This window comes from Chenopodium album, chromosome 13 (assembly GCF_948465745.1).
Source record: "Chenopodium album chromosome 13, dcCheAlbu1.1, whole genome shotgun sequence".
Classification (NCBI taxonomy): domain Eukaryota; kingdom Viridiplantae; phylum Streptophyta; class Magnoliopsida; order Caryophyllales; family Amaranthaceae; genus Chenopodium; species Chenopodium album.
The window spans coordinates 49,858,470-49,971,690 of NC_137846.1; the positions used below are offsets into that span (position 1 = coordinate 49,858,470).

The following is a 113,221-nucleotide window of genomic DNA, read 5'->3' on the forward strand; positions in this document are numbered from 1 at the left end:
GGAGTTTAGAGGGTTTTGAACTTTGTAACCTAGTCTAATTATAATATGATTATAAATAGACTAAGTGTCTTGGTAATTCTACAGAATAGTTTACTGTTAAGTTGAAACCCGAATTAGCAAACACGAAACCAAACCTCACAAACTCTCTCTCTCTCACGGCTCTCTCCTCCTCCCTCGGCATCGGTGGTGTGCTTATGGTAGTGTTGGTTTGTGCAGTGGTCAGTTGTTCGCAAAGGTGGTGATTGTGGTTTTCCTCCTCACTCGACCAATCTAGTATTGGTGGACAACTTGATCGAATCCCGTGGACTAAGTAGAGGATCAACACTTGGGGATCTATTATCTCCCTGATAAGCCGATCGAATAGCTACGTGGAGATCACGCTTCAAAGGTATGATTATGTGTCTTGTATGTTATGAATGCGATCTTGGTTTAGGTGCGTGCTTATAAATATGATTCATGAATTTTCTCTTATAGAACTGTAGGGAATAATTTCAAGCTTTAATCCCACTAGCTTGAACCCCACTGTGATCATACACTAAAGTACAGTGGCGTCCAAAAGGGAAGAAGATAGAGCAAAAGAGTCGCCAACAAGTTTTTTAGGAACTTGTAAACCGTTCATAGGATGAAGGTTACACCCCTTAACGATCCAAGAGATCGTCAACTCCATAAGGTCTAGAACCAAATAAGGGTCCGGGGATGAAGGTACAAATCCAACCTAAAAGAGATTGAACCTGCCCTAATAATAGGCCTCTACTTTATTCTGATCGTATTCATGTGCGCTTTCTGACTAACATGCAATCAATAGGATTAACCTAAACCTGTTTATCTATGTTGGTTGAATTTTAATGCACAAATAAATCTATTATTGGCGATCACTTGAATTATAATCAAATTAAACCTAAACAAGATTATTAAATATCTTATTAAGCGTGATTACAAGTACGAATTCCCTTTAAACATGCAATAAAGGCGTGATCAAGCAATAAAAAATAAAATAATCAAGCAACATGATAATAATCATAATAATAATCATCATCATAAATAAAATAATCATCATCAAAAAATAATAGAGCTAGCACCAGTTACTCAATTTGAGTAACAAATGTTGTTACTCAAATGGCACAAGTGCATCTTCCTCCTTTTTACAATCACCACCAACATCATACATTCACAGCCACCACCATCATCACAGCCCTCTCACTCCGATCTTCTTTCCCCCGACAACCTCCGATCTTTTTCCTTTCTCAAGCCCACAATGCCACGACGGAACAAAACTCAAGCTTCCTTATCTCCACCTTCCCCGATCTCCACTTACCTCCCCCGATCTCCAACCACATCTGAGAAAAAAACAACCCTAGGAATGAAGGGTGAAATTAAGGGCATGGTCTAACCTAAAGGGAAGGGTCACCATGTCCTCCATTGAAGTTCCTTAAATTGATGATGGGTCGAGTTTGACGGTGACGAATGGGTTGAGTTTGACAGCTCGTAGATGGGTCGAGTTCAGCAACGATGAAGTGATGATGGTGGTAGTTATGAAGATGGTGGTGGTTGTGATGGCTGTGATGGTTGAGGTAGAAGAGGAGTAAGGAGAAAGAAAGTTGAATGGTAGATATATATATGAAAAGACATGAATACTCCTTGAGTAATGTAGGGAATATTTTCAAGCGTTAACCCCTAGCTTGAACCCCACTGTGATCATACACTAAAGTACGGTGGCGTTCAAAAGGAAAGAAGATAGAGCAAAAGAGTCGCCAACAAGTTTTTTAGGAACTTGTAAACCGTTCATAGGATGAAGGTTACACCCCTTAACGATCTAAGAGATCGTCAACTCCATAAGGTCTAGAACCAAATAAGGGTTCGGGGATGAAGGTACAAATCCAACCTTAAAGAGATTGAACCTGCCCTAATAATAGGCCTCTACTTTATTCTTATCGTATTCATGTGCGCTTTTTAATTAACATGCAATCATTAGAATTAACCCTAAACCTGTTTATCTATGTTGGTTGAATTTAACGCACAAACAAACTATTATTGGCGATCACTTGAATTATAATCACAATTAATCCTAAACAAGATTATTAAATATCTTATTAAGCGTGATTACAAGTACCAATTCCCTTTAAACATGCATAAAAGGTGTGGTCAAGCAATAACAATAAATATTGTATCAAGCAACATAATAATAAATAAATTATTATAATAGTCATTATAATAATCATGAATAATAATTATAATAATCATAATCATCATAAATTATAACAATTATAATCATAATCATGTTCATGTTAATATTAAAGCATAATTAAAATAGCAAGATCCTACGCATGATACTAACAAGATTAATAACAAACCCTAGCATGTCACTAAGGAATAAAAATCAAATCTTTAACCCTAACATGATACTAACATGAATAAATATTAGGAAGAACATAAGAAGCATCGTAAGAATCATATTTAATATTAAAATTAACCTAGACATGATACTAGGAATATCATAATAACAATATAAACATGATTTCTACATCATAATATCAATTAAAACCATTAAAGCACTTACTTTGATGCTTCGTACCTCTTTCTAATAACAAAATACACACGTTAGTAACTTCAAGGAAAATAATAAACAAACAATTAAATTAAATAATTGAAATAGAGATTTGGGACCAAACCCTCATAAATTAAAACCTTTCACGTTTAGGGCAAAGCCAACTACGAATTTGGCTAGGTGTGACTAGATCTTGTGAATGCGGAATTTTGTATTTAAAAACAAAGTTTAAAGAAGAACGATGAATGAATGCTAATTAAAACTGATTGTAGATCATGAGAATTGGTGAATGATTAAGAGAGAATTAATGATTGCGAATGAAAACTGATTGTAGGTGAATGAAAACGGAGTTTTTAATACGTTATTTATAGAGAAAATCAGCCAAAAAGATAAATTAAACAAAACAGAGTCTCACGCATAAATCTATATTAGGCCCTCCCCTAGATCATTAGGCCGCATATAAGGCTCAAGCCGGGCCCAGTTCAGTAAATTGGCCATAACTTCCTCAATATTCATCGGAATTGGGCTTATAATATATCGTTGGAAAGGTCTTTGCAAGCCCCATCCAACTACACTGCTATTTGATTTTAATTAAAACTCTGAAAAGTCAAAAGTCCATTTATCAATGCTAATTGAATTAGGAATGACAAAAACCTTCTAGAAGATTCTAGAAGACCAAAACCATTCCTAATTACATTAGGAATGATAAATCATATTAGGCCCTCCCCTAGATCATTGGGCCGTATATAAAGCTCAAACCGGGCCCAGTTTAGTAAATTGGCCATAACTTCCTCAATATTCATCGGAATTGGGCTTATAATATATCGTTGGAAAGGTCTTTTCAAGCCCTATCCAAATACACTACTATTGGACCCATATCATGGACCAACCAAACTGGATTGGCTGTTTTCTTAAAATATTTTTTCAAAAACAGAGAGAAGAGAAAAGAAAATAAAACTTTCCGCAACACTAGACTTTCCACACTTTCGCTTCATTCGATTATGATTCGATGTGAAAGGTACTCATCACTGGGTTTGGTTTTGGGAAGACACAAATAGGTGTCTACAGAAGCCCCCACTTTGACTGAGTTTGGAGAAAACGCGAGTTTCGAAAACAAAAGTCAAAGTAGCGATAGGGACGGAGAATGATTCAGAACGTTCTGCGATCCTAAATCACTCTTGTAACGCTGATACCTGCAAAACTAGCATTAGTCAAACAGATAAGAAAGTTAAGAAACGCGTATCTTGCACCGTCGAGCACACGTCTCTAAAAGTAACCGAATTGCTGCTGTTTTACTGTTGTTTTTATGACCTCCTGCAAGCTAGAGAATGTTATCCCGCTTGAAAACTGCTACGCCCGTAACTGTTTCCAATATAGAAGATTGCTTCGCTTGAAACGATCCTTTTCTGCTATGATAATATTCCACGTCCAAGGGAATATCATCGAAGATTGCTTCTCTTGAAACAAATCCTCATCCGCATTGATAATATTCCACGTCCAAGGGAACACTATCGAAGATTACTTCTCTTGAAACAATCCTCAGTTGTTTGTGACAACTCTCCATAATCCTGGGAACGCCACCTTGCTGTTTCGATGTTCACTCGTCTCTGAACAAAGAGCTTCTTTTTGATATGTTCACGCGTCTCTGAACAAAGACCTTCTTTTTTATATGACTCCAATTTCCGCTGTGATAGTCTTCGAAAAGATCACTGCTTTTTAATCCTTAATGTTGTTATGCTAGTACGTCGGCGCTTTGCTGCTTTTGAACCAGTATGTCGGTGTTGTTGCTGTGATGACAATCCTCTTTTCTCTGGGAATAGTTGCCAACACAACTCTTGTATGATGTATGACAATCCAATTTAGGGAAAGTTGTCAATGCTTCGTAACAATCTATCCTTGGAAATGTTGCCACGATGAAGCGACAATCCGTACCTCGGAAAATTTGCCAAAATCCAATCTTTGGAAAAGTTGCCAATGCTTCGTAACAATCTTTCATAAGAACTTTGTTACGATCGACAATCCACATCTTTGAATATAACTCTTGAAAGCGATCCACCTTGGAAATTTGCCAACGCTATGCGACAATCCTTTTAGGAAAATATTGCCACTATTGACAATCCGCGTCTTGGAACATTTGCAAAAAAGAGTCGACCGACAATCCACTTCGGGAAAATTTGCCACTTGCTGAAGACAATCCACGTTGAGGAACTTTTGCCGATATTTATGATGAATAGAAACTTACAACAATCCTTTTGGAAATTTTGCCATAGGGAACTGGGTGTATGACAATCCAATCTCGGAAAACTTGCTAGCGATTTATGAATGTATGACAATCTGAACTTGGAAAAACTTGCCAAACAAAGAAGGAGCACGACAATCCACGCTTGGAAACTTTGCCAGAGATGACAATCCAATTTTGGAAAATTGTCGTTGAAGAAGATGCACGACAATCCATTTTTGGAAATATTGTCAGTTGGGGATGGCAATCCAATTTTTGGAAAAATTGTCGTTTAAGTGCTTGCTTTTGAACCGATTGTAATGAGCCAGTGTTTTAGGCGCTTAAGCTAAGTGAGATGATTTTTTTCAGGTCAATCACTTACTACGATTGTAATCGAGCCGACTACTAATCATGTCAATTTGCTTATAGGGGCTAACTGGCAAACCAAGGAACCCGAAATTGCTGTATGAAGTTGAAATCACCTTTTTGAGAGGCTTCGAACTCTGTCGCTGCTGAAATATCTCTGGCGCTAGGAATTAGAGTAGGGTCCTCCCTATTCTGCTGCACCTGTATTTATTTTTTACTATAGAAATTTGCCAATATCTTTAATTATCTTTATTATCTTAGGGTTGACCTAAGGCTTAATGTTGATTGACTCATCAACTTGACACGACTCAAGGCATAAACTTGACTCGCTGTGATTGACTCGAGGTTGAATCGACTCAAAGTGTTTGACACATGTGTTAGACTCAAATCAAGGTGATATGACACGACATGACTCAATGTGTACATGACTCGTGTGTGCATTGTAATGTGATCGTGCGACTCGAAAATGCAAAAAAGCAAAAATTTTCCATCATTTTTGTGGAGGGTATCGACTTTCTCCCGAAAAAGAAAGACGCGAAAAAAGAATCGAAGTTTTGAAGGTGCATGTTGAATGAGCTTAGTCAAATGTTGTGCAAGGATTAATTCATCCTAGGCTTTCTCAATTGTTGACTCCACGATGAAATTATTTGGGTAACTTAGGCACGGAGGCAAAGCACTTCGTACTTTGTGATGCAAATGACAATTATGAGTGATGTTGATATGACAAGGCATGCTTCAACGGTATGTTAAGATTTCATGACAAAGGGTTCCTAAGGGAAGTATATTTGGTCATGTATGTGTGATGTGTGTGATAATGACACTAAAGCTAGGCCGCAAGAGCTAAGTGTGTGGAAAGAATATTATTTCAAGAAGAGTCAAATGATGGTGACTCTTAGGCCAGGTAAGCTAATGATGTAGGGATCAAGCCCCCAAGTCTAGCTCTAAATGAAAAGGGATGAGCATTGGAAATCCCTTGATATGATCATGGTGTAAGTGTATGAATGTGAATATGAATGCATTTTTATTACGGCCGCACCTCGATGTGAGGTTGCCTACGTATCCGTTAGGAATCAGGCCGAACGTAGCTCTAGCCGAACCTCGCACAAGTGTGTATACCTCAAAAAGGTCTTTTTAAGGGTTGTAACGTGGTTAGGCTAAAGGTTATAGAAAAAAGGGATAAAGGCTCAAGACCCTAGATAAGCCCCCAAGGTTTGCAACCTTGCTTTTGAATATTTGTATTTTCATGCTTGAGGTTTTCTACTCTTTTTTTTAGCTCTTTCTTTTGCTTTAGCATTTATTTCATTTTTATAAGTGTGAGCAATCTCGATCATGCGGTCTATCACTCACTTGGCATTCATGTTTCTCAGGCACGGTACCAAGCACTCGATAAGAGACGCAATCTGAGACGTGTTCTTATCGAAGATATTTTCATATCAAAGACATTGGAACACTTGCCCTTTTGTACACTTTTATTTATTTTTTGCTATTTTTGCTATTTAATTTTTTGGATTTACTCAAGCTCTTTTTTAGAATTGCATAAGTTGCACACCATCCCATCCCAAGGTTAGGTAGATGTTGGTTGAAAAAAGAAGGGTCTATCGTTAGACAAGGCGCAAAGTGGTTTATGAAGAAAGGATTGTATAATTGGAGGGTGAAAGGTAATATAATGTGGCTACAAGGGGTGCCTTAAATCATTGGTATACCTTGTGCTTAATTCGACATGGATTTTAATATTTTTATTTTTATTTTTTTTATTTAATGCAATATGATGAAATGATCATATGCAAGAAAATAAATGCTCATTTTATTAACAGGAATAAAGAATCTACAAAAATAATCTAAGGGAAAAGAAAGGTTCCTATGCTAGACTTATTGGGGAAAGGAAAAAATGAAAAATAAATAGAAAAAGAGGTCATGAAATCCTGTCGTTGAAGCTCGCCTCTTGTCTTGTGTCGTTCGCTCCGACATCATCCAGTCTTCTCGCTAGCTAGAGGCAATGGGATCTTATTAGCCTCTATGAGATCTTGAATGAGGTTTTGAAACCTGTAGCATTCATCAGTAGTATGACCGCGCCCTCGATGGTACTTGCAATAGGAGTTTGGATTCCATCTCGAAGATCGATTTTCTGGTGTTGGATCCTCAGTAGGGCCAATAGGTTTGATTAATCCTCGATCATAGAGACGATCAAAAGCAGCATCGTAGGTCATTCCAATGGGTGTGAACTCTCGCCTTGGTTTCCTTTTAGATCCTTGATTGTCCATGGCTAAGACATCATTATGGTCAAAGTTACTAACATTATTACTAGAGTGGGCGTTTTCGGAAGAAGAAGGATTCTCGTTCTTCTTTCCTTTCCAGCCACCGTGGTTACTATTGTTAGTAGCTTTTTGCTTTGCGAGGTCGTCTTCGATTTCAATTCCGATGTCATAAACGGCCTTGAAAGTATTCAAGTTGTGTTGATATTTTAAGTGCTTTGAATACTTTTCTTGGAGATTCTTGATAAACATCCTCACAGACTCCTTTTCGGTGGGGACCTTAATCATCTTGGCGGAAGTTTCCCTCCATTTATTAAAGAAAAAGTAAAGCCTTCATTCTCTTTTTGTCTTAGCATCTCAAGTTGTCTATGATCGGTTTCAACTTGAATATTGCACTTGTATCTATCAATGAAAGCGTTCACTATCGATTCCCAGGTAGAGGTTTTCTCCTTGTCAAGGGAGAAGAACCATTGTTGGCAAACGGTTTCAAGAGATAGTGGGAACAGAGAGGGGAAAACCTTCTTATCGATACCCTTAATGCGCATTATAGTTTCAAAAGCTCTTAGATGAAAGTAAGGATTATCTGTTGCTTTGAATTTTGGGATGTCGTTGGCATTGAACTTCTGCGGAAGAAGATCTTTGTCCACCGAGACCCCTTGTGATGTAAGCTCTTGAAACTTGTAATCTCTAGACAACTTGCTTAGGCTCTCTTGCATGAGGTCCATCTGTTGTTGCTTCACAGGGTCATCGATCTTGAGTGCGGGAAGCTTCAGTGTCTCAGTCACGGTAGCTAGTTGGTTCTTAAGATCATTGACTTCTTCTTGAGTTGCCGTTATCTTCTTAGCCTTCCTCTTTTGACGAATCGGTTTATCAAAAAGTGAGACTTGAATAAAGAGGTTGTCCTTGATTAATCGCCCTTCTCTCCTTGACCAAGTACAGTGGAATGAAAAAGAATTTGGGGATACTTATTGTTAATTATTTGACTCAAACTTTATTCAACATGCAATGGATGGAGGAAGTGAAGAAAGATTGGAATAGAATGTGAAGAAGATTTAGATGGAGGGATATGAAGAATTAGGAGTAGAATGTACCCCTAACTCAAATGACGGAAAGACCGACTCATGCATGGACCTAAGACATGGTCAAGGTGACATATACTCAAAGTGTGTGCTAAGACTAATGAGTGTAGGTGACATGTTGAGACTCGTGTCATGACCATGTGGCTAGACTATGTGACTAAGACTCGATTAATGACTAGACAAGGTGTTATTGACAGCGAAAATTAACCAAATTAATTAGCAAACTGGTTAATTAGACACTAGGTGATGACTCGACCAATAATCCGAACTGTCGGCCAAACGACAGGACTGGCGTCACATCGTTGAGCTTGGCGCCAGACGACAGAGCTGTCGTCAGGCGCTACTCTCCATAATGCGGCGCTACATCTCATACCTTGGCACCAATATTGGAGCTTCGATCTGGGTCTGTTTTTGGTGTTATCAGTCAATTGGGGTATGCCTAAAGTCGTACTAGGTCAATTCCGATTAAAACATTAGACTTTAATGACTCAAATTAATTAATTAATTAATTAAACAAAGTCCTTTAGTCATTAATCAGTTTATTTAGTCTTAACACAAGTCAAACAAACGGTTAAGAAAAATCACATAGAGTATGCGCAACAAATAATGCACAATTAGTCAAGTAGACACAATATGATGCAATAAGTTCGCAACCTAAACATGGTTCTAGTTCTCTAAAGTTCGGGATATGGTTTAGTCAATAGAGGGTCCATAGTTAATTATCCGGATGCACCGCGCGGAAGCCTAACCGTGAAGGGTTGGCGCGAGTGGATGGGACACCGCGAGCTTTAGAAAATACTCGCTTCCATGGTTTGGTGAATTCAACATCTCGGATGTACCCTTTGTTGCACAGAGCGTTCAATTGGGTAGATGGAGCATGAATTCCCAGAGGGTTATGTCCATATGTAGAACACATATGGGTTTCAGAAAAGTGAGAAAAAATTCAATCAGGAAGTAGGATCGAGCAAGCAATACGAAAAACCGGTTGAAATTAGGACGCATATTTTTGGCTCGGTATTGGGGGAAATTGGCGCCAGCAAACAGAGACTGGCGCCAGATTTTAACTGTAGCGCCTGGCGCCAATACTGGCGTCTGGCGCTACAACTAAAACATTGGCGCCAAGCTTTGGCCCTTGACGCTACTTCCCACATGCCTCAGCAGTTTTCTATGCTCGATAAAATTTTCCAGTTTCGCGCGGTGTTATTTCAGTCCTAGTTCTGAAAGATATTTCTCAAATTTCCTACGTGTAAAATTCTATGTTTTTAACTCATTACGGATGGTCTTTCCCATGAGATCTTTTTTATGCATATGACAATAATGTTAAAATTACGCACATGAAATACTTAGAACTTTTCGAGTCTCATCCACTCATTCTAAATCATTGCCGAAACAAATTCAGGAAATAAAATAAAAATCCTCCCCAGCGGAGTCGCCAAAAACTGTAGTGAATAATTTCAAGCTTTAATCCCACTAAATTGAACCCCACTGTGATCATACACTAAAGTATGGTGGCGTCCAAAAGGGAAGAAGATAGAGCAAAAGAGTCGCCAACAAGTTTTTTAGGAACTTGTAAACCGTTCATAGGATGAAGGTTACACCCCTTAACGATCCAAGAGATCGTCAACTCCATAAGGTCTAGAACCAAATAAGGGTTCGGGGATGAAGGTACAAATCCAACCTAAAAGAGATTGAACCTGCCCTAATAATAGGCCTCTACTTTATTCTGATCGTATTCATGTGCGCTTTCTGACTAACATGCAATCAATAGGATTAACCTAAACATGTTTATCTATGTTGGTTGAATTTTAATGCACAAATAAATCTATTATTGGCGATCACTTGAATTATAATCAAATTAAACCTAAACAAGATTATTAATTATCTTATTAAGCGTGATTACAAGTACCAATTCCCTTTAAACATGCAATAAAGGCGTGATCAAGCATAAAAAAATAAAATAATCAAGCAACATGATAATAATCATAATAATAATCATCATCATAATAAAATAATCATCATCAAAAAATAATAGAGCTAGCACCAGTTACTCAAATGACACAAGTGCATCTTCCTCCTTCCTTCCTCCTTTTTACAATCACCACCAACATCATACATTCACAGCCACCACCATCATCACAGCCCTCTCACTCCGATCTTCTTTCCCCCGACAAACTCCGATCTTTTTCCTTTCTCAAGCCCACAATGCCACGACGGAACAAAACTCAAGCTTCCCTATCTCCACCTTCCCCGATCTCCACTTACCTCCCCCGATCTCCAACCACATCTGAGAAAAAAACAACCCTAGGAATGAAGGGTGAAATGAAGGGCATTGTCTAACCTAAAGGGAAGGGTCACCATGTCCTCCATTGAAGTTCCTTAAATTGATGATGGGTCGAGTTTGATGGTGACGAATGGGTTGAGTTTGACAGCTCGTAGATGGGTCGAGTTCAGCAACGATGAAGTGATGATGGTGGTAGTTATGAAGATGGTGGTGGTTGTGATGGCTGTGATGGTTGAGGTAGAAGAGGAGTAAGGAGAAAGAAAGTTGAATGGTAGATATATATATGAAAAGACATGAATACTCCTTGAGTAATGTAGGGAATATTTTCAAGCGTTAACCCCTAGCTTGAACCCCACTGTGATCATACACTAAAGTACGGTGGCGTTCAAAAGGAAAGAAGATAGAGCAAAAGAGTCGCCAACAAGTTTTTTAGGAACTTGTAAACCGTTCATAGGATGAAGGTTACACCCCTTAACGATCTAAGAGATCGTCAACTCCATAAGGTCTAGAACCAAATAAGGGTTCGGGGATGAAGGTACAAATCCAACCTTAAAGAGATTGAACCTGCCCTAATAATAGGCCTCTACTTTATTCTTATCGTATTCATGTGCGCTTTTTAATTAACATGCAATCATTAGAATTAACCCTAAACCTGTTTATCTATGTTGGTTGAATTTAACGCACAAACAAACTATTATTGGCGATCACTTGAATTATAATCACAATTAACCCTAAACAAGATTATTAAATATCTTATTAAGCGTGATTACAAGTACCAATTCCCTTTAAACATGCATAAAAGGTGTGGTCAAGCAATAACAATAAATATTGTATCAAGCAACATAATAATAAATAAATTATTATAATAGTCATTATAATAATCATGAATAATAATTATAATAATCATAATCATCATAAATTATAACAATTATAATCATAATCATGTTCATGTTAATATTAAAGCATAATTAAAATAGCAAGATCCTACGCATGATACTAGCAAGATTAATAACAAACCCTAGCATGTCACTAAGGAATAAAAATCAAATCTTTAACCCTAACATGATACTAACATGAATAAATATTAGGAAGAACATAAGAAGCATCGTAAGAATCATATTTAATATTAAAATTAACCTAGACATGATACTAGGAATATCATAATAACAATATAAACATGATTTCTACATCATAATATCAATTAAAACCATTAAAGCACTTACTTTGATGCTTCGTACCTCTTTCTAATAACAAAATACACATGTTAGTAACTTCAAGGAAAATAATAAACAAACAATTAAATTAAATAATTGAAATAGAGATTTGGGACCAAACCCTCATAAATTAAAACCTTTCACGTTTAGGGCAAAGCCAACTACGAATTTGGCTAGGTGTGACTAGATCTTGTGAATGCGGAATTTTGTATTTAAAAACAAAGTTTAAAGAAGAACGATGAATGAATGCTAATTAAAACTGATTGTAGATCATGAGAATTGGTGAATGATTAAGAGAGAATTAATGATTGCGAATGAAAACTGATTGTAGGTGAATGAAAACGGAGTTTTTAATACGTTATTTATAGAGAAAATCAGCCAAAAAGATAAATTAAACAAAACAGAGTCTGACGCATAAAAAACAGAGCCGGCGCCAACCCTGGCTAGCTGGCGCCAGGTACCAACACTAGCGCCAGGCACCAATGGCTAGCGCCAGGAGCCAAGGCCTGGGGTTAGGCGCCAAGCTTATTTCCAACACGATTTCGAAAATCAGATAAATTTACCATAGTGGAGGATAAAATCATATAATTTCCTCGAAAATGCTATTTGATTTTAATTAAAACTCTGAAAAGTCAAAAGTCAATTTATCAATGCTAATTGAATTAGGAATGACAAAAACCTTCTAGAAGATTCTAGAAGACCAAAACCATTCCTAATGTAATTAGGAATGATAAATCATATTAGGCCCTCCCCTAGATCATTGGGCCGTATATAAAGCTCAAACCGGGCCCAGTTTAGTAAATTGGCCATAACTTCCTCAATATTTATCGAAATTGGGCTTATAATATATCGTTGGAAAGGTCTTTGCAAGCCCCATCCAACTACACTACTATTGGACCCATATCATGGACCAACCAAACTGGATTGACTATTTTCTTAAAATAAGTTTTCAAAAACAGAGAGAAGAGAAAAGAAAATAAAACTTTCCGCAACACTAGACTTTCCACACTTTCGCTTCATTCGATTATGATTCGACGTGAAAGGTACTCATCACTGGGTTTGGTTTTGGGAAGACACAAATGGGTGTCTACAAGTACCTATAAAGTCCTACATTTCATTCTGCAATTTCTTGAACACTACTTAATGAAGTAAAGGTTAGAATTATTTTTTGCGTGCTAACTTTCCATCCCTACTTGATATTATAACAATTATGGATTTAGAGCTAGCACCAGTTACTCAATTTGAGTAACAAATGTGTTTACTCAAATGGCACAAGTGCATCTTCCTCCTTTCTTCCTCCTTTTAACAATCACCACCAACATCATACATTCACAGCCACCACCATCATCACAGCCCTCTCACTCCGATCTTCTTTCCCCCGACAACCTCCGATCTTTTTCCTTTCTCAAGCCCACAAGGCTGCGACGGAGCAAAACTCAAGCTTCCCTATCTCCACCTTCCCCGATCTCCACTTACCTCCCCCGATCTCCAACCACATCTGAGAAAAAAAAACCCTAGGAATGAAGGGTGAAATTAAGGGCATGGTCAACCCTAAAGGGAAGGGTCACCATGTCCTCCATTGAAGTTCCTTAAATTGATGTGGGTCGAGTTTGACGGTGACGAATGGGTTGAGTTTGACAGCTCGTAGATGGGTCGAGTTCAGCAACGATGAAGTGATGATGGTGGTAGTTATGAAGATGGTGGTGGTTGTGATGGCTGTGATGGTTGAGGTAGAAGAGGAGTAAGGAGAAAGAAAGTTGAATGGTAGATATATATATGAAAAGACATGAATACTCCTTGAGTAATGTAGGGAATATTTTCAAGCGTTAACCCCTAGCTTGAACCCCACTGTGATCATACACTAAAGTACGGTGGCGTTTAAAAGGAAAGAAGATAGAGCAAAAGAGTCGCCAACAAGTTTTTTAGGAACTTGTAAACCGTTCATAGGATGAAGGTTACACCCCTTAACGATCTAAGAGATCGTCAACTCCATAAGGTCTAGAACCAAATAAGGGTTCGGGGATGAAGGTACAAATCCAACCTTAAAGAGATTGAACCTGCCCTAATAATAGGCCTCTACTTTATTCTTATCGTATTCATGTGCGCTTTTTAATTAACATGCAATCATTAGAATTAACCCTAAACCTGTTTATCTATGTTGGTTGAATTTAATGAACAAACAAACTATTATTGGCGATCACTTGAATTATAATCACAATTAACCCTAAACAAGATTATTAAATATCTTATTAAGCGTGATTACAAGTACCAATTCCCTTTAAACATGCATAAAAGGTGTGGTCAAGCAATAACAATAAATATTGTATCAAGCAACATAATAATAAATAAATTATTATAATAGTCATAATAATAATCATGAATAATAATTATAATAATCATAATCATCATAAATTATAACAATTATAATCATAATCATGTTCATATTAATATTAAAGCATAATAATAATAGCAAGATCCTAGGCATGATACTAACAAGATTAATAACAAACCCTAGCATGTCACTAAGCATTAAAAATCAAATCTTTAACCCTAACATGATACTAAAAATCATAAATATTAGGAAGAATATAGAAGGCATCACAGGAATCATATTTAATATTAAAAATACCCTAGACATGATACTAGGAATATCATAACGATTTAAACATGATTTCTACATCATAATATCAATTAAAACCATTAAAGCACTTACTTTGATGCCTCGTACTTCTTTCTAATAACAAAATACACACGTTAGTAACTTCAAGGAAAATAATAATCAAAACAATTAAATTAAATAATTGAAATAGAGATTTGGGACCAAACCCTCAGAAATTAAACTTTTCACGTCTAGGGCGAAGACAACTTCGAATATGGCTAGGTGTATCTTAGTCTTGCGAATGCGGAATTTTGTATTTGAGAAAAGGCTAGTTTAGAAAAAAAGAGAGAGAATAATCAAGAAAATCTTGATGAGAGTTGGTGAATGATTAAGAGAGAATTAGAGAATTAATGATTGCGAATGAAAACTGATTGTAGGTGAGAATCGGTGAATGAAAACGGAGTTTTTAATACGATATTTATAGAGAAAATCAGCCAAAAAGATAAAATAAACAAAACAGAGTCTGACACACAAAAAACAGAGTTGGCGCAAACCCTGGCTAACTGGCGCCAGGCACCAACACTAGCGCCAGGCGCCAGCCTGGTTCTAGGCGCCAAAGCCAGGGGTCAGGCGCCAAGCCTGATTTTAACGCGTTTTTGAAAATCAGATAAGTTTGCCGTACTGGAGGATAAAATCATATAATTTCCTCAAAAATGCTATTTGATTTTAATTAAAACTCCGAAAAGTCAAAAAGTCAATTTATCAATGCTAATTGAATTAGGAATGAAAAAAGCCTTCTAGAAGATTCTAGAAGACTAAAACCATTCCTAATTGCATTAGGAATGATAAATCACATTAGGCCCTCCCCAAGATCATTTGGCCGTATATAAGGCTCAATCCAGGCCCAGTTTAGTAAATTGGTCATAACTTCCTCAATATTCATCCGAATTGGGCTTATAATATATCGTTGGAAAGGTCTTTGCAAGCCCCATCCAACTACACTACTATTGGACCCATATCATGGACCAACCAAACTAGATTGACTATTTTCTTAAAATAAGTTTTCAAAATCAGAGAGAAGAGAAAAGAATTAAAACTATCCGCAACACTAAACTTTCCACACTTTCACTTCATTCGATTATGATTCGACGTGAAAGGTACTCATCACTGGGTTTGGTTTTGGGGAGACACAAATGGGTGTCTACAGAAGCCCCCACTTTGACTGAGTTTGGAGAAACGTAAGTTTCGAAAATAAAAGTCAAAGTATATATAGGGACGGAGAATGATTCAGAACGTTCTGCGATCCTAAATCACTCTTGTAACGCCGATACCTGCAAACTACCGTTAGTTAAATAGATAAAAGAGTTAATAAACGCGTATCTTGCACCGTCGAGCACACGTCTCCGAAAGTAACCGATTTGCTGCCGCTTTACTGTTGTTTTGATGACCTCCTGCAAGCTAGAGAATGCCATCCCGCTTGAAAACTGCTACGCCCGTAACTACTTCCAATATAGAAGACTGCTTTGCCTGAAACGATCCTCTTCCGCTTTGATAATATTCCACATCCAAGGGAATACTATCGAAGATTGCTTCTCTTGAAACAATCCTCATCCGCATTGATAATACTCCACGTCCAAGGGAATACTATCGAAGATTGCTTCTCTTGAAACAATCCTCAGTTGTTTGTGACAACTCTCCAGAATCCAGGGAACGCCACCTTGCTGTTTCGATGTTCACTCGTCTCTGAACAAAGAGCTTCTTTTTTATATGTTCCAATTTCCGCTGTGATAGTCTTCGAAAAGATCACTGCTTTTTAATCCTTAATGCTGCTATGCCAGTACGTCGGCGCTTTGCTGCTTGTGAACCAGTATGTCGGCAATCCTCTTTTATTTGGGAATAGTTGCCAACACAACTCTTGTATGATGTATGACAATCCGATTTAGGGAAATTTGTCAATGCCACGTAACAATCCATCCTTGGAAATGTTGCCACGATGAAGCGACAATCTGTATCTCAGAAAATTTGCCAAAATCCAATTTTTGGAAAAGTTGCCAACGCTTCGTAACAATCTTTCATAAGAACTTTGCTACGATCGACAATCCACATCTTGGAATATAACTCTTGAAAGCAATCCACCTTGGAAATTTGCCAACGCTATGCGACAATCCTTTTGGGGAAATATTGCCACTATTGACAATCCGCGTCTTGGAACATTTGCAAAAAAAGAGTCGACCGACAATCCACTTCGGGAAATTTGCCACTTACTGAAATGAATGACAATCCACGTTGAGGAACCTTTGCCGAAATTTATGATGAGTAGACACCTACAACAATCCTTTGGGAAATTTTTCCATAGGGAACTGAGTGTTTGACAATCCAATCTCGGAAAACTTGCCAGCGATCTATGAATGTATGACAATCCGAACTTGGAAAAACTTGCCAAACAAAGAAGGAGCACGACAATCCACGCTTGGAAACTTTGCCAGAGATGACAATCCAATCTTGGAAAATTGTCGTTGAAGAAGATGCACGACAATCCATTTTTGGAAATATTGTCAGTTGGGGATGACAATCCAATATTTGGAAAACTTTGTCGTTTAATAAGAATGCACGACAATCCATATTTGGAAATATTTTCGTTTAAGTGCTTGCTTTTGAACCGATTGTAATAAGCCAGTGTTTTAGGCGCTTAAGCTAAGTGAGACGATCTTTCGTCAGGTCGATCACTTATTGCAATTGTAATCAAACTAACTACTTAATCATGTCAAATTGCTTATAGGGGCTAACTGGCGTACCAAGGAACCCGAAATTTTTGTATGAAGTCGAAATCACCTTTCTGAGAGGCTTCGAGCTCTAGCGTTGCTGAAATATCTCTGGCGCCAGGAGCTGGAGTAGGGTCTTCCCTGTTCTGCTGCACCTGTATTTATTTTTGACTATAGAACTTTGCCAATTTCTTTAACCATCTTAGGGGTGACCTAAGGCTTAATTATCTTAGGGTTGACCTAAGGTTTAATGTTGCTTGACTTAATAACTTGACACGACTCAAGGTATAAACTTGACTCGATGTGATCGACTGACTCGAGGTTGACTCAACTCGAAGAGAAACGACACGTGTGACTCATGACCCGTGTGTGCATAGTGTTGATTATGCGACCCGAAAAATGCAAAAAAAGCAAAAAATTTCCGTCATTTTTGTGGAGGGTACCGACTTTCTCCCGAAAAAGAAAGACGCGAAAAAGAATCGAAGTTTTGAAGGTGCATGTCGAATGAGCTTAGTCAAATGTTGTGCAAGGATTAACACATCCTAGGCTATCTCAATTGTTGACTCAATGATGAAAGTATTTGAGTAACTTAGGCACGGAGGCTAAGCACTTCATACTTCGTGATGCAATGATGATTATGAGTGATTAGTGATACGACAAGGCATGCTTCAATGTTAAGGTTTCATGACAAAGGGTTCCTAAGGGGAGTATGTTTGGTCATGTATCTGTGCGGTGTGTGAAATTGACACTAAAGCTAGGCCGCAAGAGCTAAGTGTGTGGAGAAAATATTATTTAAAAGAGTCAAATGGTGGTGACTCTTAGGCTAGGTAAGCTAATGATGTAGGGATCAAGCCCCCAAGTCTAGCTCTAAGGGATGAGCACAGGGAATCCCTTGATATGATCATGGTGTGAGTGTGTGAATGTGAATATGAATGTATGTTTATTACGGCCGCACCTCAATGTGAGGTTGCATACGTATCCGTTAGGAATCAGGCCGAACGTAGCTCTAGCCAAACCTCGCACAAGTGTGTGTATACCTCAAAAAGGTCTTTTAAGGGTTGTAACGTGGTTAGGCTAAAGGTTATAGAAAAAAGGGATAAAGGCTCAAGACCCTAGATAAGCCCCCAAGGTGTGCAACCTTGCTTTTGAATATTTGTATTTTCATGCTTGAGGTTTTCTACTCTTTTTTTAGCTCTTTCTTTTGCTTTAGCATTTATTTCATTTTTATAAGTGTGAGCAATCTCGATCATGCGGTCTATCACTCACTTGGCATTAATGTTTCTTAGGCACGGTACCGAGCACTCGATAAGAGACGCAATCTGAGACGTGTTCTTATCGAAGATATTTTCATATCAAAGACATTGGAACACTTGCCCTTTTGTACACTTTTATTTATTTTTTTTGCTTTTGCTTATTTTTTCGATTTTAATTTTTTGAATCACTCAAGTCTCTTTTAGAATTGCATAAGTTGCACACCGTCCCATCCCAAGATTAGGTAGATGTAGGTTGAAAAAAGAAGGGTCTATCGTTAGACGAGGCTCAAAGTGGTTTATGAAGAAAGGATTGTAAATTTGAAAGGTGAAAGGAGATATGATGTGGCTACAAGGGTTTCCTTAAATCATTGGTATACCTTGTGCTTAATTCAACATGGATTTTTTTTTTTTTAATGAAATGCAATGCGATGATCATATGCAAGGAAATAAATGCTCATTTTATTAAAAGGGGAAAATAAATAGAGATTCTACAAAAGTAATCTTAAGGGAAAAGAAAGGTTCTTATGCTAGACTTATTGGGGAAAGGAAAAAATGAAAAAGAACTAGAAAAATAAGAGGTCATGAAATCTTGTCATTGAAGCTCGCCTCTGTCTTGTGTTGTTTGCTCCAACATCATCCAGTCTTCTCGCTAGCTAGAGGCAATGGGATCTTATTAGCCTCTATGAGATCTTAAATGAGGTTTTGAAATCTGTAGCATTCATTAGTAGTATGTCCGCGCCCTCGATGGTACTTGCAATAGGAGTTTGGATTCCATCTCGAAGATCGATTTTCTGGTGTTGGATCCTCGGTAGGGCCAATAGGTTTGATTAATCCTCGATCATAGAGACGATCGAAAGCAGCATCGTAGGTCATTTCAATGGGTGTGAACTCTCGCCTGGGTTTCCTTTTAGATCCTTGATTGTCCATGGCTAAGACACCATTACGGTCAAAGGTACTAACATTATTACTAGAGTGGGCGTTTTCGGAAGAAGAAGGATTGTCGCTCTTCTTTCCTTTCCAGCCACCGTGGTTACTATTGTTAGTAGCTTTTTGCTTTGCGAGGTCGTCTTCGATTTCAATTCCGATGTCATAAACGGCCTTGAAAGTATTCAAGTTGTGTTGATATTTTAAGTGCTTTGAATACTTTTCTTGGAGATTCTTGATAAACATCTTCACAGACTCCTTTTCGGTGGGGACCTCAATCATCTTAGCGGAAGTTTCCCTCCATTTATTAAAGAAAGAAGTAAAGCCTTCATTCTCTTTTTGTCTTAGCATCTCAAGTTATCTATGGTCGGTTTCAACTTGGATATTGCACTTGTACCTATCAACGAAATCTTTCACTATCGATTCCCAGGTAGAGGTTTTATCCTTGTCAAGGGAGAAGAACCATTGTTGGCAAACGGTTTCAAGAGATAATGGGAACAGAGAGGGGAAAACCTTCTTATCGATACCCTTAATGCTCATTATAGTTTCAAAAGCTCTTAGATGGAAGTAAGGGTTATCTGTTGCCTTGAATTTAGGGATGTCAGTGGCATTGAACTTATACGGAAGAAGTTCCTTGTCCAGCGAGACCCCTTGTGAACTCATGCCCTGAAATTTATAGTCACTAGATAGCTTGCTTAGACTCTCTTGCATGAGATCCATCTGTTGTTGCTTCACGGGATCATCGACCTGAAGTGTGAGGAGTTTCAGTGTTTCAGTCATGGTAACCAATTGGTTCCTAAGCTCATTGAATTCTTCTTGAGTTGCCATTATCTTTTTAGCCTTCCTCTTTTGACGAATCGGTTTATCAAAAAGCGAGACCTGAATAAAGAGGTTGTCCTTGATTAATCGCCTTTCTCTCCTCGACCAAGTACTGTGGAAAAGGAAATTGCGGATATTTATTGTTAATTATATGACTCAAACTTTATTCAACACGCAATGGATGGAGGAAGTGAAGAAAAATTGGAATAGAATGTGAAAGAAGATTTAGATGGAGGGATATGAAGAATTAGGAATAGAATGTACCCCCCATCTCAAATGACGGAAAAGACCGACTCATGCATGAACCTAGGACATGGTCACGGTGACATATAAAAAGTGTGAGCTATGACTAGTGAGTGTATGTGACATGTTAAGACTTGCTTCATGACCATGTGGCTAGACTACGTGACTAGACTCAAGCAAAGACTAAATTAAGACCTCGCGTATATGCATTAAACTGGACAGACTGTGGTATTTTGGTCACAACTTTTGATCTGCGACTCTGATTGGGATGAGACCAACGCCAAATCAAAGATAAAACTCGGGGCTACAGATCCATAGGTTGTACGACTCGTAGTTCTTCCTAGAACTCTGGCTATGACCAAAACAAGTTGACGTTTATGCAGTATACGGGAATAAAAATCCGGGTTGACTTAAAGGGACTATGACTCGATTTTAAGTTTATTTTTTTAGCTCAAATTAATTAATTAAACAAAGCCCTTTAGTCATTAATTAGTTTATTAAGATTTACATACAAACACAAGTCAAACCAAACGATTAATTTAGTCACATAATAAGTATGCACAAGTAGGAGATGCACAAGTAGTCAAGTAGTCACAACATGATGCAATGAGTTTGCAACCTAACCATGGCTCTAGTTCTCTAAAGTTTGGGATATGGTTTAGTCAATAGAGGGTCCATGGTTAATTGTCCGGATGCACCGCGTGGAAGCCTAACCGTGAAGGGTTGGCGCGAGTGGATGGGACACCGCGAGTTTTAGCAAAAACTCGCTTCCATGGTTTGGTGAATTCAACAATCTCGGATGTACCCTTTGTTGCACGGAGCGTTCAATCGGGTAGATGGAGCATGAATTCCCAGAGGGTTATGTCCATATGTAGAACACATATGGGTTTCAGAAAAGTGAGAAAAAATTCAATCAGGAAGTAGGATCGAGCAAACAATACGAAAAAATGGTCGAAATTAGAACGCATATTTCTGGCTCGGTATTGAGGGAGGTTGGCGCCAGCAAACAGAGACTGGCGCCAGCTTTTAACTGTAGCGCCTGGCGCCAATGCTGGCGTCTGGCGCTACGACTAAAATGCTGGCGCCAAGCTCTAGCCCCTGACGCTACTTCCAACATGCCTCAGCAGCTTTCTGCGCTCGATAAAATTTTCCAGTTTCGCGCGGTGTTATTTCAATCCTAGTTGTGAAAGATATTCCTCAAATTTCCTACGTGTAAAATCCTATGTTTTTAGCTCATTACGGATGGTCTTTCCAATGAGATCTTTTTTATGCATATGATAATAATGTTAATCAAAATTACGCACATGAAATACTTAGAACGTTTCGAGTCTCATCCACTCATTCTAAATCATTGCCGAAACAAATTCAGGAATTAAAATAGAAATCCTCCCCAGTGGAGTCGCCAAAAACTGTAGGGAATATTTTCAAGCGTTAACCCCTAGCTTGAACCCCACTGTGATCATACACTAAAGTACGGTGGCGTCCAAAAGGGAAGAAGATAGAGCAAAAGAGTCGTCAACAAGTTTTTTAGGAACTTGTAAACCGTTCATAGGATGAAGGTTACTCCCCTTAACGATCCAAGAGATCGTCAACTCCATAAGGTCTAGAACCAAATAAGGGTTCGGGGATGATGGTACAAATCCAACCTTAAAGAGATTGAACCTGCCCTAATAATAGGCCTCTACTTTATTCTTATCGTATTCATGTGCGCTTTTTAATTAACATGCAATCATTAGAATTAACCCTAAACCTGTTTATCTATGTTGGTTGAATTTAATGCACAAACGAACTATTATTGGCGATCACTTGAATTATAATCACAATTAACCCTAATCAAGATTATTAAATATCTTATTAAGCGTGATTACAAGTACCAATTCCCTTTAAACATGCATAAAAGGTGTGGTCAAGCAATAACAATAAATATTGTATCAAGCAACATAATAATAAATAAATTATTATAATAGTCACAATAATAATCATGAATAATAATTATAATAATCATAATCATCATAAATTATAACAATTATAATCATAATCATGTTAATATTAATATTAAAGCATAATAATAAATTAATAATAGCAAGATCCTAGGCATGATACTAACAAGATTAATAACAAACCCTAGCATGTCACTAAGCATTAAAAATCAAATCTTTAACCCTAACATGATACTAAAAATCATAAATATTAGGAAGAATATAGAAGGCATCACAGGAATCATATTTAATATTAAAAATACCCTAGACATGATACTAGGAATATCATAACGATTTAAACATGATTTCTACATCATAATATCAATTAAAACCATTAAAGCACTTACTTTGATGCCTCGTACTTCTTTCTAATAACAAAATACACACGTTAGTAACTTCAAGGAAAATAATAATCAAAATAATTAAATTAAATAATTGAAATAGAGATTTGGGACCAAACCCTCAGAAATTAAACTTTTCACGTCTAGGGCGAAGACAACTTCGAATATGGCTAGGTGTATCTTAGTCTTGCGAATGCGGAATTTTGTATTTGAGAAAAGGCTAGTTTAGAAAAAAAGAGAGAGAATAATCAAGAAAATCTTGATGAGAGTTGGTGAATGATTAAGAGAGAATTAGAGAATTAATGATTGCGAATGAAAACTGATTGTAGGTGAGAATCGGTGAATGAAAACGGAGTTTTTAATACGATATTTATAGAGAAAATCAGCCAAAAAGATAAAATAAACAAAACAGAGTCTGACACACAAAAAACAGAGTTGGCGCAAACCCTGGCTAACTGGCGCCAGGCACCAACACTAGCGCCAGGCGCCAGCCTGGTTCTAGGCGCCAAAGCCAGGGGTCAGGCGCCAAGCCTGATTTTAACGCGTTTTCGAAAATCAGATAAGTTTGCCGTATTGGAGGATAAAATCATATAATTTCTTCAAAAATGCTATTTGATTTTAATTAAAACTCTGAAAAGTCAAAAAGTCAATTTATCAATGCTAATTGAATTAGGAATAAAAAAAACCTTCTAGAAGATTCTAGAAGACTAAAACCATTCCTAATTGCATTAGGAATGATTAATCACATTAGGCCCTCCCCAAGATCATTGGGTCGTATATAAGGCGCAATCCAGGCCCAGTTTAGTAAATTGGTCATAACTTCCTCAATATTTATCGAAATTGGGCTTATAATATATCGTTGGAAAGGTCTTTGCAAGCCCCATCCAACTACACTACTATTTGACCCATATCATGGACCAACCAAACTGGATTGACTATTTTCTTAATATAAGTTTTCAAAAACAGAGAGAAGAGAAGAATTAAAACTATCCGCAACACTAAACTTTCCACACTTTCACTTCATTCGATTATGATTCGACGTGAAAGGTACTCATCACTGGGTTTGGTTTTGGGGAGACACAAATGGGTGTCTACAAGTAACATATTTTGTTACTCATATTGAGTAACTTGGATTTACTCATGGATTTAACGCTTGATGTTGAAGCTCCCTTAATGTGTTGTTGAAGTGGATTGATAAGTAGCCTAATAGGGAGGGTAATTCCACGTTGTGTATCCAAAACATCAAAAATTACTCAAATATAATTCCTGAAACTAGCTTATGAAGGCAAGCAAGGGATTCCATACATTCACTAAGCTTCAAAATATTTCAATCAGGTCATATAAGTTCCAATTAGTTAATAAGGTCTAATATGTTTAATCATCTCTAATAAATTCCAATCAAGTGTAATAAGTTCAGACTAATTCAGTTCAAATAACTTTGGGTCCAATTAGGTGAAGAGCCCTACATTCCAACCTTAAGCATTTAAAATCAAGGATAAATCCTTGCAAGATGAGCTTGAACTTGATTGTCTTTTGACACTGATTGGGTGCATGTTCAAAATTAAAGAATGAGAATGCATGAATCATCTTACCATACAAGGTAATATGGAGTAACATTACTTAAATAATCAACGTATTCTTTTCTCAATATAATGGTGGCGTTTTGACTAACGAGCAATAAGAGTAAAGATTCTGAATTGACGAGCAAGGCTAAACACACGTAACCAACTCATCGTTGATGGATCATGATGTTTTTCGGTTTTTAAAGAGCTACAAGGACAGGGTGATAATGAATCCTAGGATCTCCTAGAAGTAGGAAGGAAGCTTTAACCGCTTGATTTATCTCTCTATCTCTTAGATCATAATGTTACTCTACTTTAGAGTCGTCTTTAGAGATACATTGAATTTTCTTATGTGTATAATTTAATATAATTTAATGAGTATAATTTGTTTAAATTTATTAAACGTAGAATACTCGAATGTGTGTATGCTACTAGAATGCCTCCATTTTTGTTAATAAATCAATAAAACATTTCAATCAACATAGTTTTTTCGTAAAAAAAAATTAACATTTATTTAATTATCACAAAGATCAAATTATATTTTATCTTTTATATGATCTTATAAATTTATAATACAATGCTTTCAATGTTAATCTAATATTGTATATTTAAATTGTCATTTTAAAATTCATGCACAAATCCAGGCATTGAGCATATAAGATGATGTAACAGCTCTATTTTAGTGTAAATTGATTGTTGTTAATCATAAAACCAGTCATGAAACTCACAAAATATTCTATTAATTTATAGGAAAATTATCATCATTAATCTCAACCTTTCTCTATCCTCCCACATTAATCTCAGTTTTTGACTATTTTTTTTTATTAATACTAACTTTATACCCTTACAATTTTATCACTCCCAAATGATGACTTGGAATCGGTTAAAGAGGTAAATCTTGCTAACTTGGGATTATTTGCACACGTATTGCAACATATATAATTGGTTAAAAATTAAAATAAAAAAAAAAAAATTCCCAGCCCCGGCCTCCCTCAGCCTCGAGCCCTCGACCACGCACCACCACCACCTCTCATCCTCAACTGCCTCCTCCCCTAGCATCACATATGTACAATTCTTTTAATTGTAATTGATGATATATAATTTATTACACAAATTCATCAATTTATAGTAGCCCTAGCTAGCTTATATTACAATTAAATTCAGTTTATAATAAGTTAAGCTCCACCACAGCTTTTTGAACTTTTTCAAGCAATGTAAGTTTTTCTATTTGCTCTTCCACTTCCTTATTAATAATTTCCAAATTAGCCATGTCAGATAATGCTTCGGCTTTATAGGAAGAAATTTCATTTTCGAGTTCTTATATCTTTTGATATTTCATTCCCATATCTTGTTGAAACCGTTCGTATTCAAGAAGTTGTTTCTTGAGCCTCTCTTCTTGCTTTCTCGATCCTTCTAAGCTAGTTTTGACAAACAAACCTTCCGCCTTTATAAATCGAAGTTGTTTCTCAAGATCTAAAACCTTTTGCAACTTTGTATTCATATCTTGATGAAAATTTTCATAACTTTGTAGTTGTTCTTTAAGCATAATTTCCTCCTTTTTCGACACTTCAAATTCACCCTTTGTTGTTAATATCTTATTCTTAGTATCCTCAAGTTCTTTCTCAAGCTTCATTACCACATTCAATTTCATTTCCATTTCTTCAAAGATCTTTTCTAGACTTAAAAGTTGTTCTTTGAGCATATCTTCCTCCTTTTTCGACGCTTCTAAATTTACTTTGGTAGATAACACTTCTTCATCCACACATGCAACTTGTTTTTCTAACTCGATCACCTTTCGCAACTTCACTTCTACATCCTTTTCAATTTTCAGTCGATTTAAAAGTTGTTCTTTTAGTTCTTCTTCCTTTTTTCTCAATGCTTCTAAGTTGCACTTACTTATTAATTCCTCAGCTTTAGTATAAGAAAGTTTCTCTTGGAGCTCCCCTAACTCTAACAATTTATTTATCATATATTGATCATGAACCAAATTGTCTATTTTAAGCTTTTCTACCTTTTGGTTCAACATTTCCAAACGAGCCCTATTAGATGATAACTCATTTTGAGTTGATGAAATTTGTCCTTCAAGCTGGCGGATCTTTCCTACCTTTTGGTTCAACATTTCCAAACGAGCCCAAGTTGATGATAACTCATTCTGAGTTGATGAAAGTCGTTCTTCAAGCTGGTTGATCCTATGCTCAGCGGCCACAGCTTTTGTTGTTGAGTCTGAATTTCCCATATTTTCACCAAATTTGAAAAAATTAAGATTAAAAACACCAAAAAGGGTGTATAGGTGTGTGACTTTTGGCTTGAATCAACAAAATCTAAGAAATGATCATATTAATAGTTGTTATAAAGATTTTGCTTAAGAGGGTGGTTAAATTACATTTCGTTATATGTAAGGAAAAATAATGTATATATTCTTTACTTGTGCATGAGTTAATCCCTAGATTATATTAAATGATGAAACATATATTATTTTCCAAACTACTTGCCACCAGAATCGAATAAATTCTAAAGTAAGAGTAGAGAGAAAACTTGATTAAAAACCCAAATTATGTTATAGAAATATACTATTGATATAATATAGTCAAAATCCCAAGATGGGCGACCCATAACTACGTGCGAATTAACTAGGTAAAGTTTTAAAAATAATTATAAGACTTTACATCAAGTTTCGTCCACATCATTAATTAACTAAACTCTAAAGACTAATTAGCTTAGGACCCCAATAGCTTAAGTACATGACTTTCCTAAGAGATTTTTCAGATTGATTCAATTTATCATTTCTAATTTTTTGGGAAATGACAGAAGAAAATCTAACATTATTCTTAGCATGTATCTTGCATAACCTTGATCTTTCATTCCTTCTATTGCTGCTACAACTATCCATGTTTTGCTTTTTACTAAACTCATTCTTTCTAAATTAGACACTTAAAATGTAAATTTCTTAAAGTTGGGAATATTTTTGGAAAATGGTTGATTAATTTGATTGAAAGTTTAAGGCTTCAGAAATGGCTGATTAATGGGGTTTGGATTAATTTATAAAGGAGGAAAAAGATGGTGATTTATTGGTCTGATTGGCAAATAGTAAAGGAAGGGTGCCTCCTCTTGGTAGTTAGACTCCGTTCACTTCACCTTAAATAAAAATAATATTAAGTAAAAGTAATTTTAATTCAGTAAAAATAATTTTAGTTCGATCAGTAAAATTAATTTCAATTTAGTAAAAATAATTTTACTTCAGCAAAAATAATTTCAGTTCAGCAATATTAATTTCAGTTTAGTGAAAATTATTCCCTCTGTTTTTTTTTTTATTTGCATCACTTGTGTTTGCGCAGAGTTTGAGGAGAATGAATTTGGTAGTGGATGAATAATTTATTATGGTAAAAGTAATGTGGGAACCATGAAAGGGAAAGTATGTAAGAGAAAGAAGTGCCACCATAGTGGGGATCATGAGAGAGGAATTGATAAATTATACTACCTCCGTTACAGGTTATGTGCAACGATTAGACATTTTCTCTCTCTACTTGATGTCAAATCGTTGCACATAACCTGTAACGGAGGAAGTAGTATAAAGTTACTATAAATAGAAGTTATGCAAATAAAAAAAACATCCTTGAAAGGAGAAAAAAAAACGAGAGAGTATTTAAGTTAAGTAAAAATATTATTTAGTTCAATATAAATAATTTCAGTTTAGTATAAATAAGGTAAAGTGAAAGAGTCCTACAAAAGTGTACACTTCGATGCAGCCAAAAAAAAGTTCTTTCAATTATGAGAATTTCAAAAATAGCATAATTTTTGTTATTTACTCATATTATAATATGGATACGGTAGGTCTACGTTTGAGAATCTTTTGTAATTTTGGAAGTATTAATACACTAGTTTTTTTTTTTTTTTTTTTTTTTTTTTTTTTTTTTTTTTTGAAATACACTAGGAAGTTGTCAAGTTGAGTTACAAAACAACACATTTGTCTTCTTCTATATGGAGAATTCAGTGGATTTAATTAAATCAATACGTATGCTTAAAGGTAGAAATTCGGAACTATAAGAGGTTATTCTATTTTTTTAATTGAGGTTATTCTAACAGTTCCTATATGGCTTTATGAGTTATGACATTGATTAAAGTAATGTTTGTGAATATTTCAAAATTCATACCATACTTTAAAAACAAAGGGAGTAAAAGAAAACACAATCTACTCATTCTATAATTAATACTCCCTCCGTTTCATAATGTTAGTCCCATATGCTATTTTGGGCGTTTTAAAAAGATCTATCCATATTGAATATATTTCATTTATAACTTGATTTGTTTTTTGAATTAATTGATTGTGCATTAATAACATGACTCTAAGTAAGAAAATTTTTATCTTAAATTATGCAATTATGACTTTTGCTTTCCTAATAAAAAATGAAAAAAAGTTAAATAAGGTAAATTAATTATGAATTGTGTTGTACCTTAATGTTAGATTTCAAATATATTTGTTTTCTTATTTTATGTAATTGATTTTATATGAGATTAACATTATGAAACGGAGGAGTAACATCAATTTGACATATTTATTGTAATTTTGGTTTTTTTAACTACTTAATACATGTCCATATATAAATGGATCATATAACCATAAAGAGCGAACATGAGAAAAGTTGAATAAATAAGATATATTAAAAAAAAAGTGAGTATTACTCTCAATTTCGATATACTAGCAAAAAATAGGCTAAAATAATGTTACCGTTTGCGTTTTTTCCCACTAAAATATTGTCAATTGTATTTTTTAATGTCAGTATAATTTCCATTTTTTTTAATATCAAATTGGCAAAAGAAAAAGTCAACAATCAAATTGACTAACTGGCCAAGTTCCAAGTTGGTAAAAAAATTAAATAAAAAAAAAAAAAAAGAAAAAGAAAATTTCTATGGTTTAGGCTTGGTCCTTTGAAAATTTCTATAAATTTTTTGTGCTTCACCTTGCTCAACTCTGATCAAACCCCCCATAAAATGTTTACAAGTTATTTGGGTTCAAAGTTAAATTTTGGTTTGGAGAATACTAATTATGGGCTATAACATTTGTTTTCTAATAATTAAAAAAAAAAAAAAAACTCCCTCCAATTCATAATGATCTTCATGTTTACATAAATTGATGCAAATTTTGGTAACCCCTCCGTGTTTAAATAAATGAAAATTTTTCCTTGTGCACATATATATGTCAATGTAATACTTTATCTGATAATATCTATAATTAGGTTAACTTTTAAATTACCACCCCTTAAATTAAATAAATGCTCAGATTGCCACCCATTTTAAAAATCCGGTGGATTTTCCGTCCGTGGGTTCCTATTAACGCTTATTTTGACCTTTTTGACTGAATTTCCCCCGATTATTCTCTTTAAAAAAAACTCTCTTAACTTCAATTCACATTTCCTTCACCAAATTCTACAACTTCAATTCACATTTCCTAAAGGTAGAATTTGGTGAAGGAAATGTGAATTGAAGTTAGGAGAGCGTTTTTAAAGAGAAAACTCGGGGAAAAAATCATTAAAAGGGTCAAAATAAGCGTTAGGTGGAGCCCACAGACGGAAAATCCACCGGATTTTTTTAAATGGGTGGTAATATAAGCATTTATTTAATTTAAGGGGTGGTAATTTAAAATAAAAAATTAAACGGGTGGTTAGGTCGAAAATGGTTACATTTTTGGGTGTTAATTTTAAAAATTTTCCCTATAATTATTAATAAGTAAAATTATAGTAATTGAATATTATAAATTGTTTTTAGAGACGATTCCAACGAGAACCTACAAGATTGTATTTATTTTTATGTATAAATAACAAACATTAGTCAAAGTAAATTAGATAAATAGTGCAAAAAAGTCAAAACGTTTCATTTATTTAAACACAAAGCTAGGGAGTAAATCTTTAAACGCAAATATCTTAAAGCTAACACTAGCAAAAATTATAAAAGTTACTCCCTCCGTCTCATAATAATTGGGATATTGGGGTAAATACGTAATCTTAAAAAACTATAAGTGAGTCCATTTAAAACATTATTTATTACTCCCTCCGTTTTTAAATTTAAATATTTCCTCCACTTTCCTTTTTCGACCATTTTTAAATATTTGCTTCATTTTCTTATTTGAAAATCTTTTACAATATTAAATTAATTTCTCTCACCTAGGGACCCATCATGATCATATTTTATTACTTTCATATTCTCTCCCCTTCAATTCTCCCCACTACTTTTACTTTTTACAATTTTTTTATTCTTTCACCTACTTCACTATCTCCATATTTTTCACTTTCTCCAATTTCTCCTAAAACTCCGCGCATGGAGAAATGGAGCAAGTATTTAAAAACGGAAGAAATATAAAAATCATTCTCTTTTTTATTTTTATATTATAAGAAAACAAAAAGTGGAGGAGATGGGGTAGTGAAGAGAGAGAAAATATAGAATTTAACTGGATTTTAGGGTTTGTGCCTTTGTGGTCTCAAAGAGAATATAGAATAATACTTCCCCCATTTCTTTTTAGTTGACACGTTTCTGTAGTCACGTTTGCCAATGCACAAATTAAACTATTAATATCTTTAATTGTCGATAAGCAAAAATATAAAAAGTTGATATTTTGAAAATATATATTGTGACGAATCTAATAAGGTCTCACATGACTATATTTTTCATTACTTATAAAGCACAAAACACAGTCAAAGCCTCAAAGGAGAATGTGTGAATAGTGTAAAAGTCAAAACGTGTGAACTAATAAAAAATAGAGGTAGTATTTTTTTTATTAGTAATCCCATTTTATACTTAGTAATGTGTCAAATATTTTGGGACGAACAAAAATGGTAACTATGTCAAGTATTATAGGACGGAGGGAGTACATGATAATAATGTGACCTTATTCGGTCACTTTACCTTAAAAAATAATATTAAGTAAAATTATTTCAGTTCAGTAAAAATAATTTTAATTCAGTAATGTTATTTCAATTTAGTAAAAATAAATTAAGTTCAACAAAATAATTTTAGTTCAATTAAAATTAAAGGCTTGTTCTCTTCAGCTTATTTTCAGTTCAATTTAGCTCCCATAAGTTTAGTTCAGTTCAGTTCAGTTCAGTTCAGTTCAGTTCTTATCTTAATTTCATTCTCTCATAAAATATCCAGTCAGTTCAGTTTAGCTCCAATAAGTTCAGTTCAATTCAGCTTAGTTCAGTCAATTAGAACAAACCCTTATTTCAGTTCAGCAAAATTATGGTGAAGTGAACAAGGTCTAAGGGCCTGTTCTATTTTATTGAACTGATTAGAACTGAACTGAACGGAACTGAACTAGTTAGAGATGAATTGAACTGAACTGATTGGGGCTGAACTGAACTGGACTGAAATGTATTTTATGAGAGAGGGAAATTAGGAGCTGAACTGAATTGAACTGATAGGAGCTGAACTAAACTGAACTGAACTGATTGGAGCTGAACTAAACTGAAATTAAGTAAATGTGAACAGACCTTAAATCCAATCAAACTAAACCTTATACGACTATATGGTTTCCAATTTTCCAATTTATTGAATGAACGATGGAGTAATAATTTATACTTGTATTAGGTTAAGCTTAAACATCAATAAAAATGATTTGGATAGAAAATTATGTTATTGATAATTTAAGAGATAAGGTGAGAGGGACATCACGTGGGTTTTGGTTAAAAAGAGCGTGTGATTGGCACCATTGTTGAAATAGACATCCAACGTATATATATGGACGTGCATCCCCCCATCTCTATATCACGAGGAGCAACGCCACTTTCCCTGTGAGGAGGGATGATGGTGGTGTATCTTTTAAGGTCCACCTTTGGGTATAACCCATTTTTCATGTCTTTTATATTAACACTAATAAACTCAATCGGTTTAGAATATGTCAGTTTAAATCATATCTGTTGAACCTTAAAAGTTTTGATGATGATGAATACTAACGAGCAAACTTCAATTAATGAGAATTCTCTAAGTGTTATAATTAGAATAGGTGAAATAGACTTTGAAAGTGGAAGAGTAACTGTTAGAGATATGTGTTATTGGAAAATATATTTTTCTCATTTGAGGGATAATTTATTTCTCCACTGATTTAGTCTCAGAGATTTTAAGAGCACCACTATTGATTAGAGGCTGCAACTCCTCTTGCTTGCCATCTTCTGGACCTCCAGATCTGACGACTCGACAAACGCTGCAACTACCTTTGCACTATGACCAACTACCCATAGCTTAGAATTTCCTGCTAGTGTTGTTTTCCATAGAATTGAGGCAAAAGCTGGGCATTCCAACACAAGTCTTCTAAGGGTTCTTCTAGAGTGGAAGTTCTCAAGAACATGTTCTGATTCATCTGATTTAGGCTGAGCTGCAAGAGTTGCCACTTTTTCATAAAGGCTTGTCAACTTTTCGTCCAACGTTGGATGAAGAATTCCATCAAAACCTCCAGTGGCAACCTCATATAGAACATCTTTTCCAAATTAGACTTGAGTAGTTCCTATGCAGTCTCAATGCAGACATCAACGAGACTCTCAGCAAGCCCGATTTTCACCAACAAGTCAACAACTCCTTCCTCCTGACAAAAGGATCCTTTTTACCTCCCTCAGCCAAGTGGATGTCTTCCTCAGGTTCCATGCTTTCATCGGCTTCACTAGCAAGTAATTTGTTGACATGTTCAACTTCCTTATTTTCTTCATCGTTATCTGAAGATTCAACTAGCTTGTCCTCACTGTGATTTGCTTCATTTTCAGCCTTTGGAGAAAGTGAAGAAATTGAAGCATTTAAAGAAGCCAAATCATCAAGACTAAGATAACGTTGACAGTCTGGATGCAACAGTTGCAAAACAGGACACCTCCCTCTCTTATCCAAAACAATTTCACTCAGGATTGGTTGTAGCTCCCGAATAATAACCTTAGTAACAAGTTTTGTATCATCAACAACTGATAGATAGAACAGAGGCCAGCACCAAGCTTCCACATTGATCATGGGCGATCTTCCCAACGTTTCCCTTCATTCCCTTAACAAGCTTCTTTCTTTCCTTGGCACTACCATGCTTGACACAGAGCATCCCTATTCTCGAACCATCCTTTGTGTGAATCATCCGAACAAGGAGAGATCCAGACAATTGTTTTATAACGTCTTCTACTGAGAGCTTATCAGTAATGCTGAGGTACTCGATCAAAGCTTTGTGAATGATTGAGTGATCAACTATTCCTTTCTCCAAAATAGGTTGAATCACACAAGTCATATGGCGCAAAACGGATAACTTTTTAAGGCCTATTTTAGATATTATATCAACAATCTTGTTCTCTTTAATATTTGACAGATCTTTGAACAACTGGAGCTCGGTAGAGTATAATTCCATCAAGAGTTCACGTTTTTGTGCCGCATTTCCCATTTCATATAATTCCATCAAGAGTTCACGTTTTTGTGCCGCATTTCCCATTTCATATGCATGTTCAACAACAATAGAACTAACACTATGTCTCAAAAGTGAAGCAACATGCCCATGAAGTAGTGAGATCAAGCGTGGCAGCTGAGATTTGGTAGCATTGTCAAAAATTTTGGTCACCAGATGGACTGCATAAGTACTTGAGGCGAGAGTGAGTAAATGTGGTTTCAACTCTGTTGGATATCGGGAAAACTCCTCAATCTGGAGCGTGTACCATTGATCAAATATATAGAGTTTACAACGCTAGGATAAGGACTTCTAGATACGATAAACATACAAAATATACATTAAATATATCCTATACTTATGACATATATTATCCTAAATATAATATCTATCACACCCCCGCAGTCGTAGCGGGAGGAGGTCGTACGCTAAGACTGGATCGAAATTCCAGAAATAATTCCCGCGGTAGGCCTTCAGTGAAAATGTCTGCGAACTGATATCTAGTAGGAACATAAAGAACCCGAACTTGTCCCAACACAACCTTTTCTCGAACAAAATGAATATCCATCTCCACATGTTTGGTGCGTTGGTGTTGTACGGGGTTGCCTGAAAGGTAGATAGCATTGACATTATCACAATAAACAATAGTAGCCTTCCGTAGAGGACAATGTAACTCCAGGAGAAGATTACGGAGCCAACACGCCTCAGAGACAACATTTGCGACGCCTCGATATTCTACTTCTGCACTCGACTTGGATAAAGTATGTTGACGCTTAGATGACCAGGATACGAGGTTGTCCCCAAGGTAACAACAGTAGCCCGATGTGGAACGTCGGGTGTCGGGACAACCTCCCCAGTCAGCGTCAGTGTGAGTAATTAATCGATGTGAAACAGTAGGATATAAATGTAGACCGTGATCAATGGTACCCTGAACATAACGTTGAATGCATTTCAATGCCTCATAATGAGGTTCCCGGGGATCATGCATAAAAAGACACACCTGTTGCACCGCATAGAAAATATCTAGCCTGGTAAAAGTGAGGTACTGAAGAGCACCTGCTAAACTGCGATACAAAGTAGGATCCCGAAAAGGTGGCCCTGCATCTGCACAAAGTTTGGACTTAGTGTCAACTGGAGTGGCGACAGGCTTACAAGAGGCCATCCCTGCACGCTCTAAAATCTCCTGTGCATACTTTTCCTGCGAAAGTAGCATATAAGAAGGTTTTCGGGTTACAGCAATACCCAAAAAATAACTCAGAGGCCCCAAATCAGACATGGGAAACTCAGTTTGTAACTAAGAGATGATCCATGTGCGCAACCTGTCAGATGAGGTAGCTAAAAGAATATCATCAACATATAAGAGCAAATATGCCATATCATCACCCTGCCGGAAAGTAAATAGAGAAGTGTCACTTTTAGTAATGACAAAGCCCAAATTGATAAGAAAACTGGCAAAGCGTTGGTACCAAGCTCTGGGAGCTTGTTTCAAACCATAAAGAGCCTTGCGGAGCCGACAAACATGAGAGGGTGCCCTCCGATCAACAAAACCTGGAGGTTGATGCATGTAAACAGTTTCCTGCAAATCACCATGTAAAAAGGCATTTTTGACATCGAATTGATGAATCGACCACTTTTTAGTCAATGCTAAACTCAGATTAGTTTGAATAGTGGCCGGTTTAACTACCGGGCTGAACGTCTCATCACAGTCCACACCAATTTCCTGCGACCTGCCATCACATACAAAACGAGCTTTGTGCCTTTCAAGGTCACCATTAGACTTGTATTTATGTTTAAATAGCCACATACAATTAACAACATTCACCCCCGCAGGTCTAGGCACCAAATCCCATGTCCCTGTTTTAATTAAAGCACCATACTCATCATTCATTGCCGCATTCCAATTTTGGTCATTTAAAGCTTGTTTATATGATTTTGGAAGAGGTGATTTAATGTAAGGGGGTCCCGATTTTTGAACGGGGAGGTTGCAATATTTCGGGTTTGGCTTAAATATGCCCCGCTGACTGCGGGTTATAGGTGGGGACGGAGGTGTTGGCCGAGTAGGTTGTAGGGGAGAAATGCCACGCATAGGTGGTGGGGAATAGGTAGGTGGCAAGAATGGGCTGTTGTGTTTTGGAGATAAGGGGGAGCTGAGGTGGGGCGGACTGAGCTGGCCCAAAAGTGGGGAAGGGGGGCTCACTGATTGGGCCGCTGAGGATCCAGCGCGCGCTGGCCCAGTAGGCAAGGGAGAGGGGTGAGCTGGCGGGTTTAGGCCAGGGGAGGGAGATGGGGAAGTTGGGCCAGGTGAGGGCTGACGAGGTTGGGCCAGAGGAGTGAGAGGGTTGGGTTGATGAGGAGCTGGGCCTGCTGGTTGTAGTTTATTTCAGAGGTAGGGATGAGAAAGAAGAGGGGATTGGTCATCAAACTCAAGGAACTCATAATCCTTTAATTTGAAAGGAGCTAAATTTTTATATGGAAAGGTAGACTCGTCGAACACCACATGACGGGAAATAATAATTTTATTAGTTGAAAGATCAAGACACTTGTAACCATGATGATTAGAGGGGTATCCTAAAAATACACAAGGGGTAGATTTAGGAGCAAGCTTGTGAGGAGTCGTGGCGGCCAAGTTTGGGAAACATAGACGTACAAAAACCCAAAGATGATCATAAGATGGGTTAGTGTGGAAGAGAGCCTGTGCCGGGGTCAAGTTATTTAAGGACTTGGTTGGCAAAATATTTAAGAGATATGTAGCGGACTCTAAGGCATGAACCCAATAAGAGGGGGGTAGGGATGCATGGAATAGTAAAGTGCGATTGACATTGTTAATAGTGCGGATCATTCTTTCAGCTTTACCATTTTGGGAAGAAGTGTGAGGGCATGAGAATCTGAAAACCATACCATTTTCTAGACAAAATTTTTTAAAAGGGTCGGGTCGTTGTTGAATTCTCGACCATGGTCACTTTGAAAGGATTTTATAGGCCGTTCAAACTGAGTTAAAACATATTGTCTAAATATGAGAAAACTTTGGTAGGCTTGAGATTTAGATGCTAAAAGAATAGCCCAAACATAATGAGTAAAATCATCAAGAAGCACTAGGTAATATTTGTGACCATTACTACTACGAATAGGAGATGTCCACAAATCGGCATGTATAATATCAAAAGCACAATAAGTATTACTATTCGAAAGAGAAAAAGGAAGTCTAACATGTTTCCCTAATTGACAAGAAATGCAAAAATTGGAGTCTAGCTTCTCATTATAACTATTAAAATTATTATTTTTAAGGTAGCTTATAGAAGCTGTTCCTGGGTGTCCTAGGCGCTCGTGCCAAGTGGTAGGAGCGACAGTGGTGAGGGACGTGGCAAGGCATGTGCTTGGATCAGTATTAGTGATAGGATAGAGATCCCCCGAACTATTGCATCTGGTGATTACCCTCCCCGTTCGAAGGTCCTTCACAGAAAAACCATTAGGATCAAATTCAATAGAAACCGAATTGTCAGAGGTAAATTTACGGACTGAAATAAGGTTTTTAATAATTTGAGGGGCAAGGAGGACATCTTTAAGGGCAAGAGATTTATTTAGGAATTTATAATGACCATAACCAGTAATTGAAATGCGATGACCATTTCCTACTAAAATATGATTATTAGTGCTTAATTGAAACAAGGGAAGAAGATTACCGGAAGTATAGGTCATGTGAGAAGTAGCTCCCGAATCCATATACCATCCATTATCCGGTGGGGACAATCCAGGTGTTGAGTAAGCACTACCGAGCTCCGTTGGGGTCATGGGCTGACCGTACACAGGAGAACCACTGTAATAAGCCTGCTGATGTTGAGTTTGTGCACTGGGCCTATGCTGAACATGGCCCATAGTTGGAAAGGGGGCTGGTGGAGTTTCCCATTGAGGCCACGGATACCGTTGATTGGGCCAAGTGCCCTGTTGGGCCCAACCTTGACCAATCGGTCCAGAAGGTTGCTGAGAAGTAGGGGCTTGCGAGGGTTGGGATTGTTGCTGCTGTCCACCCCGAGCTTGGCCTCCTTCGCCACCACGCCCCTGGCTGCGCCCCCTGCCGCGACCGGCCTTACCCCCGCCGCGCCCACGACCTCCGCCACCACGTCCTCCACCGGGTGCAGCTGGTTGTTGTTGGGCGGATTCGGATGATGTGGAGCTTTGTTGCTGTACGACAAAGGATGAAGGGGGGTTGTTGTGATCGGTGTTTCGCCGCGATTCTTCGAGAAGAAGACGAGAACGGGCCGTATTAAAAGAGGGCAGTGGGTCAGTTTGGGCAATCATAGTTGCAACGGTGTCATAATCCGTTTTGTTAAGACTGGCGACGAGACGGAGCACCAATTTCTGATCAGAGACGGGCTGGTCGACGTTCGCTAATTGGTCAGAAATGCTCTTAATCTGCTGGCAGAACGCGGTGACGTTAGGGTAGGCGTCAAGATGAATTGCGTTCAGTTGAGTTTCAAGGTACACCGCCCGCGTACTCTTGTTATCCTGAAATATGTCCTTGATACGGTCCCAAGTCTGTTGAGCAGTAGACTTACGACCAAGAATAGTCTCAAGAAGATCCTTCGATATGGTGTCGTAGATCCATTGTTTGATGATTGCGTCAAGTCGATTCCATAAAGTTTCAGAAATATTGGAAGGACGAGGTGTTTTGGGGTCAATGTGATCTAGAACGTCATATGCACAAACATGATTTTCAAACAATTCTAACCAGCTTGAATATTGAACCTTCTCATAGTCTAGGGTCAGTGGGATTGAATTCTTGATGTTCGTTACCGTGAGGGCAGGATGAAACTCAAGGGATGAAGGTGGCGGTGGTGACGAATTGTCGTCATCCTTAGCCATTGATGTGAGGCGGTGATCGGATTAGGGAAAAAGCGGAAGCAGAAAAATTAAAAAATTGGATCTAAAACCTAAAGCTGTGATACCATGTTGGATATCGGGAAAACTCCTTAATCTGGAGCGTGTACCATTGATCAAATATATAGAGTTTACAACGCTAGGATAAGGACTCCTAGATACGATAAACATACAAAATATACATTAAATATATCCTATACTTGTGACAAATATTATATATCCTAAATATAATATCTATCATGATAGAGTATAAAACATATTTCTGGGCCTCAACCATAAGCTTAAGCTTTTGGTTGAGTTGGTCCACTAACATGGTATCGGAGCCAGCGTGACACAAAGGTCACGGGTTCGAATCTCATCCGCCCCTCCTTCAAAGTGGAATTGATTCGCACCAGGTATGGTTGGGCCTGTGTTGCATCCACATTTCAAGTCCAAAGGGCCTTTCATGTGAGGGGGAGTGATAGAGTATAAAACATATTTCTGGGCCTCAACCATAAGCTTAAGCTTTTGGTTGAGTTGGTCCACTAACAAACTCCTCATACACTACATCTCTCTCGGCATCTGAGCAATGTTTAACGCATGTCTGCAATACACGTGATGAGATATGAGAGCCAGCAATTTCTGGTATTTTACCCTTCATTTTCTGCAATGCCTCAGAAACGAACTTTGATCTCTCTTCTTTGGAAATATTACGACGCCTCATCTTCTCCCATAATAGTGCTAGCTCTTGTTCAAGGGTAATATCACACATATATTTTCCGATAACACATATCTCTAACAGTAACCTAACGATGAAGACTCTAGGAAATTTCAAGGAAAGTCAAAGAAGATAGAAGAAGAATTCTCTTACAAGAACTAATCGAGTTTCCTAACAGGAACATGGAGGTAACAAGTTGAGAACTTCAACTTGGTCTGCATTGAAGACATCTAGTTTCACAACAACTTGGCCTGCAAAGTTCCAGTTGAGACCTGGAAATCAAGTGACATCAGGAACTTAATCCTGGACTGCGTGAATCCCAAGAATCCTAGAATACAATATATTGACGAGGCAATTTAGTTTTGTTAAGTTTTTACTCTTTAAGAGTTGCTGACTTGCTGTAAATATGTTTGGCAGGTTTACACATGAGATTTATTAGAAACATGACAAAAGCTTGACAAGCTTAAAATAGGAAAGTTCAAAAAGATAAATTTTTATGAAAATATTTTTTTAAAAGATTTTATTTCATAAAAACTGATTGTATCAAAATATATTATTCTTTTGATAAGATTATCTTTGATAAGTTTTTCTAAAAAGATTTTCTTCTAAAAGATTTACATAAAACCATGTTTTGAGATTTTGGTAAAATAACAAAATTACCTTTTAAAAACCCTACTTTCTATAAGAGCTAGTCTTGTATAAATTGTAGAAATCTCATTCACATTTTCTTGTGAGTTAATGCGTGAAGAATTCGATGTATGCTTAATTGTGTAAGTTTGCCAATTCAAGTTCATACTTTGTCATATTAGTTTCGGATTTCATGTGCAGCTTTCCTTTCATATACTAGAGGTCAATTGTTTGTACCGGTTGGGTTCTTAGGTGTGTGAGTTATATATTTTCATACAGTTTTGTAAGCTTCAAGGTTGAAGTTGAGTGTGAGATTACTCAGGGAGTACGAGTGAATCTAAGTCAGGGACTTAGGTAGGGTAGAATAGGTTCTGTTGTGTAGCAAGTTCAGTCTGTAACTTGTGAGTAAAGGCCTGAGTATAATAGGTTGTAACTCGTGTGTTTGCCCTATTATAGTGGATTGGTTTGATTTTGGAAATTCCTTAGAGGGTCGAGATTTTACTTCCACTTAGGCCTTGGAAGGTTTCCTCGTAAAATTATGTGTGCATTGCAAGTTCCTTTACATCTCGTTTTATATTCCGCAAAGTAGTCACTAGGAACTCACATACAACTCACCCCCCTCTTGTAGGTTTCGTCTCAACTAACATTGTCATATTGAATCAATTTGAATTATGTCAGTTTAGTTCAAGTCATATACGGATAATTAAGTTATACATAAAGTATTTGTATAATTAATTTTTTTTTTAATGTTAGAGCAATACACAGTCAATTCCCCGGATAAACAAAATTTGTTTATCTAGGGGTATAGTTGTCTTTTCAAGTACCAGTGTAGGGGTATATGTGTCTTTTCATGTACTACTTGAGGGGTACATGTGTAATTTCCTCACCAAACAGTAAAAGTAAAAAGCAAACAGTAATTGGACAGCTTACCAAAAGTACTGAATAAATAACCCTGCTTTTTCAATATATTTATAAAAATGTCATCAGATTAACAAAAATTCGTTTATCTGAAAGGTTAACTTGTATTTTCTGTGATGTTATTCATTTCATATTTATTTTTAGGCACTTGAGTTAAAATTGAATAGTATAATTTTAGGATTAATGTAAACTTCAAATTTTTGATGAAGTACTTTAGGTATGATACGTATTATTAATAATGATTCTTAATTATTTTGCCCTTGTGTGGAACTACTTTACTAGCTTGTACATCCGGATCCGGATCCGGCCACCTAGGAGTATATAACAAATTTTGAATATATAGGAAAATACTATATGGAGAAAGAGTTTCTTCATTGCAATTCAAATAGACGCGATGTAAAATATATATATATATATATATATATATATATATATATATATATATATATATATATATATATATATATTAAAAAAAATTAAAAAAAATTTGCAAACTCTATTTACAATCGGACATTTTCTTTTGTGAAGCATCGAACACATCCTTATATTAATTCTATGTACGTGTAAAAAAAAAAAAAAAAAAAAAAAAGGTAGCCTTTCGTCTAATCGATCAATTAGGACCCCAACAATTTAAGTACATAACATTTTTAAGGGATTCATCCGAATGCTTCAACTTCTCATCCTTGCTACTCATAACAATGTTATTGGACTTAACACTTGAGGTTGGAACTCTCTTAGCATGATCACTTGTGAATGATCGGATGCTTTTCGTGGCATGTTGTTGAATTGATTTCATAATAGGGTAATTCCACCTCGAACAATTTTGATCTTTTACGGCCTCAATTGTAGCAATGCTTGATGCTACTACCCATGTTCTTGTGTTGTTCATCTTCTATAAATCCGATCCTAAAGATAAAACGACACGAGCAAGTCGAAAAAACGAAATTGGTCCTTTGGTTCTCAAAAAATACTAATGTATAGAATATTATGATCAAATAACTTGAAGGTGAAGGAGAAGTAAGTAAGATTTCAAGGCTTTAAGGGGGCTAGTATTTTGAATGTTTGGTTGAATGATAATATTGATTGATGAAAAAATATGTTACACTTTGTTTGTGTATTTATAGATTTGGGGATTCTATGATCTCCTATATAATTGGGTGCACATGGAAATGAAGATGAGTCATGTTAATGAAATTTTGGAGTGATACAGTTGATCAACGTGTCCTTCTCCCAACGGTAGTGGCATTTTGAGTAAAGATTGACGATCAATGTTCAACCCACGTAACGAACCCATAGTTGATACGTGTTATGGAGTTTGCGCACAGAGTTTTTTAGAAGCGAATATTTTAACTTTTAATTGCAATCACCTAGCTTATGCATGTGGCTCTCTAAACACCAAAAAAAACCTAGCTTATGCATGTAAATTACGAAGTGGAGTATAAAACAAGTGAATATTTAACATGTGGGAGGGTGAAGTCGAAAATTAAATATGTTGATAAAAGTTGTTGTGTTTTTTTTTTTTTTTTTTTAAAGGGCACTTCCTTACTTTATGTTTTTTTAATTATTATTATTATTTTTAATAATCCTTGCTTTATGGTTTTTTTTTTTAATTTTTATTATTATTACTAAATTAGAACCCGTGCGATGCACGGTTTATATAAATTTGTACATTTTAATAATAAATCGCTATTATACATGAATATAAATAAGAATTACGTACATTTTGTAATTTAAAATATTTTATTTTCATCAAAACTATGATATAGTAGTTGTTTGGCATCGTCTAATTCATTGTTAAATATAGGAGATAATTTATTAGCGTGTTATTAAAAAAAATTAACTTTCTACGATAAATTGATATGTTTTAGTTGTAAGATAGAAGCTTCTAACATTTAAATTTCAAAAATGTTAAATAGGATAACTCTACCCAATAAAAAAAAATGACATCATCATTGCATTTAGGCGGTTTTTTATTAACAGAACGACACGTGGGTAGTGATGATGTCATCATCTTCTATTTTAGTAATAGTTAATAGATAGATTATTTGGTATTTTATCGAAAATAAAACTCTAAACTAACAATCTTATTCTAAATTAATTTTTTATCTTAAGAAGTCTATCAAAAAATATCCAATGTGGTGCAACACTTGGCGATTTTTATGTATGAAGTCTATTAAAATATATCAAAGGTGGCGTGACACTTGGCGTTGGAACGCCAAGTGTCGCTATTTCGTGACCTGGCTAAAAGTTTAGCTTTATATATTAGTTATTATATGATGTAATAAAATTTACTTTATGTCTTTATACATAGTTCAATAAAATTCTTATGAATAATATATGGGACATTTATATCTCTAAAATAATTATCATTTTGTATATAAATCCTCGTTTAATTATAAAAAGTCTTCTTAAAATTGTCTTGAATTTCTTAAATGGATTAATCTATTAACTATTACTCAAACAAAAGATGCTGACGTCACCACTATCCATGTGTCGCTCTCTTAATAAAAAAAATTCCCGCCTAAATGCAACTATCATACTTAACAGTTTTGAAATTTAAATATTAGATGCTTCTACCTTACAACTAAAACCTATCCATTTATCGTAGAAAATTGAAATAATTTTAAATAGCACACTAATAAATAATAAATGATCTCCTACATTGAACTATGAATTAGACGACGTTGAACATATACAATATCATAATTTTCTGAAAATAAAAGATTTTAAATTACAAAATGTACGTAATTTTTATTTATATTTGTATATAATAGCGATTTATTTTTAAAATGTACAAATTTAAAATAGGTTTTATATAAACCGTGCATCACACGGATTCTAACATATATAAACAAGATGTGTTTATTTCATTTTTTTAAAGCCATCTTTTACTGATGTTTCTACAGTAGTCATCCTTAAAATGACAACTACTATACTAAATTTTCATTGGCCGATTTTTATTTTATTTTTTTGTTGGTAAAAAATATTTAAAACAACTTTTCTTAATTACAAACTAGATTAGCACTTGTGCTTTGCACGATTTAGAATAAAAAATTCAATAAAGTATAAAATACATACACAACATGAGGGTTTTTGGAAAGAGAATTAGCACCAATATGTTTTTGGTTAATTGATGTTCACACTTACAATTATTTATTAAAAATTATTTTCCCAATATTAAATCTGGAAAGACAAAAATATGAGAAAAATGATGTCATAAGCAATTTTGGAGGAATGTGTACAATGGTGATGTTAGTGGTTTTTATTTATAGACTTTTTTTTTTCGGGAAATTGATTAATTAAATAAATTAAAGATTTTCAAAAATTCTTAATCTCCATAAAAAATGAATTTTCAAAAAAGAAAATTAATTTTTTTTTTAGTTTTCAAAAATCATTCATTGTACCAAAATATTATTACTCCCTCCTTATTTAAATTCCACTTGGTTGACCCTTTAGGCTAATACAGATTTGGGGCTCAGTTCTGAGTGGTTAGATACTAGTTCTCTCCCAATTATTGTTGCAGGAACATATTTTAATAAGTGTTAACTTACCAAATAGTGAGAGTTGGTATGTGAGTTGAAAATAATACTAAAAAAAATAAACACAACATGTTAACTTTTGAATGAAGAGAGTAGTATTATTGCCAAGTAAAGAGAACGAGTATAAGCAATTTGTAAGGGATTAAGGATAACACACTCGTAAAAGTACAGCGTAGTACATTACATTAAACAAGTCCAAATTAAAACCTCACAAGTTACAAGTGGAAAACCCCAATGGTTACCATTCTTAACAAATTTAAACCATAAAAACCAAAGCCCAACGCGTGAAACCCACACTTTAAAGAGTTATGGTAAAACCGCGTGGATCCTAATAACATAAATTTGGCCAACGAGTTTATATTAACCCTTTGGAGCCACCAACATAAACATTAAGACATAGCATCATGGCCATCATTTACTGATTCCATGCTTTATTGTAGCAGATTTGAACATACTTTGATCTGTATCGCCAAAGTTGGCTGAAGTGTGGCACTCGTTTCTGCAGAATGCAAGGAAAATGATGAGATAAATATTCACTATTACGCATATGAATGAAGAGTAGTATTAAATAAAGCAGAAAAGTTATGCTTACATTCAATGGTATGATGGATGTGTTGTATCTTGGACCAATCTTCTTTGTTCGGCGGTGGGTACCTCTCCTTCAAGCCTTGACAATTCTTTATAGTAAGTGTAGTTAGGGAGGTGAGGTCAAGGATGGCTTGTGGTAATACTGTTAATTTGTGGCATTCAACGATGTGAAGGGATTGAAGAGATGTTAAATGTTGGATCCCCTGTGGGAGGTTCACCAGTTTAGGGAGATTGTGCAAATGCAGGGTACAGAGATTAGTAAGGGATTCCCAAGGCATGTCGTCCTCTAAATGTTCCAATTTGTATAAATCCCAGAGCTTAAGATTCCGGAGAGAAGTAAGATGCTGGAATCCCGCTCCAGTTAGCCTCTCTAGATACCTCCAATCTCGAATTTCCAACCTATCAAGGGTGGAGAGGCGGCGCCAAAATAAATCCCCATCAATTACCTCTGACAAACTTGTCACTGCATCTTTGAAGTGTAGTGTTGTAAGTAGGCTATCAGGTCTCCACTGGTCACACTGAAGCCTAAATGGCCTATCGGGGTAATTGCCATTACCAGTCAATTTCAGTACTTTCAACTTAGCACTCAGAGGAACGGAGGTTATTCTGGTATTGTATATGAACATCGAGGAGAGATGATTAAAAGGATGTGATACTGGGTTTAACATTTGTGGAGTGGAGGAGTCTCTATACCAGTTCATATTACGTAAATATTTTAAATGAAGTGTCTCAAGGAGAGGAAAGTATTCAGATTGTTCATCTGTACCCTCTTCTAAGTACTTCAAATTATCTAAGCTATTGAGTTTAAGGACTTTAAGACAACGCAATCGACCCAACAAAGGGACTTGCTGCAACCTACAATTATGAAGGGAGAACTTGATAAGGTTCGGAAGGGATTTCTCCAAGTCCGATGATGATTCCCAAATAGGAAATGTATCGTCGCAATAATCATACAATTGGAAGCTCTCAATATCACGATGGGGCTGAAGGTCTTCCAGCAATAATTTTGTACCCCTGAATACAGAAAGTTCTTTGAGATGTTCCATACCTTTAACATATTTGGTGCCTGGGGCGACATCACGAAGATCTCCATCAACACGAATTTCAAGACTTCCCCTGACATTTGTAAGAGCTTCTAAGTCTTGTAGCTTGCCTCCAAAAGGTGATCTTGAAGGATCGAATTTTGCAACAAACATTGATAGCCTATGAAGACAAGTTAAATTATTCAACCTCGTAGGCATATGAGTCAATTTGCTGCAACCCAATATATCCAATTCCCTAAGAAGTGCGAGTTTACTCAGGTCCTTTGGCAACTCTGTTAACATCGTACAATTCTTTAGCAGCAACGTCTGCAAGTTCAGTAGCGAGCAAACAGCTTCAGGGAGACACTCTAACAATTCATCATTTGATAGGTCAAGATGTCGCAAATGATACAGTTTATTTATTGTCCTAGGCAAGGCAGTAATACTCATGTGACATAAGCTCAAAGACCGTAAGTAACTTGCCTTGGATAGTAATACTTTTACAGTGTCCAATGAAAGGTTAAAAGCACCTTTCATCTTCCCTGATAAAAATATTGTATGCAAGTGTCTCATCTGATCCACAGAGGCTGAAAAGCTTTGGATGTCAATATTGCCTAAAGATAAGTGCCTAGCGTTTATCTTCAATTGGCTTACATTATTAGAATTTACTTCTAGTATGTCTTCTTCAGCTACTCCTTGAGCTACATCATGCATTAGATCGTGGATCTTGCATGAAGTAATCTCACCCAATTCATCTACTTCAATATCATAAAAGAAGCACCTTTGCAACAAAGTCATAAAATAGTTCTTTCCAGCATCTTCAACACAACCAGCATCTGGCTCTATGAAATCATGCACCATCCACATACTAATCAAAGTATTCTTGTCCATTCTATAATCCTTAGGAAATATAGCACAATAACTGAAACAGCGCTTCAACGGTGCTGTAAGTTTGTCATAGCTATACTTCAGCACTTTCAATATGCTTTCATTATCGTCACCCTGCGTGATTTTATCTAGGTCTGTGTCTCTAAAAGACTTCCATTTCTCTTCACCTTCACCATAAAGAAGGCCTCCAACAGTCGTTATAACAAGGGGAAGTTTGGCACACTTTTTTAGAATCTCTCTCCCAATTTCAACCAGCTTCCTGTTCTTTCTATCCTCAGTAGTAAATGCCCATTTCTCAAACAATTCCCATGAACAACTATCAGATAGACTCTTAAGTTCATACGTTACGTTTCCTATATTTTTAGCAACTTTCATAGAGCGCGTAGTGACTATTATTCGACTTCCCTTTCCCCCTTTCATCAACAAGTTCTTCAGTTTCAACAATTGCTTACGATTCTCATTCCACACATCATCTAAAACAAGCAAGAACTTTTTACTCAAAATGTGCTCTTGAACTAGACAACATAGTGGGTGCATCCCAAGGTGGTCATAGTTCTCAGGCTTTACTGACTGCAACAATTTCCGGAGAATCGTTTCAAAATCAAAATGATCAGAAACACAAACCCACAATGTCAATGAAAATTTGCTGCTGATCTCCGTATCATTGTAAACGTATTGAGCAAGAGTGGTTTTCCCTAATCCCCCTATCCCAGCAATTGAAACAAAATAAAAATCCTCACTAACACTAGAAACAAGTAACAAGTCAGACACTGCTTTCTTGTCCTTGTCTCTTCCAATAACCTTCGTTTCAAGTAACAAAGAGTGACTATCCTCCCTTCTCTTAGAAATTGTTGTTATATTCCCTAAAGAACCCTGTGATGGAGAGGCAAAGTCACGACGATTGCTAGCAATCTCACTTAACCTCTCAATAAGTTTCGTAGCCCATGCTTCATAGTAAAAGCAAAATCCAGTTGGTTGAAGGAAGAAAAGAAAAGGAATACCTGCTTGCTCCGTTTACCACCAGGCTTAAGTTGTTTGCGGTAAGCTATGGTAGCAGCCTCATCGAACAGGATATTTGCTTCTTTCACAGCATCCCTCAGATTCTCAAACCATTCTCGGTCCATGTGTAGCATCGAATGCCTCTCTTGCTCTTCTGCATCAAGGAGAATCTTGGTTATGGTTTTCAGGGCTTTTTCTATTTTTTTAAGCTCTGAATTATAGCTCCAAGAAGATATTATTTTTTTCACGATGGGAGATTCTGCCAATTTTACACAAGTGTCTATTGATTTGAGAACTATTGCAAGATCCATCTCTCTCTCTCTTTTTCTTTTTTTTTTTTTCTAGGGGTTGAAGGAACAAAAAAGGGAAGAAAAAAGGCATATTTATATGTTTTAATTTGTATTGTATATGCACCAAGAAAAAAAAACAATGTTTGGTATATTTTCTGTGATTCAGCTCTGCTAAACCAATGCCAATAAATAGACATAATTGGAAGAAAAGATCAACAGCTTACAAAGTTACAATATTGCAAATTGTACACCAAACTCTATTTAATCTTTCACATTAACATTTATTATGCAACCAGTTGTGGAGTATCTAAAGAACACTTCCATTTTCCAATCATTAAATTAATTTAGTTTACTTTAGGCAGCCCCGTGTGAATGCGTGGTTGCTACCTTAGTCCTTAAATTGAGAAGAAGTCAAAAGTCTTTACGCCATACATGATTGCAGAATATAGGTCATCTTGATTTATTCAATGTGGTTGTTGAGAAGTCAAAGTATTTAGATAAATTAATTCCACCATTTTTTAGATGGAGTATCACTTTTTAAATTTCTAAGTAATGAAAATTTCAATTTAGGTGCATCACTTTCCTTTTTAATTAATAAATTCACACTATTTCTCTCAAATATCACGTGCTTTCTTTATTTTTCTCTCTCTATCTCTCTGTACTTTAAAAATTGGGTTAAAGTCCGTGCAATCAAAATGATGCATGGAAAAAAACACAGAGAAAATACTACCTCTGTTAATTTTTATGTGCAACTTTGGAGTATTATTTGTGAGATATAAAATATTTCAAAGTTGCACATGAAAATTAACGGAGGTAGTAGTTCAATGATGTCTCTTGATAGAAATGTCTCTTGATAGAAATAAGAGCTAGAAATTATTAAAAAAAAAAAAAAAAAAAAAGCAAGAAAAGCCTTATGTCAGGATTGAGTTGACATTATTAGTCTATAATTCTATATATATCACGATTGAGTTGCTTGTTGCCACAATTTTAAGTTCAAAAATCTACAACTATAACATTGCACTGCAGGGAATTGTACATGTCGTCATGGATAGCTGGGAATCTGGAATTTACTGTAATTGTTAGCCTTCATGTCTGAATCTCTTAAGAACGTATGTACAACTAAACTTATTATAATTTACTAGTTGTAGGAGTAAATAAAAATAATAATAAAAAAAAAAAAAGTCAAAAACGCTTTCGATACATGTTTATTACGGAGTACAAATTTATGATAATTAAATTTTTTTTTTTTTTTACAATAATTACAAGTATAAGTTATATACACTTGATCATTATCTTCAAGATTGTTTTCTAAGTAACATTAATTAATAGGTTGTCTAGTTACTTGAATTTTAATCGAGTTGGTTGATTATATAGTTATCTTTAAGGACTTGTTCTATTCAACTTATTTCAGATACTTATTACTTAATCTTAATACATTCATATCAGATCAAAACTTTTTGTTATTATTTACTTGTTGCTAAATATTGTAAATTATGTATTTAAAAAAATTATGAAAATTATATATATTCAAAGTACATGATGAGTCGAATCTAATAAGATCTAATTTAATAATATTTTTCTTTATAGATTAGTATTAAAATGTGGTAAAGGTTTTATCACATTAATAAATCTGATTAGACCAGACTATATAATTAAGATTCATATCCGACCTTATTAAAATCATATCAGATCTCTTTATTTCACATGAAGAGAACAAGTTCTAAAAGTACTAACGACTACTCACTCGTTTTATACAAAGTGCTCCATTAGTTTCGAATAGTAGAGTAAAATGGATGTGAGTTAAGAAAGGGATCAAATTAAAAATAATAATTAAAAAAAAAGGCGGTGAGAAGCATGTGAGAGGGGAGAAAGTCCCACATTTCCATTACACTATCCCCTAAATATACCTCTTTTTTTTCCCTTTCCCTTTCCTTCCCCTTTGCCTTGCCTCTTTACTCTCTCTCTCTCTTAAATACGTCTTATAGGTCATACTTGTTATCTTAAATAAGGTGCGTGAAGTCGTTATCTCTAACTCTCTTTCTTTCCTTCCTATTCTTATTTCTTCCTTTGAATGACTTTAAAAATTATAGGTTGTATTTACTCTCTCTCTCTCTCTCTCTCTCTCTCTCTCTCTCTCTCTCTCTCTCTCTCTCTCGCATTTGTGAAAATCTTCTCTTTATCCTAATTGTTTATCCGTGGGGTCGTGTTCCCATTTACTTTCTTTAGTAATGTCTTTTAGTAATCTCTTTTTGAGTGGTATATAATTCATTTTCTCTCTTTTTTTTTTTTCCTTACAAATTTGCAAAGTTTATAGTTAAGTCTTGCTTACATATATACATCCTTTATTTGGTTACACGTTTATAAGAAAACCTATTTATCTCAATCTTATTATAGGTTGTACTCTCTCTCTCTCTCTCTCTCTCTCTCTCTCTCTCTCTCTCTCTCTCTCTCTCTCTCTCTCTCTCTCGTTATACAAACATTAAAAAATAGTACTTAATTATAAATTTAGCATAACTATAAGGTTTAAATTTTTATTCTAAAGGTGCTATTAATTAGCCCGACTTTCTCATAATTGTCATAGAACCACGTTGATTGAGTACTTATTTATTGAGAGAAACTTGTCGAAATCTATTATTGAGTTGTGCTCATCCCTATTTGCTCACTCTGTTTCTCCTTCCCTTTAGCTTTTCCTTTCTCTTACTCGTCTTTTATGATTTCGAGCATTTTAGAAATCTTATAAAAAGTATTCTCATCTCCTTACTCAATTAAACTCCAAAAAGTATCTCCCCTTTTTCCTTTATTTCCCCAAACTCTCTCTTCCATTTCAGCATTGCACAAGGATGGCTGAGTTTCCCTACCTAGATGGTACACTTTACTTCTTCTATTGATGCAGTCAGGTTATGGTGTTTGACTGTTTTCTATTGTGATTTCCCTGCCCTAAGCCTGTTAGGGTCCAAGAAATGATGGTTGTCATAATATGCAACCAAGGGCTGCTACCCCAACCCTACCTAATCCAGCCAAAGTAAGACGTGTGCCAAAATCAGAGAATAGTGATGCTCATTTGCAGGCCCATTTAACCCGGTGATGCATGCGTTAACTCAACAAAAATTAGGTTTCATACTACTCTCAAGTCTCAATGCCATGAACACATTCTACCGGACCATGAGTCAGGACCCCTTTCCAAAGCAAAGTCTCCCAGATAGGTGTCCTCACCTGCTCACCAGCCTGAATTCAATTATACACGTTCCTCTTTTCATATCCTAGATGCTACGAATATGTACTTTGTTGGGAATATGCATCCCAAGTCCCACATGGAAGAAATAAGGAGGAGGAGAGCTCCTTATTAATGAGATGTTCACTACACTAGCATGAGGCCTTTTGGGTTGTGCCCAAAAACAAATCCGTGCGGGATTGGCCGGCCCAAAGCGGACAATATCATACTAGTGGGTGTGTGAACACGTGTGCGGCGGCCCTAACATGCTTCTATTTAACTGAATAAATCAATAAGGTGCTGAAGGCAAAATAGAAGTCAGGAGCTAAACAATAACAATTCCCTCCAACCAAATTTTGTAGTGTTATACTCATCATTGTTTTTGTTAAAGTAAATTATGCAGACAAATTCAGTGTTTTTGTTTCATGCATGCATTTTCTTCAGATTATTTAAGAAGAAAAAAACTGTTAGGTGGGAAAAAAAAAAATGCCATCACTCAAGCTCAGCAAAACACGACATAGTGAAATGTGGAGAATATGGACCTTTGATAAAAATACATATACAGAACAAAGAATACTAACCACTGTTCCATTATCCAGCCGTTTTGCAGCAGCAATGTACTCTTTCGTCATATCCTGATTACTTTCTTTCTCCACCTTAACTTCTTCTTCTTGAGGTTGGTAAATCTGATTTTCACAAGAATTGTTTCACAAAATTAGACTGATAAAACAATTGGGAATCCAGCATTACATTTCAGCAGATCACAATCATCATTGCAAGTAACTACAGAGTAATAAACAAATCACAGAAATAATGCGAAAATGAACCGACAATTTGTATGATTATATTCTATATACTTGTATGATTAATTTACTGATCTAACATTATATTTAGATACAACCACTCGATTAAACGAGAACAATTGCTAAAAATACCGTGAAATTGTGACATAATTAGTGAAATCAAGGTCTAAATAAAATGCGAAATTCACAAACTAATTGATCAAATTCAATCAATTTTAGAGTACAATAGGGTTTAAAGGATAATCTACTACACATTTAAGAGAGAGAAGATTAAATATATTGATTCAATTAATCAATGTTAAACCCTAGATTTTGACGAAGCATTTACAAACCGGCTAATATTTGCACAGAAAATTCAAGTACATAGTATTATAGTAGAACCTAAATAATCATACAGAAAAGGGATCAAATTTATTACCTTAAGCAAAAGCATCGGTTTTTTTTTTTTTTTTGAAAGAACAAAAGCATCGGTTTTACCTTTGGTGATGTGATTTTTGGCAATACAGCAGAAAATCCTTTGTGAAATAATCTGTATTCTTCCCATCATCAATTAAACTAACAAGTAACAACACAAAATAAATTCAAGTAATGTATTCAATTAGTATATTTTCTCGGAAATAAGGAGCAACAAATGTCGTTGTAGTATAGTGGTAAGTATTCCCGCCTGTCACGCGGGTGACCCGGGTTCGATCCCCGGCAACGGCGATTATTTTTGTTTTGCTACTGTACAAAATCACGTTATTGTACTCCCTGACTACCTCTAATTCAAAATTAATTGTCACGTTATTTATATGGATCATACAGGTAGTATGCAAGTAGAAACTAATTATTGTGAATTATAGCCAAAAATTGTTAGAAAACCTACGTCACATGGTACACATGTTTAAGGTGATAATCGTTTTAAGAGTTGTTTACTTTGTACGAGTTCTACATAATGGTTGATGGTTTGTTTGGAATTGGTTGAATATTTATGTAGTAAGAGATTAGAGTGAATTATATTTAGTTACAAACCTAATCAAGTCAAATTAAATTTACCAACATAGAATCCTGAATCTTAAGGAGCTATGACAGCTAATAAGCGTAGGCTATAAATCTGACTGTTCAATGTGTTTATCGCGGAGCTAAAAGAGCCATCAATAAACAAGATTACCCACCCTAATGCCTCCTACGACTGCTGAATTTATTTGACAAATGAGCTACCTGTATCAATGATTTGCTTGGAACAAAATTCTCTGTTTCCTGGCATTTCTTGATGAGAGGAATCTAATGTGCAATTATGCACAGAAAACAGAACAATTTAACATACAAGCATACAAAGTGAAGGTCCTGAATCAAATGAAAGCCAAACTTTGGCAACTGTGGAGGAAAACAGAGCGCGAGATCAAGGGAGAAGCTGTAAAAGATGTAAGGCAGAGTTGAGCCAGCTAACACAGAATTACGTGTTTCACCTGTTGAGGCTTCTGAAAGATGTGCGTATAGGGTAAGAATTCTAAGAAAGACATCACCTAGACTTTACCTGAAAAAAACAAGTAGCTAGAGATGGGCATCTAGACTAGAGACATCTTCAGCAGATTTCTATAACAGATATACGTGAAGGCTTTAAGCAAGTATTCACATAAGATGGACCGATTATACTACTAATACATAGCAGACCTGCTTTCAACTGTAACATTTTGATGGACTTTTTGTTCAAGTAGAAACTGTCTTCAAGAAAACTAACAAAGAGATGTTAAGTATGAACAAACTCAAAAAAAATGATTTCTTTGTTGGTTTATGTTTGGATTGAATATTTCTGCACAATCTTTAACAACTCATTCAAGCAGCATATACAAAAAAAAGATAACCATCACAAGATAATAATTTGTATATAATTAAAAAAAAAATGTTTATTACAAATTATAACTCAACATACCATACAAAATTTGATTAGGCAAAGTACAGACTTTGAACAATGAAGTTAGACAAGGCCTATATATTTTGAAGGGTGGGGGACAAAATTTCATTGTCAAACATTAGCTCCAAGAACTGCAGTTTAGCAGATATAGCCAAAGAGAGGAACTTCATAAATCCACAGTTATCTGCTTACTTTGATCACAGTAATCCAAAACTTGTTTCAAGGATCGCTGCAAAGTATTCAAATTTGTTTCAGAGATTGCGGCAATGAATTCAAATTTGTTTCAAAGATTGCTGCAAAGTATTCAAACATTGGTTAAACAAACTGCTCAGAAACAAATCATTTAGGCAAGCCAAACTGTGAGCCTTAAAACCACCTATTGAAGATCTATTGAAAGCCAAACTATTCCTCAAAAAAGAAAAGAAAGCCAAACCAACATAAAATGAATTCTTAAGCATCAAAAAGATATCAAGGGTTTCCAGATTTTCATAATTATTGCCACCCAAATGAACAGTAACATCAAGGCACATATGACATATACCAGTAAACATTGACAGCAGAATCATACAGAAACAGGCAGGAACAAAAGGAGATTTCCAGAACCATCATCACCCAAATGATTTGAAGAGACAAATACTACTCCGTATTAAAAAGCATTCTTAAAAAAGTTTATGCGAAGATTTGATCATGTGACCTAAAGCAAATAAGTAAATTTATCAAAGCATTAACCATTAAACCAAGCAACATTTGGGTGGTGCCAAAACAATGCTAACATCTACACTCTAAAACAACTACACAAACTTTGAGAGTTTGTAAATATGTATACTTTACAGCATACTCCATCTTATATTAAAATCACAATGTCACAAGCTTGAAATTTGTAGGCTAGCTAATTGAACTTAAAATTAATAGTCAGGAATTACCTCCTCTCACTCATCTCACAGGTTTAACTCTTTGACTTGTTCTTAGAACTGGATGGCACTTTTCCATAAGCAACAAGCCTTGATTCAGGCAGCTTTTTCTCCTTCATCCGGCGCCTCCTCCTGGCTGCTCGAGACAACTGGCTCTCATCAACACTCGGCTCCTCACTTTGTGCTTTCCCAGCATCTACAGATTCCTTCTCATTATTCGTTTCACGAACATCACCCTTATCCCTTCTCTTTCTCTTCTTCTGGTTCATCTTATCATTCACAACTTTCTCGAAGAACATCCTCTTCTGAATTTGAGGCACCTTCCACTCCTTCTCCCTATAAGTCGCAAGCTTCTTCAACGAAACGTACTTATTCAACTCCTGCTCATCCAACATCAAAATATCGGCTGCACTCAATCCATATTTCGAGGGCTTAACTTCCCTGTACTTAAACCGGGTTTTCAAATCTCCGATACTATCCTCATAATCAAGCTTATAAAGTTCCTCTTCAAGCTTTTTATCAAGAGCTTCCTTAATAGCAGACTTCTTCCTCTTCCTCTTCTTCTTACCCTCATCTACTTGTTCATCATCATCTTCTCCTCCATCGACATCACTTCCATCCTCGGCTATACTCTTCAACCTTTCCCTTTCAGCAAAAAACCCGTCATTCGATTTAGTCACATCCCAATCCTCAGGCAATCCAAGCAACTCATCTTCCTTCTTAAAATCGGGCTTCTCCAAATCACTCTCACTCTCACTCCCGAACTCAGGATCAACATCCTCTTCCTCATAATACCTATCCCCAAATGCAGCATTCATCTTCTTATCGAACTTCTCAGGATCGAAATCTTCCTCCAAATCATCCTCATCTAAAGGAATATCCTTATCAATACCCGCAATCTCCTTAATCTTACTAAGCTTCTCCTGAATCTCCTTCCTCTTCAAATTCTTCAACCTCTTAACCTCCTCCTGCCTCTCAATCTCAGCCTGTGCCAACCTCTCCTTCTTCCTCTCCCTCTGATTCTTCCTCGCATTCGTCTCCTTCCTCACCGAACCATCCACAACCCGTGAATGCCCCAACACTCGATCACTGGCATTCTCCTCAAACCGAAAATTAAACCCCTTCTCATACTCCTCCTGTTTCTCAATTGCCTCCTCATCATCCGATAACTCGGCTAAATCATCCAAATTAACCTTACTCTTCCCTTTATCACTATCAATCCACAACTTACCCTTCAAATAATTCTTCAAAAACACATCATTCTCACCCAATGTATCATCCTCCCCAAAATACTCATCCAATTTCTTATTCAACTCCTCATCATCTTCCCCTTCCTCCTCATCATCCCTCTTTTTCTCCCTGAACAACTCGCCTTCGCCCCCGCCTTCGCCTTCCGCCTCCGCCATTTCTCTCAACACATCATTCCTCAAATCCTCCTGCTCCTCATTATAACTCTTCACCCTCCCCACTTCTCTCTCCTCCTCCTCTTCTTCCTCTTCATACTCAGGACCTCGCTCAATCAATTGCTCAGCAATCACATCCTTCAAATACTTAGGCTTCTTCTTCTTCTCTCTCCTCCCTTCACCTTCATCTTCTTCATCACTGCTACTCTCAAACAACTTCGAATCCTGCTGCTTCAAAATCGGATCTTTATTCCTAACCTTCATCAATGCTTCCAGTAACTTCCTCTCCTCTTTCGCTGCTTTCACAACATCAACAACTTCCGATTCAGAATCAGTGTCAGACTCAGAATCAGACCCAGAATCAGGGACGAGTCCCTTCTTCTCCATCTCTTCCAATTTCTGCAATTCCTCTCTCTTCTTGTTATGCTCATATCGCTTTGCAAATTCTTTATCAACTTCAATCTTCGATATCTTCTCAATGTCATCGTCATCAACATCGTCGAACAATTTCTTCATTTTCGATTTTTCGATGATTTAGGGTTTCAGATATTGTTGGAGCTTTAATTTTGGGTGCAATTGGCGATTTTAGTAATGAACTAGGGTTTTTAGAATTTTTTGGGGGGTTTTAGGTTTTCAGCCTTAAATTGGAAAAAAAAAACGAGGGTAATTTGGACATTTCATATTTTTAAATATAAAATAGTGTAAAAGAAAAAGGAAAATAAAAATAAAAATTCAAGGGTATTAGTATTTTTCTTCCCCAAATTAATTGTGGTCGGAAATTTATTTGAATCTCCGGCGAATCAGAGAATGCCGACGATTCTTTGGCACCGCCGTTTCGCCGTCGCAAATTTTCAATTCCTTTTCAATTAATCATGTCCAGGTAAAATCTCTTTCTTTTTCACTTTAGTTTTCAAATTTTAATTCGAATTTCCTTTTTTTTTTTCCGCAATTGGGGTGAATTTGATTAATGTAAGAAGAAAGCATTGTATTGAATTGATTTGATTTGGCAATGCGTATTTAATGGAGATGTTAGTTATAGAATTTGAAAAAAGCGATCTGTTTAATTGTATTTTTGTTACTCACTGGACTAGGATTGATTGTCGCGTTGATAGTGTAATTTGAACTACTTGTAGTAATGTGATAACTAAATCCGGAGTTGTTTATCGTACTTTGAGCTCGATTAATTGATTCTACTGTTGCTAATTAGATTATATGTGTGAAATTGAGGTTTTTGGGAATTTTGGGACTGTGAGGTATAACAATGTAGTGATCTTCTATTTTTGTTGGAAAATATGTTTTTCCAAGATGATATTATGGTTATCAAACGGGAGTTTATTTTGAATTAAAGATGCTACAAATATGATTTGTTTAAGCTAGGAATAATTAAAAGAATGCCTCTTTTTAGGATGTTGCCTATGGTGTATAAATTTGATGAATGCCTCAAGTTTAGGTGCCGCATATGGTGGTTTTATTTTATCCTGGCTGTTAGGGTGAGGGTTGGAAGGGTAACTCTATATGATTCCCTCTATGAGTGTAAAGAAGCTGGTTCCGTTGGACCCTTGAATCTTGATGCAAATGACAAGCTTCTGAGATTGATATTTGTCCCTTAGGAATAAATAATGAAAGTGGTCTAATTATGACTTTGGCAACTCTGTTGAAATATATGGTGAAAACAATTGCAATGTATCCTATATTAATGGAGATGTAAACTCTTGCTCATGAGTGGAGACTATGTGGGTTTAAGGTTGGATCTGTAATGCAAGGAATACTAGGGGAAGAACCAGGATGTATACTTTCTTTAAGTGAAAATATTGACCTTTGAGAGAGAATTCAGTGGCTCATTTTCTCTGACTATCTTATGCTGTCAAATCAATGTAACAGTTATAAAAGCTGTCTAATGATTCTGTTGAAGATGTAAATAAGTGTGATGCACTGATGCGTCCTCTCTTGCCCACCTAGAGGAGTGATGAGTGGCAACAGGTGGTTTAGGGTTACAATGAATATGTTGTGAACCGAGATAGCTTGGACAGATTTAGTGATTTTGAATTAGAGTAGAAAATTGCTAACTAATATAGATTAACTGAAATTTACATAAATGAAGATGATAAACACAAGCTTTCGAGTGGCTTGTTTCACTCCAAATGGCTAACTCAAATTAAAACAACAATACAGTATTCTGGATGCCTTTCTCTATCCCTACTCTCCTTTATAGGATTTCTTATTCTTGTTTCCGGGCTGAAGACACAATTGACCCCACTTTATTTTGATAATTGTGGTAATTTTCTTATAAGATTTATAATTTTTTTGCAAGATTTGTTATTAATTTAGCTATTTGAACCCACTAAAATTTTAATATTTATCTAAACCCCAATAGGCATATTTTCTAGATCCACCACTGTCATTTCTAACTAACTTTTTGCCTTTTTCCTCAAGCTTCAACTGTACTCATCATAAGGCTGGTTCATTGCAGAATACTAGGGAGGAGAAGAAGGATATATGCCTTCTTTAGTTCTTTGGATGAAAATTTTTACCTATTGAAAAAGATTTGAGTTGAATGTTTCACGTATTGTATGGCTTTGGAAGCAGTCAAAAGGGGAAAAATTTTAATTGCTGTATTGTCTACTCCTTCTGTCCTCTTTAGGTTGTTTCCATATCATGACTTGAGTCGGGAGCATTAAGCACACCTAATAATCTACTCCTTCCGTCTTCGTATTTTTTCCCTCTGGCTATTTTGGTTTTCTGTGAGATATTGTTCAATTCTGAAAGTAGCTGTCAAAGATTATGTAAACTTCTTAAACCCTCCTTGGTTATTATAAATTTATACATTAGATAAAGGGCTTTTTACTTACTACCGAAATAAAGTACTTCATTAGTTAGGATAATTTTGGAAGAAGATAAGTATGTACAACTATGTTGACTCAATCATTAAGTACTAAATTACTAATATTCCATAGTACTTCCTCCGTTCTATTAATATTGCAACAATGGACTTTTTGCACTATTCATCACTCTTGTTTGACCATATAATATGAGTTATACGTTAAGCAAAATATAGTCAAGTGGGATCTTGTTGGATTCGTCTCATAAAATACTTTCACAATATCAACTTTTTATAATTTTTACTCTTACACAATTATAGATATTTAGCATATAAAAGGTGTTTCGGGATGCGTAATTTCCTCGTTGCAATATTAACAGAACGGAGGAAGTATAACGTATGAGAGAAATGTGGTGATGAAATCAAAATAAATTACCCTATTATTCTAGAAGAGGGTAGGGAGATTATGTAACTTCCATTTGAGTGTTATTTATTACCCTATTTATTTTATTTATTATCTACCCCCATTATAGTTTCCAATAACTGATAATGCCCCTAATTTGATACCCTTGATTCCAGGCACACTCTTAGAAGTTAGATTTCCATTGGGGAAAAAAAAAAAGTTGGGTTGGGTTGGGTTGAGTAACATAAATAAATGTGATAGATGTTGCAAACTTCCTATGAATCTTGTCATAACATTTAACACAGAAAACATAAAATGTGATAGATGTTACAAACTTCCTACAAGTCTTGTCATGACATTTAACACATACAAATCTTGTCATAATTGTAATTAGATAAATGTTAATTCATAATGCTTCTACGCCTATATTAAAAATTAATACAACAACAAAACCTTAGTCCCAAAACTGTTATAGTTATTATATTTTATTTTAAAAGGAAAAAATCATTCTCAGGTTTGCCATTCATGACCAAAAGATTTTTGATCTAGACTTCTATGGTATGTGGAGCATAAACTCTATAAAAATGCCTCCTAGAAACAAAGAAGTTTGCAAACTACATGAAAACCAGTTACACTACTTTGCTTTTGTGGCTCCAGCCTCCAGAATGTAACCGTTGTATACCTTGCAATCTAGTGATAAGGCATAAAATTCATGGCTTTTTTTTTTTTTATAAAAAAAATAGACCCAATGATCTATCAGACGGTGGATCTTTTTCTTATTATTTGTACAAGCGTCACCTAGTTATGGCTTGAATTTTTCTGGTGGACTCTTTGATTGCAGATGTTTGGCTGCTGGGAGAGTTAGAAGGATCATTCGCACTTTTCTGCAAGAGCAGAAATGTAGCAGTAGCAAGTTGGACCCCTATTCCCAGTACAATTTTGTGAGAAAAAGCTATGCTTCACATAATTTATCTGAAGCAAAATATCTTTTTACCAACAATGGAAAACGGAAAATGCATAGTTTCTCATCAAGCTATATATTGTCAAATGAAGCAAAAGCTGCTTGGAGAAAGCTTTTATCTATGGAGACTAATAGGGGACAAGCTCTTTCTCATATTAACAAAGCTGCTGCTGCTGTATGTTTAGCTTTGAGCCGTTATCAACTGCTTGCTCCTAGTATGCTTGCTTTAATAGCTGGGAAGTTTTCAGGTGGACAATCTAAGTGGACTCATGCTGACAGCTTAGCAGCAACCAGCACTTTGTATGATCATGCGCAAAATGGACATGTTTACTTGGCATCCTTTGCCTTTTCTCTAGTAGAGGCTATTATTATATTTCTTAGGGCAATCTATCTAGCAATCATATTTTCACCTTGTGTAGTTATGGCTCCTTTCACCAATTCCCTTGGTGTAGAGTTTAGAAAATCCTGGCTTAGTATTCTTCGCCGCACCCTTGAAATGGCTGGTCCAGCATTTATAAAATGGGGACAATGGGCTGCTACAAGGCCCGACCTTTTCCCTCAGGATATTTGCACAGAACTCGCACAGCTGCATTCCCAAGCACCAGCACATAGCTTTGCCTTCACAAAGCAAACAGTTGAGAAGGCATTTGGCCGCAAGCTAGGTGAAATATTTGAAAAGTTTGAAGAGGAGCCTGTTGCATCTGGGAGTGTTGCTCAGGTTCACCGAGCTACTCTGAAATTCCGTTATCCTGGTCACCCAATGAAGCCTAAGTTAGTTGCTGTGAAGGTTAGGCATCCTGGTGTTGGTGAAGCAATTCGTAGAGACTTCATGATAATAAATGTCTTTGCTAAAATTTCAAACTTGATACCAACGCTGAAGTGGTTGAGACTGGATGAAAGCTTGCAACAGTTTGCTGTGTTTATGATGTCTCAAGTTGATCTAGCAAGAGAAGCTGCACATTTGAGTCGATTCATCTACAATTTCCGCAGATGGAAGGATGTTTCATTCCCAAAGCCTCTCTATCCTTTAGTGCACCCAGCGGTTCTGGTGGAAACTTATGAGCATGGCCAAAGTATCTTGCATTACGTTGATAAACTTGAAGGACATGATAGTATCAAAACATCACTTGCTCACATTGGGAGTCATGCCCTTCTAAAAATGCTTTTGGTATGATTTTATACTCTTAAATCAACTAGTTTTCGTTTGAGAATACATCTCTTTTTACTTTCCCTTTATTTTGCAAAAACAACAGAAATTTTATTGAGAAACTTTTTGCCAAAATTGAAGAAGTAATAGTCTTTGGATGCAGATCAAAGTTTGCAAAACATCAATGACCTAAAATCATTACTCCCATTTTCCTCTCCCTTGATTTCTGGATGAGGTTGTTTTGGCTGTAAAGTTATAAGCCCGCCATTTAACCTTAAAGTTGTGGGTTCAACTGCTCATTCTGACACAGCCTGGGAATTGGTAAAGAAGTAAAAATATAATGTACGTAGTAAAGATATGTTATGTTTCTTGATGGTTCTGCTATCAGTAAGCTCCTCTAAATCCATCAAGAGGTTTCAGCTTCCTAACATGCTGGCTGTAGAGTGCTTGTTAATGCTTATTGCCTCAACATTGGCCTTTGGTTCTTTTGCTTTTAGATCATATATATATTTTCCGATATGAGTTAAATCTTGGATCACACTTCAGAGTAACTGAACCGTGTTGACCTGACATCTGTGTGTGTTATACAGGTTTATATGACACAAAAAGAGTTATTATAATCATTCAAATGCCTTGATATTGTAAGCTGTGATTCAAATTTAACAGTTTTAATGCATTTCTAAAAAATGTAATAATTGTTGCTATCAGACGAGTATTTGTTGCCTTTGTATTCAGCAGTACTTATATGAATGGATTTATAGCACAGCTAACATTACATGACTGAAGAATGTTGAATGTAAGGAAGTGGAAGCAGTAGAAGAGGAGGGCTTTCTGTTCTCTCTTGGTCTTTCCCTGTGCTAGCTGAGATTAAGAAAAAAATTTGGGACATGAAAACGAGTGTTTAGGGAAGATACAGATCAAAATTTTTGGGACAAAAGATCTGAGTGTTTTAGGGCAGAAAATGATTGTCGTAAGCACTAGTAGTCCAGACTAAGGAAATAAGCTCTCTAAGTCACCTAAATTGTTGCTTTAAATAGTAGAATTTGACCCGATCTGTAATAGCTGATTTGAGGTGCTGGCAACTGTCTTGCACCATATGCTTGAGTGCTGATTACAATCTAAAGTTTTATCTGATCTTATCAACTCAAAATACCATCAATGTTCAGAAACTTGATTGATTCTGATTGCAATCAATACTTACTGTATTTCGTTTGATTTCCAGTACTATTCCATAGACTGATATATTAATGAGAAACAGGATGCCTTTGCAGGTTGACAATTTTGTCCATGCTGACATGCACCCAGGAAATATACTTGTCCGGATAAATAAGAGAATCCCTGGGAAACAGCTCTTTGAATCAAGACCGCATGTTGTATTCCTCGATGTAGGCATGACTGCTGAACTTTCTAAAAGAGATAGGGTTAATATACTGGAGTTTTTCAAGGCCGTTGCTCTTCGAGATGGTCACACTGCTGCTCAGTGTACTCTACAGTTATCAGAAAACCAAAATTGCCCAAATCCTGGGGCTTTTGTTAAGGTAATTTAACTTTTGGTAATAGATGTCAGCAGTCAAAATTAGTGAGTCAAGTTGATTGTTCCTAGTTAGCTCCTGCTATTGAGTACTAGTGTTCGGTCAAGATCCCTCTTTCAATTTTCTAGAACCTAATGTTCTGTCTAACTTATCTTCATTGTTGTCTATGTTCCAACTCATCCAAGCCACAGCTCTACTTTTTCTGTGAAGTAGCTATGTGTAGAAATTGCTTTTACATAGTTTCCTTTGACAATGTTCTAGTCCTTCATGTCTGCACCAAAGAGATCAATTTTTCATGCAGTATTTCTTTTGCTCTTGCTTGATGAGGCAACCACCTCAACCTGATATTTGAAGCCACTACCATCCCTGCCATCTCATAGTTCAAGAGATGTCTGGAACACACATAGGGTAGACAGATTGATGTTGTCATTTTTGTTAGACACAAAAGTTCAACCCAGTTAAACCAAAGCCATATGATCAGTTCAGTCATATAAGTAACCGTTGAAAGTACATAAGGCCAAGAAGTCACTCTTAAATTATTACAATCAGTTGCAAAGGGATCATCAGGTTCTAGATATACACCTGCTTTCTTGGAAAATTCTGTTAGAAGGTTTGGCTTTCACACAGGCATAATAGTGACTTTACGTTTTGAACACCCTGTATGTTTCCACTACGAAATTCATTTTGTGGTGACCATTAGGCTTTGTTCTGTTAAAATTTGGAATGTATACTATCTAACTGCAGAACCTTCAAATTTTGCATGAATGTCTTGAAAGCATGATGCTGTTTGACACTGCAGTAATTTTAATACATTGGTTACAGGAAGTAGAAAAACAGTTCAATTCCTGGGGTTCACCTGAGAGCTCCACTTTACATGCTGCTGATTGCATGCAGCAACTTCTGGAACTAGTTCGGCACCACAAAGTTAACGTTGATGGAAATGTTTGTACTGTGATTGTCACAGCCATGGTTCTTGAGGTATTCTTTGGCCCCATCTTATAAGCTTCAAATTTTCCCTATTCGGATTTCATTATTTCAGTATAGGTTTTATTTAAAGGCCTCTTAAAATTATGGCAGGTTCTTCTATAAACTGGTGCATGTTGCTCTTGTGTATTCTGCTGCTTTACAAACTGGCAGTTTTTCAATTCATTTCTTCTGTACCATAAAATACATTTGTAAACAGAGTAAATAGGAGGGGCTACTGTAGTGACTAGTGAAGCTTACCATTTCATGAATCATTGATATTGTGGCTTACTATGAATAAAAAATAGGAAAAATTGTCAAGAATAATATGACAATAATTAAATAAATAACTGAATAAAATTGTCAAGAATAAAAATTGTGGCTTACTATGATAGGTCATATTATTATTGACAATTTTTCCTAAAAAATAATTAAATAAATAACTGAATGTACCCTAAGACATCAACATTGTGGTTTACATTAGGTGTTTGTCATGTATAATGAGTGAATCTTCTGCAATGAGATGTATCTGCTATAAAGTAATCAACACATTCATGTACTCATAATTTTCTGGTATTATAATTATGTTATTTCCAGGGTTGGCAGCGTAAATTGGATCCAGATTACAATGTATTGGATACTCTGAAGGCAATGATGTTCAAAGTTGACTGGGCAGAGTCTCTGAGCTACACAATTGAAGGTTTGGTTGCCCCCTGAGCTGATGTCAACTATACTTTCATGACATTTAAAGAAAATAAGGAAAACAAAATTTTTGATTCATACATATTGTGACTATTACTATAGAATCTCTCTTTTAGAATAGGTTGGCAGAGATGATGGCATCTTTACAAGTTGCCTGCAATTTTTCATTTTTGTTCCATAGTGTACAATATCATTGATCTCGACGAAACACTGACACTTCATTCATGTATTTGATCTCAAATTTGAACAAATAAGTGAGGATGCATGGTCCTTGGATCTTGTATATTTGAACTTTTGGAATAATGAGAAATACCTTTGCTTCAGGATAATACTTGCAAAATAAATTATTTTTTTGGCTTTTTTTTTTTTTTTAAATCTCTTGCTTGTACTCCCTCCGTTTCAATATGATAGTCTCATATAGAATCAATCACATAAAATTAAAAAAAGGAGAATATTTGGAATCTAACATTAAAGTAAAAAACAATTCATAAATAGTTTTGCCCTATTTAAATTTTTTGATTTTTTTTTAGAAAAGCATTAGTCATAAACTCATAATTGCATAATTCAAAGGAACAATTTCTTTACTTAAAGTCATGTCATCAATTCACAATCAATTAATTAAACCAATCAAAATTTAATATGTATAAAATAGGAAATAAAAACTAAGTTAAAAGTGAAATACATGGACATATCTTTTTGAAACGCTCAAAATAGTATATGGGACTAACAAATTGAAACGGAGGAAGTAATATTTTTTTATTTTGCAACCGTTTGATTCTGAACTCAAGTGACTGTTTCATAAGATAATTCAAGTTTACCAAATTAAAAGGAAAAAATTTGAAAATGATAACACTTCTTTGATAAGAGTATTTTTTTTTAGGAAGAGGTGGTGGGGGGTCATTAAATCTTTGATCTTCAAATCTTGATAAGTATCTAGAGAGTAGACATGTAAGTGAAGGGTACAAACCTAAAGCTATGCCTGATATCTCATTTGTTCTTTCTAATACTTTTCTCTTTCATCTATTGATGAATATTTGCAACACTTTCTATTTAGCATGGAACCACTTATTATTTTAATGTTTCTCTCCCACTAATTCCACTTGCACCAATTTTATTGTTTCTTTCTCCAACAAACAATTAAAAATACCCTAATCAGCCCCACTTGCACAATAATTTAATTATTTTCATGTACTATCACTATTTCCCTAAATAAATGCAAACTAAAGTGTTGCAAGTATTTAAGAACACAACAATCCATTATTATTAAATTTGTTGCTACATCTCTTTATTTACAAGTAATTTTTCTCTCCTCATTGGCTCATTGCATGTGTTTTAGGCTTCGTCTCTCTCGCGAGCCCTAAAATGTTATGCACCCTCATTGATATGTTGCAATAATGTGGAAGTAATTTTAGAAAAATGACAAAAGATACTATTAAACAAAAAACAGCTTTACAACCTAAACACCAACTAAAACAAGAACAGATAACAATCTACACAACCATTACATAAATTTTAGAGAGATGAAATTTATTTATTTATGGAATGACTAATGTATTGGTAATCAGTCACTAGTTACAAGAGGCAATTCCTACTTGAGTAGTTCCACAAACACTTCTATATTTGAACTTTTACGCTATTTGTACTCCCCTAAGAATTGTACGCAGAGTACAAAAAATTCTTATCAAATTGTATTTATTTGTATTGATCTAAATTTGTTTTTATAATCATTTTATAAACTTTTACTAAGAAATAATTAAATATATCAATGGCTAAAGTAGTTAATTGGGAAACTTAAGAAACTCTACATGTGGATTGAAACTGTTTTTTATGGGCAATAAACAAACAATTCAGAAAATTAGGATTTAGGACCAATATTACCCAATATATCTGCTGGGTTATTTATTGTTTCAATGGAAATTATGCCATCTTGTTGAGTGAGACAATTATGAAACATACAATAAATTGCCTTTCTTTCGCACCCAAAATTATATAGAGTGATCTTGAATAGAACAAGTTAGGGAGTATTTACAACGTAAAGTTCCTGCCAAACAAATTGTTCTTGAGATGCCACAGCATAATCGTTTAACATAACCAATTCAAATTTGTAAACTAAACATAGCAATTCAATCTAAACAAAGAATCAGCCTTGTGTGTTATGTCGCAATTGATAACAAGTCCAATTGCAAGGTTTGCTATAAACTCAAAAATTCACTACAATTGACACTCTGAATACAATTTAACAATAAATCGCTAATCTCTAAGGTAGCAGTTTGTCAACTATCCTTCCCAAGGAAGCTACTTCCTGTCTCATATAAGCAGAGAATTTAGGAAAATTTGTCAGCATAACCTTTTTTTTCTGCCCGCGATGTGTAATAGAAATTTGCATTCCTAGAACGTTGACACGAACTCGGAAATGAATGACATTTCAAGCAGCCTGCATCACGGAGCCAATTGAATTTGGAAGATGATAGTCCTTCAGCAATCACGAAGCTAACAGCTAGATCTATCAAAGACCAGATGATCTGTTGAATATGGACTTGCAAACATCATCAATCGGCCAGTCTCTCAAAGAAGTACAAGTATCCCATATCCTTAGGAGGATTGACAGAAGCTCCAACTTTCTCGTCATTGTATAGTACCCATTTGCCATCTTTGTAGATGTGAGCAACATAATGACCACAGTGAGTTGAAGTTCCCATGTGACTCACAAATCCAAGAAGCCGGTATCCTGTATTTCAATCAGTAAGCTCTCTTGTAATTGAATATATAAGCATTGAAGTCTAACTATTGGGAATATTCATATTAGCAAGTCTAATGTATAAGCTCTCTGGTTCAAGGAACAACCAAGGGTAATTTTTATAGCTCATTTGGAAGCTCGGTTGTACCTTACCCCTGTTGCAAGGCACAACTGACGGCACAGGGAAGATTTGATTAACTTATCAGATAGAAAATTGTTTCAGATATTTTACTCTGCCTTACCTCTTTAAAATTGCCTCTGGAAAACATTGACAAAATTCTCATTTAAGTATATTTCTTTTTCCTAAAAACAAATTCTGAGAAACAAACAGAAATCAAAAGCTCAGCAAGATAGACAGTGTATATATTTTGATCAGGAGCATGTGGGTTGCCAGCCTTAACAGGTATTTTTCAATTTCTTAGTCACTGTGCTCGCTTAAAAAATGATATGAAGAAAGAAAAAAAAAAAGTTAATATACCTTTTTTTTTTAGACGAGATAATATTCTAGATATTAGGATTCAGTAAAAATAACAACCAGGCAGGCAGGAAAATTCATGCTGACAATTACGTGGATACAAGAGGATGAGTAAAGAAACTTACTTCCTGACCCATCTGGTAGCTCGGCATCAGCAGCTGCAGCACCACTGCTCGATGTATCCATGTCTGAGATAGATGAAGCATCAGGATTGTTAAATATCCAGTCAGTTGCTTTTTCAATATCTCCATCCTGAACAATTATCAAATAAAGCAAGTTTAAGGTCACAATAATTTTAGCAGCACAGAACAGAGATGCACAAAGCCACATGCAACACCGCCATACCATAGCCGTAAGAGCCTTCCGAGCAAGTTCTTCTTGGAAACCAAATGAAATCAATACTTCAACACTTGATGGATCAACATAAACAGCAGCATTTTGAGATGTATGTGATATAGGATCATTGATATCTGACAAGAGAGTAAAGGAATTAGAGTCAGAAATACTATTTACGACTGTCAGAAATTGCAGACTAATAGTTTATATAGTTCAATGATACAGGTCAAGCATATCCCATATCATATAAAAATATATGAAGTATATAAAACACTAACCAGAATCATCCATGTGAGTAAGCAGCCAGTTCATTGCCTCTTCAACTCCAGCATTGTTAGTAAATATGGCAGCTTTTTCACAAGGTAATCGGCCAAAACCCATGGAGAGAAGCTGAGAAACAATTAGCTCATCGGCTACAAGTCTAGTAGATTCTGCTTCAGCATCACCTGCTGCAGATTGATATCAAACAAAATATACATTAGAAAATCATTGGGTGTCCCCATAGATCAAAAAGAGCATGCACATGTGCACAGGAAAGAACAAGAATATCCCCACCACTTTCAGGTAAAAGCTCTTCTCCAGGTCGAAGGCCATTGCTCCGCATGTGACTTATGTCTATAATATCAGGTACATCAATGTAGACATCTATGATGCAAAACAGAGAAAATTTGTTAGTCACAAAAATCAACCACTCATTAAAAATTATCAGGATATTCACTAACAAAAAAACGTATACCAAGCTTTTTCGGCACCCATCCATCTTCCATAACAAATTTTCTCATGTGCAAGACCAGATAATCAGGAAAGGATGTTAGACCAGTCGTTCTGCATGGAAAACATTTGACAGATTAGAGTATAATTAAATGTCACAGCACATCAAATGATGCAAAACAAACAACATTTTGTCCTTTAATTTAACCATAAAGAGCCTTGGACCCAAACATATCTTCCAAAAAAAGGAACCACATTGTAGCATGTCCTATTTCTTATGTTGCTGAGACAATGGATGGTTCAGATACAAGGTACCAAATTTTGGCCAGACAATATTGAACATCTCATGACAGGGTTATATATAGATTCAGTTATCAATAATTTGAACCAAGTCTTTACCATGGTGAAAAATGATGAACCAAGGGCATTAAAAGTATATATAAGCATTAATCAATACATGTATTAACACAACTCTGCAAATGACAGAAATGTGTGTTAAATCATGGAAACCAGCCAAGCATATATCACCAAGTTTGACCACATGAAGCTATCATATACTTAGTAGAACATTAACAAAAGAAACCTACAAAATATTCCATCTGGCCAACAAAAATTTTCAAGGTTTCCATATAAGAATGCCCCAAACATTTTGCAAGTTCCTTTTATGGTATTCTAAGTCTACCCAAATGTTCTACTATGACTTTCTCTTACTATCTCTCTCATACCCAATATCTTTACTCTATCCACTTTTAATTTGTATTTAACTTTAACTTTCTTAATGCCAAAGCAACTAGGCACATATTTGTGGGATGAAAGGAGAAATAAATACTAAATTATGCTACAAAATAGGCTTTAAAAAGTGCTCAAGGTGCGCCTTGGAGCCAGGCAAGTCAGGACATGGGCCAAGATACAATACACATGTTGGGATATGTGTGCCAAATGTAAAAAAAACATTGAGATGTTTTTACCTAAACAGTCAATTTATCATTTGTAAAAGTTGAGATGAAGTAGTACTAAAAATTACTTAAAACATCATAAGCTCGTAAGTTGTTTAAGGGGACCTACACTTCCACAAAAGACCCAATAATACAAAAATTCTTTTTTGTTTTTTTTGAAAGAGTTATGAACATGATATTTCTGCATTCTGTAACCCAAATCACCATGAAAGACCCCCCCCCCCAAAAAAAAAAAAAAAAAGCAGTTAATGATGCAGAGATATACTTTTTTGTTTCACAATAGTCTCATCATATTGTCTCTTTTCACAATTCCCATATTAACTTTGACCATGTTTAATTAATAATATGTAACAATAAGTATCATTATCTTAATTGTTGTTAGGTTATTTATCTCAATATAATTAATACATATTACAAATATAGAAATAAGTAAAGATATTTACAGGCAAAGTCAAGCATTGGCAAATGCATATGGTCAAAATGACACGACTATTGTGAAATGGAGAAAGTATTTATTGGATATCTTCTTCCTCCAACTCTTCTTGGTCTGCAGGTTACAGAGTATGCTTTCTCTCTTCAATCTATACAGATAATGATACAAAGAAGACTTTGAAATTACCTTGTTTCTTTTCTTTTTCAGTTTTTTATTAAACCAAGTCACATGATCTCCGTCCCCCTCTTTTCTGAATATTTTAAATAGCTTTATTTTATGAATTTATTGAACATAAAAAATATCTAACATTAAGAAAGATGTAAAAAATAAAAAGAGAAAACACGTGCATTGTATACCAACAAAAAAAAAAAAAAAAAAAAAAAAAAAAAAAAAAAAAAAAAACAGACCTTTGTGTCTTAGGGGGCCTACCTATTAAAACTGAGGCAACAAACTATACAATATAAGTGCTCGAGGTAATGATGCTTGGCTGAAAAACACAAACCTTCAGAATACCCTGCTGCTATTAACTAATAGAAACTAGAATAGTATGCTCGAATGACAGAGTTTTGTCTACCTTAATAATGGTTATTGAGTACCACAGTAAACATTTCCAGCACATGGATATACACTTACTTTGTTGCAGTTGTCTTAGCCTTCAATGCAGTGCTGAAGAAGTCCATCACCTCCTCAGGAGCTGAGAAGCTAGCTAGGCAAGCTTCTAATGGCACCCTTGGACGAACTACTTCACCCGCAGCCCTGTGGTATTATACAACCTGAGTAAAATATTTCCAGCAGAGCAGGAAACGCATGACAACCAAGACATCAACTCACATTTCTTTTCCTTCAGATTCTGCTTGACATTTTAATTTCTGGAACGCTTCTAATTGATCTAGAATTCAAAACACAAACGACAAGGTCAAGAAAAAAAATTAACAATATTCTCCACCTAAATTAGAAAGAGTCGATCAAGGTCCTCCATAGATCACTCAATATAACCACAAAACATACCTTTATTTGTAGCTTCGTGCAATGGGATATTGAGAGAAAGAATGTAGTCAGATCGCCTATTATAGGTAACTTTTCCAGAGGGGCACTGAATTCTATCTTCAATACCGAATTTGAAATTTCTTGAGGGATCCAGTTTTGGATTCCCTGCATTAACCCGCTCAACTTGTTCTAGAAGATGCAGGAAAAACTCTAATGCGTCCTAGTCAAGTCAAACATTCAAGTCATTAACATTGTCAAGTAACTTACCAAATAACATGTCATACAAAGAAAACTATCTCAAGTGCGTAGTAAACAAAGTATTTACAGAACAATGAACCATCCAAAAGCTTGGCCAAAAAATTGAAAGAGAAGATACCAATCATGTTAACCGATATTATCATTATATATTCAGGTCACCCAACAGGTATATTCATTAGAGTAATTTAGTAACTAAACCACTTAAAGCATGCAGACTTGGGAGGTACCATAGGCCGATGCTTTCAGGTCAGGTCCAAATATGCTCATACACAATATTTTCAATCAGACATAATATTGATAAGTCTGCACAGAGCACAAATTTAATGTGACAGTGATTGCATGCTTTCAAGCAGAAATTCTTAACGAATTGTAGTTCTATGTAGCTACATAACATTCAAGGAGGTAGCAGCATGTCAACAAAAAATGTCATCCAAAAAGCATAGTTTTATGTGCACAGTTAACGTACGGACAAACCTGCTGTCTCGTGGTAGAAAATTCTGGATGGCTGGCAGCAATAACTGTCTTGAACATCCGAGGAGGAATGCCTTCCTGTTTCTGAAGATTCAAATACAAACAAGGGGAAAATTATTCTTTTGTTTCTTAAATAAGAGGTGAAGAGGAGGAAAGGTAAAATTATTCAAATGAAGCCATCAAAATGTTTCAGGCCTACTCAATGTTAAAAATTAGGTTCTCTATGTTCATCCCCTCACCAAACTAGAGTTGAAGAAAAAGGAATTTTCTTTTGCCCTTTGAAGAAGTGTTCAGAGAGGAGAGAGCTAAACACGCAATATCTTGTTTTTCACTCTAACTGCACCCCCCCTCCCCCAACAACCCACCCTCTTTCTCTTTCCCTTACCCACCATATTAATAGGAGAATCTTATTATGTTATGACCTATGTTGCACATATTAAATTTTTTTAGAACTAAAGAATATCAGGGAAATGAAATTATTTTGATTCAAAGCTAGAACCATAAATGTCTGCCAAAAGGTGCTTTAAATTTACTCTAAATTCTAATCACAGTTTAAATTTAGTGATTAGCTTCTCCTCATGGTTTGTTTGTCACAACTCACAAGATACAACCAGAAAAATGTATGCAAATAAATAATGTAGGCATGGACATAAAATATTTTTTTTTTAAACATACAAGGTAAAAAAAATATAATTAATACTAAGCCAAGATTATGACTCTTAATGATATGAAAATGATCTTAGTATAACTTTCTTCCTACAATTTAGCCTGATTTATATTGATTCTGTTGATCTGTTTCAAAGTGCACGATGAATTCTTATATACATAGGGGGTTGGGACAATGTCACAGGGATCTCCAATTAAGGGAATAGCTATCACTGAGAACCCAACAATAAAATTGTCGATAGGGTATTTATGTAAGAAACCACATGTCCACAACTGATCATCAAGAAAAGTAATATTTTAAATATCACACAAAGATGAAGAGATTAAAGGAAGCTTTAAAAACCCACTTTCCTTTCCCCAGTCTCAAACTTGAGTTATAACCACCCCCCCCCCCCCCCAAACCCCCTAGTATAGGGAGACCCAGTGTACAACATCACAAAAACACCTCCACTGAATTACTCGCAGAAATTAATGTACTTAACATCTGAGTAGAGACAGCGTCCTAATACTAGCAATCAAATCAACTAATAAAGAAAAGAGCTTTCCTTTGGTCTTTTTAGAAACAACAGACAGATACTTCCTCCATTTTTTAATAGTTGCAACACACTTTTTCACAATATTTAAGAAAAGTGGGGTTTACATGATTTAATGCACTTAAAAATTGGGTGAGAGGTTGTTAGGAGTATAATATAGTGGGCCATGAGCTTAATATAAGGAAAACAGTACAACATTCCCCTAAAATAACTTTCCAATTATAGTGTGTTGCAAGTATTGTGACATTTCCAATTTAGGGAAGTGTTGCAGGTATTAAAAAATGGAGGAAGTATTAAAGTTATCTGCAAATAATTCATGGTAATGAATTAATGATGTCGATATTTCTAATAAAAATAAGAACTATACTCGACATAGCACAGCAGGCTCAAAGGGCTATGGATGATAAGGAACTAATTGTTTGTAAAATTAACTCCAGCAACACACCTCTGTTGATGGAATTGAATATCTCCCAGACAGCAATCCGTGTCCTAGTTTCGCCCTGCCACACAACAGATGTTAATCACAAGTCACAACAAAATCTAACATGAGAGATAATAATCTTACAGCTTATAAAAATAATTACTTTAAAAGAAAAGGGACTGAAATTTTATATGTTTTAAAAGTAACTTCAAGAATCCATAAGGAGTAAGGCCATGTACATATTAGCCTTCCTACTCTCCTAGTCTCCTAGACCTCACCCTTGACATGATATACTCAAAGTGTTGATTTATTTAGTTTACAGTTGCTCCAAGGAATTACTCCATAACAAAAAGATTATCACAGAAGTAAATGCTTCCTTTTTCTAGAGGCATAATCATAAAAACTTTTCGCAATACAATAATCAAACAATTAAACATACCAGAAACATGGGGTAAGACCAATCTTCATGATAAAATACAAAAGATGATGAAGCATAAGGAGAAGACTGCAACTACTAATAGGAACTAACACTATCATGATAATCACTAAGCTTGAGGCCTGATCTACTCCAAAAGTAAATCAAAGAAATAATATTTAAGCTTAGTCTGACTACAGGTCCAAAGAAACATAAACAAAATCATGTGATTTCCTTCAATGAATAGGGTCGGATTTAAGCTTAGTCTGACTACATTAACCGCTAAGTGGTTCACTGCAGAGGAGCTTTGGTGAGATAGAAAACTGAACTCCTGTCAGGCAGCATAGTCAAGTGTATGCCATTTTAATTAACCATTTGGTAGTAAAGCAGCATCAAACATCTTTTTGAGATATGGAAGGTATCAATATCAACTAACCCGGAAGATATAGTCAGAGTGACAGACCTAAAGATAAGGGACAGCTAGCTCACTTACAAAACATCCAACATGAAATCAATTCATAACATATTATATTTTTAAACTTTTTCACCCATTCCTTCGAGATATGAGAGGTATCAGTATCAACTAATCCACAAGATATAGTTACAGTGACAGATCAAAAGATAAGAGACTGATAGCTCACTTACAACTGCATGTTCAGGTCAACCGTTGGATCAGCAGGCGCAGCATCAAAAGCACTTTTCAAGCTTTGATTTGCATAATATCTGATTGGTTAGTTACACAATAAACCTTGAATCAATAAAAACACTCTTCAGAGAAAATACTCAAATTCTAGCACAACAAAAAAATGAAGAAAAAAACTATATAGAAACTGACCTAGATATAAAAGCATGTGTGGTATATGCTACTTGCATGGTTGCTGCCAAATAACAGCTGTGTGGAAACACAAGGAATCATTAGAGGAAGAAATGCAAGCAATAACCCAATAGAATCATTTATATTCAATTAAATCACCTGTTGCCAAGATTTACAAGTCCAGTATAGCCTGGGCCAAATATTGGCTGAAGTGCCTCAGCACTTTCTTGAATCCGGTTCCAATCAAAGTTTGTATTCTGGTCAAGCTCCCTTTCAGCAGTGGTCATTTCAGTCTTAACACAAAATACAAGCAAAAATAAAAGTCAGAATATAGGAAGTGAAAAATGAGAGAGAACAAGTCAGAAAGGATTCACCCCTCTCCCGCAAAGAAGGAAAGGAATAATTTCATATAAACCATGGTTGTAAAGGATTTATGAAAGAGGTAGGCATAAGCTACTATACCATGGTATCTCATCTTAGGCCTGTCAAACAATGAGACAAGCTAACAATGCTAACAGCCATAACACACTTTCTTGCTTTTTAGCATGCAAAATACGAATAGCATGAAAGTATTTGTAGGGGGTGCCACTAATCATGTGAAGGTCAGCCACTAAGAGAATTGCAATTTATAGAAACAAACAGGATACTAAATGACATTCATCCTCAGCCGATGCAACATCCCACATATAACTCTAGCCTACTTCTAAAAATAAATAAGTGTACAGGCCATAGCTTGATCATTTCTCCTTTGTAGCTAGGTGGAAAGCCAAATCAGAATTCACCAAGTCCCTTTCCAGTTTTCACAAATACACCTAAAAGTTCAAGAAACCACAAAAACCAATAAGTACGGGATCAACAAAAGACAATTAGGCTACTAACCTTTTGCAATGAAGAAAAATCAATCCCAAAATGCACCAAGTGCTGTGAAAGAAGCGGGTCGATGACACTTTCATCCTCCGCATAAGAGAAAACATCTGAGATAACAAAATGTATAATCCATAATTATATATGGGCTCAATTAATGAGTGGACTCTTTATAGGGGGAAAAAAGATATTACTTTTGGCAGAAAAAGAGCTTATGGAGCTGTTCAGCTAAAGCTAATAGAAATACTGGATGTGGGTCATCAATCAACAAAAAGTGGCAATCATCATAAATTAAAGCTTCTCACTTTTGTTTCAGAAAATGTACCCGTCATAATAAGCTACAAGCTAACTAATATAACGAAAACAAATATGAGAGAATAAGGAGAGGGAAAGAGGAAAGAAAAGAGTAAGCAACTTCCTGCAGACATTCCAAGACACCAAGCCCGCTAGGGTCGCAGATGAGATCTAGAGCATGGTTTAATGCAAACAAATACACAATGATTTAGCTGAGAGTTAGTCTCAATTCAAACAGCTTCTACATAATATATAATTGTGCCTGACTTAATTGTTTAACATAGCCATACTACTACCTCAGCACAGTCATATTACTCAACTTTATCAGTCTCCATATCCCATTCCTTAGTAAATACTTTTTTCTAAAGATAACTGCAAAAGCTTCAATACTGAATACGAAGGGGAAAAGACAATTTGAATTCCTTAATGGCCTGTTTGGATTGCATGATTTCATTTCAAATTCCGGAATTGGGCCAATTATCTTGTTTGGATACTTCAAAATTTTGGAATTGTATTTGGCCCAAGTCCAAGCCATTACAGAAATCAGTTATGTTTTATGAATTTCAAATTCTAACCCAATATACATCATTCTAAATTCTCTCTCTTCAAACATACAGGACCCTTTTACTCACTTCCTTTCTCTTCTTCTGTCCATTATTCTCTCTCCTCTGCTAGTTATTCCTGCTCATCGCCACTATATCACGATATATCTCCGACGACAACCACTGCACCACCGCAAACGCTGGAGTGTCGAAATATTTCACAACTTCTCGACAACAAAATATTTTCGTCAATTTGAAGCTCATATCAAGTACTCCATATCAAATATACTTCCAAAATTAAAAGTAATAAAGCTTTAGTTTCTTCTGGATTAATCTATTTTTGACAATTTATCTGAAATCATTTTTTATTCATTCACTCATTAAAAAGGGGCAAAAATTAGGGTTTATAATTTGATGTAAAAACATCAAATCTTTTACAATTTTTGAAAAAAAAAAAAAAAACTGAAATTTATGCCACAATATTACCTATATTTGAGTTGTAGCATCTACTTCATAATTTGCTCTTGTATGATTACGCTAGTGATGAAGATGATGATGGCCACTGCCGATAAAGTCTTCTAATTTGACTATGTTTTTGTTTTTTTTTGGTATCCTCCAATTTTATTAGCCACTGTTGATGAATAATACAGAGTATGTTGACATTACTCATAAAAGTTTCAATTCCATCTTTACAAATTCTACTCACCCCAAACATGACTTGGAATTTGACATTCTAGAATTGAAATAATGATGTTTTCCAAACACATCTTTTGGAATTGAATTTCAAATTCTGAATTTCAATTCAAGCATTTGAAATGAATTACTAGTATCCAAACACAACCTAAGTGTTTATTAAATATAGCTCCTAAGCCATAAGAATTAAAAATAGATAAACAAATACGCTAAGCTACTCCTCTAGGACATCAGTCCACATGCAACTTAGTCACATTGTATGACAAAGTTCTGGAAAACCCAAGATACTACTAGCCTTATATTGATATCTCAAGGTTCATGCTAACATGTTTGAAGGCCTAACATCAGAGTTTAACAAAAGCGCTGCAGCGCAAGGTGTTACGCGCCTTTGTGGTCTAGGCAAAGAAATTTCAATGAAGCACACTACGGCACACCCCCTGAGGGACAAACAACAAATTTTTCACAAATTTATTTATTGTTTATTAGATACACCTCGCTTCAACGAAGCACACTGAGATGCACCTTAGCCGCAAGGAACTCCAAATTGCCTCGGTGCAATTTGAGCTTTTTAACACAGCTAAAACTCCAACAGCCTTTCACCTCCTTTTAGTAAAATAAAAATAATTAAAAAAAAATAATTAAAAAAAAAAATCTAACAAAACACTATAAAAAGAGATGAAATTAAACATAGCGTGGATACTAAGGGGGTTCACTAAGAGTTGAATTAAACGAATAATAGTCAGGATGTCAGCTGACAGGTTTTGGGTACAATGTATTCCATCATGACTAGTACCCTTGTTAACTATTATCAGCAAAATTAACCAATTTCATCCACTTTACAGGTTTTCTAAAGACAGTTGTATGACATTTACGAAGGCAAATCAGAAGATTAAGAATTCTGAAGGATAAATGAATTCCCATGGCGTCATATAATGATGAAGAATTGAAGATGAAATAAAATGATAACTTATTACAGCAACTTGCAAGATTAAGAATCAAGGTTGGGATCTTTTTGTGAAGTTGATCATGGTTTAGAAGATTCAACACCAGTATTCCTAAGTATAGTATTATAAACATCCAAACTAAGACTTTCAGGTTAAAATTCGGCATTCCAAATTTAAAAACATTATCTGACAGAAATAAGTTTAGAAAGCATCATCATGAAAAAGAAATTTTAAAACAACCAACATAAATCGTAATAAAATTAAAACAAAAGGCATTTTTTTACAGAAAATGATACTACTCATATAACAGGACAGACCAGGAAATAATTGGACGGCAGAATTTGAAACATGTGAGCAGATAACAAAACATATAAAAGAAAAATTTATAAAATAAAAAAATGTTGTATGAAACACTAAAGACCAATAGTAACACTACCTGCTGCTTCCAGATCAGCAGTTATTGTGCCAAGCTTCACAGCAAGAGGGTATTTTGTCTCATTGTAATGTTCAACAGCATGGTTGTTGCCACCAGTACCATCCCAATTTTTTCTACCACAAAGGATTGTTCCATCTGTTAGATTTAACCAGAGATTATCTGTTTTATCACACTTCGCACATTTCCACCCAGATGGAGGAACAACAATGCCATTGTCAATCTGTGGCAAACTCATGGCATATGCACTGACTTGCTTCTCAGCTACCCAGGCTGCAACTTGCTCTTTTCGCTCAGCATCCTCGGCCAACAAAATTGCGTCAACTGCTAACCTTACCTATAACATACACACATGTCACACAAAGACCAAGACAATTTTCTATCTGATTATTTGAAACATACAGCTAACCCCTATACAAACTCTATCAATTGAGTGTGTCTGACAAAGACTACTTAAGAGTACTTACCAATATGTAATGTATCATATTGTTTCAACAGCTTACTATCCTATTTGCTTCATAAATAGAACTCTCATATTGCACACCTACATTGCTCTATGAACCAGATTTCCACTATACACATAGACCAAGAGTGCCAGCTATTCCCAACAAGCTGGAATGGAGCCAAGGATCTTAAGAAAGGAGAAAAATAAGGAGCAGAGGAGTACCTTTTCTGGCAACTCCACTGAGGGGAACGGAAGACTAGCATAGTCTGGCAATATCACAATGCTATATGATTCTTCATAATCAGGTTCACCACTACCAAAACCCCCTTCTACACCTACAATCACACCAAGGATATCAGAATCATCCCACTATAATGAGATTCGTGACATGGGCTTTCAAAACAAAAGCACATCAATAGGGATTCCAGTAATGCAGTAGATTTAGAACCAATCAAAGAATTGTCATTCTGATAATACACTCAAGATGCAGAAGTTCTGGCCAGAGATCACAAATTCACAGTATCAATGATCTGTTTAGAAAATTATACATAAGTCTTGAATTCCATAGATTTGGGATGTAAGAGTTATATCAGAATTCTAAATCATGAAAGTTGCATCATGATTTCACAAAATCGTAACTCCCTGAAGTTAATTTCCAAAAGTAAAGTAGCAAGTTCATTCTCCTTAAAACAACTATAGTTTGAGGGTTAAAAGAAGGAAAAATTGAAGGAGCTACCAAAATTGAGGTTAAAAGGATCATGGCAACACATGTAATGCTGAAAGAAGTTCAAACCCGAGTCAGGATCACTGCCATGCACGTTTTAAATTGCATTTACATATTATGTGTCTTATATAACCACTGCTATGATTTACAAGTTATGCACGTTTTACGTTATCTTAAAGAAAACAAAAAAGAAAAAAAAATGGCACCTTATAGGCATTCTAGACATGTTTATCCCTATTCCTTTCTTTATTTTGCCACTTTAATCACTTACGGAGTACATAATGCTTATTAATTTGAAGTCTGCTCCAATTCTTAAAGCAATGATAATACAAAACACAATATATATAGAATGTTACCATAGCAGTATTGCAGTTCAATTACCATATCTTCACAATTAAACAGCATGAAAAGGCAAAATGAAGAAGGCAAACAGTAAGAATTGAAACAGCATACCAATTGCCAAAATAGTTGGCTTCTTTGAAGGCCTATCTTCTGCAACCACCTTCTTTGTCTGCTTAATGTGTAGATAAACTGGATTCCGAGTCTTTTCGTAGTTCCATTGCACAAAATCTTTACCAAAGGCAAGGAAAGAAGACATATCCACAAACAGTCCACCTTCAGATTTCTACAACGCCACCATAAACGCATTCAGCGTGACAAATTTCAAGAAATTATATCATTGACACTACTAATAGCTTCCTGAACAGTCCTGGATAGTTCTAAAAAACGAAATGCAGCATAATCGTAACGATAAACAAGCAAAAGATTAACTCCAGTGATTTTTTATTCTCTTGCATGAATTTTCAGCACACATTTCAAATTCAAGATTTCAATCATTCTTCATCACGTCGCCAAAAACCTAGGTTTAATCATCCAAAACCGCAATTCCGCCATTTCAAACGTTTTCCGACTAAAATTCAATTCGCAAACAATCATCCTAATCAAACACTAGGTCAAAAAACAATCGATAACAAAATCAATTAAACATTTGCATGAATTCCAATTGAATGAATTCCAGCAAAAACGAAAGCAAAAATCACCGAAACTGAGAAAAAAGAACTCACAGGAGTATCGAAAGAAACGCAACATTCATGCTTGAAGATGCGATTGGTAGGTTCAGGAATCCGAACGCGAGAGAGGTTCGCTCTGAGTATATCCATGGCTTCCACCATTGTTGAAGCTTGATTGATTATCAATGGAAGAGAGGAGAGAGAAAGAGAGTTAGAGAGAGAGAGTAAAAATGGAGGAAAGAATCAGTGAGTTTGCCCTAAGCTAAGAGCAAGTGAATTTACGCCGAAAGAAATGAACAGAAAAAGTGTAGTTCATTCATATATACACACACGCATACACGTTTCAATTTCAGTTAGGGGCGATATGATGTTAGGAAAGGATATTGCTCTTCCCATTACTTTGGATCTCATTCCATAATCCGAAGCAATTTGATCGTCGTAGTAAATCAAATTACGTTATTATCGTGATTATTAATCTCGGATAGAAAAAGTAAGTCATAAAATAGAGTAATGTGTCTAAATAAACATTTTGGATCGTTCACATTTCTACTTGATTCATGTCTCTTTTTTAACAAATACTTATAGTTTTATTTGTGACTACTAGCCTTGGGGAAAAAGAACATAAGGAAACAAAATCTAAACTAAAGGACTACCCTAACAAAATTAATGAAGATTACTGCTCCTTAATCTCTTGGACAATCTCGGTCAACCTGTCGAGTCGCTCCACTTAAATCCTCCAATAAAACGACATAAAAATCTTTTAAAATGACACGCTTCTTATATAAGCAAACACTATAATTAGGATGCGTACTTTCACCTAAACTTAACTACTCGTAATCTACCTTAAACGAACATTGATTAGCCATGATTTCACCTTGTGTTTACACCTATGTGGACTTCATCAACCCTAACAAAACATTTAAATCATGAAACTTAAGGTGAGGAGAATGTACACCCCTAGTCACTAATCTTCCACCTAATTATAATAGCCATAAGTCTGATCTAGTCTAATTTTGGAACTTTTTGAAATAGGCTCAATTTTCAAGAAAATCTCTATCTATCTATTACATATTATTAAAGGCGAAATCAATAAAGACACTTGGTAACATTGTGTTAAAAAATTTTCCTCCAATAACACTTGCTAAAAAAAATACTCCAATAATCGTTGCTTTAAGAAAATTATTACTAAAAGATTTTATCTTAATGATTACATTTGCTTTACATAAAATATAAACCAAACTTTCTAAAATTCATTTTATGTGTGGCTATCAAAAAAAAAAAATTTAAAAAAAAAAATTAATACTTCGTATTATTTTACATGTGACCTTAGAAAAAAAAATCATTTTAAATGATAATTGAACAACTGTGCATCTATTGCACGGGGTTTTATCCTAATGATAGACTAAACTCGCAAATTAAGTGGGCATGTGCACCCGATTCTAAAAGATATTCCAAATCATTAAAGATTGTCTCCATGTCCTAGAAAAAAACCTAATGGATAAGACCATCTCCAATGGTGAGATTCAAGTGAGTATTTTTAGGAGAGAGAGTATTTTTGCAATGTATACCAATAAGATGGTATCTAAACTTAGCAACTCTAAAAGAAAGTTGCTAAGTTTAGATACTCAACTTTGAGTCTCATTTGACAAAAAGTGTGGGCCCCTTGTCAATATTCTAATATTTTTTGTAATTTATTTAAGCTTACCTTTTTTTTTTCTTTTTTTTTTTTTTTAAATCTTACAATATTTGATATTATAAAAGAAATGGATTTGGTGGGCCATAAATTAAAAGTGGCATTTGTATATTTTAGAGAGTCTCACTATTGGGAAATTAGACTTCAAATGAATTGTTAAATTGAAAAGTGGTTATGGTATCACCATTGGAGGTAAAAAAACAACTTATTTTGTATTTCAATACTCAAACTTGAGTCTCACCCACCATTGGAGATGGTCTAAGAACAAATGTGAACCCCATTAAAACAAAGGTTAAAAGACTTAAAACTAAAGAACTTGAATAAAATGAACTATTTACCCCTAAATAGAAACAATGAAACAAATAACCTTAGAAATGCACCTCACTTTATATATGTTAAAAAAAATGAAAAAAAAAAAAAAAACCAAAAGTGCAAGGCTCTTATCTCTCGACCAGAGTGGAAAGTGACTATTAGTCACTACTATAGGGAGGCTAATCGAGTAGTTGATTGGTTAGCCAACTATGGTGTTCATGCTGATCGGAAGATGGTCATCTTTGAGGCGGCCCCATCGAATTTTCAGGCCGTTTTATTGGAGGACTTGTGTAGAGTAACTAGCGCGCGGTTGGTTCCTTCGAGCAAGCCTTAGGCCTAGTTGTTTATTTGCTTTTATTTTCTGTTTTTTTTTTGTTTTGTTTTTTTTTTTGTTTGTTTTCTTTTTGTTTTGTCTTGGGGCTTGCCCCTCTCTTTCACCCAAAAAAAAAAAAAAAAAAAAAAAACTCGTTGTTTCTCTCGTTTGTATTCTCTCTCTGTTTATTATACAAACAAAGTATTATTTATGTAATTTTCAACCATAAATTGAACCCACAATTTTCACCAAATCTTTGAGTAACAATTAAGCAAAATTAGGGATATTATTTAACTTTATCAACAAATTAAACATTACTAACCTTGAATTTGAAATAAAAAGTAATCTCATGAATGAATTTAAATTACTTTGTACTTTATCTTTAAACAAACAAGCTCAGAGATGCATGAAAATTCGTGGATATGCATATAAGTAATCTATCAAGATCAATCATCTTTTTTTTTCTAAGATGGATTTTTCTTAAATGGTAGCTTATTTATTATTATTATTATTATTATTATTATTATTATTATTATTATTATTATTATTTTTCCAACTAAAAATGGGTCTTCACAGCATAACTACATGTTTATTGTATCTAAGATAAAGGGTACTTTTGGCAAATGAAAATTTCCAACCAAAAATGGGTCTTCACTTTAAAGAGTAACATAGATTATTTTTTTAGGATGGTAGTTTTTTTTTTAAGTAAAAAATGAAAGGGGTAGTTATGAATTATGATAGGATAGTGTTTTTTTTTATTGCACTTATCTTTGGTAAAATGGTAATTTTTAAAATATAAAAGGGTATTTTAGGAAAAACAAAATTTATCAACCAAAAGATCCTTTCTCTTTATATAGTACTATAGATTTATGTTCGTTTCACATTGATTTATATTCTTTCATATACATCAGGAGGGAGACGACTTCTTGTTCTTTTTCATATTGAGATATGTTTATTTATTTTATTTATTTATTTAAATACATAGAGACAAACATATTATTTTATATCAGAGTTTTTTTTTATTTTTTATCTTTTATTTTTACACCATGCTAATGTAATTCTAAACCTCATACTACGTAGTTCATAATACTCTATACTATACAATTGCATAATCTTAATTGTTTTACAAGTTAATCTTGAAAATCACCACCTATAATCCCATACACACAAGTCAGAGCAAGTTTAGCCCTAAGTCTTAAGACTTGGATGTGACGTCATTTTTGGTGGTCCCCATTGAAAATGATGTCATCAAATTCTTGTTAAGACTCACTAAGACTTACACAAATTTATCACTTTAGCCCTAAAACTTAAATATTTGACATATTATATGTAGAAAAGTGTAAAAATAATAATAAAAAGGATAATAAAAATAAAAGTGAGGTAGGTGAAGTGGGTCCCAATCTCAAGTATTAAGTTGAGTCTTGCAATTTCAAGACTCAACTTGAGACTTGCTTGAGATTTTTGAAGAAAAATGGGAAAAGTGTTAAGCATATGTCTTAAGATTCAAATTGATAATGTCATTCCAAATTTTAAGAGTTGGGGCTAAACTTGCTCTCATAGTTGTGACAAAATTATTACGACTCGAAGAGAGTAGCTAAATGTCGAGTAATATTGACGGGCGGTCGGGCGCCCAACCTCTTATCCGTTGAGCCAAACGATCAAATATTGTTTTTCCAGGCAACTCTACACTGAAGTAGAGTGTAGTAATGTTCACCAAGAAACTGATGCTTCTGCGTTTTCACTCCCATTTTCTGACTCCTCCCAACTTCTTCCCCAAACTTCTTCTCTCCTCCACCTCTCCTCTCTCTCTTCGCCGCATCACCGCCGCTGTAATCTCGTCCCATTCTCTCTCCTCCACCTCCTATGGCCCTTCTCTTCAAAAGGGTACTCTTCCCTTAAAACCCCATCAAAACCCCATTTTGAATTCCGCCAGTAATCCACCCCAACAAGCTCAAACCCCCGAAAATGGCGATGAAATCCCATTTGAGGAAGACCATTTTACCCGGGTATTTGAAATTGCTGCAATTCGGGTTCCCTCGGACTGGTGTTTTGAGTTAGAGGGTAGGATTCGAGGGCATTTGCTTAATTGGCCTCGTGTTTCGAACATTGCTAGGGTTCCTGGGGATGAGATTGATGAGGAAGTTCAAGGGTTGTTGATGGAGGATAAGGGGTTAGGGATAGGGGAGGAAAATGAGGTTGAAAAGACGGTGAGTCGGAGGATTAATGGGAAAGCTGAAGGGGATGGGGAGGAATTGAGAGGGGTTTTGTATAGGGATAAGCTTGCTAAGGAGTTTAATGCTAGGGGTTTTGTGAAGTTTCGGAATTTAGCTAAGATTTCGAGGCCTAATAGGAAGAAGAAGAGGCGAAAGGAGGGGCAAAGTGATAAGGAGAGTTGCGGGGAGGAGGGGGAGAAATGGAAGGGGAGGAGGAGGAGTGTAATGGTGGAGGTTGTCGAGGAGAGTGAGGGCGAGGGCGAAAATGTTGGTGGTGATTTGAGTGGGTTGTTAGGGGATGATTTTAAGGGGAGGAAGTGGAGGGGGTCTACTAGGTTGTTGCTTTTGGATGAAACATATGCTGGGAAGAAATTTGATGAGCTTCCTGAAGCTGTTAAGGTGGTAATTATGCACCCTTTTGGTTGTCATTGCAATTCTCGAATCGTAGTGCTTCATAATGAGCTTAAGTGAACCATTGATCCTTGTTTTATTTACTTATCATTCTTGCATAGTATTATATGCATCTCAAGTATCAAACTATCTGACATCCAGTTTTGTTAACATTTCTAATCTGTTTATCAGGCAGCTTTTATCGAAGGTTCAAGTGAGGCTACAAAGTCAAGTTGTGAGCTAATGAGGTGCAATTTGACCTTGTTGTATGATTACTGGTCAAATGATGAGGTGCATAAGTATTCAAAGTTTTACACTATGTCACCATTCATATTTTTTATGCCTATATCTTTTGTTTGAGGTATGCATTGTATTTGTCACTTGCTTTATAATGGGATTTCAACTAGTCATGTGACATTGTGACTCCTTGGGAATATTCAATTAATAGCATTAATTGGTGGTTCTGCAGAGAATGAGAACCTGGAAATTAGATGCTTGTTGGGACTCAAGGGTTAAAGCTTTTATCTTAAATTTTGGGAAATTGTGCATTGTAGATCCTTTTAAAAGGGCGCATTCCGTTAATGTTAATGAAACCGAAAGCTTATATGTGTAAGCTATAGTGGGATCAAAACCAACAAGCAAGGATGCAAAGATGAAGACAATTACGAACAATGTAGTTGGAAAATACTCCTCACTAACAAAGCAACAAGCAGGGGATATTGGGATAACCAACCAGTATTACTAATCAATTCAACAAATATAATCAACTTTCCTACACACCGTAAATACACTTTATTTTCTCTCAAGAACAGTAACAAGTCTTACTAAGAGTGTTCTCTCACGCAAATTAAGCCTACGAAACAATGATCCCAAGCCCCCTTAGATAGAGGTTGTAATTCTACCTTCACCCTGAGGAGGAAATAATTCTAGACTCTTCTTAGGTTTAGAATACAACATATATATTAGGAAACTAACATACTTTCCTATACTAATAACAATGGCATAGGTAACAACTCACTTGCAATCTAAAAGGCTAAAACAACTAGAATTAGGAAACTTACTTACGGTTTACGGTGAAAGAGCAAAACATTAAGACGAAAACCGTGATGCAATCTCCATGCTTATAAAAGTGATTATTCATGATTGGGAAAATTTCAATAGGAATTATGTTATGAGTGTTTGTGCACCTGGAGTGATCGCAACGGATCGAAAAATAAAGACAACTTGACTTATATTTGCCAATGGAGGAGGCAAGCGTAGCAAAGATTTTTATGTTTGGGATGGGTTCTTGGGAACACTTTAAGGGATATGACTCGAAATGAGAATATACAATAATACAAAGTAAGGTAAGGTTTGTAGTTATTGAGGATAAGGTAAGGAAAACCAACTCCAGCATGTGTCATGTAGATGCATCAGTAAGGAAGTGGAAAGTTTGAATTCTGGGGATATTAGAAGTCTTGATGGTAAAATGACTTGGATTGGTGTGTGTGTGTGTGGGGGGTGGCCGGGAGGGGGGTTAATAATGATATGAGGAAATTGGGCTTTAAGTGTATAATGTTGGATAGAAGTGGAAAAAAAAACTTTGTTGATAGGGGATAGATTCTCGGTTCATTTTGTTGAAATATCCATTTGACTGTTGAGATTAAGACTTTGGTATTATGAATAAGGTTACTATGCGGACTACATTACGGTGGGTCTCTACAACAATCCTACATATTAATATAAGATGCTGCTACATATAGTTTAGAATTATCTTGTCGCTAAATATATCCTACACAACTACACAAGCATCATATGCTTTTCTCAATCTATAAAAGTCTATTGTTTCCTTTTCAAGGAGCTGTTCACATTTCTCTGTTGCACATGGTAAAATGCTTATAAATGGTGGAAGTTTCAAGATTATTTTTACCATGCTGCCAAATTATAATGTCAAAGATTACTAGAGAAATATTCACAGGAGAATAATTTTCTATTCTCAACACTTAGCATTTGTTATTAAAGTGAGTTTGATACTTTGATCGTAAGAAACGAGTTGGGATAGGTACTAAGGTGATGAGGAGACCATACCTACTGCAAAAGTAGTAGAGATGTACTAAAGCAAGTGATGAGGAGACCATACCTACTGCAAAAGTAGTAGAGATGTACTAAAGGCGACTCAGTGGAAGAAATAATTAAGGTTGATGGTGAAGCCGTGAAGGTGATAAACATGAAGAAGGATCTGCGACTCAGTCTCCATCTTCAAAGAGATTATAGGAGACGGAAATTGTGTACCTTTGGGAGATATGGAGGAACAATAATAAAAAATAAGTTGGATTATATTGCAAATGGCGAAAAGAGAACTTCGGGTTATAACAAAAGTTCAAGGATAATTATTGAGGGGGGATTTTGAGAATTAATAATTATTCTCCTAAGATAATTTCTCTTGAATTCCCTTAACATTATAATTTAGCAGGCATTGTAAAAATTAATGTAGAAAAATCCACAATGAGCAACCACTATAACTTATTGCCGTGTGCAAAAGAGGAATGTGGAGACAACAATAATGTTGAGATAACCAACTGTGACTTAGGCCTATTCAGTTCCTAAGCTCTATGATTTCTCTATAGTAGAAGATTATGTTTCTATAGTGCTCTCTACATGGTAAGTTCTGGGCGATACTAGCTGATAGACACTTGACTTGCTTCTTTCTGATATTTCTTCATATAACAATTTTAGGATTGCAACTTTGACTGTGGGCTGTGGCAAATGTACTTGGCCTGATTGGCTGTTTCAAGCGTGCTATAATACCTAAATTCTCCAAAAAAATATTAAGTTTGATCTCTCTAAGTTTCTGCAAATATTCTTTTGTATCTGTCTAAATTTTTGTGGTTAGAATAGTTATATTCGTACTATACTGCTCTTTGCTAACCAATCAAGTTGGATTGGCATTATCTGCTCTTGCTCTTTCTTTCTTTATTTTCTTTCCTTTATATTGTCTGGAAGACTGGAAGTAGCCTATACCTGGTGTCCTGGTGAACTTAACTTGTTAAGCTTGTTTAGTTCTGAAGTGTTAGCTTTTTGATAGAAGAAATTTTTTTAACTCTTGTTTTTCAGCATCGTAATATTTACTTTTGGTAACTTGTTAGCAATTCAGGAACATTTGTTAACAACTTACCTACTATGACATGGTTTTTGTGTTCAACTACTTAATATGTGTGTGTGCATGTGTGTGTGTGTGTTACTCAACCACTTAAATATCTGTGTTTTGTAAATAACAAATAACTACCTAATAAATTACATTTTTTTAGTAGCACTATCAAAACACGTTTTCCGTCCAAGTTGCTGTCTGTAGGACCCATATCCAACCTCTTTTCTTCCTTTCTCTGCCTGAAATAATTATAATGCCGATATCCAACCCGTCCGTAGGACCAAACACAACCTTTCTTCAACAATTTTCCATTATTCTCTCCTATGCATCATCTTCTTTCGTTCTCTTTCCATGAATCTCTTTTTAAATCAGCTTGCATCTTCTTGAATCTCAATATCACTGCTTTGAATCAATAAAATATTATGGAAGATGTAATATCAATCAATAGAACCTTCAAAAACTCCTGATAAAATGAGATCGTAAGATGTGCGCGTAAGATAAAGAACAGCTGTTGGATAAATTGCGAGTAGGTGTATCCTTAACCTATTAAAGCTAGCCAATTAGTAGGCTGATATTGATATGTTGAGTTTACCACATAAGTTAGTTATTTACAAAAATAACTTTGACAGAATTCGTTATTTTCGGTAGTGCTGCCAAAAATTGTATTACATAAGTTAGTTATTTACAAAATGTTGTGTCATAAACTCATAATAGGTAGTTGTTCACAAATTTTCCTATAATTATGTAAATATGTGCCTCTGTGAATGACATTTAACATGGCTTCAAAGCTGTTTTTCATGTTACATCGTGAGAAGCCTGTCCTTTCTCTGACAATGTCAATTAGATTTTAGCTGGGCTTATATGTTTGATGTCTGTTAGTTATGGCATGTAAGTAATAAGATTCTCTACTGCAGGTGTTAGAGGCTTTGTTGCCAAAGGATATGATTATTCCCTCTGCTTTTGAAACTGTTGGGCATATTGCACATCTGAACTTAAAAGAAGAACATTTACCATACAAGAAGGTTATTGCAAAGGTGATTACTGGAGATGTAAACTTATTTTGATTTTTTGCGTGCTTGTTTTCTGCTGTGTAATAGATAGTTTTTGGCTTCAGGTAGTTCTGGACAAAAATAAACCAAAGATTCAAACAGTTGTAAATAAAATTGAAGCCATCAGTAATGACTTCAGAACGATGGAGCTGGAGGTACTAGCTGGAAATCATTCCCTTGTTACGATTCTCAGTGAGAATGGGTTGCGTTTCCAAATCGACTTAGCGAAAGTGTATGCATTCTTCTCCTGCCCTTCATATCAACATGGTCAATTTTAGATGCATAGTTCCCTAATGTGCAATTTCAGAAATCATCTTGGTTATAATTAATACAGCTTTCTGTATCATGTTTCTTTTGTATCCATCCCAGCTTAGCTTAAGTTTTTACGACTATATGTTTCTGCAGCATTTTTCTGTTTCATAAATAATTATCACAGAACCTACTTCAATGGAATTTTTGCATATACCAGTTCTAATTCTGATAAGCAGCTAATTGTGTTCCATGATATTCTTTACCCTCAGCATCAGCCTCTAGCTGATAGCTTTTATTTGCTACCAATTTAAAATATTTATCGCTAGAGAAAGTTTAGTTTGGATCTGTTGCACATGATTAAAGAATTATTTCGATGAGCTTTCCGACGGGTGTTCGCTAATATATCTATTGAATTATGACAGATAGTCCTGCAGTCATGATAATCAGCTACAGTAATGCAAGATTATAAATTTAGCTTATTGGTTGAGGGTGAAGTACAATCTATTGCTAGTGAAAAAATTAAAAAATGAAAATTTTACCGTTGAATGTTGATCAATTGATTCTGTCCAGATTGGCAGTTGATTAGTATTAGATATTATACTCCCTTGGCCTGTATATTGATACAATGTGTGGTATTAGATTGTCTGTCTTTCCCTTCCAAAGTATTCTTTCATTCCCATCCCAAAGAGATTTATCACCTTGGAATGAAGTATTATTATTGATTTTGAGGCAGTTCTCATGCAGGCATAGAATCACTGCTGTAAAATCAATGGGATTAGATTGCCATGTTTTATAGCAGGAGACCAGAAGTGGAACAAGCTAGTTGGAAGTAAATCTTGCTGTAAAATAAATGATACAAAATCAAGTCAATGTGGTGTGGCCTTTATAAATGTGTGGTCAAATTAATCCTTCTGCTATTGTGAACTGAACTGTACTTTTTAGTCACTCATGGAGTCCTGTTATGCTAACTCGAATTTACCGTCAAAATTTATGCCGAGCTTGCTTATTCTTTCTGGTTTATTTATTTTTTAATATTGAGGCTAACTAGAATTGACATATTCCTATTCAGAGAGGTGGGTTGACATGTTCATAGAAGTGATACCTTGTTTGATACAATGCAGCTACTGGAATTCCAGGCTATCAACTGAAAGACAGAGGCTCATAAGTTGCTTTACGAGTGATGATGTCTTATGTATGTTCACTTCACAGTGGTAATTGTATGAATTTTATGAGTTTTATTGCAATCAATTATTGTTATTATTATATTTGTATTCTTTATAATTGTTTACTGTCTAATGGGCAAAATATCACATATTCTCTGCAAAGCGTCATCTTTTTCATCATTGCTTGTACCCATTATGTTTCAAAAATTTATCTGTTATGAATACCTTAATGTATGTTAAGTGCATTTATAGGCTAAGTCTGATCAATGAAGCTCTTTCATCCAATCTTAGTTTTTCATTTGAAGTATTTTGCTGTGTTTCGCATCATCATGAAATGAAGTTTCACAAGTGTAAAGGAAAATGAATGCATTAGATGCTTAGGGTAAATATAAGCTTTTCATGATTTCCATTTTAGCAGCTGTTCATTAATAATCTTGCCTTTTCATTGCAGCTAATACTGTCGTACATAGTTTGTTTTTTTTTTTTTTTTTCTAAAATCTGTTTACACTGAAGAATCAAATTTTACTTTCCGATTTCCAGGTGATGTTTTCTCTGGGGTTGGTCCGATAGCTATATCTGCAGCAAAGAAAGTAAAACGTGTATATGCAAATGATCTGAATCCTTATGCAGTTGATTATCTTGAAAGAAACACTGTCCTCAATAAGCTTGAGAGGAAAATTAAGGTAAAGCACTGAAACTCTAGGCATATTCTTCCCTTCTTTTCCCCTTTTTACTCTCCCCTTTGCCACTTTTCATGATTATTCACAAAAGTCTGTTTTAGAATGGACCCAGGATTCGGGATATTAATTCACACCTCTATAAATAAAATAACTTGTAAGTTTGATTGTCATTTAGGAAAAGCATGGCTTACTAATTGGACATGCAAACCTGTCACCCTGTGGGCACTTGCATCTAGAGCTCCACAGCTTCCCCGTATGGGCGAATGCTAGTCCATGACAAGCAACTCACCAGCTATGGTTCGGGTATTTGGAAGTGTCACATGTCAAGTCTCTGAATTTCAGACGTGGGGGCACTTCCAAAATTGGACACAGGTGCAGGGAAGCCGGGGGAACAGCAATTATCTAAATATCCTGATATTAAATTTTTTTGCATTTGCTTTGTTACAAATACATTTGCACGTATTATAGGTTGACTTGTTTGGTAGTTGTCATAATTATGATCTTGAGCCCATTTGTGAGCATTTCTCACGTAACTTTTTCTTTGTTTGAGATGTTTGGATGTGAATTGAGTGTTAGGTAATGAGGACTTTATACCCTTGTCAGAGTTTTGATTGTCTGGCACAAGTATATAAGAGAATGAAGTGTCGAAGTACCGTAACTCACCAATCAGAGCAAGAATTTAATGTTAAATTTCAGAGCTTCCAAGTCATATAAATGGCTTAAAGAAATTTAAATGTTTGCTGTTATAGTCGGTGACTGGCTTTGGTTTTGAAGTTCAAATTTATTGCGGCTCATAGTATTAGTAATGTGATATCGAAATTTGCCTTTTGAAATTCTCAACAGTTGGCTATTCTTCTATCTAATATTCTGATGTGATGATTGTTTCTTATCCTTGTTCATATTTTATAACCACTGGGGTCTTCAGCCATGTATATAATTTTCTTTAATTATGCCATTCTTCAGTAGTATGTATTATTTTCTTTTACCTGAAGAGCATGGTGCTTCAGGTCTATACTTCAAAGGTACACTTGGGGAAAACCTTTTCTCATTTTTATTTCTGTGCTTAGGTATTTAACATGGACGGGAGAAGATTTATTGAGGCTATATTCTCGAGTGAGACCCATCCCGTCACACAAGTTGTCATGAATTTGCCAAATAATGCAGTGGAGTTTCTAGGTATGTACTTCGCTACAATATCTTAGTTTTTCAAAATTATATGCTGGTAGTGATAAAATATCCCAAGAAAAAAGGCCACTACAGCATCTTGTCATAGCTCATAGGGCTGAGACTTGGTGCGCTTATTAGCTCAAAGTTCTGAGCACATTCAGACTTGGATTTTGGGTGTCGTGTCTGACACGGAGTTTGATCCTCTGATGCTCTAGATTTTATAATTTTTTTTTTTACAAGGCCACTATATATTAGGGTGGCATGTCGTTTCGTGTCGAAGTGTTGGAGGATCCAACACGCGACACTCGATGTACAGCAGGGTATCAAAGTTACGTAGGTTCTGAGTTCTTTGTGTAGTGCTGGAAACCCCCCATCCCTCACCCTCGAAAAGGTGAAGAAAAATAAGGAATCAAGGGCACAAAGAATAGGGAAAGTATGAAGATAAGTGATAAACGTGCAGATACTTGGGATGGGGCTATCATGTGATCCAATCTTTATGAACGAGACTTACAGGAGTGATAAACATGCATATATACAGGAAAAGATTGTTGCAATGATCTAAGTGATATGGAAGTTGTAAATGAGGAATCAATTCAATTAGTGTTGTGCTTATGAATGTCATACAACTCAATGAACAAATTACTTGTAAAATTTGGCCCTGTAAAATCTGGCATTGATGAAGTTCAGATTGTTATGTTTGGAAGTGGAACTTCTGTTTTGTGAAATTTTCAAGGACATAATCCACTTAAATTACTCAAGCTGGTTAACTTGAAAGCACTATGCCGTTCTGTAGGGTGTAGGGTTTTTTTTTTTCCCCTTTCCTGCTCAATTTTTTATTTCATCATGGCACACACACATGCACCTGCACTTTACACTTATCGTATGTAATGTAGCTTCTGCAATAATGTTTTTCTCGTCCTTTTCATATTACAGATGCCTTTCGTGGGATTTTTAGTAACAGAACCAGAGATAGAAAACTGACTTTGCCGATGATCCATGTTTACGGATTCTCAAAGGCTGAAGATCCGGAATTTGATTTCCATGAGGTTTGTCTCTATCACCTGTAGCTAATTGTTACTGGAATTTCTGGTCTCCAGTATCTATAAATGCACCTTTTATATATATATATATATATGTGTGTGTGTGTGTGTGTGTGTGTGTGTGTGTGTTGCCATTGTTTTCAGCTTCACTGGCTGAGTGGCTTTCATCCTAAAGTCTTTTATTATTCATAGTTATTTCTTAAAAGAAAATGCCTCTTAACATGACAATGCAGCGGATAAGAGTCGCGCTAGAAGAGGCTGCTGTCGCTGTTGAAATGCGTCGTGTTCGTGCTGTGGCACCAGGAAAATTGATGCTGTGTGCCTCTTTTGTACTTCCTGAGAAGGTAGCTTTTAGTAAGTCGAATGTAGATTGTAAATAATATTTATCCAAAGTTGATTATAGGTCAATTTTGCTCCATGCTATATAACCCTTAATTAGTTGCATTTAGTTGTATGCTTCTATTAGCCTTTCTCTTGGGTTATTTTTCTTCAAAATCATACTTATTCGTTTACCTTTTTTAATCAAATCCAAAACAAACCAGACCGACCAATTTATTAAGTGCTAGTACAACATAAATGACCTTTTGTTTTTTCTATGGCTATTTTGAGCATATTAATTTCCCATATTATGGCATTGCCTTAAAAGAAAACAATACTTAACCATTAATTGTCAGTATGATATCTAAGAGCCCACATTTTTTGGTGCACCTAATCAACTCGAGCTATTTCTATGAGCATGAACATCAATAGAAATGTGTCTTCTTAATAACATGTTAAGCTCCCAAATCAAGCCCTATTTCTCCCTCTTCTAGGATTGCTTGAGTGAATTCTTATATGAGGCGAACTTATAGTAACCTATTGTAAGATTGTGGTATGACTTTTACTTTTGTAACGAGTTCATACTCTATATTATGCAACCTAAATGTTTGAGAGTAAAACCAATTGTTGGCTTAATGGTAAGGAAAAATCCTTCCAACCTTAGGCCCTGTTTGGTTTGATGTAAATTATTTTCATGTAAAATGATTTTCCCATTTTCCTTTGTTTGGTTTGTGAAGGTGTGGAAAATAGTTTTCCCATAGTGGAAAATTGCATTTTTAATGATGCAAAACATTTTCCTTGACAAAACAAGGAAAACCACATTTTACTTCATCCTCCTTACCTCCTTATTACTTCCCTCACATTCCCACTCGTATTTTTGATATTTCTTGAACTTTTCTTGTATGCAACCAAACAAAAGAAAACTAATTTTTAATTGTGCTTTTCCTTGAAAATATGTTTTCCATGAAAACTAAATTTTCATTGAAAATGTTTCACATCAAATCAAACGAAGCCTTTAAGGTTAGAAGTTAATTTCCACTAGAAAAACTTTGAAGATGAGGATTCCTTTACCTTTTTCCCTATTCTCAAAGTGTCTAATCCGATAATCCGGTCTAGGTTGACTTATAAGAGATTTCGGACCAACAATTGTGAGGTCTAAATCAGCAAAATCCTACACCCCACCTACAAAACCCAATAAAAGAATTTATCAAACAACAGGTAAAATGCAACCAACATATGATCGCATCCCTTGTGAGTTCTGAAAGTGACGGTTTTTTACTGCTTCAAGTATAGTGGACCCAATGGAAAGGGGTACTTAATAAAAAAATAACTTCAAAATTCCAATCCTTAGAAAATTACAGAATTTTATTTTAGACATCGAATATTTAGCATACAGATTTGTCACTGCATTTGAACGGCCAGGATTCATCCTTTTTTACTGACCCTTTGATCCTGCCACCCCATAAATTCTACAGTACAAAAACTCCCTTTTGTGGACCCCACTTCCATTTGCTGTCTTTTATTATCAAATCAGATTTTTCTTAAAAAAATTAATTTTTGATGAAAAAAAAGACTGCAATCAGAGTTTTCCTGCAGAAGGGTAAACTGGTAATTTTGAAATGAGGAGCGTGGCATATCTCAGTTCAGATCTGAAATCTTAAGTAGACAATTTAGGAAGAAGACAAAGTGCAGGAGAAGGTTGGATCTGTTGGTTATGTTGCCAAATAAATATAAAGTGTTTGAAGACAAATTAATAAGGAAGGAGTAAAGGGGGATTTTGTTGCTTTTTTTTGCTAAAAAAATGAGATGGGCTTTGACACATATTGTGTAAAGTTGGAACTAACAGTTACCTTATTTTGTGACTATCCTTTCCCTCAAAAAAAAAATTTTGTGACTATCCAATAGGGAACACATTACACATACATACATTATTTCTATCTCACCTACTCATCTTCATGCATCCCTTATTAACTACTCTACAACAATGTATTGTATCTATTCCATGATGACTCTATATGGCTAAATAGATGCTAGGGTTTTGTAGCAATTTAAATTGGTAATTTGGAGACACTCGGTTTAAAATGATAGGAAGATGCATTCGAGATTTGTTTTGGTTATATGGTACAAATTGTGTTGCGCGTTTTGTTATACGCAAGTCATGTTGATATGCCAATTAAGCAAGAGATGGAAACGAATTTGAAGCAAGGTTAAACGGAAGTTGGGGTTGCCATGATTTTGAACGCGCTTATGTCACAAAAAACCTTATAACCAATTTGTAGCAGGATCTTATTGCTACACTTGACATTATATGATTGATCTTGCTAAATTATAGAGAAACACATGACCTAGATTATTAGCCTATATAAATGATCTTGCTAAATTATAGAGAAACACATGACCTAGATTATTAGCCTATATAAATGATCTTGCTAAATTATAGAGAAACACATGACCTAGATTATTAGCCTCCTTGGATTCGCCAATATCCATATAAATTCTACAAATAATTTAACGAACATTTTCTCCGACTATATCATTGTATCTTATATATATTGATTGAGAAATCGGAAATGAACATGGATGACTAATGAACCTACGTAGAAAAATCATTTTCAATCTCAAGCAATAGTATTCATGTCTCTTTAATGATATACAAGTATGTGCCATGCATCTCTTTGGATTTGCTTCTATCACAAAGATTGTTAGATTCTTCATATAACTAAAACCAAAACCAAAAAAAAATGCATTTCTCTCCCAAGTAGATAATTAGATTGAATATACATTAATACATGAAGAAGAGAATTGCACTCACATGAATAACCTAAATTGCTACATTCATATACTAGTATTATCCATGTTCTACGCCTTTCACACGTGAGAAAACGGTCCCCATTTTATGAGTTTAAGACTCTGTTTGGAATTGCAATCAATCATTAATTCTGATAAGTAAATATCCACTTTTACATACTAGAGAATCCACCTATGTTTGCACATAAAATGTTTTTTTTTTTTTTTTTTTTGATTTTTTTTGTTTTTTGATTTTTTTTTTTTTTTTTTTTTTTTTGTAGGAAAAAAATTGCATTATTATTTAGTTGTTAATTTTATAAATTAACCAAACAGATCCTATATAGTTTACACGTACCAAATGGTAGCATCACACGTGTCACATAGTCTATTTCACAAGTCACTTACAGCCGTTATTCGAATGACTCCAGTTCTTAGGTAGGGAGTAGCTCATCCAACTTAGTACCTCAATTAGGCATAGTATCCCCATTCTTGGACCCACCCTCTGTTTGTGGGGACCACTGAATTCTTTGATCTAACAGTGTGGCATAAAATCAAGTTATCTTGGATGATCATTGAGATTTTGATTTAGGGTCTGTTCATATTTACTTAATTTCAGTTCAGTTCAGTTCAGCTTCAATCAGTTCAGTTCAGTTCAGTTTCAATCAGTTCAGTTTAGTTCAGCTCTTAATTTCCCTCTCACATAAAATATTCATTTCAGCTTAATTCAGTTCAGTTCAGTTCCAATCAGTTCAGTTCAGTTCAGTTCAGCTCCAATTAGTTCAGTTCAGTTTAGTTCAGCTCAGTTCAGTAAATATGAACAGGCCCTTAGACTTGTATTTTGGATTTGTTTTATTGGTCTTATTTTTACTTATTTTAGAGTTACTATGTTAGTTAAAGTTAGATAAGATAAATTCAGAAAAAATAAATTTTAATAAGGTTTATCTAAATATAAATTTCAAAAATAAATTTTAATAAAAATATAATAAGGTCAAATAAGTGAAAATCACTAAATCAGATAAATAAAACATACCCTGAGGCGTTAGCAATTATATGTACTTTGTAAGTAATCCGTAATAAATTTTAATTCATAAGTTTTAGTCAACGCCGGACAATTTTAGTCAACGTCAGACAATTTTGGTCAAACTTCATATTCCGGCCTAAGGTAGTAAATTACAACATTTTTCAAAAATTAGGTAGTCAATTACAACATTTGTTTTAATAGGTAGTTTCTCGCAAATTCTGGACTATAATAGGTAGTTTTTCACAAAATTTTCTTTTGTGGACTTGATTTCCGCTTATTTCATATTTTACAATTTCAGATAAGATAAGATTAGATCAGTAAAAATCGGGTGAATTAAACACACCCTTTCTTGTATGCAATGATTATAATGTGTAGTATCTTAACTCATAAGATGTCTCACTTTGACTTATCTCTAATAATTCTGTTATTAAGGTAAGCTTACCCACCCACCCCCCCCCCCCCCCCCCCCCCCAAAAAAAAAGGAAAAAAAGAAAAAGCATTTGTGCATGAGTAATTGAGTACTCTTATTACAGAGTATAATAAATTAACAAGTTATTATCCCAGGCGATGTCCCGGTACATTGTAAATTTATAAGTTTGATCAAAATTAAAAGGGTTAATGTTGAACAATGTTACTGAGTGAGTGAAAAATATAATAATCTCTGTATTATCTTTCATTAATGTATACTAAAAAATATGTCAAATTTATATATGGAGGTTATACATATGAATAGTTTTATTATTATGAGAATTTAAAGTTATACTAATAAAGAGTTTTTCAAATTAATTACACATTAATGCAATTCAATGCAGTGAGAGAAAGGTGATACATATTGAATGACACGTGGCGCACATGTGACACTAAATAATAAATAAGGGTAACACATGGCGTACATGTAGCACCAAATTATAAATAAGGGTGACACATGTATGACGTTAGCATAATATCCCCATGAGTTTAATAATACGGTGTAATATAGATAATGTGACATTGACAAAAATTAAGGCCCCGTTTACTTCACTTTATTTTTGCTGAAATAAAACTATTTTTACATAACTGAAATTATTTTTTCTGAACTTAAATTATTTTTACTGAACTAAAATTAATTTTACTGTACTGAAATTATTTTGCTGAACTTATATTATTTTTACTGATTCTCTATTATATTTCTTTTGTAAAGTTTATTATTTTTACTGAATTAAACTTATTTTTACCGAACTAAAATTTTTTTTACTAAATATTTTTTTTTTAAGGTCAACTGAACGGAGCCTAATACAAAGTTTTTTTACAATTAATATGATTATATGACTACAAGACTACAAGGATGAATCTTTTGTTTCCTTAAATTGGTGCACATAAAACTGCTAAATTGAAGACACCTCTTTCAGATCAGAAAAAGATTGAGATACCAAAAGAGAGACTACAAATTATTCTCCTTAACTTTTTCTTTCTTTTTTTATTTTTTTTTTCAGAATAAAGCCTTAACTATTAAAACAAACATTTCACCTAAGGATGTCAGACTGTCAATGGGGCGGATCAAGTAGGAGACCCGCCCCATCCCCGCCCCATTAGGGCTGGGATAGGTTTCGGTTTAGCGGGTGGTGGGGCGGGGATGGGGATAAAAACCATACCCGCCATGGGTGATGGGGTTGGGGTGGATTTTAGGTTGTACCCGCCCCATCCCCGCCTCGCCTCACCCGCCCCACTTCGTACCCGTCTCATCCCCACCCGCCTCACTTCGTACCCGTCTCATCCCCACTCCATAACACATCTATATATTTTTAAAAATAAAATTATATACTTTGATACTATTTTATAAAAAAAATTATGTAAAATAAAATAGTAGATTTGTAATACGGTAATATTATAAACAAAGAAGTGTGTAATATTAACAATATTTTTTTTTTTTTTTTGTAATTTATATTAATTATGTAGTATTGTGTATTGAAAGGTAGGGATTAGGCGGGTTTTGGGTGGGGATTAGATGGGGGTGGATATCCAAGTGGGAGATAGGGCGGGTATGGTTTTAGAATTATACCCGTTAGGACGGGGATGGGGATGAATTTTGAACCCGCCACGGGAATGGGGATGGGAAGACCAACATCCGCCCCGCCCCATTTACATCCCTAAATTTTCACCCCCTCCCTTCATTTTCTTATTGGTGAAAAAAGCCTTCCAAAGACACATTTTAGTTTACTACAAGGTCTACAACTTCTATGGGAAATCCAAAATTGGTTACAACTAGTTCAAATTACTTGATCGACTACCGTGGGGTTCGTTTGACATTACTATGGTTTTCTATTTTTTGGTTTTTTGTTTTTTAAAATAAAATGATATATGTTACATAATGAATCAAAAATTATTTAAACTTATTAAAATTATGATAATTTTGAAAACTAACAATAAAAAAGTGAAAACACCTTTTTCTTGTTTTTTGTTTCCTGTTTTTGGTTTTTAGTTTTTTTAAAAAAAAAAAACAAAAAATAAAAAACAATGCCAAACAAGCTCGTGATTATTAGTTCCGGATGAAGCAACTATAGCTAGTATGTACTCTGTATTTTAAAATTAAGCAATTTACGAAAAAAAGTTGTCTATGAAATTCTAGTACAAAGCAACTCTTTTTTCAGCTTTATTTTCTTTTCTTTATTTGGTACAAACATCATTGATGGTTGATAATATAAATTATAACCTAGCTAATTCTAGCTTCTACGACCTAAGGTGGGAACTGAAACCTCTCATTTCCAAAATATGGAAACATTGCCTTATGTATGGAAAGTAACGATGGATAAGAGAATCATAATTACTTGGGAAAAGATCTACTCCTATGTTTATATTTAATCAATAATCGGTTATCATACCATATATCTATATACTCGTATTAATGATGTGATAATATTTACATTGGTGATGAGAGCAAGTAATGAGAGGAACATTATTATTTGAAGAATTAAGCTATTTTAATATGAAAATGATGTACTCCCTCTGTCCCACTTCTGTTAGATTTAGATATATGTAAACTGTAATAAGGCGTTTAGTTTATTAGGGTGGAGTGAGAGTGTGAGAGATGAAGATGTTACTAGAGCCGTGAAAGGGTCTACTTTACATAGGTTAATTGGGAAATTTTTTAAATTAAGTAACAAAAAGATTTTTATGAACATCCATACAAGAACATAGGAAGATTATTTGTAAAAAGAGGGAGTATATTAGAGCTAAGGAAAAATACTAACTCAAATTACACGCTCAATGCATGTTTTTGTCTTACATTCTAAAATTAATATCAACTCAATTACCATTTTTTTTTTTTTTATATGGTCAATTATTAAATAAAATTATGATGGGTGAGATAATTGCACATCATTTTCATATAGTGGTCTAAAAAAAGAGAGGTATACTGTAAAATGGAAGGGTGGACAAGGTCTAACCCCAGTTAAAAAGAAAAAGGAAGCACATGGGGCAGCTTTTTGATACCATTTCCACAATTGAATTACATGTTGCTGCTCCCAAACCCTATACGACGACTACTATCTACTCGCACTACCCTTCATCACAGCCGTATCAATTTATTCATTACTCAATCTTTCTTTACATATAATTATTGCTTGTAAATTGATTGACATGAAATTTGTTTTTCTCCATTGCTAAATCAAATAATGTAGCTTAAATTGCATCCAGATAATGACCGTGGGAGTGCAACGTGGCATGCCCGAAAGCCTTGAAATTTGAAAATGATCGTATTTAAGATTAACTGGATTAGAACCCGTGCAATGCACGGATTTAACAAAATTTTATTATGGAATATTACAATCTTTGAAAAGTTATACAATAATTTACACAAAAGAGAGAGTTAATTATAGTTTCTTTTTATATATAAAAAAAATTGCTTAGTTTTATACCAGTTCTTAATTTAACAAAGACAACAAGATTAGTACCATGGAATACTCTCTTAATTACAACCTTTAGTTAGTTTTACAATAATTTACAAAAAATAAATAAATTAGAGAGAATCATAATATGTATGCATAAAATAATATGATTTTTTTACCAAATTTATATTTAAGAACAAAGACATCCAGGTTAGTTATACAACACTCTCCCCTTACCAATTTAATTAGTTGACAAACTTTGATCGACACATGGTTTGGGCAATAATAATGAATTACCTTATATAAAAGGTATAAAAGATATGAAATTATATATATATATATATATATGTTAGCTAAATATTGAAAAAATATCTTTGTTGGTATAGTAGAAGATTGTTTAGGAAGATTTGACAAAAATTAAAAAAAATAAAAAGAAAAAACATTTTGAGGAAAAATACAAGACCAGGAATTGACACGTGTCATTCCAAGTGTCTGTTTTAGTATTATATTATTATTAATTAATTGTTAAGGTACTTGGATATTGTGTAAAATGTTACACTGTGTTAGTTATAATTTAAATTGACAATGATAATGCATTATTATTTTGATATGCTAGATATATAATAGGTAATAATAATAAGGAAAGCTTCGTATTACAGTCATGTTATATATGTATAGATATATCATATATGGTACTATAATAAATACTTGACTACTCCGTATCATACAATTTTGTCTTTTGTGAATTAAGTAATAAATATGAGTACTCTGTAGAATCAATAATTCAAGCATATATTACTTGAGTACAACCCACAGTGATTTACCACTATTATGGACTATGATTTACTACTATTATGGGTATGGATTAGGGAATTTGTGTTTAGGGTTGGTATATCCTGCACAATACAATCAATATATATGTCAATTTCCTTCATGGTTTGTTAGAGAATTTCCGCTCCGATCCGACAGTAAATATATAACAAGAAGCATGTTCCACTTAGGGATTGGCTTGGCGGCGTTGGTGTTTTAAGTTCTACGTTGATGTTTTCATTTCATTATCGATTTTCATATTAGCACGTTATAATCCGAACACTACACGTATAGCAAGTTCATATTACACATAAATTAGCCATAACAATATATTTTGCTTGTGTAGTTGTTTGGTGATTCACATCGTAACTTATAGCTGAGATTACAAGGTCGAACCTAAAATATTGTAGGTTGATTTCCATACTTAGACCATCTCCAATGGTGAGACTCAAGTTTGAGTATTGAAATATAAAATGAGTTGTTTTTTTTACCTCCAATGTGATACCATACCCACTTATCAATTTAACAACTCATGTGAAATCTAATTTCCCGATGAGACTCTTTAAAATATACAAATGTCACTTTCAATTTATGGCCCACCAAATTCATTTCTTTTTTAATATCAACTATTGTAAAATTAAAAAATAATAATAAAAAAAGATAAACTTAAATAAATTACAAAATATATTAGAATATTGACAAGGGGCCTACACTTTTTGTCAAATGAGATTCAAAGTTGAGTATCTAAACTTAGTAACTTTCTTTTGGAGTTGCTAAGTTTAGATACCAACTTATTGGTATACATTGTAAAAAATACTCTGTCTCTCTCCTAAAATACTCACTAGAGTCTCACCATTAGAGAGGGTCTTACAATAATAGCTAAGCTATCAAGTGTTGTAGGATAAATACAAACTTATGAATTTTTTTTTAAAATTTTAAATTTTTTTTTTTTTTTGAAAATGAGGAGGTGAAAAAAAAAATAAAAAAAATAAAAGGAAAGAGTAATGATGAAGTTACCAAAAGAAGGAAGGGTGACAGAAGGTGCGTTAACCATGAGCCACCTGCTTGTTTTGGTACTCGACCATCACCCAACCCCTCTTTTGGTCCCGACCACTCCTGCATTTTCCGCCTCCCTCTTTCCCCCTTTTTTTAGGGACCACTTTTAACTGCTTCTAGTAGTAAGATCACCATAAAATTCATTTTCATCATCATATCAATTTTTTTTTTTTTTTTTTTTTTTAAAAAAAATAAATTCTCACCTTTACTGTTTTCTACTTGTACTATACAAATTTTTCATTTTAATCTATTTTTTAGCTTGAAAAAACTCGATTCCCACTAATTAACTTGTGCATTAATTATAACAACATGAAATGAAATTTTAATGTGACAAAAAATATTCCACTATTTTTTTTAATACATAATTCTCATAATCCCCATTTTTTAAGGCACTACAGTCCAACTTAACTCGTCATCTACGGTGAGAAAAGAAAAATGTAATTTAAATTAGTAACGAAAATCAAATAAAAAGATCAAAGAGACGGGATATTGACTTTTGAGTGAATTGTTTGTGATGAATTAAAAGCTTATTCTTATTCACCTCCTTGAAATTAAACAGCGGGAACTATAGAAGAAATTGAGCTTTGAGGGTCGATAGGTTGTGTATAATTTTTTTTTATTACTCTAACTCACTTACTTAGACACGTACATACACATACTAATACCTTATTATTAATGCTAAGAAAGTTGCAATAATATTAATAGCTTTACTTGAGCTCTAAACTTATACCATAACTATACTAACTTGGCATATCGGTCGGTTCCTTTAGTTAATTGTTTCTGCTATGAATAACTTGCATTGTTCTTCAAAATGCATGATCTTTACAATTAATTCGAGTTTTCTCCTTAATAGTAATCTAGAATTAACATTCTTTATACTGCCACTCTTCCACAATGTTAAAGTCATTATTCACTACTTAGCTTTTATTTTGTTGCAATCTAACTCATCCACGATCCACCAAATGAAACTATATATCTCAAAACTTTACTAGTAAGGAACGTCTATATTATCAAATACTTTACATGAATAAGTTCAAACTTTGCTCCAATTGTGATAATAAGTAGAATTGTGTATTGCTCCAATTGTGTTAATGCGAATGAAATTATATTTACACAATGTATCCATAGATAGAGAATCTTTACACCTTTATGGATACATACATAGTCAATTACCGTGAAATGTAGGCCCAATATAATTTATATATACTCCGTATATTTAGAATATCTTATTACGTGTACGTATGTTATGAAATGTATCTTATTTGTATCAAAGTCATTTTCCAAAGATGACTTCCTTTGTGAAATAGAAGTATCATTTCATATTAATTAGCATGTTTTGAGCTCTCTACTTTTATTTTGATGATGATGATGTACAAGTTGATAGGGATTGTTGGTTTAATATAATGGTTTTATTCACTTTACTCATTTTAGACAAGTTTGGGTAAAAATGCTTGAAACAAAATCATCATGTCCTAGTACATTGTACCAACTTAATAAACAACAAAGATATCATATCCTTGTTGAAACAAAGATATATTATATATACCATTGTTACATGGAATAAATTTGTCCAAATATGAGAAAAATTTATTTCTTGGATAATTTCTTTTACATTGCCATTTAAAGTTGCTATTAAAATGAAGATATATATATATATATATATTGGTAGACCGTAGACCTAGATCAAGGGTGGACATTTTGAATACATGTTAATTTTATACTTTGAAGTACATTAATTTGGGAAAATCTACTAGAATATCTATTGTAAAGAATTATTGCTTAGTACAAATTTATCATTCACTGAAAAACATGATTACAACTTTAACTTACATAAAATACAAAAAGGGATAAATGGAGCAATTAATTAAAGAAATAATAATGAGATATATGCTCTCCAGCTCCTAATCTTATTGTTGCAAACCTTATAAAAATCAAATGTACTCTCTACTTTTTATATATATATTTGTCCAAAAATAATAATCACATATTTCATACTCTATTCGTTTTAAAATTTGATTTTTGTATTATCTACGACATACACTACTTTTGGTCGTTGTTTGTGCTTTAACTTGGCTTGTTCTGATTTACTGAACTGAAGTGATTGGAGTTAAACTGAACTGAACTGAACTGAATATTTTACGAGAGAAGGAAATTAGGAACTGATTGGAGCTGAACTGAACTGAACTGAACTAAAAAGAAATTAAGCTGAAGAGAACAGAGTCTTATACGAAAGACATAAGATTAAACATACGGAGTAATCAAGTTCTATATGAATATTTGTTATGATTGTCTTAATGATTTTCAAATATGGAGCATGGATAATTTTCTATACAGAGTATTTTATACTTTTTGATAATTTTTATACTTCGTACTTGTATATCATTGGTCATCATTGTACATTTATACATTTGCCACATTGTAATTCATCTTAGCATTTCCTTACATAAAAAAAACAGAAACAAAAACAAAAAGAGAGAGTAGCACTGAAAAGGACAACATCCAAAAGACCAAATTTCTTTCTGACTGAAATTCATGTTATTTGGTTCACCCTTTTTATACCACACCGCACTTCATCATCTTCTTCTTTTCTACCTTCACTCCACTCCTTCACTTTCTCTCTCTACACAAAAAAAATGGCAACTCCCCTTCATTTCATCACCTCAAACAATGACCCAAACACAACCTCCTCAAACACCAACACCAACCAATGGTCCATCATGAACCCACCACAACCCACAAACCATCACTACCCCATCCTTAAGCCGGTTTCGAACCCGAAACCTCGAGGCCGAAAGAGCGGCAACAAGTCCCAAAATGGTCCTAAAAACAAGACGCCTCAAAGAGGTGTTGGAATGGCTGAGCTCGAACGCCTTCGCCTTCTTGATGAACAACACTCCTCCCCTTTGCCTTCGCCTTGTTCCGATCCTCGGGTTAACCCGTCTTTTCATCATTCGAATAACCCGCTTTCCGGTGTACCGGTGATTCGTTACTGTTTACCGAGTCAACCCGTTTCTGACCCGAGGTTGACTCACCGGGTCGGCATTCCTGAGTCAGCTTCAGCTCCTTACTATCCAGAGCTTCCTTCAATGCCAAACCCTTCTTCACTTGATCACTCAATTCTTACTTCTTTCAAGGTTTGCTTATTATTTTTACTGTTCCATTGATTTTTTAATTTAAATAATAGATAAATAATTTAAACCCTTTTTTTTAGGGGTTGTTGGGTGATTATTATTAATATTAGTGGATAAATGATAATATATCTGTATTAAAAATAATTGTTATTAACTGAAATTTGGTTTGAATTTGATGCTGCAGAAGAAGAGGGTAATTGGTGAGGAAACAATAGGGTTTTCAAAAGGGTATAATGGTCATTTTGGTGGCTTTGATCTGAAAAATGGAGACAATTATAATCAATTCTTGGCATTTAACAATGGAGGATATTCTGTTCTTCCTACTACTACCAGTGGCAGTGAGGTATTCAAAGTTTCAAACTGAATTTGTTTAATTTACATAAAAAAATTTTAAAAATATATTAACATAAATTATTAATTTCTCAAAGTTTATACTATATGATTGATCACGAGTACCTATTTACAAAAATTAAAATATTTAATTTCTCAGTTTTTAATTTATGTAATTTATGGAATTATTAAAAGAACGTTATGGAGCTGAGTATAATTGTTGATTTTTAATCACCTTTTTTTTTTCTTTTTTTTTTTTTTTTTTTTTTTTGGTAAAGGAAATGATAACATAAAATTTATAATCAAATTTATAAGTAACCATGTACTTGTATACAAATATTTTGTAAATTCTAAGTATGTTAAAATCATGAATGATAGCAGATATTTTATAATTTCAAAATTTGAGTTTTATAAATTTGCTCATGAAAATTGTTGGGTATTTTTGTACTCTATTTTCTAATATAAATTGGTCAAATAATAATGAGAAAATGATGAACAAAATATATTTCAGGTGGTAGCAATTCACAGAAAATGGAGTGGATCAGGAAATGTAATGATGGAGTATGGATTTTTCCCAGGAAAATCAGAAGAAAACATGATCAAACTCGACCGTGACGACAATGATAACACCATCAACAATTACTACAACAAAATGGAAGATTTAAACCTAAAAATGGGTTTTATTTCAGATTCTTCATCACCTTCTCCATCTCCCTCTTCATCATCATCCTTATCTTCTCTCACAACATCAACTACAACAACTTCCAACTCTTCTGTTGACTTGTCCTTAAAGCTTTCTAATTACTAAAAATTAATTACAACTTTTTTTTTTTTTCCTTACTAAAATCTGATCTTAATTTGAAGTTGTAATTATTAATCAATTAATGGGTTTTTTCTTTTTTTTTTTTTTGGTGGGGATGAGAAATTAACTTTCTGTTATTTTACATAATTTAGTGAAATGATCAGACCTAAACCTAAAAAGTACTGATTAAATTTTGCTTCTTTTGCTTACTCCTTTCTTGCAGTAAGTCTGTTCTTGTTCTGCTACCAAAACTGTAGTATGACATTAATTATCAATTTATAATGTAGTACAAGTATGTTTTTATATTGGGTATTGTAGTATCTTTCTTGGGTGTGATTATTAAATGAGTGAATCTTATGTTATTTATGATAATAATGATAAATATAAAGCCTAGACATTTATTGATTGGGTATGTACAGTATATACTTCTATAATTCAAGATTCATAAATAAATATGCATGATTTTAATTTTAATTTTTTTTGTTTTAGCAGTGCAACATTAATTAAAGTGGTCAGGATCTATGATTCAGTTTTTAGATGGCCAATGCAGTTAGTGTGATTGTACTTTTACAAAGTTTTTGATGTTCAACACTTATTTGCTGTTTTGTTGATCTAGCACACAAATTAAGCATTGCTTTAAAGTTATGACATGATCAATAGTACTTGTAGTATGTTTCTATTCTGTCCGTCTCTAAATTATGTTTTTTTTACGTTAATTAAGTGTATGGGACAAGGGCTGGACTTTAATTGTCCATATATGTCAATCCCACATTTTTGACTAAGGATTAATTATACCACTAGGACATGCAGGTTAATGTATATACTCGTATGATATGATCAAACTACGAGTATAATAATGTGATCTGTGTAACTAACAATATTAAGGCTAAATGAATGAATTAGTGTGAAGCTGTCTCGACCATACATCCTTTAGCCCCTATTTAATATGTCTCGATCATACATTCATAAGAGAATTTATCCAATTATCATTACATTTCCACATTAAAATAGGTATGTAGCTTGTCAGATAATTATATGTTGATGATGAACAACATCATTTGTAAAGTAAGATTGACCAAATGATGAAAAATGTCAAATCAATGGTACTCGATGAGTTCTCTGAGTATAAACTTCAGTTAGATTGTGCCTTTTTGCACAAGTAGACAGTAGCTAGTACACAAAGTTCTTGACATTGCCAGACTGGTAGTTGCAAATAAGCTAAGCTTTTCCCTATCTAGCTTTGTGATCTCAAGGCATGAGTTAACTTTGTTTTGCACATAGTTGTTCCGATGGATTTTAAACCAATAATATATTGGTAAAATTAATCGATAAAAGCACGAATACTTTTATATTTTGAAGCGAAGGGAGTATACATCCGGACTCTGGATTAAGGAGAAGTTTAAAGCTAAGATTACTATCATGCCAGCAGACAATATTATCAACATTATTTCTCTAGGGATCTAAAATTCCATATGCCCCTATGAATGAAGCAGCAGATCAAGGAGTTTTTCAGATCCCAAGGAATATTATTATAGGGATAAGGGTTAGGGTTGAGGAGGGTGCCTTTTCATTTAAGTGTTAATGTCCTCATTAATTTGGAGTCATTTTAGCTAGCTAGCTACATCTATGCTAGTGGTTATATGTCCCAAATAGTTTTGGCTTGATCTAGGGCATTCTATTAATGTATGAGCTATATGAAATCTTCAAGAGAGATGGAATAATAACGCTTTTAATTTAAGGGTCAGGTTTGGCAGGCTAGCTAAGACAACATCGTAATCAAATGTCTACTTCGTATTACTGTAGGGACACTTTGAGGGTGGGGATCCCTTACCCTTCCCCCTCACTCTCAAAGTGTTTGACCCGCAAATATCGGATCCAAAAAACCGTGAGGATTGAGATACGATTTGGGTCTTTCTCCTTATCTTAAAAAAAAAAAAAAAAAAAAAAAAAAAAATAGTCATATCGTCCCAACCTTTATAAACACGTCCTTAATACTTGTACAGTCGTACACAATAATCAAAGATATTCTACGATTTCGCTGATATTTCCATATCACTTTATCCCGTTCACAATTAGTACCAGTAAGTGCCTTTTAATAAATACGTAGTATTGATTATTTCTTGTCAAAAAAAAAATGTTAATTATTTGACATCCTTTTCCGACTTTTATTACTTGTATAATTTCATTTTAATTAAGATATTGTACTTTATTTATTACGCTTATGTAGCAAGTGATTTTTCTAAAGATAATTTCGGATATTCTCAAAACCCAAAATGGTGAATTCTAGTACCAAAGTTGAATCCAAAAAGTAGCTTAAATATAGCATTGGCTACATATCTAGAGAACACCACCCTTAGACTAGCTACCAAATCTCTCTGTATGTGTCTCTATAACAGCAGACTCTTGAAAGTTCAAACAAATGGAGTAGTATAGTAGGCATCTGTTTTTTTTAGTTCTACTTACAGAATTCACTATATCTTATTTTAGGTAATGCATAAAAACCCGTGAAGAACATATCAAATATCATATTTACATTATTATAATGTGAATAATACATGAAAATAACCCCCCAAAAAAAAAAGGAAAAAAAAAAAAGCAAAGTTAGAAAAATGAAGCATAAGGGTCTGTTCTTATTGACTAAACTGAGCTGAACTGAACTGAATTGAACTGAATATTTTATGAAAGAAGGAAATTAAGAAGTGAACTGAATATTTTATGAAAGAAGGAAATTAAGAAGTGAACTGAAATGAATTGAACTTATTAGAGCTGAACTGAACTGAAAATAAACTGAAAAGAACAAGCCCTAAAAATGGTAAATGTAAGAGGGGCAGTAGAGAGCAGACTGATCATATGTCTAAGCCAATCGGCTCATCTGATCTGCCGACTTTTTTTTACTCTTGCAAATTGCAAAATTCCATTATTATCTATTTTTACCAATTCAATTTTTTTTTTTTTTTTTTTTAAAAAAAAAAAGTAGTGTAAACTTTTTAAGAAATTTCTTCTTTTTTGATTGGTTGAAAAACTCATAATTTACGACTAGCTAGTCTTTCTGTGAGGTCTTCCAAAGGGAGGTTTGTGATGTATGAGTAAATGCATAACGAGGGGCATAGGGGTCATTTCACGTAAATGTATTTCTGAATTTAGAGTAGTACCATTGGGTGATCAATTGTATCATTGGATGATAAAATAGTACGTACTATATATGTATGTAGTGGTACTATATATTAATTCAGTGGTACTCACTACGTGTAAAAATAATATCACTACATAGTCAATGGTATTATCTAAGCTTTCAATAGTATATTTAAAAGTGACCCCACTTACCCATCTCTCTCCTCCTTCCTCTCACCCCTATGTGCTTTTTAATATTTTATTATTTGTTATGCATTTACAAATGCATAACAAACCTACATTAATACTTCCTCGTCTTTCTGTATCTTATTTCATTAACAATAGTTGTTTGTTGGCTACTACACTACCGAGTACAGTACATTGTTGTTTTTATGTACATTAATACTTCCTCCTTTCTCGTCTTTCTGTATCTTATGTGTCTGACATTACCATTGTTGTAGTACATACTTAAGTACAACATTTTACCAAAAATCATACTAATAGTGTTCAGAATTCGATATAAGGTGGTCTAATTTCCTTCAAAAATAAAGATTTAAAACCTTAGATTGTTATTTGTACATACTTGGTAATCGGAATTTATTGTGTAATCAATTTCTGTACAAATGTAGTTCAAGTGTTTAATGTGCTAAGGAATTAAAAGTGTACGACTCATGTAATCTACATAAGCTATTAGGTAAAACTTTCAAAGTTAAATAATGCATGATATTTGTTTATTTCGGAGTTTTACAATTAATGAACTTTTTTGAAGTAAATCGAATTTTACTTAGAAATCGGATTAAAGGAATATAATGATTTTCTTATACATAGGAGTAAAAATACGGTCAAATTTTAATTAGATCAATATAAACGTAAAGAGAACGGAGTAAAATCAAACAAGACTTATGTATACTAAACAAGATTAAATCATACCTAAATTCATATTTTAATTTGTTTTACTCTACATTGATTTTTTTTTTTGGTCAACATACTGTAACAAAGAAAAATACGTAGTAAACAAAATTTGTAAGGAAAAATAATAAAAAGCGTGGACGGCAGGATTCGAACCTGCGCGGGCAAAGCCCACATGATTTCTAGTCATGCCCGATAACCACTCCGGCACGTCCACTTCTGTTGATAATTTTGCTTACTTTACATATTTATCTTCTCACTAGTGTGCAGGACGACAAACATTGTATATCAACAAATTATGTCGGAATGTAAACTTTTTTAAGGAAAAAAATAAGGACTATGTTAAAAATATAACTTGAGGAAAACAAAGCATACATTAATTATGAAAAATTCCGCCAAAGTTATAATGCTCTGGAGGAAGGAATGCAAACGTACATATTCCAAATTCATACTCGTATATTCGTATTCCACCTCGTTATAAGATGAGCAATGGTATTACATGC

At 34.7% G+C, this 113,221-nt stretch overlaps 5 protein-coding genes, 2 non-coding genes and 1 pseudogene across 10 annotated transcripts; 3 read left to right on the top strand and 5 right to left on the bottom strand.

Moving 5' to 3' along the window:
• Positions 1–32,513: 32,513 nt before the first annotated feature.
• Positions 32,514–35,104, bottom strand: LOC145575647 (pumilio homolog 24-like; annotated as a pseudogene).
• Positions 35,105–44,895: 9,791 nt separating this feature from the next.
• Positions 44,896–52,486, bottom strand: LOC145575649 (putative disease resistance RPP13-like protein 1). Its single transcript, XM_081633478.1, has 4 exons — positions 52,064–52,486; positions 47,984–48,135; positions 45,139–47,855; positions 44,896–44,983 (listed from the first exon to the last, which is right to left on the bottom strand). Exons 2-4 carry the CDS (start codon positions 48,113–48,115, stop codon positions 44,896–44,898), a joined length of 2,937 nt encoding a protein of 978 aa, XP_081489604.1. The 5' UTR covers positions 48,116–48,135; positions 52,064–52,486.
• Positions 52,487–52,918: 432 nt separating this feature from the next.
• TRNAD-GUC (transfer RNA aspartic acid (anticodon GUC)) lies at positions 52,919–52,990 on the top strand. The gene has a single exon. It is a non-coding gene; the product is annotated as a tRNA-Asp (tRNA).
• Positions 52,991–54,131: 1,141 nt separating this feature from the next.
• Positions 54,132–57,088, bottom strand: LOC145574894 (uncharacterized). Of its 2 annotated transcripts, none has more exons than XM_081632774.1 (2): positions 55,103–57,088; positions 54,132–54,408 (listed from the first exon to the last, which is right to left on the bottom strand). In XM_081632774.1, the coding sequence occupies exon 1, from the start codon at positions 57,007–57,009 to the stop codon at positions 55,126–55,128; it is 1,884 nt and encodes a 627-aa protein (XP_081488900.1). In that variant the 5' UTR covers positions 57,010–57,088; the 3' UTR covers positions 54,132–54,408; positions 55,103–55,125. The 2 variants fall into 2 exon arrangements, with proteins under 2 accessions (XP_081488900.1, XP_081488899.1); XM_081632773.1 differs by having other exon boundaries at positions 54,132–54,472.
• A 149-nt stretch (positions 57,089–57,237) lies between these two features.
• LOC145576812 (uncharacterized) lies at positions 57,238–65,336 on the top strand. The gene is made up of 5 exons (XM_081634517.1): positions 57,238–57,373; positions 60,556–61,843; positions 63,094–63,360; positions 64,177–64,332; positions 64,915–65,336. Exons 1-5 carry the CDS (start codon positions 57,366–57,368, stop codon positions 65,032–65,034), a joined length of 1,839 nt encoding a protein of 612 aa, XP_081490643.1. The 5' UTR covers positions 57,238–57,365; the 3' UTR covers positions 65,035–65,336.
• A 1,636-nt stretch (positions 65,337–66,972) lies between these two features.
• On the bottom strand, positions 66,973–81,493 carry LOC145574895 (ubiquitin carboxyl-terminal hydrolase 14-like). 2 transcript variants are annotated; one of them, XM_081632776.1, is made up of 19 exons: positions 81,236–81,493; positions 80,625–80,796; positions 79,670–79,782; positions 79,006–79,339; positions 76,112–76,206; positions 75,392–75,525; positions 75,254–75,310; positions 75,064–75,141; positions 74,028–74,082; positions 72,387–72,467; positions 71,676–71,874; positions 71,499–71,556; positions 71,301–71,423; positions 69,304–69,392; positions 69,123–69,212; positions 68,846–69,013; positions 68,577–68,701; positions 68,357–68,483; positions 66,973–67,747 (listed from the first exon to the last, which is right to left on the bottom strand). In XM_081632776.1, exons 1-19 carry the CDS (start codon positions 81,341–81,343, stop codon positions 67,569–67,571), a joined length of 2,385 nt encoding a protein of 794 aa, XP_081488902.1. In that variant the 5' UTR covers positions 81,344–81,493; the 3' UTR covers positions 66,973–67,568. The 2 variants fall into 2 exon arrangements, with proteins under 2 accessions (XP_081488902.1, XP_081488901.1); XM_081632775.1 differs by having other exon boundaries at positions 68,846–69,016; positions 81,236–81,485.
• A 3,679-nt stretch (positions 81,494–85,172) lies between these two features.
• Positions 85,173–95,123, top strand: LOC145576813 (tRNA (guanine(37)-N(1))-methyltransferase 1-like). Of its 2 annotated transcripts, none has more exons than XM_081634518.1 (9): positions 85,173–86,114; positions 86,295–86,393; positions 90,144–90,263; positions 90,344–90,510; positions 91,652–91,722; positions 92,234–92,376; positions 93,441–93,549; positions 94,474–94,586; positions 94,814–95,123. In XM_081634518.1, exons 1-9 carry the CDS (start codon positions 85,206–85,208, stop codon positions 94,958–94,960), a joined length of 1,878 nt encoding a protein of 625 aa, XP_081490644.1. In that variant the 5' UTR covers positions 85,173–85,205; the 3' UTR covers positions 94,961–95,123. The 2 variants fall into 2 exon arrangements, with proteins under 2 accessions (XP_081490644.1, XP_081490646.1); XM_081634520.1 differs by having other exon boundaries at positions 85,173–86,111.
• Positions 95,124–112,853: 17,730 nt separating this feature from the next.
• Positions 112,854–112,935, bottom strand: TRNAS-AGA (transfer RNA serine (anticodon AGA)). Its single transcript has one exon. It is a non-coding gene; the product is annotated as a tRNA-Ser (tRNA).
• Between the last annotated feature and the right edge of the window lie 286 nt (positions 112,936–113,221).

Excerpts from the sequence above, each read along its gene's own strand:
- LOC145575649 (XM_081633478.1), bottom strand. The coding sequence starts at position 48,115 with ATGCTACACATGGACCGAGAATGGTTTGAGAATCTGAGGGATGCTGTG. Across the intron at positions 47,856-47,983 it reads GTGGTAAACGGAGCAAGCAG|GGTTCTTTAGGGAATATAAC; the intron begins GTATTCCTTTTC and ends TCTCCATCACAG. Across the intron at positions 44,984-45,138 it reads TGTCAAGGCTTGAAGGAGAG|AAACGAGTGCCACACTTCAG; the intron begins GTACCCACCGCC and ends TGCATTCTGCAG.
- LOC145574894 (XM_081632774.1), bottom strand. The coding sequence starts at position 57,009 with ATGAAGAAATTGTTCGACGATGTTGATGACGATGACATTGAGAAGATA.
- LOC145576812 (XM_081634517.1), top strand. Across the intron at positions 61,844-63,093 it reads CCCTTCTAAAAATGCTTTTG|GTTGACAATTTTGTCCATGC; the intron begins GTATGATTTTAT and ends ATGCCTTTGCAG. Across the intron at positions 64,333-64,914 it reads TCACAGCCATGGTTCTTGAG|GGTTGGCAGCGTAAATTGGA; the intron begins GTATTCTTTGGC and ends TGTTATTTCCAG.
- LOC145574895 (XM_081632775.1), bottom strand. The coding sequence starts at position 81,343 with ATGGTGGAAGCCATGGATATACTCAGAGCGAACCTCTCTCGCGTTCGG. Across the intron at positions 69,393-71,300 it reads GCTAAGACAACTGCAACAAA|AACGACTGGTCTAACATCCT; the intron begins GTAAGTGTATAT and ends TTTTCCATGCAG. Across the intron at positions 68,484-68,576 it reads GGAAGGCTCTTACGGCTATG|GATGGAGATATTGAAAAAGC; the intron begins GTATGGCGGTGT and ends ATAATTGTTCAG.
- LOC145576813 (XM_081634518.1), top strand. The coding sequence starts at position 85,206 with ATGTTCACCAAGAAACTGATGCTTCTGCGTTTTCACTCCCATTTTCTG. Across the intron at positions 86,115-86,294 it reads TTCCTGAAGCTGTTAAGGTG|GCAGCTTTTATCGAAGGTTC; the intron begins GTAATTATGCAC and ends TCTGTTTATCAG. Across the intron at positions 90,264-90,343 it reads ACAAGAAGGTTATTGCAAAG|GTAGTTCTGGACAAAAATAA; the intron begins GTGATTACTGGA and ends TTTTGGCTTCAG.